The sequence below is a fragment of the Podarcis filfolensis genome (assembly GCF_964270895.1).
Source record: "Podarcis filfolensis genome assembly, chromosome: 3".
Taxonomy (NCBI): Eukaryota; Metazoa; Chordata; class Lepidosauria; order Squamata; family Lacertidae; genus Podarcis; species Podarcis filfolensis.
Genome location: NC_139606.1, coordinates 91,398,805 through 91,519,380, shown reverse-complemented (window position 1 = coordinate 91,519,380; position 120,576 = coordinate 91,398,805). Strand labels below are relative to the sequence as shown.

Here is a 120,576-nt window from a genome sequence, read left to right as displayed (position 1 = left end):
CAGCATTCTTTTAAAGATGATCATTATACTGAGAATTATGAAATGTTGGGTTGCAATTGCTGAGTTTCTTAGGCCTCCTCGTTTTTCTTTCAATTGTTGCAATCCTCTTAAAAAACAAATGTGAACAATGAGTTTCCGCCACCTCAACTGCCTGTAATATTTGGTTCATATTTTTGACACTTTGCAAAGCAAAAACTAAATTTAAAAGAAAAAAACACTTATGGACAACTGAAATATAAGCAGCTATATTAAAGAGAGGGTTTGAGACTGCTTCAAAGCCATCTCCTGCATAGGCAATGCTGCTTTATTGCCATGCACAACCAACCACTGTGATGTCCAAGCTAGTTGAGGCTAGCACTGCCAGAGACTTGATGCTTGTGACCCCAAGTAATACCGTATTTACTCAAATCTAATGCTCATCTCTTTTGGCCAAATTACGTTGTGAAAATTAAGGTACGCATTAGATTCAATGGCACACTTACATTTGCCAGCAAATGCTTTTTTTGGTTTCAACGTTCTGAAAATTGAGGTGTGCATTATATTCAAGGGTGCATTAGACTTGAGTAAATACGATATATAGAATTTAGTATCTCAGGTTCCGTACAAACAGCAAAGCACTGTATATTTGCATAACACCAAACCATGGTTTAGTGCTACATCGACAAATATGAATGGGGCCAGTCAAAGCATTAGTGTTGTGCATGCTCCTTTCTCCACGTGCAGAGCTAGAAGTCCAGTGCCTCCTAGTGGCTAAACTCTACAATAACACTATACACACAACAGACTTTATTTTTTCATAGACCTATAGGTGCTCCTGCCACTCTAACTGCGCTTGCACGCTCTCTTTTAACCAAAAACCTCAGGTGTACCATGCATACACAAACACATGGCTGATTTCTGGTAATGGGGAAGGAAGAGAGATCTGGTCTGGGGTGAAGCAGAGTCAGTGGTAGACCCTCCTGACCATATGTGCCAACCCTTAGAGGTCGAGATCCCTTCGCCCCCCTTAAAATATTTGAGGGTGCCACCCCCAAAGCTGGTGGACATTGCCATTCAAATGGGATGTGTGCACTGTGTTTTATGATTGATGATGTGGGGCGGAGCTTACCTGCCCCCCCCCCCCCAATATTTTATTCAAGTTGGCACATCCCTGCTCCTGATGGGCCAACAACTACCCAAATGTGACATTGGGCATGAAGGCAACTGTGATCTTTACTCTCTGAACAAACCTGGCCCCATTCATTCATACAATAGCAATCTCTCATGTAGATTCCTGTAACAAGCTCTACGTTGGGCTGTCCTTCAGTACAGTTTGGAAGTTTTGATTAATGCAGAATATAGTGGCTCTCAATTTAAACAGGAGAGAGCACAGCACTCCAATTTGCACAGGTTATTTATTAGTTTCTATCATCATGTTAAGGAGTCTTAGTTTAAAGTCATTGGCAGCTTTGATTCTGCATGCCAACAGGTGCACCTTCTGCCATGGGTGCCATGTGTTTCATGGTATTTGTTAATTATAAAACAAAAATTATTTTTAAAAACCTCAAGCTGAGAGTTGTTGGAGTTTTTTGCCACTGTTGCTGCTGTTCTACTGCAATTTTTGATTAGGCTATGTGTTTCTAATTTTAAAAGTGGATGTGGTTTTATTGTTCCATTTCAAACTGGCTCAGAAATTTTACAAATATATGGACCTTCAAAAGCCTTTGAAGGAGGTTGCGCAAAACTATTGAGTGTCGAGAGGTACTGGAAAATCCCAGTAACAAAACACCTGCAACACACAATGCAACGTATACAAGTTCTTGAGAACAATCTGCAACCCTTCTGACCTGATCACAAGGTAGAATTACCAAACCAGTTCTCAGCTATTTATTTGCAATGTACTGTAACCATCTTCATTAGGAAAATGTGCAGGGGCAGGGGATTAGAAGTTGTCCATGCCCAATCCTAAACATTTTCTTCAGTATAATTTTTAATTTTTTGCACTGGGACAAGCCTCAGGCTTTTGATGTGGTTTGTGTCATTCTAAGCGATTATTTATTAGCCTGTTGCATTAAAAAAAAAGAAGTGTTCTATACGTTTCACCGAAGGGTTTTGAAACGTACATTTAGATTGGTAGAGTGCATGCCTCTAAGGTATACAAGTACTGTAAAAAGCTATATGACTTACCACACCTCTCTTTCTTACACTGTCTTTCGTCATGACCTGAAAGGACTTGTGTAATGCTCATCTTCTAAGAGCTGGACTAAATCCATTTGTCGTTGTACACTGAAAGCAGCTATGTGCCATCCCGTGATCAGCTCCTCGCTCATCCTGTGTTCTCATTGTTAGCTGAGAAAGTGAAGACACTGTGCCCATCTTCTAATCCAATCTGCCATCTGGATATAATTAATATGCAAAACTATGTTTCTAACAGCTATATCAGGCAGTCATATCTAAGCAACAAACAAACAGGTATTTTAGAATGAACTGTAAAAATTGTTAGCAATTTAACAGGAATATAAATATACATCTCCTATTCAACATAACTACATGAATGAATCATTAACCCGAAGAGATTAACATCTCCCAGTATTTTTGCATAGCGCAGAAAAACAGTTGTTTAGATACTTTCATGATCATGAGGAACAATGGTGGGGAGGAAGACGGTGTGGACATAAAAAGTTTCTTTTAGCCATCACAAAATCAGGCTAGGCCAGACATTTGATAAGAAAATTTCATCTACATCTTAGGAAACATTCCTAATGGTAAGAGCTGTTTGACAGAGGAAGAGAAGGCTTAGTAGGTCGCGGGCTCTCATTCACTGGATCTATTTATGCAAAAGCTGGGCATCCATCTCTCGGGCATGCTGCTGTTGCATAATACAGATTTGGATTTTCCATAGTGTTATGTACTGAAGTTCTCACCCTGGGCCAGCAGGGGGATACTGTAGATAGTTATGCAAATAAGGGATCAAAAATGACGTTCAGTGATTGGACAGTTTTAGAAAATTGTTACAGTTACGTTGTACTGGAGCTCTATATAAGCAGGCTGACTGAACCCTTCAGTTCTGTTCTGGGCTGTGAATAAACAAGAACTGTTTGAAGAATCGCTGTGTCGTCTGATATGTTCACCCACAACTTAACACATAGGAAGGGGAAATCTGGATTAAATGTTAAAAAACCAGCAGGAGCTGGTATTTTGATCATACAGTAAGTGGGGTGTGGACTAGGTGACCTACATGATCCCTGCCAACATTTTAATTCCAATATCCTGTTTGCACATAATACCAAGCTAAACCATGGCTTCACACAAATGGGCAAACGTGGATTCATGGAGAGAAGACTACGGCTGCTTTGCTTCTTCTCTGCTCCTGATGCTGCCACCCTGGTGTGATCTAAGCCATGATTTGGCTTAGCGCTACTTCTGAACTCAGGATCATTGCTGATTTCACTCCAGACAAAACACAAACAGTGGCCAAAGTTTGTTCTATGATTTACCACTCGTGGTTTGTCCAGAGTGAGATAAACCACAAGCTCAACTTCAGATGGAATGCTAAGCCAAAACAAGGCTGAGATCAGAGCAGCCATGTGGTGACAGGACCAGGAGAGCAAAGCAGTCGCAAACTTCTCCCCAGGAAGCTAAACATTTTCTTGTTCGTGTTAAGCCCTCATTTGGCTTAGCATTATGTGTGAAATGGGCCCTATGATTCTGTAAGTCATGGCCAGCCCCATGGCTGATCATAATCATTATTAAAGGCGTGTTTAGTTTGACCCTTTCCCCCTTTTTATTAATTCAGACTTTTCATAATCCATGAAGGACTGGGTGCTAATTGAAGATGTATCATAATTGAATATTGTAGTCACAGAACATTTGTGGGACATGCGGTAATCATCTACTGAGCTCTGTGGAACAACATAGACCAACAGGTCTTTCCTTCACTCCTCCATTATTGTACACACAACAGTAATAATGCAATCCTGGCTGTGAGATTGAGGAGGTAATCTTTCCTTTAAAGAAGACAAGAGAGTTAACTTGAACTGACAGTGGCATCGCAGCTAAGCAGCCTTGCATGAAAACAAAGATGTTTCCTGCATATGGTTGAATAATTATGTCCCCCTGCTGATTAAAGAAAGTGTTGTCATTTTGAAGTACACCAGCAACATTACGCTTAAGGCAAAACACAGATGAAGGGACAATTTTCAAAAATGAAATCTGTATGCTTTTTGTATGACTAAAACTACCCCTTGCCGGAGATCCAGTTGGGTTCTATCCAACACTGGTCCTACTCAGAGTAGACCTGTTGAAATCCACGGGCATGACAAATTTAGGCCCCTTAATCTCAGCGGGTGCACTTGTGAGTAGAACTTAAATACAACTGTCAGACTATAGAGCAAAAGCTGGAGTTTTTTTGCCATTTCTTTTTCAAAAGATTTTATTGAAGCTTGCTATAATGCAATAAGATAAAGGAAATTTAAATAAAAACAGAAACACAGAAAGAGAAAAAAATGCAGAATCCTATCTCAAAGGTAGCTCTATAACCCTTGTCACCCACGGGTGGCAGGTTTTTTTTCCTGTTGGCAGCTATATTCCCCTTTGGGACCAGATGCTGCTGGTGGGTGGGGCCAGAAGCAAAAGGGGATGAGCCACCCCCTTTGCCTCATTCTTCTATCACTCTTCCTTCCTTCCTTCCTTCCTTCCTTCCTTCCTTCCTTCCTTCCTTCCTACCTACCTACCTACCTACCTAGCTGGCAGCTGAGAGAGAGGCAATTACTCTTATTATTTATTAAAGCACTTCTTTTCATCATATAAATTATCAGGGTGCTATACAACTATGAAACATGCCATTAAAAATAATACCACTGTAAACAATAGTTAATGTGACTGGCTAATTAAACAGAGGAGTACCCCCCAGTGAGGCTCGCCGCCGGCAGCACACCCACCTGAGAGGCTCCTGCTGCCGGAGCACCTCCACGGGCAGCTACCCCCGCCCCCTGCTCCACCACTGTTTATCCACACTTTGCACTACTGTATCTTGTAAAGTTCTGCTGGGAAGAGGACCGGAAGGGAAGATTTCTATAAGCACTCTTTGACTTCCATGAGCCTCTGCACCAGCTCCCAGATGTTTTTAATATAGATGCTGCAGTTCAGCTGCTCACTACATCAGCTTCAACTCTGCAATCACTTGGACTGAGTGCGGTGTTAATAAGACAGGTGAAAGCCAAAGCACTGGAATGCATTATTCATTTCTAAAATCATTCCCAAAGTTTATTCTATATTTGTGAAATCAGGGAGCATTTGAAATAAAATATATTTGAGCAGTTAGAAAATATGCATCAAATACAGGGGTGCTTTCCTGTGCTTTCATAAGAAGGATGGCTCAGCAGTAAACATTTGCTTTTTAAAGGCAATGTCACAAGATGTTTTCTCTTCTGCTGGGATACTGAAGTCGAGCAAACTACACTGCCTATAAGTGGTTAAACTTAAGGATTTGCTTTGAATATTTCAGAAAACCAGTCCATAAGTGGGGAAGCTGTGGGATTTTCATAATAAAAGACTTATTTTTCACTATGAAACACTACTAATGACTGAAAGTAACCCTGTATAAAAAACAAACACACCCACCCACACTCTCACACAACATCCCCGCCCCGCCCCCCAGCCTAACAGGGGCTCAGATTCAGCCAAGGAAGTTTCAAATATTATTTGAAAATGGGTGTTGCTTTGAAGTAGAACTTTCTTTGTTTGGCTTCCTGTTCACAGCTGCCAAGAAGCCTTTGAACATTCACAAGCTCCAAGGGCCTCCCTCTTTCAACATCTGCACACACACCCCCTTTAAAGGTGTGTTCCCTTATTGCCCCAATCATCAAGGGTGTTAATTTTTTTACCTATACTTTCCCATTTGTTCTTCAGTATCTCTTCTCAGCGTTGGAGAGATGTTTAACATACATAATTTCCCCTTACTTCAGAAACAGAACGCTGATCAGAAGGCCATTTCCTTTTACAATCTCTTTTGCAGCCGAGCAAGTTCTTCCATAGGATACTGAAGCTAGGGTTACAAGAAAGATCTCTTTCCTGTACTACGCAGAAGAGACCCTAAGTACTTTTCAGCACACGTTTTGTGCAGTATTTTGGATATCGGTATGTGAAATTCAGTTTTTCGAGTATTTCAGTCATTGCAAAATGAGCAGGCTAACTTTGAGTTTAAGCACTGAGTTGTGATGCAGTTGTACAAAGTCTTAACGTTTCAGATATGGGTTTTCTATGGCAGTAGGAAAGATCACTATAAGAACCTACAGCTTAGCAAAGTGAACATTTTAAATGAGTGAGGAACATTCTTTTTCTGGTATAAAGACTTGTTCTGGAACTCAAGCCAAAGAAAAAAATCACAGAGATGACATAAGCATTTAGAATACTAAATGTCCTTCTGAGACATTTGTGTTGTTTCTTCATCTAGCCTAGCCTACGAAAGCAGGGGAATTGCAAACTCCCTCCCTAAGGCAACTCAAACATTAAGCACTCTTTAACCACTTGCTGCAATGCCTTTTCTTTTATTAAGACTTTCAAACTTTAAAAAATTCAAGTGGTCTGCACCAAGTTTTAACTTCTGCTATGAACCCCTTGTTTTCAGACTTCCTCAGAATTAAAATATATATATTTAGTGTCAAGTGTTTTGAGAGAAAGAGGGGGAGGGGGGCAGCTCTTATGATGAACAATGCTTCTGCTGTTTCTGCCAAAATCCAAAGGGCCGCACCCTCAACCAACTAATGCTAATGACCTAAAAAAAAAAAATCAACTTGGCTCCAGGTCACTGCCTGGTGTGCAAATCAATTTTTGCATTGTGAATGCATTTGTATTATAGATGCGGTATTTTAAGATGAGAGTGAGCAAGGAGTATTAAGGTTTGGCCATGAAACATAATGCTTTTCTCATTAAAAAAAAGACTCCATTTTTTACTAAGTTTTTTAGAGACAGTTAACGCATAGTAAGTTCTATTTTGAATCCTAAGCCTGTTTTGCCTCATACAAAGTTATCAGGTGAGGAAAGGATTACTAGAAGTAATCAATGCAGTTTCCTTAAAAAAAAAAAAAGCAAGGAAATGTGCTGCACAGCAGGGTTCATGTAACTGATGTGAGAGCAAGAAAAAGCCAAGGTCACATCTAGCTCTTCCTCTGCCAATATCGGATTTCTTCTCTCTTCAGATATCCTTGCCTGCTTAGCTTCTCATCCCAGGGCCTATATCACATTCCTTCATTCTTAAAACACACAGGCAGAGTGAGCCAGATCATGAAGGAAGCAGTAAATTTTATTTAGGTAATACAGTAGGGCCAGCCAAAGTGAAAATAATGTCAGCCCTGAGTGCTCACTGGAAGGACAGATCCTGAAGCTGAGACTCCAATACTTTGGCCACCTCGTGAGAAGAGAAGACTCCCTGGAAAAGACTCTGATGTTGGGAAAGATGGAGGGCACAAGGAGAAGGGGTGACGACAGAGGACGAGATGGTTGGATAGTGTTCTTGAAGCTACCAGCATGAGTTTGACCAAACTGCGGGAGGCAGTGGAAGACAGGAGTGCCTAGCGTGCTCTGGTCCATGGGGTCACGAAGAGTCGAACATGACTAAACAACTAAACAACAGCAACATCAGGCTGTTCTTATGTAGACACAGATGATGTACACCATTTCCCTCTACAAAACTACCTTCTCCAAAATGATGACCCTTTGTCATATTTTATATAAGCATATCCTGTTATACCTCTGTTTAGCTATTAATTAATTCCAGGAATGAAGTAATTAGGTTCTCTCCACAAGGCACAAAGGACTTGTATTGTGCCACATGTGTTAATTAGCTATCAATGCTAGAATATCTGTGCTTACCATGACTGTTTCTTGTGAATGGTTCCCTGCCCCACCAACGTCATCTCAGCAGTTATTACCAATCTGCTTCTCAGAAAGGTTGGAGGCGTTCCTATTTTAACATCTGTTTAAGCTCTAATTATCACTGACTGCAGTTTTTTAAATCTCATTGCTGTTCAACTCCCACCTTATCACTTTCGCCTTCACATGCCAGCCCACAAAGAAGACTTCATGCATCTGTCAAAATGGTCTTGAGTACATGAAAGCTTCTGCCATAGTAAATTTGTTAATTTTTCAGGGCTGAAAGACTTTGATTGTTTCTAAGCCTGCAGTGTCACTGGCTGAGGAGCCAGATTGGGTTTTGGCACTGATACTGGAAATCAGACCTCTGAGGCTGGCTGGCTGGCTGGCTGGCTGGCTGGCTGGCTGGCAGGCAGGAGCTCACTGAATCAGATCACAGAGCACCAGGGCCCATGTACCCGGAGCTGGACACTCACACCACTGACCCCCCAGGCCCAAGAAACCAGGCGCCTCCCACACTACCTCCCCAGTCCAATGGCGGAGAGTGTGTACCACAAAATAGGATAAATGGACATCTTTAAGTGAGAGCATTTACCCTTTAGGAGTCTCCAGCTTTCCAAAAATAGATGGCGTATATGAAAGGCAGAGACTCAAAAGACCTCTGTTCGCTTTCATGCCTTGTTAGAGGACATTGCTCCTTGGTTCTGCAGCAACCGACTTTCTTCGCTCCATGAGACCAGAACAAGGTTAAGACAACAACAAATTCATTCCCAAGAAATAAGCAGATTGGACAGCCCTTTCTCTGTCTGCTACATTATTGGTTGATAGATTAGCAGCATGCCTTCCAAGTGCTTATGAGGTACAGTTAAGTCCCCTTAGATTATCACATAAGAGGAGGAACCACAAGCAGAGTCAGATAAGGTCAGCAAGCAAAAACCAAGGTTAAGGGAGTGGAATGGTGCAGGAAGCAGCCCAGCTCATTGAGTCTTTGCTCATTTTTCCTGGAGCACAAAAATATTTGGATATGTAATGTCACATGGGGTCTCATGACAGGAAGCTCAATGTGTCTCAGAGACTGGGTGTTCCTTTCACAAGGTAATCACTCAGCTTCCATTCAGACTGTTAAGTTGTGGGCAAACATATCAGACGACACAGCGATTCTTCAACAGCTCTTATTTATTCAGAGGCCAGAATAGAACTGAACTGAAGAGCTCAGTCAGCCTGCTTATATAGAGCTCCAGAACAACGTAACTGTTGAAACTTTCTAAAACTATCCAATCACTGAACGTCACTTTCGATCCTTCATTTGCATAACTATCTACAGTATCCCCCTGCTGGCCCAGGGTGAGAACTTCAGTACATAACACAGACACCCCATAACTTTTAAACCAGATCACAAAGGAAATTGGCTATCCGGTACTTCAGCTGATACTAGGCCCCTTAAGACTGAGTGTGTACCTAAATTATATCAGATAGGATTAATATGTTGGCTGGGTATTTTTTTTTTTAATTCTGGGGCCTTTCTTGACTCATTTTCCATGTGCCTTTAGACAAAAATCCCTATTCAGATCACCAGTGAATACGTGAAGGAAGTGGGTTGAGATCATGACTGAAGTCAGCATCCTCCAAAAATTCATCTGGTCTTCTTTACAGGGATGGGACACCTCAGGCTGAGGCGTCAAAAGCAGCCCTCCAGGCCTCTCTATCCAGGCCTCATAACTCTTCCCAGGTCACAGTCTCCCAAGCCACACTCTTCACCAGCCCTGACTTGCACCTTCTTTGAGTGTTTTTGCCTGACTGGCATAGGTCCTTGAATTCTGACAGTGCTTCTTGCTTGCCTGGATGGTGCATAGGACAAAACCATGAATGGCCTGAGAGAGCCCATTCCTAGGGCTGCTGAAAAAAGACCTGTGTGGCCTGAGGGAAAGCAAAAGTGAGGTAACTCAGGCTAGGGAGCACACATACCATCAACTCCTGGCAGAACCAACAACCAGCGGGAGCTATATGTACAAAGATTCACAAAATGTTTAGGGGTATGTGTACCCCTGTGTACCCCCAGAAAAAAGCACTGTATATGTGACCTGCATGAAGGGATAAGTGAGGGAGCCCAGGACAAGGAGCTTGTGCCATCAGCTCCCAGTTGGATTGAGGGGATTCTGTCACTGCTTTTTATATAATGTTTATTTTTAGTATTAAAAAATTGTAAACTGTCTTGGGTGCCTTGGCAGAAAGGTGGTATATAAATCCAATAAGTAAATAGAGAGGGAAGTGCAAGTATGAGGAAACTAGCCTATTGTACAAAGGTAAAATTAATATTTGTTGCTCTGCTGACAGGCTTTTGCCTCTGGCCTCACTCGGCACTGGCATGTGGCCCCTAGAATATTGTGCAGAAGGGATTGTGGCTCTTGGGCTAGGAAAGATTTCCCACCTAGACACAGAACAGCAGGTGAATCTGCAAGTTTAGGCGATGGGTTCTCAACCTCCTACACATTCATGTTGTCTAAATATGATTCACATGAATGCTCCAGTATTTAAATATGGCAGCAGTGGCAAGAGTGGAATACACCCTCTTCTAACCTAAGGGCATAAAGTCAGCTGGGTGCTGAGCAAAGCTTACTTCAGAAGAAATGCAGAGCAGGAACGCAGGTATCTTCAAGGAGTATAAGGATCCATCTTCTTGCCCATGTTAACTGATTTCCCACCACAAATGTCCAACACCTCAGCCACAACATTAGAAGTACATGTTTGTGTCACAGTGCACACAAGAAAAGTATGGGTTTACCTTCATTCTTCTCTCAGCCCCATTCATTCCACCCATATTTTAATGCTTTAATTTAAGTTTATTTGCCTCCCTGCCCACTCCCCCCACCCCACCAGTTGTCTCTTTGGCCTTTTTTTGAGGTATTTGCTCCCTTTCACAAAACAGCCATAAGTGCCTTAGGCAGTATTTGAATTTAATGATGGATGTTTTCTGCACAGACAGGTTAGCCTAATTACTACATAATCTCTGTCTCTATTTAATTAAAAGGCAGCCAAGGAAAGCAGTTTCTCCTTTAATTAAAATTTTGTTAGAAGTTGCAGATTTTACCACTTTCTCCATTGAAACCTGAGCTCATCTTGGCCACTGTGGCAATTATGCAGACATTTCAGATCAAACTATCAAGGATAAGAGATTCTATGGAACTGGAATCTTTGCTGAAAGTGAGGGGTTTCCCCCCCAAAAAAATAGAGATTAGATGTTTCTTCAGTCAGGAACAGGCTTCAAAACAAGGCAGAAGGGATAATCATTATAATGATGGCAGAGCAGAAATGAACTGATTTCTGATATAAAAAACACCAAAGCTGATAAGCAGAACAAAAATGTATATACAAAGCTTAACTGTCACCACAGAACTCCACAGTTCTGTTAATTCCACAGTTAACAAGTGAATTCTTTCTATTACAAATTGGTCCCTAAAACACCATTATCATCCCAAAATGTTCTCCCCTAGAACTGTTCTGTTGATATTCAAATCAGAACAATATCAGTCTCAGGATCTTTCCCCCTGTTCAACATACAGCTGATTCAAATACCTAGTCTGTCTGCTAAATAGTTTGATACTTGGTCAATTGAAAAATTGAAAAAAACATATAACCAATTGGGTTTTCTTTTTTTCTTTTTTTGTACCAATGCACTTTATCTCCCTCTTTTTATTTAGTGTCTCAGGAGAACAATAAAATGGTAACAGAACTTGAGACCTGTGTATCATTAATCAGATTTTCTCATAACATTTGTTGCATTCATTATTTTAAAAGGCTGCATGCAGCTTAATATGGTTCAGGTAAGTGGCACAGGCAATTATTTGAACCATAATGTTTTGTTTTCAAGCTGAAAGCCCCAGTTTTTAGGCAAAAGAAGAAGAAAGCAATAAAATAACAAACCTTATTTTGCCCTTTTAAAAAAAATAAAAAATCACATTAAGAAAACTGAATTCTTCATGGTTTTTTAAGTTAGGCAACTCCCCCATTTGCGTGCAATCAGCATGTGCCCTCCCACAGACATACGTGGCATTTTCAGCGCCAAAAGGGGACAGGGCAAGGGAACAAAACCCCCACGCAAGTGGGGACAGAGGTGGAGCTAGCGGCTCCGGCACCCGGAGTGGCACACATGTTGTGAACCCAGGGGCAGGGCTAGCTGCCCATGGGGGCGGGGCTAGCCACCCGCGGTGAGCAGTCCGGGGGGGAGTAGCATAGCGATGTCACCCCCCCCCCAGGGATGATGCCCGGGGCGAACCGCACCCACCGCACCCCCTTCCTCCGCCAGTGAGTGAGAAGATGAAACTAAACTACAGGTTGAATCAGCATATACCAGTTCAATTCAACAAACCTTCATATTTGACTTAGGCTGTAATCCTAGGCACACTTACCTGGGAATAAGTCCCATCAAACATAAATGAGATAATTGAATCGCTTTTTCTTTTCTTTCTTTCTTTTTTTTGCTACAACTGAGCATTACAATGTCTATGACTACAGTACTTGTTTTCCAGTATGATCGTATGGGTATTTACTCAGAAGTGTGAATAGGATTGCCGCCCTAGGATAATAAATGTTAAAAAAACAAAAGGAAATCTAGATATAAGCAAGGAAAACTAAACATTCTTTAAAACCTTTTTGCAGCTTTCTTCTGATCTTAAAATGCTGCCAAGCCAAATAGATCTCTTGTATAAATTAGAGGAACTGTGCTTAACAGAATTCAGGAAGCGGGCCTCAGATTTTTACATCAGTGCTGTATCCTGAGCCAGCATATGAGGAAATGCTCCCTTGACTAGAAATAATTCAGAAACAGCTAATCCCCAGAACATTTGGGGCGTAAGATGCAGGTTTGGGCTGTTTCAGACCATTTTTTTTTCATAATGTAGATGCGGAGTTGCTATGCACTTTACAAGGTAGTAGACAAACTAGCATACAATTTATTGTGCATTTTAAAATACGGTAAGCAACTGCCCACTGTGAAGGAGAACAGAAGCCACCCTATGAATACCATAGCTGTACAGGGTCAGTTGCTGGAAGCCCCTGAATCAGATCTAGCCCTCGGAGAAGTGCTGTCCTCTGGATATCCTGTAGCCAACTGAATCCACAAGCAAACGAAGAACTGAAGTTAGGTTTGGGGATAATGGAACTTGGCAGCAGTTGTTTTTTGTTTTGTTTTTTTGCAGGGTGTGTGTGTGTGAAGGTAGTCTCAAGGCCTTGGCCCAAGAACCCCTCCCTTCCTTCTCGAAGCACCATCTTTTTGCTGGCATTTAGACATTTTCTCTCAAAGCAACACCCACATTTTCAGACCACCCCGCTATTATACTTTGTCTTTGGGAGAATGCTGTTCTTCTCTTCTTCCAGATAGTAATATAACTCATTGCTATTATGAGTGCTGACAGCATCACTGACCTAAGTGGAGATTTATTGTGAACAGTGATGAGTCACAGCTGCCTATTTTGTAAACTCTTTTTAAAATTAAAATTGGAGGGCATTGCAGCATTTATTGTGCACTTTTTTGTTTTGTTTTTAAAGCAGCAATTAAAAAAACAACAACGGACTAGTGCTTTCCACCAAATTTATTTAGCCTTTTAAAAAGGGAGGTATCAAGCCAATGAGAACCCATGGCTTCACCTCAAAAAGGCAAGAGGTCTCTGAAAAATCAGACATGCTTTGTTGAAAACAGGAGCAGCATTCTAAAGGTCCAGCAGGGTCAGTTAGAGTTAAACTGATAGAGACAACCAACTTGATTAGGATTTCTAAGCACTGGCTAAGAGACATCCTTGACCTACTTTGCTCTTGCCATCCAGCCCCTCCCCAAGTATACCTTCTGCTAAATAGAAAACAGTTAAGGCCAACTCTCAGAGGGTGTTGCATTCTGAATGATGACTTCACCAGTGGGTTTCCATTAGCAATTAAAATAGCTTATGGAGAAATTATGCATTCTTAATAATGTGACCATTATTGCATTGGCTTTCAAGAGCCTGTGTTGTATTCACAAAAGCAAGCTAGTGTGTTGATTTACACTCCTTTTGTGATACATGTGTCTGTAAGTGATTCTGCAAATGTCTAAAATGGTGAACCTTGAACAATCGCAGATGAATTTCATTGGTTCCCAAAACCAGAGAAATATTCCCCATATGTTGAACATCCACTAGTCCATGCTGACAGCAATACCTAAGAGGCCCAACCTTCACTGATTTTATTTTTCAGATATTCACAGCATTTGTGTGGGATTGTCAGCTGACATTCACCAAAACATATCTGTAAACCATCAACATATATTGATCCTATAAGATAAACAGCACCATGAGATGGACTTAAGCTCTAGAGAATACTAGATAATTACACTAAATGCTTATCAGGATTTAGAAAAGCCTTTCCCCACATCTAGATTAGCTGAACCTGCGTGAAAGATCTGCAGCTGCACTTTCCACCCTATTATTTTCTTGTTGCCATTTTGCCCCGTGATGAATCTGAAAATCTTCATTCTTCTTTTTCTTTTCTTTTCTTTTAGCTGTGCTAAATGAGAGCTTTTCTTTTGCAGGCACACACACACATCTGTCTCAGAGATGCTGTGGTTTAGATCATTTCCTGTCAGTGAGTTCAGCCTGTTGATCTCTTGGCAGCATTGCTAAAAAATGCACCAGCAAGACTACGGAGGGCTTTTGTCAAGTGAAGCAAGCAAATTGGATCACAGTCTCTGCAAATTCTCGTTCTAGTCCAAAACAGCTGAAAAGGCTCTTAGAACCAGTTAAACCTAAAGGGCGGAAATAACTTTCTCCATATTATTGTTTCTCATCTGCCAAAATTTTATGGACTTGTATGGTACTGCACACCATTACAAACTGAACAGGAAATTTCAAATTCTGTTCAGAAAAACATCTTCTGTACCATAGAAAGGGAATTTGTAGTCTTCAAGATATTGTTGAACTTCAACTCCCATCATCCCCAACCATTGACCATGTTGGCAGAGGGCTGGTGTCAGACAGAGTTCAATAACATCTGGAGAGTCACATTTCCTTTTCCTTGGACCATGGCTCTTATTTGATATGGTTGGAAATCTAGGATGCAGCTGAGTTCCTTTTTCCCATGCTGCCTCTACCAAACACAACCCCTGCCCCACAAAAGCATCACTTAGAGACAACTGTCTCCTCTACATTATCTTCACAATTCTTTACAACAGCAATATCCATATTAATGCTTTCTGGAAGCCAGATGTGAGAGGCAAGGGTTGCTTCAAATTTCCAAAAAATTCCCTTTCCAGCTAGAGTCTTCTTGCATTTGTACTGATAAAAGAAACCTGGCTGTCAGGTGTTTGGGCAGCCCTGTGCGCAGCAGTTCCCAAGGGGATTGGCTGTGTGATCAAGTTCCCCCCAGGGAAACTGGTTGCATAAAGTGTGTAGGCTACACCAGTAAGATAAAACAATACAGTGGTACCTCCGGTTACAAACTTAATTCGTTCCAGAGGTCCGTTCTTAACCCGAAACCATTCTTAACCCGAGGCACTCTTTCGCTAATGGGGCTTCCCGCTGCCACAGCACCGCCGCCACTTGCCTTCCACTCACATCCCAGGGCAAAGTTCGCTACCAGGAGCATCTGCTTCCAGGTTAGCGGAGCTCATTACCCAAAGCGTTTGTAAGGAGGACGGTACATAACCCGAGGTTCCACTGTAATGCACTCAATTTGGTTCCCTATCCTAGTATGGTAACTTTGCCCCCCCAGTTTTGAAACCAGACCAGGGGATATCAATACAAAACGATGTTTCACTTTTTGAAATACTGAAGTCACAAAATGGGGGGGTGGGGAGTGGGAGATTCACCACAACGTAATGTTTCTGAACAAACTCTTAAGAGGCAGGCAAGTTCTGAGCAACTGCAAGGGTACGTTTGATTAGAGACTGGCATGTAACCGATACCATCTGCATGTTAGCAGAAGAAGCACAGTGCTAACCACACAGTTGAGAAATAGGAAATAACCTCAGAGCAATAAGCTCAAGGCCATCATATCCTAATTTAGGGTTCACAGTGGCTCAAGGGAGTGTGCTTTTTTAAGCTGCTATTCTTTCTGAGTTTCATTGTAGCTGTTACCTCAACAATGCTAAGGGAAAAGGTTACCATAAAATGCCCATGAGAACAATGAGCGGTAACAGTTGGCCTTTGTCATTGTAGATGCCAGTTCACCATACGAGAGTGTAGCAAAAGTGGGAATAGATTTCATGTCATTGGATTTGTGTGTGTTGATCTTGCTGCACTGATTATATTTTATTTTTATTGTATTTTATGCTTTAACGTAAGCTGCCCTGGGGGCCCTTTGAGAGTTGAAAGGCAGGGTGGTTGTGTTTTGCTTTTGTTTTTAAAGTCCTTGAGAGCACCTAGCCACCCAATTCCAACCTTTGAGAGTCAGAGTTTCCACCCTCAGCCTCTGCTTACAGCTCTAAAGCTCTGTGATGAAGGAGAGTCCATCATCTTCCAAGACAGTCTGCTTTACTGTTCAACAGCTCATACGGCCAGGAAGTTCTTCCCATCAGATATCAAGGAAATAAACAACTGTCTGACTTTTAGAAGACATCTGAAGGCTGCCCTGTTTAGGGAAGTTATTAATGTTTGATGTTTTATTGCATTTTTAATATTCTGTTGGGAGCCGTCCAGAGTGGCTGGGGAAGCCCAGCCAGATGGGTGGGGTATAAGTAAGTTAGTTAGTTAGTAAATTGTTGTTGTCGTCAAAATTCCCATTGGTTCAGGTCTTACCCTCTGAAGGAACTGAAAGCAAATTTGCTTCATCGTCTGTGTGGCAGGCTTTGAAGATGGCTATCTTATTGTCTCTTAGTTGTATCTTCACTAGGCTAAACATGTTCAACTCCCTTCAAGCTTTCCTTGCAGCAACTGCACACGTTTTTGTTGTCGTTTTGAAAGAAAAGAGAAAGCTAATCGGTAGGGTTTGAGAATGAAAGCCATACCAAGCCATCTATAGGGCAGGGCCCACATATTAGAATCCTGCCTGCCACTCAATTGTACAAAAATACTGGAGGGAACAATGAAAGACAAAGCACTGCCAAAGATGTGAGCAACACCAGCTTCAGTTCAGACACAGTCCAAGACTAAAAAGATCTCTGGAGGTTGTCCAAAAGTCAGCTTTCTAGAATGATGACCGAACTACAATATGGAAAGCAGCTGGTGTAGTTATGTGGATGTCTAGCCACCTGGAATGCATCAGACATATGTTGAAAGGGAATACTGTGTGAAATTAGGCAAGGGTTATGGCAGATTTTGCTTCAAGTAATAATGGCCTATCTCACTATAGCTCATTTAAAGGGTCCACGCTCTGGAAAGCAGGATTGTGCAAAAGGATTATTTTACGTCCACCACTGTACTCTGTCCCTGTTCTTGTTCAACTCCCCCGGTTAGCCTCTAACCTATTGCCATTCAGATAGTATTGTAATCTGTAAAACTATCAGTAAAAGTAACAATAAAGTGGTGTTGGAGCTTGGGGTGGGGATGGCAAGGGTTAAGTACCCTCTTCCCAGTTGACACTGTTGGAAGAGATCTCTCTCCTCCCACCCCCGGTGGCACCCTGTACTGTTCCAAGAAACAACATTATGTGAACATACTGTGTAATATACAGAGATAATAACTGGGCAATATTTACTTCGGAAAAAATTCTAGGCTATCTTTAAAGAAGTTCTTTCAAGGTTCACATCAGAACAAAACACAACTATATATTCAAAACAGTGCCTTTATGGGACATCTCACCAGTTCCCTTAAAGCTTTGTCTAATAATGGATTATCATCCTTGCAGAATCTCTGCATTGTAATAATGTCAGTGAAGTGGAAGAAACACCCTTATTATGTGTGTCACTTTAGTTCCCACAGGCTCTGCCTCCCCTCACATATTGCATACACATCATCACATAACAGCAACAAAATAATCAGGCATTGTTTTTACTAATTTGCACACAAATTCACACATTTTTGCTGGGCTGTCAGTATGTTTTCACTGAACCCCCCACAATTTAATGCACAGGGCACAATCATTCTATAAAACTTACTTTTTCGAACTTAACATTTTTTGAGGGCCTCCATTCAAAACGGTACGTTTTCCAAAGAAGCTGGAACAGATAATAACCACTTTGTCTTCTTCTGCCTGGGGGCCTGTTACACTGCTCTCCTTTGTTAAACCACTAAAATTATGTTTCTCAACCTAACCTTTGGAAATACTACAGTTTCTGAACAATTATAGAGAGCTTGCTTTTCTAAAATCACAGTTGCCCTACTGGTAGATGATCACAGTCAGCATAAAATATTTTCTTATTGGCTGAGATCCAAATAGCTACTTCAGGAGCATCCGAGGGCTTGGTCACGGGGCTAATGGGATTTTCATTTCCCCCTTTTTCTTTTAACATCAAACTTCCATGCCATGCCGCAAATTGCTTTCGAGCGCTCCCTCTGTTTTAAAGTAGTTTGCTATTTAGCTTGTCAGAGGGGCTGTTGTTCAGGAAACTCAAGACCAAATTCCCCCGTGGGCATGCAGAATTAACTGCAGAGTTCTTTGGACCCCATAATAAGCCACAATAATTTCAGAACCAAACAAGGCATAAAATGCATTACGAACTGCTAAACTTTATAGGGATAGATTGTCAATTGTATGAATATGAGAAACAAGCCGTCAAGGAACAAACATGTCAAGTGTGATTCAGGCACGAACTAACTCAGGGGTGACTAATCCTGATTCAGGGCCATGATCCACTCAACCCCCCCCCTGAAAATCTTTCTGACCCACCAAGACCCCCAAGCAATTTTGGTGATGATAGCGTTTTTGAAAAAAGTAGACACAGTGCTAGAGAGAGCTGAGATGCAAATTTCCTCCTCCGCTTTCCATGGATCAGCTGAGGGAGAGGGCTGTGTGTTTGCCTACCTTTGCCTCTGTGTATGTATGTGTGAGAAAGGACCCACCATCCACGACTGGCAACCCCAGAGGGTTGGCTAAGGGTGAATGTGGTCCTTGGGCCAGATCTCTGGACTGCAGGAGGTGGTTTGAAGATGCCATAAATTAGACTACACCTAGTGTAAAAAATAATAATCTCAGGTTGTAGCAAGGCATGCTAGGAGGGGCAGAAGAGACAAAACCAACATTTCGCAGCGCCTTGCAACTACTTTGAAGTCTCAATTCCTTCTCAAAGGGCAGGCAGGGAGAGGCATTGCTATTCTTTCTGCAGCTGCACCTACTGCTACCTGTTTAAGTTGCTTCAGCAAAGCATAGCCATGCTGGGGAGGAGGAGTGTCTCTAGGGTGGCTTTGCAAGACGCTTATCCATGCTGGTGTTGCTCACTAGGCCAGCAATAAAGCACCAGTGCCTGTGAAGTTGACTCTTTATTCAAACAAACCTGATCACGGTAACACTTCCCAATAGGTCTTGCCCCAGTGTGGCAAGGTCTCAGCCTTCCCACAGCTCGTCCTCCACAGGTTCCTTTCCCAGCAGCCTTAGGCTCTGTCGGCCTTGTATCTTGTTGTTTCACCCTCTTTATTCCTCTCTGTTTTCTGGGAGACCAGGGGGGAGGGCAGCTGGTCACAGCGGGGGGGGGGGAGACTCCCTGGCTTCTTCAGCAGCCTGCCTCCACTCTGCCTCTTGGGCCCCCACTGCTTCTGGACTGCTCTCTGCCACCGCCTCTTCCTGCTCACTAAACCCTGTTACCTCCTCAGCTTCCGACACCTCCTCCTCCCAGTCTGCTCCCTCTGATCATTGTCTTCCCACCCTGGCTCTGAGCCATCTTCCCCTGGGGGTTCCCTTGGGGGTTCCCAAGCTGGTCCCTTCCCCCACTCCTCTGCATCCAGCCAGTCCATGACAATTATATACAGTACCATGGTGGAGGGGACTTGTAGCTCAGTGGCAGAGCACAAGATTTCATGCAAGAGGTCCCAGTTTCAGCGTCTGGTAGCAGTTTCAGGGAGAGGCTGCGAAAGTTCTCTGTTGGAAACCTTGGCGGTCAGCAGACAATACTGAACTAGATACACCAAAGGTGTGACTTAGTTGAAGACATCTTCAGTTAAGGCAATCAGTCTATCAGACGATTTTAGATGAGGCCTTTCAAATAATTAAAATACAGTTGTTTTAAAGATGTTGAAGGGAGAACTTCCTAGTTCAAACAATGCAAAGCCATCCTTTTTGTAACATTGGTTGCTCTGCAGGCACCTTGAAAAATGAATCATGAGCCTGCCTAAAAGGGCCACAAGATGTCACTACTGTGCTACAGATAGAGCGCTAAGGCAAATCCAAAAAAATGTAGTATAAACATTGACAACTGGGAAACACTGGCCTGCGAGCGCTCCAACTGAAGAACAGCCTTTACCAAAAGTGTCATGGGCTTTGAAGACGCTCAAACTCAGGATGCAAGAGAGAAACGTGCCAAGTCAGGAAGGCATGCTTGGCAAATCCACACCGTGATCAACTCCCGCCCAGAAACCAATGTCCCCACTGTGGAAGGACGTGTGGATCCAGAATTGGCCTCCACAGTCACTTACGGGCATATTGTTAAAACCGTGTTTATGGAAGACAATCTTACTCAGCTACGAGTGAACGTCAAAGAAGAAGAAGTGCGCTCTTTAAGGCCTCTGTGAAAAAGAAATTGTATTTTCTTGTCCTCCTTTTTTTTTAAAGGCTCCCCAAGCAGAATAGACTGCAGCTATCAAAATGAGTTACGGATAGATGACCCAACTAAGGACACACATGATCCAAATATGAACACATAGTCTTTGGAAACAAAATAATTTCAAAACTAAAACATGCATCCATTTTTATCCTCCAAAGCAAAACTTTTCATGGCTGGACAGATATTTGCTAGCACTACTGTCCAGCAGAACAATTTATGCATGGCAAAGGATGGCAGCGTTTGTTTAGCACACTTTTCCCTTAGAGTTGCCTGTGTTCCTAAAACAATGTTTGCTTTTAATACTAATGCAAATCCTGTGCAAGCTTACAGGGAGCAACTGAACGTGGTGTGACTCATTTCTGATTAGGCATGCCTAGGGTGGCATAGACTGACAGCCTCTCCTGACTTCAGTGGTCATGCCTGAAAAGCGTTTATTCCGAAGAATAAACTCAGCAAACGTTTGGGTGCTGTGTGTGTATGGGGGAAGAAGCAATCCTCATCCATTTCAGATTAAGTCAGATACTAGAACATTTTGTAGGGATTATGTGGGAAACCTAAAAGAGTGAGGCTGGCTAGCTAAAATAGAGGGGGGTTCAACCTTCACACGTATGGGGTGCATTCCCGTGCCACTGGGAAACAGGCAACCAGATGGGTGAGTAGTGTGGTCTGGTTCTAACGTAGCAATGGATTCAGACCTTCCCCAGTGATATTCCATCTCCTCGCAGAGCATACAAACAGGCCTATTACTGGGGGGGACGGACCCCTCACTTAAAAAAGGTCCAAGTGGAAGAGGAATGGATCATTTCAGGTTTAAACCGTTAGGAAAGAAGTGGTCATTTGCTATCCCTGCATTAGCAATTACACTGCAGCGTTGAGGTTGTGGAATAGCTTCTCTAGAGAGCCATACACTTACATCACTCTTGGGGTAATGATACCTTTTCACGCAGCTTATGATGTAATTTTGTACAGTGTTTGGACTTGAGAAAGCCAGATCTCTGTGGCAATGGGGGTGGGAGGGAGACTACAGTTCCAATTGCCATATAAAGCTCTTTCAGTGTACAGTGCATAACACAGTAGTTTACTACCGTATTTTTCGCTCTATAAGACGCACCAGACCACAAGATGCACCTAGTTTTTGGAGGAGGAAAACAAGAAAAAAATATTCTGAATCTCAGAAGCCAGAACAGCAAGAGGGATCGCCGCGCAGCGAAAGCAGTGATCCCTCTTGCTGTTCTGGCTTCTGGGATAGCTGCGCAGCCTGCATTCGCTCCATAAGACGCACACACATTTCCCCTTACTTTTTAGGAGGGAAAAGTGAGTCTTATAGAGCAAAAAATACGGTAATTTAAGACACAACTTTGGCTTGGCGTGTTGCATTTTTACTCACCTGTTCAGAACGTTCAACAAAGGAACTCAAAAACAGTTTCAAGTGAATTCTAACTGATTCAAAGGGGAAATGTGTACAAGATCATTGTGCCATTTCCCCCTTTGGAAGGATTACATGTTTTGGGTGTGTACCTGAAGATATGTGTGATGTGATACAGGCACACACTGCAAGTAGGAAGAACAATGGTGAACAGCAGCATAACTGTTCTATTTGGAACTGTTTGTTTTATAATTGCAAAATATATTGTTGTAACCCACCTGGGACGTTATGCTGAGGAGCTGGAAACAAATTTTATGAATAAAATAGCTTTTTAGGAGGATTTTATCGTATATCTGATTATAGTTTATAGTAAACACATTATGGTACGTACTGTCATTTATTTTTATATTTCAAACTTGGCAGCCCAAGTCATTAGCCGACAAGCAGCAATGTGTCGTGACTTGTCAGCAGCAACTCCCTTGTTTTAGCAGAATCAAGCATACATCAGAAATTCTGGTTGACTACCATCCATCACAACTGGGCTGGCGCCCTTGGCAGGTCACGAGTTTCGCAGGCATTGTTTCAAAAGTGCTTTTCTACATTTGAATTGTGTATCGGCACTGGACTGAAGCCGATTTGTTAGCCAGCATCTGAACCATCAACGCCTATACTTGCCAGTTCGTTTCCAAGCATAACTCAACGTGTAACTACCTTTAAAATCTCTAAATGGGCTGAATAGGACTGCCTCTTTCTAGATCAGGGTGCTCCAACATGCAGCCTCAGGGCCTTCAATGCCTTCTTTGGCAGCCCTCAGCAACATTTGAGTCCTCCCCACCCCCCAGCCCTTGTGCTGCCTTCCAAAACCCAGGTAAGCAAGATGCTAGGCTTTGGGACAAAGGTGTGAGGGCTCTGGCAGGGCCCTAGAATCCACCAGCCCCATTCCCAAAGCCTAGTTAGCACTTCCCCAGTTTTGGGAAGCAGCCTGCAGATTCCATGTTGAAGGACTTTCGAGCCCCACTTGATATGAACAGTTGGGCCATCCTGTTCTAGATCATCCTGTCCACCTCCCAAAATCTGGTGACGACCTCAGAGGCCCTTTGTTGGGTCTGACTTTTAGGAGATGTGCAATTGGCTTGGAGGAGAGAAAGGGCTCTCACTGGACACCCTCATACTATAGAATACCTCTGCCCTCGCCACTTGCTGTCAGTTGGCAAAAACATTCCTGTTTCAGCGAGCTTTTGCTGTGCTGGGTTTGCAGAGCCCGTTTTTATATTGTTTTCACGGGCTGTGGCATTTTGATTGTTGTAAGCTGCTCTCGGTAACGTGAATGGATTTGGAGGACAGGATACAAAACTTCAAAAAGAGAAGTAAACAAGCAAACAGAAACTGGTTTTCATTGTGCTAAAGTTTACGCCCTCTTTACAGTCTGCCAAGGTATACGGTTCAGTAGAGCTTTGGGTGGGGTAAAATAATACAACGTTCACTTTTTTTTACATAAGATTAACTTTTATTTCATAAGGTAACTAGATACCAAGTGGCAGAGTAAGAAACCATCTAGAAAACCAGCAAAGCAAAAAGAATGGACATGATGGAAGAACTAGGACAGAAGAAAGCAACCTGATTCTAATGATGATTATTTATGCAGACTTACATATTAATGCCATGCACATTAGGTATAGAAGTGATTACAGAAAATTAGCATGCATTTCATACAGTTTTTAATGTGAGATTAAGGCACTTTTGTTCGCACTCTCCCCTCCCCCCTATTTTGTCACTTTGGCAGAAAACTCCTGTCCCAGTTAATGCTACGACTGGAACTGAATTTATATTAAAAGCAGAACTCAAATCAATTCATGGATATTTTACAGATTAGTGAAATATACACTTCACATATATGCACCACGTATATTATATATATATATGCACACACTAAAATTCAGCAATGTGAGCTGTAACTGGTTTTTACAAAATTAAGCTATGTATTTGTATGTACCACATTTTATCAAATCTAAGTCTTGAATTAGGTACTTATCAATATAAAAACTGAATTAATTTACTTAACACGCCCCCCTTACTAGGTTATGTTAGCATCCTATCTTAGTGGTTTGCAACTTTAAGACAAATTTATGTTAGACCACAGTAGCTGCCAAGGAAAAGACATGCAGGTCTGGAGTTCATTTTATTAAGCGACACAGAGACGTTAGGTGCCATTATAACTATAGCTTAGATCGGGTTTTATTACAAATGCAAGGGCCAACAGCAAGCCAAAGACCACCTTCCCAAAACTCGCAAGAAATTATTGCTGTTAAATGAATGTATATATAAAATTAAGCGGGGAATGAAAGGTTAATACAAGAATGTTAAGTACAAGCAATGAACTTGAATCTGATACTAGTAGAGAATTTAATAACACCAAGTTACTTTCATGTTTGTCTGACTTGCCTGCTCTGATTTACAAGGAAGCTATCAACTTAAGTTGCAAAGGTTCTCAGTAAGCAGTCCAATGTAGGCAGCACCGTCAGCAGCAATTATGGCTTCCAAATAGTGATAAATAGTTGCTAAATGAAAGGACTTACTACTTTTCAACTACTTACTACTGTTGTTTTGGTTTTGTAGGTATATGGTACATGAAGTCTTAAACATAATGTAGATAGCACAGTAGCTCTCAGACTGAGAGCCTACTGTCAAGCAAGTTCCATACAAGGTGCTTTCTGCATTGTGTCTGATTGTGAAAAACCAAAACATTACTTTTCTCCCCAGATTTTGCCTGTCAGGATGAAAACAGATACTTGGGATTCCTATTGTTGGAAAGTAACTGAAGACAGTCATCCATTTTTATGTCATTTAAGTATTTTAAAACACTGAACTTCTAAAATACCACTAGGCTAGCCTTCCCCAACTCGGTGCCTTCTAGGTGTTTTGGACTACATTGGCAAAGGCTGCAACAGCCCACGTGGCTGCTTATTTCTTAAACCATTGCTGTTTCAGTACGTTTGTGCAAGGAAAACACTCAACTTTGAAGGAAAATGAAGCAAAGACAGGTCTTGTGCTTGAAAAGAGGGGTTGCTTTTGTTTAAAGTTACATTCTAAATTAGAGAGTTTTATTAAGATCTTGAAAGTGGCAACTTCAGAGAGATCCATGTGGCATGTATGAAATTTCTGCCTCGTGAGGTTGAATTTCTCAGATAACTATTGCCTTCCTTGTGCCTGGGTACAATGCACTTGCTATAGCTTTTTCTTGATCTCATCTTGCTTCAGATATTGTTAATTTTCTATCAAGCCAGATCTGCTTTTTTAAATTTGCATGGAGAGCCTTGGAAATTAAGTGGCAGCACGAATCTCTCAAAGTGGAACATGTGCTGTTCTGTCAGCCTGGTTAAGCCAAGGTCAAGATCCAGTATTCAGTAAGGGGTCTATCAGCTCTATTTATATAATGTGCCTTGGAATGTTAGAGGCACCTCAAGTCTCTCCTGCTTCCTTCAGCCTCCCTGACTGCCCAGAACTGACAGATGTAATGCCCTTCTCATGGCTTTCTGCCTGCCCTATTAGGTTGGGTCACATGAACCATTCAACCCAATATAAAGGTAAAGGTAAAGGACCCCTGACAGTTAAGTCCAGTCACAGACGACTCTGGGGTTGCAGCGCTCATCTCGCTTTACAGGCTGAGGGAGCCGGCGTTTGTCCAGTTTTCCGGGTAGGGGAACAAAAAAGTGGGCGGTTATCCTCACAGGGTTCACAGTCCAATCACTTCCCTACCATCCAGCACCTGCTCTCAGCCCCAGTCCAAGTGATTCCCCCCCATTCTCAGCCCAATTCAGTATTTCCTGTCCCTCTCCAGGTGGTTTGTCCATCCCTTTTTCATAAACAAAGGGAGGGAAACCTGCAGTCCTCCAGATATTGCTGGACTCTCTCAACAAGCTAAGCCAGCACGTTCAAGGGTGATGGAAGCTGCAGACCAGCAAACACTTATCGGGGTCATAGGTGTTCCATCCCTGTTTTAAACTGATCATCCTGGAATCTTACAAAGTTCCTTCCAACATTTCATTATTTTTTAAAAAAGAAAAGTGTTAAAGGAATTTAATTCTGCCTAGGCTCAGTTCAATGCTGAGCTGGTTTAGGGAATGCTTTAAGAAGGCACCGCTATTGTGAAGAACGCATTAAAGGCCTTTACAAGAAGCAGGTGATTATGAAGCATTTGCTCCTGTCATGACCGAAATGGAAGGAAGAATCAAAGCAATGACGCTGGCTTTGTTCACCAGCTGCTAATGATTATAGCATCACCCTTGGAAATGCCTTAAAAGAGATGGCAAGAAAAAAAGAATGTTAAATGCCACTGGGCACAACAGCTACGGCACAAGCAAATCTGGTGATCTTGTGTTTTCCCATGGTGGCTGTGTGGATCAACACACAACTGCTAGCGACTGCCAACACCATCTGGCATAATCGGGCAAAGGTGGCAGCAGCAGCAAGAACAGGACAACCCACCTACCAAAGAAGAGCTGGATGAATGATAGAAGTGGGGAGAGACATATGCCATGAAAAACTTGAGAGCAATGACTGGATCCTGGGAAATGAACCAATTGTGGAGGCAATATGTGGGAGTGCTAATGGGGAAGCTGCAGGAACAAGGACTGTGCTTCTTGTGCTGCATACCAAAACCTTGCTGTATGTGGCTCTTAAGAACTTTGATCAGGCTGACATGGTATCCATCTGCTCCCAAAACTTACACACTCAATGAGTTGTAATTTACATGCAGTGCACTAAGCTTTAATATGATTGGTGTCTCCCCCCTCCCCTCTCTCATGGGAGATGTATGATAGCTTGGCAGGTTTTAATTACTAGGACGTAATTTTTGAAAATGAAATGTCCCAGTGTAGTTATTTGCATAAGGTGATATCCAGTGGTTACTCATACAGACTCTTCAAAGTAAGATAAGTCCATTTATTTCCAAGTATGATTTAGTTGGACAAATATTTCTTTTGAGTGTATAAAGTATTTAAAACCTATTTATGGAGCGTCACATTTTACTTGCTTTTAACAAACTAAGCTCATGCCTAAATAGTTGAAATTCCAGCAGTAGTCAGCAGAGGGAAACCTAGGCTTACACAATCCAATGCCCTCAAAATGCTGTTTCCTAAGTGAAAGGCATATGGTTACCTACTTAAGTGTTTTAACAGTTATCCATAGTACTCCCTTCCAGCCTCAAATCAGATGTTTATGCCTTTACTGTCCCTCCTCCTCTGCTTCTGTTTTCTACACATATCAGCAACTTATCCTCTTTCTAATGTCACTGTCAAGATACCCACATACTCTCTGCTTGATGGGAAAGTGCTCCCTGGTTCCATTTAATTAATGAAGCCCATAATTTCTCTTTGACCTCATTAATGTTTGATCCTGCCTTTCTAACTTAAATGGGGAGCTTTTTATGATCTAGTCCAGGCATGGCCAAACTTGGCCCTCCAGCTGTTTTGGGACTACAACTCCCATCACCCCTAGCTAACGGGACCAGTGGTCAGGGATGATGGGAACTGTAGTCCCAAAACAAATCACATAAATGACATTACCTAGAAAGTGAGAAGTGATTTGAGTGAAAGGGTGGAAGCTTGACAAAGAAAGCGTCACAAATCACTTTTGCGTTATATCCAACACAAGATGTCAGCAAAGAAAAAAAAGGGGTGGGGACTAATGGGTTAAAAGAAATGGAACAAAGGAACAAGCACAAACAACTGTTTGGACAAAATGTATGGTGTTGCTTTTGTGTAGCACAATGTAGTGTGGTGTTGTGTTTGTGTGTGTTCATTCATTCATTGGTATGGGGAGCCTGGATGGAGACAAAACAAAGCTCAAAAGCAACTTCAAGATGAAATAGCTCCGGTTTCTTGGATTCAGCATAAGTTTTGAATTATGAGCGTTATTTGTTACATTCTTTGTGGAGGTAGCATGTTTAGTATGCTATGAATTTAGGACAATAGGACTAGGTAACGCCAAGGAGGAGGAATCGGTTTCTCATTATGACATCAAGTCTCATAAACAATAGCAGCAGCATGTATATATTGCAATTTTATTTCATCTGCTCAAACAAAACAAAGTTAGCATTTTAAGAAATTTTAAAATGACACAATATGGTAAAAATAGCAGAGAATTAACTGAAAAACTCAAAAGGAGGTAAAACTAAATGCATGAAAATTCAACATTCATTAGTGTTTCATCTTCAGTTTTGATTGACACTTGATGCTTGCAAACTTTTTGAACAATGAACTTTGTTTCATGACAACTCTGAAGAGATTTCAGCACCAGCACTAAGATTTGTACATTCAGTTTGTTTGCAATTGACTTGTTAGCCACTTGTGTATGAATAGGACAGATTTATCACAGATCAGATCACAGTGTTGAGGAAAGCAATACCTTCCTGGAATTAAAAGTGATCCCCTAAACCATATTCAGCTTAAGGCATCCGCTGTACAAAAGCACAGGAACCATCATAACATTTTTTTAAAAGAACAGTAATTAAAATAACCTAAGCTTCCTCTGTAGCTCATTTTAATTACAGGACTATCTAGCAATGGCATAGCTGTCATTAAAACAGCCTTAATTTACAGTTTAACTAAAATTGGATTTCCTGGAACGGTCCAATTCAGGATCACATAACTATGCATGTAGAAAGAGTACAAAGACCTGTTTCTTTTTTCCTTTTGCACAGAAATCATGTTATTTTTAGACCAAGGCACAAAACGTTTAGTGCATTAACCAGTTTCGTTCACAATCTATTAACTCAGTTTTCTTACCTTTGGACCACTTACACCTCTAACATTCTGCTAGGCTATCTCTGAATTTTCTTTACAAACAAAATCAGACATGATTTCTGAAAAGAGTAAGCATTTAGGGTTATACTGTTTAATCAGAAATTACTTTTAAAAGATGAAAATGCCTCCTCTTAATTTGAGAGCAACATCTGTTTGCCTTGTTATTTTAAAAAATGCCTTCAACTAATGCATGCAGATAACACTTTAAAAAAATGTAACCACTGATTTTTGGATCATATTTTATATGCCATACTTCCATCTTACAGAAAGAGGGGAAACAGAGAATGTCCTCAATGAAAACTTTAAGTAGCAATAAGCAGCTGTTAATTTGCTTTGGTGCCCAACACTTGGGAGGATATGGTAAATAAAGCTTTCTTATGAACTAAACTGGATGAAAGTGGGTAATTCAAGAAAATGAATAATTCTGTCCATAGCCACAAGTTATTTTTTTTCAAATCAGCATAGCTCACAAGATAAATATGGCACTATTATATAGCATGGAGAATTTAAGAGGCAGTGGGAATTATAGATTGTTGAACATTATTTGCCGAATTACAACATTTAAAATTGCAGGATTCCCCACCCCATCCCTTTCTGGAAGTCTGTATGGGATATCTTAGTAAACGTTTGGACACTGGAACAGGAGATGGAACCAAGTGAATTTCATCTTTGAAGAATATGTTGTTGCCACCACTGTTCTTAAGACTTTCCATCGTGTGACTTTGTGCATCAATATTTGACCTTGACTACCTAGGTCAGGCATGGCCAAACTTGGCCCTCCAGCTGTTTTGCGACTACAGTTCCCATCATCCCTGACCACTGGTCCTGTTAGCTAGGGATGATGGGAGTTGTAGTCCCAATACAGCTGGAGGGCCAGGTTTGGCCATGCCTGACCTAGGTCCACTGCATGGTTAAAGGAACAGGAGCAAGCTGTAGGAAAATGTGCATCTTTCCTGGCATGACCCACTTACCCCCCCCCCCCGGGCTCCTTAACCCTGGTTACAGGCAGCACTGGCACCAAAAGCTTTTCCAGTCCTGGTTAAAATATGGTCTTGTCAAGTTTACGGCCAATGACGATGCAACTGTTAACCACGATTCAGAGATGGGGAGAAGGGCAGGAGGAATTTACGTTGGGGAGAGGTTGGGAAGAAGTACATGATCTCGTGACTTGCTCCTAGTCACTTAAACTGGGATTAAAGGATTGGCAGCATAAATAACCCTTGCACTATGCTCACTCCCAAATTAAGTAGAAACTGACCTCAATGCACAGGTTCAAGTAGCTGTTGTGGAAAGACTGCTCTGTATTACTTTTGTATGCCTCTTTTTAAAAAAATTACCTCTACGTTTAATCATGATGCTTAACTTTATACCAAGTTAAGAAAAAGAAGCAAAATCGCTTAGGGGTTTCCAAACCTCTTACTGAAGCATTACTAATTTTGAAATACAAACAAAATGATACAAAAAAATTATTAAGTATCTGCTTCTATTTAACATGGTTACTGATAAGTCACAACATTTTCCTTATTATTACACATGCATGCAATATAAGGAAAAATAGTGCAGTAATTAATACAAATTTTTTTAAATAAAAAAAGTCACCCTACCCCCAACCCTACACCTCCCAAGTTTTGCCTGGGCGTTAACTAGGCCTTACTGTAAAAAGGCTACTTAATATTTGTGGCATGCAAGGATGTTTTAAATTAAAAAGCCAACTCTGTGGTTGTGTTATATTACAAAAATGTCTACATGCATAAATCTTAAAAGCTCAAAAACCTACGGTAAGTCTCTAACAATCTAACAATTTACATTTGACCATTGATTTGTTTTCTGGAGAAGTCTTAGATTTGGTAAAGCATTACAATTTAGGAAGGCATCTACATCTTTATACTCAGGACAGCATTTGCATTTTCCCCTACAAAACTGTACGAAGGCTAACTAGAGAGGCTTCCTATCATAAGATTCCAAAACTCAATATATCATCACATCCTAGAAGATCCCTCATTCACCAATATTGTATTTTACAACATACTCTTATCTGCTCTTTATTTTGTGAACTGTGTTTGATCTTTAATTCATGGAAACACCCCATATGATAGGAAGACTAACCTGAGATACATTTGTACAACAGTATAACTTGCTAAATCCTTCACTAAGAAAACCTCTCTGAAAAGCCTTCCCAAGCTTTTCTCTCTCCTCTCTCTCTCTCTCTCTTTTAGTCTTAATGAATTGTGAATGTGCAGCTTCATCTCAATATGAAAACATTTCAATGCACTGTGATCTCGTCTGACAGGTATAGGATTTTCTGCATAAATCGTTACCGCAACTTAATAACATTTTCCACCAGGTTTAAAGTCAGAAAACAGCAGCAAAGGGAAATCGTATACCGAAGTGATGTCTGAAAGCTTTCAGAATCTTGCCCTTCTTCCAAGTGTATTTTTTTCCATTTTCTTCTAACAGCTCGCAAAATGTAGTCGATTTTGTGCCAAGACCAGTGGTCACAATGGCTAAGTCCTACTATGCTGTATTCGACTTGCTCAGTTCTTGCCGGATTGCTGATTTGGAAAGAGGAGGGAAACTGCTGTTAAACTCTGCAGTATCTCAACAGAGAAAGGATGTGGTCTGTTCATTTGAGAAAACCTGTATCAAGACAGTGTTTCCTCAAACGTAGTACAGACAATGTGGCTATAGGTAAAAGGTAAAGGTATAGGACCCCTGGATGGTTAAGTCCAGTCAAAGGCGACTACGGGGTTGTGGCACTCATCTGTCTTCAGGCCGAGGGAGCTACATTATAGTGTGGTAGTCCCAAAAAGACTAATAAACTGAAAGTGAATTCTGACAAGATGAAGGCTCTGTTGCTAGGTGTTTCTAGGGTCTGGGAATTAGATAAGACAGCACACTCTAAATGGGATTATATTTCCCATGAAAAACCAGGTACATAGCCTGGGTGTTTTCTTGGATCCAGCTTTGTCCAGGGAAGCCCAAGTGGTTCTGGTGGTTTTCCAGCTCTAGCTATTGTTATTCTTGGATGGATAGCTTTGTCACAGTAAACCATACTCTGGTAATCTAATGTTCTGGAAGTGCCACAGCCAGCCTAAGTACATAATAAAGTGGGGCAGGGTCTAAGGACATTTACTATTTATCCAGAGCTTTTAATCGGCAGTCTGCTTTAAATTCCAAGTTTATATTCAAACATCACCTTTTGAAGGCAGGCCAGTTTAACAGATATTTACACCACCATTTTATAGATAGGGAGGTTGAGGCAAAACAGTGACTTGCCCCAAAACTAGATATCAATTCAGGTAGGAGTGGATAGAGGCCTCATGGACCTGAAGCCAAACTCTTGATCAACTGAAACATACTCCTCCATTGTAATTGTGATAGTGGAACATTTGGGGGTCAGGATCATGTGCCAATGAAAGGTAAGCATGTGAGGTCTGAGAATTTCCCATTTCAAAACCCTAACCCATTCATACAATTCCATTCTTAAAATCCTGAAAACCAGTCATAGGTTGAAATACTCACCATCAATTAACTCTTCTTTTAGTTTCGTTAATTCCTTCCTCATTTCATCTAAAATATCCTATAGTATCAGAACAGAATTAAAAAGTCAAAAGTTTTGCCCATGGCAATTTAAAAGGCATCAAAATTGAAAAAGATTTAACAAGCCTACGTTTAAATTTCAAGTAGCAACACTCCAAATGAAGTGCTTCTATGACCTAGATCAAATTATAATTTCCCCCTACTTTTGTATAGGGCTTGAGCACAGAGAGAACCCAGTGAACACAAGCTCAAAATGTAGAGCCAATTCCCCTACACCACACAAATCTGGGAACTGATCATATACTGATTGTTGCATCTATTTGTGGAAACTCAGGGATCTCAGTGGCAAGATAGGCAAGGGTGATGGGATAAGGAAGAAGAGGGTGATTTTGCTGCCTCACTGTGTGCAGAAAACCCCCCTCCCAGAGGAAATGTTATGTAAAACAGGGGCAGTATTGATGCAATGCCTTAAAAAGAAGTGTTTATTTACAATGAAACTAGCGAAGTAGCAATTCTATGTCAGATTAGGAGGTATTCTTATCTACATCGTAACCACAATTTATGAAGCCAGAAACCAGTTTAAGGCTTCTTTGCCCATGTCCCCTCTGCCATTCATTCAGAGATCCTGCTCATTTAAAACTAGAGTTCCTTATTAAGGTCAAAACTGGGAATTCTGGTTTAATGTCTGTTAATTAACCAGGATATTAAGCCCAGAAGCCTAATAATGTCCGTGGGATGCATGTTTAACCACCTATGTTGGCAGTTTGACAACTGGTTAAAACCTTTTCACTAAAGTGTTTCATAGTGACTGAAGGCAGCTATATTTAGATGTTTTCTGTAGATGTTTTCAATAGACTGCTTTAAGACCTGCATACTAAGCATATTTGTGGTTTTTAAAAATGTTTTATTGTATTGTTGTACTCAAATGGCAGAGAAATTATAGAAATAAAGTTTGTTGTCAACCAGAAATAATTAAAGTCAATATCATAAACAACATTAGGACTAGAGTTATAGTATAAAATATTTACCTGTTTCAATCTGTCATAGTCTAGCCCTTCAGACTGTACTCCATTTGTACTGGGTTGCCCAGAGGATGCAGATTTTGGTCTGTGAAGAACAAACAAACATGGTTCAAGTTAACTATGGTACCTGCTACTTCCACTAGCAATTCAGTTTATAAGAACAGTGATCTACTGCCTACCATGCCTTTACAACCCGCCCCCACCCCCGCCAAGTAGTTAAGAAGTTTAATTATTCTGTTTTCTTGACTGATGAGCAAACTGCTTCTGCTGGACCTAGATGGTCTTTTGCTCAAATTGAAAAAATATCGGGAGAACGGCAGTCTGACCATTAAAAGTAGAATGCTGCGTTGTTGATTTTAAATGGAAGTTTCACTTCTGAGTGTATTCCTTTACATAAAAGGTTATATCCTGCCTTGATATAAAGTCTTCAAAGCAGCAACAATATTAAATTATTATAATAATAATGCTTCTCTGTCCTTCTAAAAACACACAGCTAATGGAAGGCCATGGGATGTTTGGTTACGTGGTAAATTTGTGTGTTCATTGCTGGTGAAGCTTGGACCCAAACTTCACCATCAGTGAACAATGGGCTCCTTCAGTCCACAGGCTTTTGATCTAGTGGAGGAATCCACTAAAGGTATTACTTTAGGCAGGCATTATCTCAGCCACCACACCAGATGGAGCTAGTAGACAGCTGCCCTGGACCTCCATGGACAGATGTGAGTCCAAAATGACCCCACAGCTGCACACCTGGCCTTTAGGGGCAGAGTTACCCCGTTCAGGACCAGGGAGTCCCCTCCACCTGCCCCCCCCCGAAACAGTACTTATGTCTTCTTGGGATTCAATGTCAGTCCATTAACTGCCATCCACCTTCCAACCGCATCCAGTCACTCACACAGGACCTTCACCACCATCACTAGTTCCAATTTGAGTGATTTTTATCTCCAATTTTTTTTTTTTTTGCGAAATCATTGCAAGAGATCTTGGGAGTCCTTATAGGTCCCCAATGGAGAAGGTGGTTCTGTTCAATTACGAACTACCTGAAGGAGTTTCATGGAACTGTTTTCAGCAGATGCGATAGAGGCAGCGAAGAAGGTGTTCTTCGCTGCTGCTATCGCCACTTGGTGGGCTCGACGTTCAGCTCTAACCGATGTTTGGTCCGATTCAGAACGAATTTTTCTCCACCAGCACTCTAGCCATCTCAGCAATTGTTTCACTGTCCTCAGCCTGGGGGAAACACTCTGTAGTGAAATCATTTTTCAACTCCTTATTAATGCTGAACTCATACACAATCTACTACTTAAGCTTAGTATAACTTTATTCTAAATATATTACTTGTCTAATTCCTGAGGAAAAATTGCTATGACAATGTAAAATTAATAATTCAATATCAGGCTTTCTTGAAAAAGGAAAGTAACCTCACCCTTTTTTATTACTAATCTTCATCTTTCACTGGATGCTTTGTTACAACAAACAAACAAAAATCTTTAAAGGACAAATAATTGAAAGGCTAAAAGGTATTTGATTCTTCCACTCCTTGGCACAAGATTCATTTGATACGGAACACTATCTATAGCCATAAAATACTTAGGTTTGCATTTTACTATTCAATTTTTAAAAATAAAATTCCTCTGTTCCAGTCACATTGGGGTTGGGGGGGTTGTACCCTGCAAACAAAAGACAACTACCTCGAGATAATGGGTGACTTGCTTCCATTCATTGCACTCGTTCTTTCCCAAGGCTTTCTTGTTAGTTCTGCAGGAGATAAAAATCACTGGATGTTACTTACATACATTTGTTTACTGCTGTATAAAAGTCCTTCTCTGAGCTGTTAACAATAGTACTTTAAAAAGAGTAATCTTTATGAGCTAAGATGACTTGTACGGCTCCAATCACTTTGCGCCTGGCTGTGTACCACAGATTTAAGCAGTGACATTGAAAAACTTGCTGTCTTATGTACTCCACCCATTTCCCAATAATCCATATTATATTTTACCCACAGCATGCCGAGCCAACGCTTTCAGTAAGTGATACACTATGACCTGAAAGTCTTCCCAGGCAGACAGAGACAATTTAGACCCCAGCCATTAGGGCATTTTGTTCCTATGTACAAATCATCCTGTGGGCCTCTCACTTCAGAGAGATTTTTTTTAAGCTCCTGCTAAGAATTTTGCAATGCTGAATCACTGGTTATCGTCTACCTCACTGCCTTTTACCTATTTCCTTTCAACCAGTCCTTTAAAAGGAAATATGTGCTATATTCCTTTTTAAAAAACTGGTTGAAAGGAAGAGTTTAAAAAAGGGAGCCCATATACAAGCCCCATTATGATAGGTTAAGATGGAAACGATGGCTTCAATCCCGCCTGATTTACACACAACACCTTGAACAGGCACCCCCAAACTCAGCCCTCCAGATCTTTTGTGACTGCAACTCCCATCATCCCTAGCTAACAGGACCAGTGGTCAGGGATGATGGGAACTGTAGTCCCAAAACATCTGGAGGGCCGAGTTTGGGGATGCCTGACCTTGAAGAACTCACAAGAGGTGGTGGGCTCTCCTTTTTTGGAGGTTTTTAAGCAGAGGTTGGATGGCCATCTGCCATGGATGCTTTAGCTGAGATTCCTGCATTGCAAGGGGTTAGACTGGATGAGGCTTGGGGTTCCTTCCAACACTACAATTCTATTATTCTAGGAATTCAAACATTTCTATCTTAAGAAATTCGTTGCAGCCATATTTACAGTAAGCAACAGCATCCAATTAAAAGCTGCAGAGATTGCTATTTTGCTTGTCAAACTAGAAATCCGTTCTAGATATAGAGCTTAAGTTGTTACTGACATACTTGATTTTGGAAAGTGAACCTTAAAAGCAAGGACAATGAATGCACAGAATTTGTGTCAGCTATGTGAATGTCACAGTTTTGTACAACTTACCAGGTGTGCTTGTTGAAGGAGGCTTTGAAGCTGAATGCTCTGGTTCTTCCTATTTAAATTAGATGAAAAATACAATCAACCTGCAAGTCTAGTCAAAATTTCCAGAAGTGAGGTGACATAATCAGATGGAACATTTAAAGTTATTGGGGTTTTTTAGCAGATATGAAGCACCGAAGCAGTTTTCCCCATTAAGGCAAGTTAATCTCAAAAATTAAAATACAGGTAATTTGCATCTTATGTGAGGGTTTGGTTCTGAGGGTCCATGTATAAACACAAAAACGTGTAAAATCAGGAACCCCCACTCTGCAAGGTGGAAGGCTGCTTACCCAGGTGTGGGAAGGTGGCCTAAGAGCTCTAGCAGGGTCTCGGAGCCCTTCTGCTGCCTTCTATGGAAGCCGCCCAGAGTGGCTGGGGAAACCCAGCCAGATGGGCGGGGTACAAATAATAAATTATTATTATTATTATTCTCAAAGCCCAGCAAGAAAGGCAGGAGGTGCAAGTGCTCTGAGATGCTGCCAGGTAAGCCCACAATTGCAGCTGTGTGGTGCGTGCAAAGCTGTGATCGCATAAATAAAATAAGCATAAGGTGTGAGTTACCTGTAATTTGGTTATATGGTATGTTGCATATTGTGCCAGATTAATTTGTCAACTTACATTTTTTTCTTCCTTTGTTTCTGCTTCTGATGACCCCTTCTCAGCAATTCGTCTCCTTCAAGCAGGGACAAAAAGTGAACTCAGTTACTCCTTACTCAACACTGCTTGCCAATGTATGGCTTTGCTATCACTCCTCGGCAGCTTGTGAAAATTGTCCTCATTGAAACAAATGACACTCAACATGCAAAAACGTAAGTGTGCACACTGAAAATGTGCTCACATCATAGGCGCATCATACAGTACGCATACCAAGAATCTGAGATGTATATAGCTCTTTGCCATTTGCTCCCATGATGGGAAAAACACACCTGCCAAACCTGTACAGTGAGAACTATATTAAAGATGTAAAAATTAAACTATCATCTTACCTTCTTGCCAGCAGGGCACTCATTTCTTCCATTAAGCCACTTCCTCCAAGTGGGAGCGGCCCATTCCCACGGCCAGTATCTGTTTTGGGCGAAGCAGAGCTCGCTCCTCCACTGGTATTAGGAGAATCTTCATTCTAAAATTGACAAGGCCCAAGATTAAAGACATGTAAATTATATTGTTAGAATGAGGAGTCAGATTTTCTAGATGGGAACAAAGATCTGAAATAGTCTGGGGAAAGTTCGAAGTATTTTAATAATTACCGGTAGGTCGCCTAATTTGACTAAGCGAAAGCCTAGCCATACCCCAGGGCTGAGGAGCCTCCAAGATGTGCTCCTTGTTTTGTTTATTTGCGGAAGCAGCAGAAGCACAGCAGCAGCCTGTCCACCTATCAAATTTGACCTGCAAGGCCAATACTGGGTTACATCTGAACAGTATCCCATTACAGTTGTACCTTGGATCCCGAACGTCTTGGTACTCGGACGTTTTGGCTCCCGAACGCTGCAAACCTAAAAGTGAGTGTTCCAGTTTGCGAACGTTCTTTGGAACCCGAACGTCCGATGGGGCTTCCACGGCTTCCAATTGGCTGCAGGAGCTTCCTGCAGCCAATCAAAAGCCGCGCTTTGGTTTCCGAACGTTTTGGAAGTTGAACGGATTCTGTTCAACTTCCGAGGTACCACTGTATAGTTAATTCTAATAAAGTTAGATATAGGCATTTTAGAGACATTATTGATTGCTGTTCTAGCCAGTCGTTATGAACAGTCTGAGCAGATGAAGACCTTAATTCGAAAATTAAAATTAAAACGTCTGGAACTGTGCTTACCCGCGATACTTTTCTGAGTTTGGCTCCAGCAAGAGCAGCTGCTAGTCCTGTTAAAGGACGGTGGTCTTCATACATCGATCCCATGGAAAAACCCGCAGGAGGCAGAGGAGGGGCTGGAGGTGGGGGAGGAACCTGGTTAGGAAGGGGGGGAGGTGGTGGGGGAGGCGGCCCCGATGGTGGAAGAGGGGGAGGGGGAGGGGGTCCAGGGGGAGGGGGGACTGCTGGTGGTGACTGGACAGGGCCAGGTGGGAGAGGCGGTGGGGGTGGGGGTGCAGGTGGTCCTTGGATAACACCTAATTAAAAACACACACACAAAAACCAAACAAAAATTGTGACAAAAAGGGAAGACTGTCAGGAAACCAATTCTATACTACATTAAGAAAAAAAACCCTGCATGGTCCCCATGCTGGTTTCAATATCAAAGAAAAATATTCCTTCACTCTAATAGGCACACATAAATAGTAATGAACAAACAATTCAGCTTGAAATAAAACTACCCTCAAAACTTCTTAAGAGGAAACAGAGATGCCACAAACAAAATTCATGTGAATGTTTTGAGGGACGTGATACTGAGCGGCCTTTGCACAACCTTATCAAAAAACAAAACAGACCCCTACCTTAAAGACAGAGGTAAAACATGATGTAGACAAGAAAAATCTATGCATAGAAGCCCAGTGACATAGGAAGAGCCTGCTGGATCAGATCAAGGACACATTTAGTCCAGCATTCTGTTCACATGGTGGCCAAATGCATATGGGAAGCCCATAAGCAGGACAGGAACACAACAGTACTCTCCTGCTCATGATTCCTAATAACGGGTATTGAGAGCATATAGCCCTTGATGCAAGTAGTCATTGATAGCTTTATCCTCCATGAATATATCAAACCCTACTTTAAAGCTGTGCAAGTTGGTGTCTATTACTACATCGTGTAGTACCAAATACCATAGTTTAACTACGCACTGCATCAGGAGTGAGGAATTGGATTCAGCTGGTGGGCCAAATGCTGGGTTCTCTTGCCCTCCAAGGGTGACTCTGACCTGTCAAGCATCAGACAGCACTATGATACCAGGTGACCCATTTACCTCTGTATTCAAGCCCAGACAAGTGCTGCTTGAAGCTACCAATCAGCTGATCAACTCTGGCTGGAATCTGCTGGCTATGGGGTTCCCAATAAGTAAATTCATAGGGCAGCCAACTCCAATTGGTTTGCTCTCACCAGCAATCTGCTGATCAGTTGTGACAGGGAGAGCCTCCCTTGGCAGTGCACTTTAAGATTCCCCAGGTGTGCACTGGCAGGCACATTTCTACCTGCCCCACACCTGACATCACAGATGATGTCAGATGTGAGAAAGATGGGTGTGGTTTGCTAGGGAGACAGCAACGAGGGGGAAACTGGGAGCTGTACTAGGAAGTTTCCCATGCCTAAACTAGGTGAATGAGTAATTCATTTTGTATGTCTTTAATCTCCCAGGGTTCACCTTCACTGGATGATCTCAGGTTCTAGAACTAAAAGAGCAAGAAAAACTTGTCTATTCCCTTTTGTACACCTCCATTATGCCTACCCCCTTTTCACCAACGAAAAAGCTCTGAGCTGCTCCATCACCTTCATAATTTTGCCCACATTCTGCACCTTTTCCAGTTCTACTACATTTCTTCTTTATTTGTATTTACTGAATTTATATACTGCCCTTCATCTGAAGACCACAGGGTGGTTTACAACATAAAAACACAAAATACATAATATAAGAAAAATAAAAAATACCCTCCATTCAAGGTGATGATCACAATATCAGTAATGTTTCTATCCCCACTATAAGTCTAAAGAACACAGGCCTAAATTCCACCAATTTAAGTAAACCTAAGACAAGATACCTTATACATTTGCACCTCATGCCCGTGCTTATTTCCAGAAATATTAATACAGCATACATTAGTGAGTTAGAAGACTTTTAAATGTTGATGGAATGAGTAGTTTTGCCCCACTGCCTGGATGAAAAATAAGATTAGATTTTTTAAAAGAAAAAATCCCTAACGAAGGGTGGTCCACAATTACAGAAGTAAATTTACTATGAAATGCAAGTTGATTTTCATCTGTCTTTGCAGTGGTGGAACACCTCAAATCAATAAAGGGTTGCCTGCTCCTGAGTTCTGAGTTATTTAGAGTAACAGACTCTTTAAAATGTTTAGCCCAGACTGAGGGAAACATTAAAAGGATCAATTCATCTTGTTATAAACCATATTTGTATCACATTAAGTAACTACCTTTGGGTTCCTCAGAAATTTCAGCTACATATTAAATCAATGCAACACCTGCAATTTAAAAACTATTTTGGATACACAAACAAACCAAATTAAAGTATGTGTAAATGGATGTATTAAATCTTACTAATTATGCTTTCCGTATACTTTTTGTGAATAATACTGAACTGAGAAAAACCCAATTCACAGCCAACATTCTTCATTTAATGTCCAATGATTAAAAAAGCAAGAAACCACCTAGCAAAACTCTTTCAAACAGACTTCCAGAAATGAAAAAACAAAAACAAAAACAGAATACACTATTTAAATTTGACTGAAAAAAAAACGTATCTCCGCTCCGCTCTTCAAAGTTTCACAATTCCTCACGACATTCTGCTGAACTTTTGCTGAGGGTATTAAGATCACTGCAGCTTTTCAACATGCTAATTCTTCAGGATAAATCAAGTTTCAGGTGCAAATTAGTTTTGAGTGCATTCCTGATTAGTTAATTAGTAGCAGTAACGGAAACCTTACCCTGCTGGGACGGAGGAGGTTCAATCGGCTGAGAGGCTGTCTGCAAGACTGGCTCAGAAGCAGAGGAGTCTCCCAGCACAGAGTTTAGAGAGTTCTCAACAGAGGCAGGGGGAGCTGCAGAGGGAGAAGGGAGAACACTAGGCTTGGATGAGGGAGTCGAGGCATATGGGGAACTTGGAGAGGAAGCTTGAGGTCCAGAGAGCGAGAGAGGCTGAAAGGAAGGTGGCGGCGTTGGACCAGAGGTAGGTGGCGAAGGTGCTGGATAATTTGCCAGTTCTGGAAGACCATTGGGTGCAGTAGGGGATGGGGACAACTGGGAGAGTTGAGCGGTTACTGGAATGGGGAGAACAGGCTTTGGGCCAGTGGCTTTGCCTGGGGGGCTGCTAATCATTACAGGAGGAGAAGGGGGAAGAGGTGCAAAACTAGAAGCAGACCAAGTAGTGGACTTGGTACTAGGGGGCAAAGGGGCTGGGGGGTTCACGGGTGAAGGTGGCCGAGAATTTTTGTTTACTTGACGAGGAACTGTGGCGTAATGCGGAAGGACGGGGTGAAAGGCAGAGCCCAAAGATGTAGCAAAACGTGAGGCAGAGTGCCTTAGTGGTGGTGTAGGGGGAGAGGAAACCGATTGTGCAGAAGTCACATTAGCATAATCCGGAGTAGAGTCTGACATTGCTTTAGCATATGAAGGAGGTGGTGCCGAAGGAGGCTGGCAACTGGAGTATTCAGGAAGTGAAGTACTATACGGGGAGTTGTCGTAAGATGGAGCTGGACAGAAGATGGAAAGCAGCAGCAAAGGCAGGATAAAAGAGGAGAGAGAGAAAAAGGGAGCTAATGAAGCAACAAAACCAGCATTCAAACAAAATGTATAAATGTAGACTATAGTTAGTACCAGAGGATTAGGCACAAGTAAATTACTGTTAGGAGAATTTATACACTGTCAACAGATGCTTCCAATTTTGCCATATATATTTGTGCCAACATTTGAATTTACAAGCACATTCTGGAAACGCAAAAACAACAACAACGCCCAAACCCCTCCACTACACAGTAAGTTCTCAAAGGTAATCAGCAAAATCAATTGGTTGGAATCAAGTGAAGTGATCTTAAGAATTTTTTTTTAACATACTACTGAATGACAATTTCAGCATATGAACCATGCAATCCAGTGCATTTTCTGCTCAGATGTAGGCCCCATTGGCATGGCATAGGTATCATTTTAAATCATAGTTAAAGTTAAACTATGGTTTAATGTGAACAAACAGTGTGCTGTTGCACAGTCCTTGAAAGTCCCTGCTGTACTCCTCCCCAACACCTTCAACAAACCCGAGGCTGGTTTCACATTACATGTGAATCGAGACTAGCAGCCTGAGCAAAAGACAAAATTTCTTCTTGGCTTACCACTCATGGTTTGTTGAGAGAGAATCAACTCACAGGCATGGGATAGCATGCAACATACAGCCAGCCACCCTGCTCGTTCACATTAAAGCATAGTTTAAGTTTAACAATGATTTAAAATGGTATCTGAACCAGGTCACAGAGTTCAGCAAGACTTGCTCCCTGGTAAGTGAGAACAGGATTGCAGTTGAAAGCTCACACTTCATCAACAGTAAGTAGAAACTATGCCCCAAAAGTAAGAATTGCATGTGAAACAAGAGAAATTAGAAAATTCTTCCTCAAAAGTGACCGGCTTATACAAATTTCCACTTTACAGATCATTCATTCTTCAAGCAAATATTTTATTAATTAGAAACAGGAAATACAGTAGACAAAAGTAGCTGAGAATTCAGGGTTGCAAATAGCCATTTGCCTGCTTGCCTTTGTCAAGCAAGAACTGCCTGCTGTTTACAAGGCAAGGCAGAATCTAGCTTCAGGACATTGGAAGAGAAATCAGTTCTTTCAGAGTGGGGATTTGCCACTTGTGGCTATCAAAAATATTTGCAGGCATACTAGTAAAAAATGTGGGCTAATAATTTTTGTGGACTTATGAGCAAATCTGCACAAACCAAGTCTATGTTTATTACACTGAGAAACAAAATATTTTACACAGCTACAGGCGTTGCCTGCATATGCTATTACACTAGCTTCATTCAGACGAGAACAAATGCAGGAGAGGAGATCAGAAGCTTCCGTTTTCATTTTTTATTAAGTGCATTTCAGTGTCTAATCTGAAGCCTAAACTGTAATTAAGATTAACTAAAGTTAGCCAAAACCAACCAGCTTCATGAACTATCGTTTATGAAGTTGGCTTGTTGCTACTAACCATAGTTCCTCCAGGTTCAGACAACATGACAAGCTGTGGTTAATCAAATGCAGAAGCAAAAGCTTCTGAATTCCTCTCACATTTACACCGTAGAAGAGAAGCGCTCATTCCCAGGGAAAGCTGGGCTACTGTTAATGTTAGGTCCAAACAAGAACATTGTGCTGTAATGAACTTGCATCCATTCCTGAAGTTCTAGGTTTTATACTCAAGAGTGATGCACATTTCCTGAGTCATTTGGCCTCAAGAAAACACACACACACACCGGCCTGCACTCCTGTTCAGCAATGAAGCAAATCCTATGCTGTAGATTTATACACAAGTCTCTGAGGCATGTAGCCTTGGAAGAATATAAAAAGAATAATGTCACATTCCCCAAAAAGAGATGACCCAACTTTCTGATCACGTAAAACAAAAAAATATTAACAGTCAGGCATCCTAAGCATTCTGTGCTACTCTATCATAGCAAGGACTATTGGCTGGGTCATATTTTATTGGATCTGTTGCACCAATGGTCAGTTTATATCTCCTATTTTATTGGTTGGTCTTTGGAAACAAACTAAGATTATGAAAGTTTTTCTCAAGTTAACCATTTATCAATGTAGTCAACTACAACTACAACTACAACTACAACAACAACAACAACGAAAACCATAGCTCTGCGTTCAAAGAAGAACTAACCGAAGAATACAGATCCATCTTTGATCCAAGTAATTTTGTACAGTGACGCATCTAAAATACTATCCATACAACTTGCTAAAAGACTCTTGCAAGACTCTTTGCACGAGGTCTGCCTACTGACATTAAACTCTCATGCCAAACATTCAATTACGCAGACAACTGACGGACGTCAATGTCAAAGTTTCCTCTCAATAACCAAGTTTGGCTGGTAAAACTGCCAGAGAACTTGGCCATCAAATCCCTAGTGTGCTTATGGTTGGAGCCACACTGAGAGAACGAACACTGCCCAATATAAGCAGCATTTCTCAAGCACAACACGCCTCTCACCCAAGTCCTGAAAGTAAGGGACATACAGGGCCCAAGCTGCAGGTGGAAGGCAACTGCCTAAGGTTACAGGACAGGATAGAGGAGGCTAAGGCGGAGAGGAAAGGGAGGACAACAAGAGGGCAAGAACAGAAACAGAGCCCAGGATAAGAGGAGGATTTAAAGTTCTGGCAATGGGATTAGCATTAAGGGACAGGGATACTGAGTTATGAGAATATGTAGTTCTCTTAGCACAGAACTCTAGGTTTCCTTCTTAAGTGATCAATGTAGGATTTCTTTCCTAACTGATGTTATATAAACTGCTTCTTAAGATTAACAGAAAAAAGAAAGAAGGCTCAAAAACACCATCCTACACATATACTATTTGAGAAATACAGAAAGTTTGGTTGCTGGCAATAAGGTTCCAATTTTTGGAAGTTAGTTTACAGGAAAACGGGAAATAAGCCATTTTAATACGTGATTACTTTGATCAATTTCATCACGTTAACAGTTCAGAACAACACACTGCGATTCTTACCAGCGCTTGACAGTTTTCTTTCTCTTTCCCATTCCAGCTGCTCTCTTTCCAGTTGGTCCTGGTGCTCCCTTTCTTGTCTTTCCCATTCTGCTCTCTCCTGCTCCTGCCTTTCCCGCTCTTGCCTCTCTCTCTCCAGGCGCTCCTGCCGGTCTCGCTCTTGCCGCTCCCTCTCCAGCCGCTCCCTCTCCAGGTGCTCCTGTTCTAGCCGCTCCCGTTCCAGCCTCTCCTTCTCCAGCCTCTCACGCTCCAGTCTCTCTCGTTCTAGTCTTTCCCTCTCCAGCCTCTCACGCTCCAGCCTGTCGCGTTCCAGCCGCTCCCTTTCCAACTCCTTTTGCCGTTGCTGCTCCTGCAGCTGCCTGCAACAGAGGAAAACAGGGAGTGTTAAAATGAAGAGCCAAAACCAGATTAAAGGCCACCTGGCTACGAACACATACACAGCGAGCCAGTGTGTGACATAATAATCAGTGTTGGAAACTCAAGATATATAAGCTAGACACCAAATGGCTCCTTAAACCAAGATTAAAGTAAAGGTAAAGAAGGACCCCTGAAAGTTAAGTCCAGTCGCGAACAACTCTGAGGTTGCAGTGCTCATCTTGCTTTACAGGTCAAGGGAGCTGGCGTTTGTCCGCAGACAGTTTTTCTAGGTCATGTGGCCAGCATGACTAAGCCGCTTCTGGCGCAACAGAACACCGAAACCAGAGCGGTGCACAGAAACGCCATTTACCTTCCCACAAGAGCAGTACCTACTTGCCATTTTGGGGCAAGACGGCTCTGAAGTCTTATTTTTTGATTATCAGCTAAACATCTGGCTAGTTCAGATGACAACCTTGAGCAAAGTTAATAAGTTTCAGAAGTTAAAAGTAGAAAAGTCACTTGATCCAGGGACAGCCATCTATATGTTGGCCGACTCCGACCTCTTTTTCTTAATGGTGACACAGAGCATTCATAACGTAAGAATATTCTTCACAACTGTGAGCAAGCTACAATAATTAACTATAATATTGTTCACTGCTCCTGCTTAGGGGGCACAGAAAAAATCATTTTGGTTCTTGAAATTCATTCTGATTGTGCAGATAAAATATGACTGATAGAATTCTCCAGGATGTGGTATTAAGTGTATGAAAACAGTCAAGAACCCCAGGCATGCACCTCAAGATGGTGGAGATGTCAAGTGCACCTGACACCTGGCTAATTTTGAACACAGCTAATAATTTATATCCCACTATTCAGACAATAGTCTCCATACCACTTCTTATTGAATTTGAATTTTTAGCTTGCCTGTTGATCCAGAAACATCCCCAAGGAAGTTTACGTAAATAATAATAAAAAGTTACTTCTACCCACATGGCACTGCTCTAGGATAGCTTTCAAATAATGAATCAAGAATTTTGGTAGGCTTTAAATGAGGTAATTACATGCCAGAGTGACGCAGGCCCTAGTCTACCTGGCAAAGGTGGAATTAGAAACTTCCCTATGCAAGGAGTAAGGGTGACAGACTGACAAGAAGCTTTAGTTGTGGCAATATAGGCTTTTAGGGGCCTCAAGAGAATGGCAGGTCTTCTTAGTTGGGAGAAAGACAGGAGAAAGAAGGTAACGGGTGGACAGTGGAAAGCAGACAAAACTTTGCGCTGGGGGTGGAAATGCTACTACAGCACTGAGGAAGAATTTTAGATGGTGTCCGTGAGGGGAGGAGAGCTCCAGAATGTCTTAGAACGGCAAACTCTGACTGCTACCACTAGGCGGAGCTCAAATCATAGAAATACAGTAATAGAATCATATAATTGTAGAGTTGGAAGGGACCCGGAGTCCCACATGACGTAGTCTTGCAAGCACAAGAGAAGCTATATGAAATATTGCACAGGTAACACCTTATTGCCACAAAGATGTAAATTATACAAAACCACTCAAGTTAGTTGTAGTGAGTATGGGGTAATGGGTGATAATTTCATGCATACATGTTGGGAGCATCCATTGTTGAGCCAATTTGGGGGTATGTGTGTCTTAAATAGATTATTTCCTGTTATTACAGACATGCTAAGATTCCGTTCCCCTGCAGCATATCTGAAGTGAATCTAGCACACCCTAAAGATAAGGTTCTTATTGATTTTTTTTAAAAAATGACTACAAAGTGTCACGACAGCATATCGGAATATCCTGGGACCACTGAAGAAAGCACTTTCTTTTTTGCCGGAAATTCACTGGCCTGATAATGACTTTGGAACAGGAAAGGGATTTTCAATGAACTACTGCAGAGATTTGTTCCCTTTTGTTGCTTACTGAAACAATGGCTAAAAATACTCAGAATAATGCATCTTTTTTGCCTGATGATGCACATACATTGTTAATACATTAATTAAAATCTCTCTCTTTTTGCTAAATACTATTTGCTATATAACATTTGAGGTCCGGATATCCATGCTTACAGAGATACGGATGCATGACCCTGTTTCTCAAAATATTCTACAGCAAATTGATGCAGCCATTCCCACATTACAAAACTGATTTTAGAAAAGAATAAAGTGATACATGTGAAGATAACACTAAGACATCCAAGCCAGTCTCTAAGGTTGACTGGTAACTACTACCCTTTATAAAACAACTCATGAGCGGCACCACAATTTTAAAGATTTTTAGGGGTGTTTGCATATAAAATGCTGGTTCAACATCCTTGCAATCGTAATTTAACGCTCTGTGCAGCAGTGGATTTGAACCACCATATACACCAATTTCCTGAAGAAGCAATTCTTAGCACCAAGCCACTGAAAATTGAACCTTTTACAGCAAACCTTGTGAATTGCTGGATACTTCACAGAAGTGATTCGAAAAGCAAGCTCTGTTTTCTTCGCATCAGAAGGATCACCCAACAGAGGGCAGTAGAGATTTACAGCTTCCACACATTTGTATCATTCTTCATTGTAGTTCGCCTCAATTCCCAAACCAATTTAGCTAGTTTTAACTTGTTCTCTTTTAATCTGTGCATTTTAAACTTTTTCAGTTTTAAATTTTGCTCCAGCTCACTTGGAATCACAATGACCCTTCTCATATATAGAATAACAGCACTTACAACTTTAATGTCCTTAGTAACTTTTCTTTTGGAATTTTTGCAGAAGAGAAAAGGGGAAAGTATCATATTCAACTATTATAGTCACAAGGTGACTGACTACATTCACACCTGCTTAGTTTCAACAACTCTGCAGCATCAGCACTCCCCAAGTCCATTCATTAAGACTCCTATCCTGTCATCTTGTTAATTCAGTGCTTAAATTTCCAATTAATGTTTAAGTTATTGCTGCCATATCCCCGAACATGCATTATAAAACCATAGATTTAGCTTCAGTTCATGTGGAAAACAACCTCCAAGCTAGCTAATTAGCAGGAAGAGATTATTCCAGCTGAGGTTCTATTAATTTACCCATCTCCTGTTTTCCCTTTGGGAAATGATTTACCTTTGTTTAAAAGATGCATCTCTCCATAAATACAAGCATTCGACTGACATAAGATTGGTGGGCTAGTTCTGCCTAAACTTACCTCAAATATTGTTTAAGTAAGAATGAATGACCCTCAGATACTTGGAGGAAGGTTAGGATACAAATGCAACAAAACCCTACGCATGGATCCAATGAAGAAACAGGATGAGTGGAAAAGCCTTCCCTTAATCTAGAAGGGAAGTTCCTGATTGATATAAGCCAGTTTCCCCCTCCTTCTACAGTCCCCTGTTGCATCTCATGCCATTTCAGAAGAAATTCCATTTCCCTGGCAGTGTAAGAGGCTGCAACACGACAGGGGAAAGCCCCACTCAGTTAAGTGCAACTCATCTTATTGTAAAAGTTGGATGCAACCAAGCCTGTCAGTTTTTCAGTTACTTCCTAAGATTTCAGACCCTAAAGTGTTGTAAGGAAAAAATGTAGGATAGTGAAATTCCCTTCACAATAATGCAGAATCAATTAAAAGTGACTAGGCTTGCCCCTGCAGTTAAGGAACAACACAGCTAATCTCATAAATCTACCTTTTTGTTTAGAGTGTTCTTTCCACTTAGGTTAAGAGGGTTAATATATTAACTGAATTTCATTTATCAAATTAATTTATTTACTAATTTATTAACTGCATCATGTCCTGGAACTGGTCTCTGGGTGTCTCCCAAAGCAAGGCAAAACACTTAAAACTGTAACCTAAAATCATAACACAATCTGCAATTTAAAACATGATTAAAAGTATACTTCAGGTTACCAGACCCTCCGGGTGTCCATATTTTCCAGGGACAGTCCCGGATTTACAAAAGCTGGTTTCTGATTTGATCCCAGAATGTCCTGCTTTTCCTTAGTGAAGACACTGGGAGGGGAGGAAGATCCAGAGAAAATACGGGCGGCGACAAAGCCGTAGGGACAAAGGCAGGAAGATATCCTACTTCTCTCCTCCCACTGACACACACACAGACAAAAATATGTGTAAACGAGGCTTCTAACGTAAATGTATAGTTCTCTCTGGCACATGCTGCAGACCACACCCAAGAGGAATACAGTCGTACCTTGGTTGACAAATGCCTTACCAGTCGAACGTTTTGGTTCCAGAACGCCCCAAACCCGGAAGTGAGTGTTCCGGTTTGCGAACTTTCTTTTGGAAGCCAAACATCTGATGGGGCTTCTGATTGGCTGCAGGAAGCTCCTACAACCAATCAGAAGCTGCACCTTGGAAGTCGAACGGACTTCTGGAACTGATTCTGTTCAGCTTCCAAGGTACAACTGTACAGGGTTCTGGTTGGCTTGTGGACACCCACAGAAGGAATACACAGTTCCCTGTCCCCCAGCCCAGCTATAAATCTTTGGGGTTTTTATTGTTTTCATGCGGAGAAAAAAATGGGAGAGGAATGAGCAAAATAATCCACCACCCTAACTAAGCCATTTCTGTGGAAGGGAGGTGCTAGAGACAGAGGTGGGACCTGCTGGTAGTGACTTTGTTGATTGGCTAAGCAGAAAAGATGGGCAGAAGCATCTTGGAAGCCTCCTGGTAGGTGGAAATGTATTAATAATGACTGTGGGTCAAAGACTGGACCATGGCTTTGGAGGGTCAACCGAGGAGCCTCCACTGTAAAAGCTTGACCCTTCTTTTGACCAATGCTGAAAGGGAGATAAAAATGTTCTATAAAAAAACCAGTTTCTTTCTGTTTCTTTTTTCTTTAAGTCACTAAAGCTATTTTTGGTGTCCTACTTTTCTCTTCTTTAAAAACGCAAAAATAAATTCCTGTCCCAGATTCCTAAGGAATGGAAGTAGAGTAACTTTTTAAAAATGGAAAACTTATTTAACATTTTACAATTACTTATTTTCTTGATTAAATAGCTAGTTCAGGTTAATTAAAATACCTATTCTCATGATTAAACTATCTTTTAGCTGCATTATACTCAAACTGTGCTAACATATCTCAAAAGCCAAGTAAGGAAATTCATACTTCAGAAGAAAAGCATTTACAACTTGAAAAGCTGGTCCTCATTTGCTTTTAATATCCCTTTAAAATATCAGCTTGGCAGATCTTTAATCTTTTCTTGCATGAAAAGAATACAAACTGTTTTTCCTGGTTTTATATTGTCAGTGTTGAAATATTCTAGACACAATGGCATAGGGGGAATCTTCCTTACCTATCAGTACTAAGAAGGATACCATGCTAACTCCTAAAATATACTAGAAGTTATTGTTATATTAGCAACAATATTTCCATGCTGCCCATAACCAAAAATTTTCTGGGTAACGTACATAAAAACTGTCATATTATTCTATGAACTGGGGAGGTGTGATGGGAATCATGGCAGGGATTGAGCGCTCCACAGCTGGAATGCTATCAGAGAGAAGGCCCTTCCTTTCATAGTCACCCATCAGGTATCACTTGGCATTGACACTGCAACTTCACTGTCGAGGTAGTATATGGGAGGAGCCAATGTTTCAGGTAAACTGGCTCCAAGCCATTTATGGGTTTGAAGGTTAAAAACAGCACTTTTAATTGGTTCCAGAAATGGACTAGAAGAGTGGAACTGATAAAATATTATAAAATATGTTCAAAATGTTGACTTCTAGTTAACAACCTTTCAACCCTATACTGGACCAACTGAAGTTCCAAAGGCATGCTCAAGTACAATGCATAATGGTAATTTAAACTATTGTTGACTCCACAACTGATTAATCTTTATTAGGATCAACAAAAAGTCACAAAAATGTGGCAAACTTTTGAGCTGGAAAACTCTTAATCAGACTGCAAGATGAGCATATCTCGCCTAGGGTGCTACAGTTATCAAGTTACAAGCCAGACTTTATTTTCTTAAACAATGTAGAAAACAGCCATGACGGCTTTATTCTAGTAGAAACAAAAAAATTTTTTTCCTGCCAGTAGCACCTTAAAGTCCAACTAAGTTAGTTCTTGGTATGAGCTTTCGTGTGCATGCACACTTCTTCAGATACACTTCTTCAGATACACTGTGTATCTGAAGAAGTGTGCATGCACACGAAAGCTCATACCAAGAACTAACTTAGTTGGTCTTTAAGGTGCTACTGGCAGGAAAAAAATTTTTTTGTTTTGACTATGGCAGACCAACACGGCTACCTATCTGTAACTTATTCTAGTAGTTAAGTGGAAGACACATACTTTATCTGTAGTACCTGGAAGGGACAAACTGAACCTCCAATCCCCATTCTGGAACTAAGTCTACAAGCTTGCCTAATAGCTACAACATACAGTGGTACCTCTGCTTAAGTGCTTAATTCGTTCCAGAGGTCCGTTCTTAACCTGAAATTGTTCTTAACCATTTTAGCTAATGGGGCCTCCTGCTGCCGCTGCGCCGCCGGAGCACAATTTCTGTTCTCATCCTGAAGCAAAGTTCTTAACCTGAAGCACTATTTCTGGGTTAGCGGAGTCTGTAACCTGAAGCGTATGTAACCTGAATCATATGTAACCTGAGGTACCACTGTATAGCCTTTAAAAAAAAAAAAAAAAAAACCTTTTCCACATCCCACCAGACCTGGATTTCTGCAACATCTTACAGTTACGGTATTCTGGAGAACTTGAAAGTTTGACACATTTATTTTTTTTTACTTTTTTGGTTGGTCCGAATGAAGGCATTGCCCATTTGGAGTTGTTGTATTTCCCCTTATGTGCCTTTAAGCAAACTGCTGTAGAAAATACTGGCATATTACTGAATTCAGGACCTTCAAAGAAGTTAACAAAGGGAACTTCAACCAAACTAGCAAGCAAGCTTACAGAAGTTCCTAACCTACTTTGTTACTGTACCTGTCTACACACACAAGTTTCAGTGATTTTGCCTCATCTACAGCCTGAGAGTACCAACACACACACACTCTCCACTAGTCAACAAATATTTCTTGCCTGATCACCTGAAAGCGCTTTTGACATGTCACACATGGAAAGCTTATTTAAGAGCTTGAAGACTACCTAAAAATAGAGTCTGCATTGATTTTTCTGGGCAAAAGTGTAATCAACCTCTTCAAAGATTAAAGTCACTCTGGTGTCTTAAAAGTCATTCAAAAGCTATTTTGCAATTTGCTAGTTTGGTTTACTAAAGTTGTTTTAAAAAAATAAATACTGCAGGATAGGTTAGGAATTTAAAATCACACAGTAACCAAAACATCTTTATTTACAGCCTCATCACAAACATTCAAAAGCATGGATTAGAATCATCAGCCAAATAGTACATTTTCTATATTATCCTATATTAAATGGATATCAGTCTAGTTCAACAGTTCCTAATGTTTTGGGGCCTGGGGGCACATTTGAAAATCTAAGAAACTGTCACAAGCACCACAAAATGCCCATTTCACAAAAGAAAGGCTAGCAATGCTCAGAAACCCTCCCCTTCCAACAAAACAAAAAAACAGGCAAAATACCCACTAAACACAGACAAGCTCCCGCCACCCAAAACAGAACAGGCAGACACTCCAATAAATTCAAAAAACCTCTCTAATTTTAAAATTAAAAAATAAAAATTAGAAGGGAAAGGGTACACAGTGGGCACCTGGAGCTGCCTGAGGGTGAGAAATGCTCATGAGGTCCCAGATCTAGTCTATTATTTTTAAAAGATGTAGAGCAGAATGCTGCTGTACGCACAGCTAAAAAACTTGTTTTGGTTACATACACCCATATTCAAATGCTCCTGTGGTACAAAAATGCCTATAAATTTATACAGAGACAAATCCCCCTCAAGTGATTTTCAAAAGTAATACCTCTAGGTATTTTCATTAACTTTCATTACATGAGGCCGGCTAGACTTTCACTAAGTGTGTGGAAATGGGTTAAGAGTAATTCAACTTCTTTGGAAAAATTAAAACTGATTACTTACAGCAGAAGCCGGTCAACCTTTGGTCCATCATACCTCTGAAGGATAAGTGGAGGCCTATACACTTTCATTGTTTCTGAAGTCTGTATACTAATTCTTACAGCTGCCCTCTTTATAAGCATAGGCATGTAGTAATTGCTTTATTTATAGATATTAACTCAATCAGCTACCAACTGATATAAGATACAGCAACGGATTTACATTCATGACATTCGCACCCCTTCTAGCTGCTATATTAACATCATGAATCGTTTAAAGATATATTATGAACTAATGCTCTATTTAAACACAACAGTTAGGATCTTTTATTCTGAGAATCTTAAAATGGGGTTCCGGATATTATATTCAACGGAGAATGCATTAGAACTGAACAAGCCCAGCAATTATTTTAGCTGTTTGTTGCTATCTGTGTTGGTGTCAACCATCCTGAAAGACTCTAGAACAGCAGAAATCAATGAGGTACCCTCCAGATGTTTTTGGATTACAACTCCCCGACCAGCACGAAGGGTTGCTGGGTGGGACTGGTAGTCCACAGCTCCTGGAGGGCACCATATTGGCATGGGCAGTAGCTGCAGGGATAGCCAAACAGGAGGCAATCCACATTTGACAAATATTTACTTCACATTAAGAGAAGTGCTGTATGTGTACAGCAACAAATGCACAATCTAAGAATATGATTCACTGGTCTGATCAATTCCTTACTTTCAAACACTACCCATACTTTTGTGCTTACAAAAGAAATAACAGCAATAAGTTATCATTTAATCCCAGCCTCCTGTCTCCCTAGAACATATTCTTATGCCTGAAGCACCCCTTACAGATCTATTAGCTACTATCAATGCTCAAGTGCTCTTATAAGAACTGCCCCCCTCCAAAATGTTTAATATCAGTACCCTATAATTGCTTGGTTCTTAGCCTATCCTTGATGGACATCTTATAAATAAATCCCATTAAGTTCGCTGGTGCTTATAAGCGTATAAAGGATGGCTGCCTTTAGCACTTTAAAGAAAGCTGAAAATAATACAATTAAACCAGCAGTTCCCTTTGGGAATCTCCTTTTAAATACCTTAATTCCCCCTTTCCTGCTCAGTCTTCTTCTTCCTTAGTATGCTGTACCCAATTCCTTCAGAACTGCTTCATAGGGTCTGCTTTCTAAACATGTTATCATCTGTGTACATTTCCGATGAACCTTTTCCAATTGTTGAAATTAAACTTAAGCTCAAGGAATCATTCCAAAACCCCCCCAAAAAAACAAACTAGCATGAACAACTTGGGAAAGCTGCCTATCCTATATATCTGACTGGATGACATCACTGTATTTCTTACAAAAATGGCTCCTGTAGGCCATTTTGCACTTCAAAGTTGGTATTGATTGTTTTATATATTTCCTCTAACACTAAATATAAGACTGCAAAATGCAGAAAGTTAAAGAAAGCAATATAATAACAAGTATAGTTCTATTAGGTCCATTAACATTAAGTAGTAAACCATAGCCTTGGTAAAATGTAGTTTTACAACAGAAATAAAACAAAAAAACCCTCTAGAAAGAAATACATCAACACAAAAATTACCCCCACATATTTCTGTTTATTAAACAATGGCTTTGTGTAATGTACACATCTTGCCCTGCAGCTTAAAAAAACACAGTGTGAAGCCATTTTGGGAGTGGGGGTTGGCTTATGAACCTTGGTTTGTTTTAACTAGGTCTTGGCAGTACATGTGAACCCAATAACCACCATTAACCAAACCACAAAACTATGATACAAGAGCAGCTGGAAAACAAACCAATGTTTGGTGAAATAAATCATGGTTTGTTTGATCACCTTGCTAAACCATGGCTTAAACAAGCAATGGCTAGGCATCACATGCAAAATGGACCAATCTGTATGGAAATATACATGTTTACTCAGAGAAGCCCATGCTGCACTTTCTGATGTACTATGAAAAGCCTCACATGAACAAATATTTATTTATTAAATATCTACATCGCACTTCATCCAAGGATCAAAGGGTGGTTTACAATATAAAAACACAAAAATACATACCATAGTACCAAACAAGAACTGCCCCCCCCAATAAATACTTGCCCAATCACCATCATAATAGTACTGTTTTATGCAAAACCACACTAACCTTCTCTGGATTTCTAAATCTTCTTGTGATGGGCCATTTTGCACCTGTGGGGGAAGTTGTGCATTTTGTCGAGGCAACGTTGGACCTAGTAAAGCAAGTTACACTTCAGCTGTTATGCAAAAGTCACATGTAAAGTCCAATAAGAAATCAACTTTCAAATTTTGACTACTTATTAAATTTCCAGCAAATAGCCTACAAAATACATAAAACAAACTGAGCATCGCCATCAATATTGCTCCACATCTTTTCAAAATGTAAACTGATATATTCAGCAAGAATATGATGAGTGTGGAGAAAACACATATTTATAAACCTTTAAAAGATTCCAAAATTTTAAAACAATTCTTTGGGAAGCAAGATTACTGTATATACTCGAGTATAAGCCAACTTTTTCAGCAGATTTTTTACACTGAAAAAGCCCCCCTTGGCTTATACTCGAATAAGCTGGCGGTCCTCTCTTGACAGTTTTACTACCCTCAAAAGTTTTCGGTGTGGCTGCCTGGAAAAGGACATTCTCTGCGGCATTCCCTAAGTGGTGGAATTCCCTCCCTACATAACACAGTTTTCCTGGGCCTCTAGCAGCTGAGCTGCATACTTTTAGGACCCACCCCATTCCCATGACTGTTAATTTGTTTTAAACTGTTCATAACATTGTATTTTAAATTGTTGTGAGCTGCAGGCCTTCTGGTGAAAGCAAGGTAACAAATTTATTAAATCTTCATCATCATCATCAGTAAAGGAGTTGCTAGAAATAATTGTTCTAGGATATGTGATCAACAGTTCAAAATGAAGCACCAGCTGCAGCGTGTTAAATAGCAGATCATGTGCTGTGTGGTGACTTACAGGTCAGTCTCATAAATGTCCTCAAAATAAAATGCAAACAAGTTCTATATGGTATTTACTCCAGGACAAGGGAGCCTTTTCTCCTGTGGTTTTTCTCCTAGTTTTAGTTCTGACAGTTATTTTGCATGCAACTTTAAAAAACAATTCTTTTTCAGGTACCTGACATATTTATTGAGATAATGTTTATTCTGCCTGTTTCTTTAAAAAATCTATCTTTTTTACTTGAAACACGATCCATGAAGTGTGGTGAGAGGGGCTTTGTGACTGTCACAAAGATGGCAACCTTATATAGCAGGACTGGTGAAACTTTGTCCCTCCAGATGTTGCTTGACTAAAACTCCCATCTGGAGTTCTGGCCACGCTGGCTGGGACTGATGGGCCAAAGGTTCACTAGTCCTGCTGTATGTTTGCACTCTCACAATAGCCATATAGGACTCTGTGCATCAGTATCCACCCTAGATTTTCAAACCAAACTCCTTTTTTTAAGCCACCATCTCAAAGCTAAACTAGATGTGACTGCTGTCACATATTTGATGTTATATTTTACAAAAATTAAATTAAAAAGCAATGTAGATGAGGACAGTGGATTGTTGGGCAAGATTTTTAATCATTCCACCCCACCTCATGGTACCAACTAAAAACATCCCCACCCCAAACCAGTGTTTTCTTTGTCTGAATAGCAGAGGAAATTGTTAAATAACCCCTGCCCACAGCCCTAATACTGATCAGAGCTATATGCTGCTGTTTAAATCTTTAACAACAGATAATTCACATATTTAATGTATCATCTAGTTTGTCCCTGAGGGGTTTGATGACTGTGAAGCACTGATGAATATATCAGTCACTTAATGCTATGTCTCTCCATTGTTGCAGAGAGCCCTGGGAAAAAGGGGGAGGGGTGGAATGGCTGGCTCTCTTTCAAGAAAAACCATTTTGCATACAGTATAGTTGAAAGGCAACAGGAATGCAACCAACTGCACTACAATGTATGATTAGAGTTCATTGTTATTCAAGCCTGAGAGGTCAGTTGAATTCAAAGTACTGCTGGATAAATCGGCTTGCTGGTCTTATTCACATTCATCAGATGGCACAGAGAACACCCATGTTCTAATTTTGCTGTTCATGCTCCATCAGAAGGCCAATATGAGACCACTTTAATGTTATGTTTTAAGCAATTGCTTCCATTAATTAAATCTGGGTCTTTCCTAAAAGCCATTTCAGGGAACGAATGATTTTTAGCAGGTCTTCTAATTAAGATGTCTTTGTTTTTGACTGACAGAGCTAAGTTTTAAAAATCTGAAGCCTTGGACTATTAATGCATTGACTTGCTGGATCTTCTGCCTAGCAGTTGTTCCTATAGTACCTGTGCAAAGCTCTCTTCGCAATAAAGAAAACACCAAAGCTATTTCATGCTCAAAAGTTTATGTGGACTTCAGTTGTCAAAATGAGTTCAATAAACAGTTCTTTTTTGCACAGCTGGGAGCCCATCCAAGGAGAAGGAAAGCTCTGACCCTAAACCTCTGCTGCCTTGGGGCCATAATCATTTTAAGCTTGGTTCAAACAGTAGAGAGCCATGGGCTTCAAGAGGCACCCTTAGTTGGATATCACCCATTGTGTTATATTGCACACAAATGCTAATAATACTTGCATTAAAGACAAATATATATATTTCCTAAGCAGGACCACAATATTTTAAATGCAATATTTTAAGGAATAAAGATAATGCTCTTCCTGAAGGTTTGTGGATCCAAACTGTAGTTTCATCTACGCATTCTTGAAGGTGATTCTTACCCTCTATTGAGGAAGTTCTTATTTCATTCCACCTGGTAGTTTACCTAACACAAATTCTGGAAATACTGCACAGGAACTTGCTGCAGTCTCTTCCCAAATATAAGTAATTACTCTACAATACCCATGAAGTGAACTGTGATGCACGTAAGACTGATTTGCTAATCCTTCACCATATAGGATAGCAGCATTCTGTTATGTACAGTCATAGGATTAAGGCATCTACTTCTAACTAACTCATGTCTATTGGAAAGATAACAGCTTAGGTTAAAATATGTATCTGGACCTTCTACTCCAACTCAAGAACGAAGTAAGATTGAACAATAAGCCACTATTTAAAAACCGTTGTGGAAATTTGTAGCAGCCTTACCAGAGTCTTGTGAATTTAACACTTCTAAGGCATGCATCATGGCACTTGCGAAGACATTGGCATCTTCTTTGCTGCCAAAGTTGAGCCCATACACTTGCCTAGCATCCCGCCACTGATGAAACGTCTGTGTTGCTTGATTGTACTTCAATCCTTTTGGAATGGCACAATTTATTACCACCTAAAAAAATAGTAAAGTATAGTTATGGCTTAAAGGTGCTTTGTAGCATTTTCACCTATGGATGTGTATTCCTTCCCCCTTCCCCTTGTTCCAAAAGAATGCGAGAGATTTGCTTATGGTCCTGCCTAAGGGGCCCAATGCCTTGGAATACACTTCCTGTTATCAGCAAATGTCCCCTTCCCTATTGATTTTCCTCAATTATATTGTTTTAATTATCATCCATAAAAAACCCTGCAGTGCCAGCTAGGTCACTCCAAATAATAATTAAAACCCCCCCACCAATATATTATAAAACAGCAATTTTCCAATGAAAATGTGTAAACGGTCGTTAAATAAATATATTTCACAGCGTTTGACTATACTGTTTAGCATTAATAGAAATGGGCTGAGAAGAAACTTAAGAGGCAGTTAATGAGCAACTATGTGCACAGATGGAAGAAAATGCTAAGTACAACTCCTCTTGCGACTCATTCATTCAGACACGTATTTCTCATAGTTCCAACTTCATTTAGGGATTTTTCCCTTATTTTTTTTTAAAAGGCAGAGGTACATATATGCCCCAGTACCAGGCATACCCTCTCTGACTAGAACAGAGGGCTAGGTGTAACACAGTATCACTTCTCTTCCATCCTCCTGCCCCAATGAGTGCAGCTCCAAGTGAGATCTTGCATTGGAAACAGGTGCTGGGCCAGTAGGGCAGTACAGAAGAGTTGCGCCAGAAGCGGTTTAGTCCTGCTGGCTACATGACCTGGAAAGCTGTCTGTGGACAAACGCCGGCTCCCTCGGCCTGAAAGCGAGATGAACGCCACAACCCCATAGTCGCCTTTGACTGGACTTAACCGTCCAGGGGTCCTTTACCTTTACCTTATAGAAGAGGGCTAGGGAAGAAAAGCAGCACCTGCAGATGAGACCTGCCTTTGTGTCACTTGATTTGTCTGTGGGGAAAGGCTTGGGGATAGATTACAGAGACTATTATTCCCATGTTCTTATGTCCTCTTTCTCCATTGATCTTTGATTTATGTTTGGAACCGTTGGCATATGCAATTAGACAGAACAGAAAGATTTATGGTTTGTGCATGAGCAAGTGGAATTTAGATTAGCTTTGTCTGAAGATGATTTGCTACTATTTGTTAGCAGGCCTGAAACAGTTATATCAGAATTTATCAGATCAATGGATAAGTTTAGTCAGATTCCAGGATGAACAATAAAGTGGTTAAAATAAGAATGCCAGAGGGCAAGTCTAAATTGCCTGCTGTGTATGTCTTTCACTAAGCATTTTCACTAGGGATTTTGGTTTCTACAGATATTTCTCAAATCATTAAATTAAGCTTAAATAGGTTCATAACTGAGATCAGGCACTACTTAAACTTAGCACTTAGGGGTAGAGTTAACACATTTAAGATGTACTGCCACGAACAATAATTTTTCTTAGCGGTATTTGTCAACAAATTTCCAAGCATATTTTCAGAAGTTTAATGTATTATTTCTGATGTTTATTTGGGGTAATTCACCACCTCGTATATCACTTAAAATAATAAAATGGAAAGATGATTTAATTTTCCATATTTTATTTTATACTACAAGGCATAAACAAGTAGCAAGTTTCTTTTTCTAGGAGTACCCCCAGCATGGGCAATTTGAGAGGTGGCTCATGTAATACCTCTTTTGGGATGGGTGGTGCTGCAGTCTATACATGTAAAAAAGGGTCTACATCACCAATTTCAGCAACTAGGGAGTCACTGTGTATGCTGGCTTGCCGGCTATAATTTGATCCATATGCTGATAGTTAAATTAACTTCATGGGGTAACCCTGATTTAAAGATAATTCTTTCTATGGAAGAAGTGACTAGATTCTGGGATTTATACATTAGATGAGCTGATAGGAACAGATGGAGAATTTTTGCAGTTTTCTTTATTGAGGGCCAGTTACTATTTACCAATGAGTGCTGAATGACAATATTTTCATTACAGCACCTGTTGATGTCTATTTATGGTCCATCTGCAGTGCTTGCTTATACCCCAGGTGAGAGATGGGGTGGGATTCCCGTACAAGATGGTTTTGTTCTGTTTCTCAGCTGTGGCTTGACATCTTTATGGTGGGCTGTACATGTGACCTATTGTGGATTGATGTCTGCATGGCCTGGTGGCATGATAAAATGTGTATTGTTACTTTTACTTTTGCAGAGTGTTCCACATACAGGATATGTCTTGAGGGAAGGATATCAGAGTAGAAGGTGATCGAAGGGAAGGGTAGGCATTACAGAATGAGATGTTGAAGGGATGATGACAGGTATTTGTGCCTGATATACCTCATTAAACTCCCCCTTATCGCAGCATCAATGGATAATCTAACACTGTCCCCTTCAGTCTGCTGGTTCTTCTGCTGGATACCAGGTCAGTTCGCAATGAATGCTAATCCATGATCTGAGTGTGGTTCAGCAGGCTGACCTGGTTGAGGCTGGGTCTCACTGAGACCTGGGTGGGGCAGCCGGGTAGGCCAATTTGACTCAGCTCTGCCCACCCAGGTACTTGGTGTGACATCAGCCCAGAATGGAGAGACTATTCACATACCACCATCATGTACCACCTTCCTTGGAGCAGCACTAGAGGGTCTGCATCTGACGCTGGGCCTAAGAGACCAGTTAAGCATGCTATTGGTGTACTGGCCACCCTGCTGCTCATCAGCCTCCCTGACTGAGCTTGTTTCAAGTGTGATGCTGGAGAACCACAGTTCCGTGGTTTTGGGTGACTTCAACATTCATGCTGAGCATGCCTCAGGTCCAGTCTGGGAGTTCATTGCCTCCATGGCAACCATGGACCTGTCTCAAGTGGTCATGGGTCCAATGCAGAGAGCAGGAAATAGCCTTGATTTAGTCTTTGCTCCATGTGGTGTGGGAGGTTGTCTGGAAATGGGGTGGTGGTGAATATCACTTCGTTGTCATGGTCAGTCCAGTCATGCCCTTTACTGAGCCCTTTCCAGCTCTACAATATTCTTTTTGAGGTGAAGCAACCAGAACTCTACACAATATTCCAGGTGCAGCTGCACTAAAGATTTGCACTATGATCTTCATTTTGTCTTCAAAACATTATCAATTACATACCTTTGACTCCTCGGTCATGAATCTGCTGCAACAAATGTTTCTGTTTTCTAAGTCCCTGATACCCTGATCCTTCAAGAGGTAAGCAATACACATACTAATATTGGTTTTTAAAAATCAGAATGTTGAAGTCACAAATGCAATCCTTTCCGCTTAAGCAGACTGGGACTTTAGTAAAGTTCACAAAGAAATCACACTGTGAGGGTGAGTACAATGAGGGACCCTTGCTATTTTCTAAGTGGCATGATGTAAAAATATAATAATCCTATTTTCTTCATCTGAAACTGTGAATAGGAACTAGCTGGCTTGTTAAATCAATAAATGAAACTTTGATCTCACCTACACCAACTCTTTGGATTCTACATTCCAAAACCCCCGGATACCGTATTTTTCGCACCATAGGACGCACTTTTTCCCTCCTAAAAAACAAGGGAAAATGTGTGTGCGTCCTATGGAGCGAATGCAGGGGGGAGGTAGGCGGGAAAAGCCCCCAAGAGCCGCACACAAGCTTTGTGCGCTCTTGCGGGCTTTTCCCCAGGAGGGAGAAGGGACTGACTGGCTGCATCAGTCCTTTCTCCCGCCTCCCAGAAAAGCCAGGAGAAGCCGCGCAGCCCCTTTAAAGAGCTGGCGGCTTCTGCCGGTTTTGCGGGAGGTGGGGGAATCCCCCCCACCTCCCAGAAAAGCCAGGAGAAGCCGTGCAACCCCTTTAAAGAGCTGGCGGCTTCTGCCGGTTTTGCGGGAGGTGGGGGAAGCTGCAGCGGATTCCCTCCTCCCGGGCTCCCTTTGAAGCAGCAAAGTGGGAGGGGAGCAGCTTACACTCGTGTAAGCAGCTCCTCTCCTACTTTCCTGCTTCAAAGCAACCACGGAAGAGGGAAGGAAGGGGACCATGGATCCTCTGCTTGCGGCTGCAGAGGATTCCCTCCTCCTGGGCTCCCTTTGAAGCAGCAAAGTGGGAGGGGAGCAGCTTACACTCGTGTAAGCCGCTCCTCTCCCACTTTCCTGCTTCAAAGTGGAGGGAATCCACTGCAGTTGCGAGTGGAGGATCCATGGCTCCGCTTCCTTCCCTCAAAGCAGGGTGCGGGGGTGCAGGGGGGAAAAGAGGGCAGGAAATAGATGCCGGGCAGGAAGATACAACCACACTTTGACCACTGGAAAGTCCACCTCAGCCTCCCCAGATTTCCACTGAAACAGCCAGGCTAATCTCGATGGCCATAAGTCAGGCTCAGCATTATTAACTGGACTTAGATAAGCCATGGTTCCCCTTCCTTCCCTCCTCTGAGGCTCGATTTAAAGCAGCAAAGCGGATAGGAGCCGCCCGCTTTGCTGCTTTAAATAGTTTAGTGCAACATTTGATTCAGAATATTTTTTTGTGTGTTTTCCTCCTCTAAAAACTAGGTGCGCCCTATGGTCAGGTGCGCCCTATGGTGCGAAAAATACGGTAATTCCACTCAGTTGGCCTAATTTATTTTTTGGTAAAAGAGACAAGAGATGATAAAAAATGTAGATTTGTGGTGAAAATCGTCTGAAAGCCTCTGACCTGTTTGACTGTCCTATTATTCTATTAAGTAAAAGGATCTGAGGTGGATCCAAAAGTTCATCTCCTTCCATCAATGTAAGAGAACATTTACATCTGACCAACTAAAATAAAAGGCCATTTTAATTACTTGAGCTTAATCACTTACCTGATGATCCTGAATCTTTCTGCCAACTACTCTAAATGTATTGTTGCCTGTATGATGATATATATGAACTCTGCTAAATCCAGTAGATCCACCAGCTGGTACCCACTTCTTATTAGCATCATCATAGACCATTACAGCAGCCCGTGCTTGGCAGATGCTCTGCTCACTGTTAAAACAAGGGAAAACAAATTATTAGAAGGAAAAAAACAAGTGATGTTAAATGTCCTATATGAAAGGAAACACCTTTTCAAAACGAAGGCAACATTCTACCACTCATTTCCCACTCTGAAACGTCCATACATAGTTTCATTAGCCCAATCAGACACTGTTCCCAAACAGTTCATCTAATTCTTCTGAATAGGGGAAGAGGAGGGATGATCACGGTGGACCAATTTATGTCATTAAAATAATAATAATAATCCAATCTTGCAATTCATACGTTTCTAACCCACTTTTCAAAGCACAAATCTTCACAAAATGGCTTATAATATTAAATTGGTATAAATACAGCTTTAAAATGACTGAAAATAAACATTGTAAATACAGCAACAACTTGGGCTCACAGTGCCTTAAGAACTGCCTAAGCCTTTATATCCCAGTTTGATGACAGAGGTCATCCAGAGTAGCACTGCTAGTTATCCCCCCCCCCAATGTTAGAGGCCTGACCGGACTCAACCAGAAGTTCAGTATTTAGTGACACTGGTCCCAGGTTATGGAACATTCTTCCAACAGAGATTCAGTAAGCATCCTTGCTTTTAACTATTAGGCTTCTCTTGATTTATTTATTTTTAAATACAGGTAGGCCTCCACAGTTGTTTAAAACAAACCATGGTTTAATCTGAACGTTTAATATGCTAGTGAATGCTACTCACAGAGCTCCCCCTCCCTCCTATTGCACCATGGATGAAACAAGCTAGAATCTGGCTTGTCGTGCCAACAGAACACAGGCTCCTGGTTTTGTTTCCTCAAGCAAACCACAAAACGCTAGCCAGTAAGAAACCTTGGCTACCACTTATGACTTGTTTGGAGGAAACAAACCAACAGCCCCAGATTTGGACAACATAACAAGACAGACTGTGACTTGTTTAATTTGTGGTGGAAAAGCAGAGATGGGATGCCACAGGAACCTTTGAACATTGTGTAGCAGTATACTGCTCATTCTCATTAAATCATGGTTTGTTTTAAACTAAGGTTTAATATGAGATGTGAACCAGACCTATTCAACATGCAACTTCAGAGCACAGATTCTTCTTCTATTTATAACTGCCCAAATATTCAATGACCCATATTAATCTGGGAATAACTGGCTTTTAGCCCAGATTCCAAGGGACATAAAGCAGAGTGTGGCTCAATAGGATTTACAAAAAGGAGCATAATGTTAAAAAGCCTGCTAACATAATCTACTGGTCTGAACAAATAGCTGCTAGGTTCATCCAAGGCATTATCCAACCAGCACAGAACACATACTTGAGTATTGGAGACTGGCTGGAAATTATTCAATATGGCAGGGTTCAAGTCAAACTGGGCAACTATAAAGTAACCTGAATGTTCTTAGTCAAACCTAAAATCAAAAGTTGCATTTTAATCTTTTCAGAAGACCATCTCTCACTACTACATATTTATTTATTAAATTTTATTATAGTTTCCAGTGCTACATAATAACATGAAGCAAACTGAAAGCAACAATGCATTCAGAAAAATATGGAAAAAATAACATTAAAAAACCCTGCTATCTTGTAGGACAGGGGTTAGCAACCTTTTTCAGCCATGGGCCGGTCCACCGTCCCTCAGACCATGTGGTGGGCCGGACTATATTTGGGGGGGGGGAATGAACGAATTCCTACGCCCCACAAATAACCCAGAGATACATTTTAAATAAAAGCACACATTCTACTCATGTAAAAACACCAGGCAGGCCCCACAAATAACCCAGAGTTGCATTTTAAAGAAAAGGACACATTCTACTCATGTAAAAACATGCTGATTCCTGGACCATCCGTGGGCTGGATTGAGAAGGCAACTGGGCCGCATCCAGCCTGCAGGCCTTAGGCTGCCTACCCCTGTTATAGGAGGATCAAATATTTTGTCAAATGAGCCATTAACCTGCAGATTTATGTTGACAACACCCCGGGCAGTTTTCAGCATTTTCATCCCCCCACCCCAAAAAATTAAATAGCAGTATAAACTTCCCATATATTTAGTTGTCATGTCTTAAAATATTTGTCTGAATTTGTTTCATTATAATAGTTAAACCACACTAAATACACGTTTGAAATATGTCAGTTCAACTATTTTTTTGCTTTTGCGATTATATAGCATATAAATTTAACATGAAATGCTAGTTTTGATTTGTTCTCTAAATTTAAATTAAATAAAAATGTTAACACAGGCTGTATCAATTAAGGGCAGCAATTTTTTAAAAAAAATTCTTTCTAGAAAACCACCACATTACTCTATAGAAAAGGGGGGTGGGGAGAGTATCACATTCAGCTATTTTTTAAGTATAAACCATTTATTCAGTATAATCTTGAAGTATAAACAACCCATTCAAGTTCTGCCCTTCCCCGCTAGAAAACATCCACCATGACACGGGAAAAACAGGACTAAAAATACAATAGAATCAGATATCAAAAATGAAACATAAAAACAATGACTACATAAGCTCATCCTCAAAGAAACTGCAAGGACATCTGCTTCATGAGTGAGACAAACTAGCTTGTGGTGTTTGACGCATACTTTCCCAGCTGTTATTTGGATAGCTCTTTTTTTAGATACAACAACCCTACTTCTAGATCCAACAGAAATGCCCAGAGTACAATGCCCTTTCCTCAAAGACTTGGGAAAAGTTAAAGTCAATGTACTTCAGTAAAGTACACTGAAACCAGACCATTTGCACAGTCCTAAAACATTCTCAGGTCATGGTTGTTGAATAAAAATGAGAAGATAGTCTGCTAGTTTAAGAGAACACAAGCACTAGAGTCAGTGCATAGATGAACATTATGAACATCAAGAGTGAAGTCCTTTCTCTATCACAAACTACATTAATCTATCTTTAAACATTTGTTAAAGCACAATCCTATACATGGTCTACTCACAAGTAACTCCCAGTGTGCTCAAAGGGGCTTATTCCCAGATAAGTGGGTACAGGATTTCAGCAAGTAAAAACTAAAGTGTTGGTGGAGGAAAAAGAGGTCACAAATTAACCTGGATTGGGGTTATTTATGAAGACTTAGGATATTCCCTAGAAAACTAGAACCTGTTTTATATAGCAGCCTTGCAGCAAGACAGTCATCTCTTCATATTTAACTGGCTTACTGAAATAAACCTGCACAGAATTAGTCCAGATCACCCACCAACACAAATGTAGCAGCTCTGTTGCACTAATAAGCGAGCAGCTAGAGCTTGTGGTTTGTTTTAGAAGCCTTTTAAGCAGCGGGTACCAGCATGCTACTAATCTGTGTTAAACCATAGTTATTTTCTAATGTTATGTGCAAACTGCATTCCAATGTTAAATGCTGGATCCTGACCAAAGAGCTCACCATGTTGACTAGGTTAGTTTCTCGGGCATTTAAGATCTTAAGCAGATACTCAGTGGTAAAGCATTTAGGGGCACGTTAGTGATATCTCCGTCACAATTCTGATGCAGATATTGGATGCAAAACACAGATTATGCCACTTGCCTTACTCAGACTTTATACCCCTGTCTATACTTGGTACAAAGTAGAAGTTATTTTAGTTAAGGCTGTTTCTAGAGTACACCAATGTATGTCAGCTGTGTTATTTATTGCAAAGGTATTTAGTCTCTTCATGCTATAAACGGAAAAACCAAATCAATAACCCTAGAGTATTTGCACCGTCACCAATAGACAACATGAAGCCTAGCTAGACAAGACAAGAATACTTAACTAGTTTTTCCAGAGGGAATTGCAGTTTGAGAACTAAATCAAAATGTGCAAGCACAATAACTGAGAGCTTTCAATGCACAGTGTATCAAAATGAGGTATTGGAGAAAATGCAGTATTTTACTTGGAAATTTTCCTTGGAAACCAGGTCTTGGGTTGATTAACATCCTTTTAAATGTCTTGTGGAACCATGAGCTAGTTTTCAATTAAGTTTTACTCAGAGTAGAACCACAGGAATTAATGAGCTGGGTTAGGCCCATTATCTTCTACAGGTCTGCTCTAAACTTTAGTAGAATGCCACCCATGATTTACAGTGAACAAACTTTATCTATTAAAGGGTAAATCAATTCAAAGTCGCTTTTTCTTTGCCTTTTCAGTTGCAGTTTTTCCTCTAGGGAAATGATGTTATAGATTACGCTACTGTTATATAAACTGAAGATTTGTGTTCCTAACAAAATAATTTACTATGCTAGTTAAATGTAAGATTTATTTGGATTTAGTTATAAATGGCATTACTGAGATAGTAACAGTTCAATCCTAAACACTAACTTTGTTTGGAAAACCAGTAATGACTCATTTTCCCCTTTTAAAATGTTTTTGGAAAACAGCATGCTTTAAGCAACTAAGATACAAAATTATATTGGTACAAAAACCTTTTCTTGGCACACAGCCCATTTTTGTTTTTTGTTTAAAAACATTTTATCTATGATGCAAGGAGAAACCAGATCAACCTTTCTGTTTATCCTAATAATACGAAAACGAGTAGTACCTGAGCAGTTCAAGTACTGTTCAGTAAAGAATGACTTTCACCATTAATCCTAAAAGGTTCAAAAGGATAAATATAACTATCTTACAAGTACTCGGAGAAAACGCTTCATGTGGGATATCAATCACTCCCTTATGTCTGTCAGAAAGTCACATATGCAGGAACATCTTCCAAATGTACCTTTAATTCTTATTTTGTTAATTGTTTTGTAGTGCTCAAGCTATTCGTGCTAAAAATAGTTTGCTACATATAAAAAACTACGTGCAACAATTAATTTCTTGTTATCAGAAAGAGATCAACCTCTTTTCAACAACAATTTAAATTAATTTAAAAGTTTGTATTATCTTTCAGAAGCAGAATTTCTGTACGTTTTATCACAAGCAAGAGCTATGGTGTGTACTTACATTGCTACAGGCAGCTGGAGCACAGCCAAGGGTATATCTGCCAGTTTCATGGTTTGCTGCTCTTTGTCAGACAATCTTAAAATTCTCATAGTAAAATGTATAACCCCCCGCAATGGGTATTTCTCAAGACTTTTTAGTGCTCAACTAGACTAGAAGCTTGAAAGTAATGTCCCAATTTCTAATTAAGTCAGAGAGTAGTCTTGCAAGAATGTAACTGGTCCCTAAAATAAACATGCCACTGAAATCTTAGCCATATGCTATAATTCTTTTCCTTCCTGAACTCATTCTCTAAATGTAGTAGGTAACAGTGAAGTGTATGCAGGACTCAACTGGAGAAACTTTTATCAAGCTACTACAAAGTAACTATCACAGGCATTCAGGCAAGGGCATTTTCTTCTGCATAAAGTGTTAAGAAGGAATACAAGCAGAAAATTGGCATGGAAGATTTCACAGGTTGCGCAGAAAAGATCAATGAGCACAATGCATCCATCCCAGCAATTCTGTTTAAGGGCAGGTTAAAAATACCTTAAAAAATAGAGCAGCACAGACAGGTCCTACTCCTGCAAAATCATTCCTCAACTGTTTAATCATGGTATTTCTCCAAAGGAATCATTCCACATCGCTCCTTCATATGGGAGATTACACCAAAACAGTCCTACTGAATGCAACTCAATCCGCAAGAAATTAAAATACACAATATATATCTGACTGCCTCTCCCAATACAAACCTATCCGGACCCTTCATCTGAGGGCATTCTCCATGTGAGGGAGGTTCACCAAGAGCAAAGCCTTTTGCGTCGGGACTCCCTAGCTGTGGAATTCTCCTCAGTGAGGTCTAAAAGGAGGGCATCATTAACCTCCTTTTAGCACCAGAATAAAACACATCTTTTGTCCCAGGCATTTGATGGGAATATGGATATTCTCTGCTGTTCTACTGGATTTTCTGGGGGGTTGGGGGGCAATTCTATTTCTTTTGTAGAGTCATGTTTTTCTGTATGTTGTATTTTATTGTTGTAAGCCACTTTTAGCAGGCCCCACCTAGAAATGCTTTAAAATAAACAAACTCCCATCAACCCCAGCCAGATACAGAGCACAAAGTTTTGGAAGACTGGCCTAGTCTGCCCTCTTTGATCACTAGATGTCCTTAGGCTGCAAGGAAGCAATGGGTCATCATAGCACATGACAGCTACTTGAGGCAAGTACTCATTTTTTGTGACATCAAAACTTGCATGGGTGTCTGAATATGAGCACAATATGCACAATATGCAATCCATCAAGTATGCTATTTTTAGTTTTACTTTTAGCATTTAAAAATGCTTATGAATTAAACTATTAATAGTGCAGGAAATTTTATTACTATATGTCAGGGACGTTCAACTCCCGAGAGACTGCGATCTACTCCCACAATAAAAAGCTGGCAGTGATCTACCCATTTTTGGGGGGACACACCAAAATTGTTAATTTTTTTTTTTAGGGGAGTGAGTGAGGGCCAGGGCCGGATGCTTCCCCCCATGGAGGAAATTAATTGAGCCGCTAGCTGCAGTCAACCTGTTGGACATCCCTGTATATGTTAAAAAGAAGCATCTAACAGATTCATTTTCAGCTGTAAAGGTTCTGGCACTCGCCTACTATCAAAGGACAGCTTCACAATACAATGAATGCTCACTACATATTCCAATGCTGAACACTAATGCTTGAAGGCAAGCTTATGGCAAACAAGTAAATATGTGCTTGCTAAGCATCTGCTTACTACATATGTGCTACTTCATGATGTTCATGATGGGAACATGCTGCAGAATAAGCAGGATACATATTAGACAACCAATCCTATTCTGGGAATACCAGCTGGTATTCTAAGGCAACCTGGAATTGTGATGCATTAAACCACATCTTGGTATACGCAGTCTTGCCTTTCACTTTCTTGTAACAAACTTTGAGCAAGCTGCACAGAAAAGCTTACAAGATACAGTTGTACCTTGGTTCTGGAACACCTTGATACTCGAACATTTAGCCTCCCGAACACCACAAGCCTGGAAGTGCGTGTTGCTGCTTTCGAACATTTTTTGGAAGCTGAACGTCCAATGCAGCTTCCGCAGCTTCTAATTGAGTGCAGGAAGCTCCTGGAGCCAATTGGAAGTGGCACCTTGGTTTTTGAACATTTTCGGAAGTCGAACAGACATCCGGAATGGATTCTGTTCAGTGGCGTAGCGTGAGGGGTGCAGGGGGGGCCGGCCGCACCGGGCGCAACATCTGGGGGTTAGGGTTAAGGAGTGCAAATCCACGGGTTAGGGGGCGCAAATCCACGAGTTAGGGGGCGCAAATTACTTGCCTTGCCCTGGGTGCTGACAACCCACGCTACGCCACTGATTCTGTTCAAGACCCAAGGTACGACTGTACCTACCATGTTAGAGCAGCATTACCGTTCCTGCATTAAGTCTATGCAGTCTCTGTCAGAACTCTGCCATAACTAATTTACATGGAGCAATTTTTGAGAAATGACTTAATTCCTCTCACAGTCACAACTGCTCAGTATACACACAGAATATATGGAGGGAAAATGTATTCTTGTCTCTGGTGCAGATTTTGAGGGTACACATAGAGGGTTGCAGAGAAGAGGAGAGGAATGAAAAGTCTATTGTGCAAGCTGGATACAACCCTTAGTTCTTGAACGTCTAAGATAGTAATCTAGATTCCCCCACCCCCAAACAAGGGGTTAGTTACACACTATAGACAGGCAAACTTTTAGAGATAGCATTGAAACAGTTTACCATTGTAGCAGATCACTTTACAAGAGGTGTATGTGTTGTTTTCAAGTACTTAAGCACAATTGTTACTCTTGTACAAGAACCGTAGAAGTAATTTAAGACTTACTGGTGGAATTTTTTTAAAAAGAAAAATTGTCTTTCTTCATATACAAATAGAATAATGTATGGAGTATGCATGCCACCTACCTAAGTGTTATAAATCACTTGTGTAGAACAGCCCTTGGGGAACAAGAATGCCGTATCAATCAGCAAGTGCTCTTAAGCTTTCTAAAAAGTTCTATTTGCTAAATAATAAATAATTGTAGACTAGGTGGCATTTCTTAACCTGTTTGCTAATCATCTGCAGGGTTTTTTGTTTGTTTGTTTGTTTGTTTTAGCATTCACCAGATATTTTAAAGGAAAACAGTTTCGTCTCTTGCACTGAAGAACCACCATTCTTATTGTTAATTAATGCTATGTTCTGAAAAGCTTTGCACAAAATGTGAAGTGAGAATCAGTACAAACAAGGAGGCAGGGGGGAATGCCTTAAAAACAGATGCAAAATATTCAGTGAAGACTGCAAAATATAGTAGATGGCAGGCGCTAGCCTTGAAACTCCTCCCAGTATCTTGACAGCTAAAAGGAAAAAAAGCTCACAATGGCTAGCACCACCTTTTAGCGAGTATTACTTGATTCAACTAAAACCCAGTCAAAAGTGCCTTTACTGTAGCTCTCTATCCTCTTGCTGGCTATAGGGGAAATAATTTTGCTTAAGTAGTGTCAAACCATTTGGGTATGTTTTTATTTTATTTCAAAAACTGAAAGACCACCCTTCAGCTAGGACTGGGCAGTATCTGGTTTTCAACATCATGATATACCACCAGTTAAACAATGTGATATGCCAATATATCACGATGTCTGAGATATAATGGAGCTATGTAGAGACACTGGCTGACTTCACTGTTCCCCTCCCCCCCGTTGTGATTTTTGCCAGCCCCTGCTCTTGTGATTCACTGCCACTTGCAGGAGGCAGAGGAGAGGTGAGCTGGCAGAGTTAATAGGGACTACAGGAATCAAGAGAAACATTGGCTGGCTTCATGGTTTTTCCTACTGTGATTTTTGCATAGCTCACACACACACACATCATGATTTGCGATATATTGCCAGGTCAAAAATTATGAAACTGATATCACAATATAGCCGTCCAACCACTTTGGATGATATACCGATATACTGCCCAGCCCTACTGTGGAGGAAGCTTCTGAGATCTTCAGAACTTGAAGAAGCTGCTCTCCCAGACCACATTAACTTACTGGGTATGTAAGGGATAAGGCAAGTCTCTCAATCTGCATTCCAGATCTTTAGTGTCATTATTATTAGCACAGCATCTGCTAATGAATATTTTGATGACGCTCCAGTATGAAACAGTAGTTCTGGTACACATGCCTAGTACACCCTTAATGAAGGTCAAACAGGTGCTGGGGAGCCTTATGTTCCATAATTTAAGAAAGGTGGGCTATAAATCACTACACATAAATAGTAAAAAATAATGGTGACTGGAAGTGTTCCACACAACATATCAACCGTTTTCATCTATTTAAAAAATGGTACAAATTGATGTTATTATCTACAAGGTGCCTGAATTCTGCATACAGATGACGACCATTTTGCACTGGGGTTCCACTCCTGGAGTCTGCACATGTCAGTGGAGAATGCATAAGCCTGTTCCGCCCTCTTCCGTGTCCCAAAAGACCCACACATTGGCTGTCTTGTGTCAACTGGACAAGCGCAAAATGGTTGCGGCTTGTACTTAAGTGAACACTTTTCCTCATAGGAACTCTCCCATTGGTTGAGATTGAGGGAGGAAGGTTCACTCCCTTCGTTCACATAATGAGACTGCAGGACATTGCCTCCCGTGTAGAAGTTAAATCCACAGCACACCCAAGACAAATTTTACTACAACCCAACCACGATTCAGGAGACAGGAAACATTCAGACATATGTCTGTACTGTACTTATTATACAGTAGTAATAGAGGCAGTGTAGTATAGCAGATAAGACTAGTACCTGAGAGACTATGTTTCAAATCCCAACTCAGCCATAAAGATCACTGGGTGACCTTGGGCCAGTCACTGCCTCTCAGCCTTACCTACCTCACAGGGTTGTTTGGGGGATTAAATGAAGAGGGGCAGAACCATGTACACCACTTTGTGCACTTTGGAGAAAAAGTTGGGATGCAATAAATAAAAATAAATAAATTAAGCAGTAAGGGTATTTTAAAATCTTAAAACGTTCACTGCTTCTTAAAGCTAATGCAATCAGGTCTTCTGCTCATACTGACTTTTCATAAATCGAGCTCTCATTTCTATCATTCCAGGGCTAGATAAAAAGCAGTAGTTATTCAATGTGTGCATACAGATGAACACATTTAAAATCAGCTCTTGAAATGTCAAATCTCATAATGGCACCGTCTGTGCCTTTTCTATTGTGCAGTTTCATTTAATTGCTATGGCACATATCTCTAAGTTCCAAACCAGCACAGTATCCCAATGCCCTTATGCCACAGAAAGTTGTTCAAAATGCATCTAAATTTTTAGACAACACCAAATATAGAATTATTGTTATGATAAGCAAGCCTCAACAGCTCAGTCAAGAAGTCAGTCAAACCATGCTTTGGCCATCAGAAATATGCTCCCACTAACCACAGTTAGTACACAGGGTACCACCCAAACCAGAACTAGAAATCCATTTTGAATCAACACTGGAGGAAATCTATAGTTAGCAGTAAACAGAATTTGTGGAGTTTAGACATCAGAGCTAAGTATTTTTATTTTTAATTATTTATAGAAAATATTTGTAGCAGTTTACAACAATATAAAATATAAATGCATAAAATACAACATATTTAAAACAACCAAATAAAAATTAAAAAGTAAAAAATTATCCAGTAGCACCTTATAGACAAACTAAGTTTGTTCTGGTATAAGCTTGGTTGGGCTATAAGGTGCTACTGGACAATTTTTTACTTTTTTATGTTTATTTCGATGGCGTCAGACCAACACAGCTAGCTACCTGAACTTAAAACAACCAAGATATCCAATTCACCTAAAGAACATACAACTAGCATACCGTCAAAAATATCCCAGCTAGATCTGACAAACAGCACTTAGAAGCCTAGATTAGCCCCCAAAGGCTATGATGCCAAAAACAAACAAACAAACAAACTGCAGGGCAGGAAGTACAGGAAAGAAACAGAGTGCAAAAGGGGAGAAGCAGCCAAACATGAGGCACATTCCTATAAATTGAGCCAATAGTTTCAAGGTACTGTACATGTTTTAGCAATCCATGTTACAGTCCAAGCATTCAATTGTATGCATCCTTTAGATGAGCAGCGTTATTTCAAAAATTCACACACTTTAATGACAAACTCTCTGCTTCATGACCACAGGAAATAACCTATATTACATCATCTACCACTGACCTATATATAATTGGTAATGCTAGTAAAGACCGTACTACTGACTCACTCCACTAGTGTGGCATACGGCCAATATTCTTTTAGAGGGATTATCATTCAATTATTTCCATGCAGACTTGAACAGGAAGTATTTTATCACTTCAGATGCTGTTAACGGCAGTAACCTTCTAAGACAAAAATGGACTCCCACAGAAGGTGGAGGAGGTTTTTAAGCAGAAGTTGGGTGGCCATCTGTCATAGGTGCTTTAGTTGAGATTCCTGCATTGCAGGGGGTTGGACTAGATGACTAGAAGGGGGATACCTTCCAAATCTACAATGCTATGTTTCTATGACCTTGCTCACATTTGTTTATGTAAGTAGTTTTCAAGTTGGAACTGGTGAATCCTGGAGTTCTTTGGAAGCTTATCAGGGAATCATCTATGACTCAATCAATACTGGCAGAAAGGCTTTTCTGAAGACAGGCTTGTCCACTGCTACTAAACATTCCCTACAATGTAGATAAAAATGGCTGAAAAGATACAACCAATTGTATAGTGTGCATGTCTGTTTGTTGAAACATTTCACTGAACGTACATGTACATCCAGCTATTCTGTCCAGCTCAAGAGATTCCTATCAGGCCCACTTAATTGTTAAAGCATAACTAATCTGTGTTAAGTGGCCCCGGGTATGCATTCTTATGGATCATGGAGATTTCCCTATTTCAGACTATGCAAGACTGACATCAGCATAGCCCGCCTCAAAGCATAAAACCCAAAACTGTTTGCAAAATGCTGGGGTTCTGTGACAAATGACAAGAGAAGGACAGGATTCCCTGGAAGTGGAAGACAGAGAATTTGAAAACCACTTTTAAAGTGACAATATCTATCCTATTCAAAGAGACATATTGGTTTCAAGAAAATGCATTAACCCTCGGGGCCCCTTCCAACTCTACAATAAACCAACAAAGGAAAGATATGACAAATGTGAACAGCACTAGTTTCAAAACATATTCTTGGGTGTTCCAAATGCACTTAAAAATCACATCCACACATACACTATGCCCTACTCAGTAGGGCCTACTCTCTGACAATTCTCCAGTTACACTAGCTCACACACTGGAAGACTTCACTCAATCTGGCCCATCATTTTTTATGGGAGTCAGTTCTATAGTTTAGCTATGAAGAAGCACTTTCTTTTATCCACCCTGAATCTTCTAACACTCTGCTTCATAGGGTGTTCAAAAGATCTAGTGCAGGGGTCTGCAACCTTTAAGACAAAAAGAGCCACTTGGACCCGTTTCTGAAGAAAAAAAACCTGGGAGCCGCAAAACTCGTCATTATAAAAATAACTTTTTTGTCACTTTTTTATTATTTCTTTGTTTGACCCCTCAGAATTACTCCTCCTCATAGAAATAAATGTTAAATTAACAAGTTACCTTTTTTTGTGTGTGTGTTCTTCACTCCCCTTCAAAACAGTGACCAGCGTACATGCCCCCTTTCAATGCAGTGACCAGCGTACATGCCCCTTACAATGTAGCGGGCGGGCGGGAAGGTGACATCAGGGCGGTGCGTGACTAACCCACGCACCGCCCCCATGCGACGTCACAGCCAGTACAGCGGCCGCCACAGTGGGGAGTGTCGGGGCGCACAATGCGCCTCCTCCCCTCGCTAGTATCCGCCCCGGAGCCGCGGCAAAGGTGTAAAGGAGCCACATGCGGCTACGGAGCCGCGGGTTGCCTACCCCTGATCTAGTGTTATGAGAGAGGGAGAAAAACCTTTTCTATCTACTTTCTCCAAGCTGCACATAATTCTCTATACTTCTATCATGCTGCCTCTTACTTGCCTTTTTCTAAATTGAAAACTCCCCAAAGTTACAACTTTTCTTCATAGGGGAGTTGCTTTATCCCCTTGATAATTTTGGTTGCTCTTTCTGAAACTTTTACAACTCTAGAATATCCTTTTTGAGGTGAGGCGAGCAGGACTGTACAAAGTATTCCACATGTGGCCACACCACAGATTTATATAATGGCATTATGTTCCTGGCAGTTTTATTTTCAATCCATTTCTTAATGATCCCTAGCATAGAATCTGCTATTTTCAGTCACCACGCACTGGGTTGACATCTTCATCGAACAATCTACTATGACCCCAAGGTTCCTGGAGGTTCACCTCCAGTTCAGACCCCATGAGTATTTATCTGGAATTAATGCTTTTTGTTCCAACATGCATTACTTTACACTCATTCAGAACGAACTGCATTCGCCATTTTACCAACAATTCACTCAGTTTGGAGAGGTCTTTTTGGAGCTCTTCATGATCTCTTTTTCCTTTTATTGACTCTGAACAATTTAGTATCTTTGTCACCAAACTTGACCACCTCACTGCATGCTCCTAATTCTAGATCATTTATGAACAAGTTAAAAAACACACACCTCAATACCAATCCTTGTGGGCCTCAACTTCCTACTTCTCTCCATATTTCCCCTTCATCAATTTTACTTCCTGCATGCATCCCATCTTCTTATACCTCTACATCTAAACCGTCATGACATTCCCAATATCCTATGCCGTCTCAGTGTTTAACAACTAATTACTGTAAACTCACACAGTTCAGGAACAGTCCACAAGACAAGCCCCCCCCCCCGCTGCCAATATTGGAAGGTCTGGGTTATTCCAGCAATCCTCATTGTAATCACAGGCCTAGCAGGCCTAACTATTACAACTGCCAGCTTAAAATGTTAAGCCTATTAGCCATGCAGTCTTGTGTACTCCAAAGTAAACCTCACTCAGTTTAGTGTGGCTTACTCAAAGGTAGTAGGTGAAGGGTATACAACTGCAGCCTAAGGCATCTTTAGAAATAACTGTTTAAAAGGCTATTTGCAGGGTACATGCTGAGAGCATGTGAGTTAGCAACAGCCAAGACTCCATCATAGCAGGTCTATCATAGCATGATGTAGAATTTGGTGTGCTTTTAAACCAAGTTTTTATTTTCTCATGGAGCACAAACAGCTTACAATAAACAATGCAGCATAATGCCAATTATACAAATAAGGCATTACTGGCGTAAATTGATACTCCGAAACACTCATTTTTTTTTCTGCCAATGCTCCATGTATCCGATTAAGCCCTTCTATGTTCCACAGAAATGATGCCAGCTGCATTTGCTGCTGAGTGCCTCTAGAAAGTCAGGCTCTAATCTTGCCAATTTCATCTGAATATCTCATGGTTTAAATCGCAAATTACAGATGCCATGAGAAACTCCATCACAATTACAGGTTAAGAACAAAGTACACATTACCCTAAACACACCTCAAATGGTCAATGCTGGAGGCAGAAAAACACAGAGCATTAATTTTAAGATGGAATTTTGCTGGGTAGAGGACAGTAATAGAAACTTCTGGTTGAGAGAAAGCCAGGATGCTCTCCTTTCCTCCAGTCAAGAGACTTTTGGCACTGCTCCTTAGGTTACTGAGACTGGGAGAGTGAGATTCGCCACTCCAAGTCTGACCCATTTTGTCAAGAATCCATTCACAAGCACAGTTCTGCCATGAACTTGCTAAAACAGAAAATGCTAAATGTGAAATTAATATTATATTATTTATTAGACTTGTGCATCACCTATGCCAAAGCTTCAAGGCAACTTTCAACAAACAAGTAAGAAGTAAAATTAATAATTACATAAATATAATTACATCTCATAAAATCAATCACCACATAACTACAACCACTACATAAAACTTTTGGTTAGAATATTCTACCTCATACAACTCCCCCCAAACCCAGCATCCCTGCTATAGACGCTGACAATGGAATATGTTGCCAAAAGTTTGGAAAAGTGAAGTATTAATCACAAAGAAAAAATTCCATATTGTCAGTGATACTGCAGATGGGTATTTTGAAATTTTAGGTCTCTGATCAATTGCTGAAGCACAGTGAAGCGTTTGGTTTTTTTTTAAAAAAATAATTTTTATTAACTGGCCAATCACATCAAATTAAATCACATCACATAATGCCAAATTACAAAGCCAAATTTTTAAATTTTGTTGGGGAACCCATACTTCAAGATCCAAAGGGGGATTCAAATCATCTTCTTATTACTGCGTTAATGTCCAAATCAGTCCCAATCAGTCCAGACAAAGTTCATAATTCTATCCAGTCTTATCTTGGTGTTTCCACATCATATCTTGTTCATATAATTTCTATTTTTCCTTTACGATCTCTTCTGTTAGTCTCCTTAAGCCGATAAGCAAAATAATAATCCTGTGTGGATTTCCCATTCCTCCACTAAGTCCAGATGGTTTCCATATATCTCCTTCGTAGATAGCATCGCTCTTTCCATCATGAATTTGGCATTTGTCGCTCTTAAGTCCCACCAAGGAGTTGATCCACGATATGTAAACAACTCTATTTCTCTCTTTCTCTTCCCAGACCCAAGAGCTCCAACAATGCCTCCCAAAATGGCGACGGCATTTTTAACTGCGTCATTCCAAAACTCTTAGCTTTCCAGCTTCATCTTGAAACATTGCTTTGGTTCGAAAGTTTATCTCCACACAGCCTTAAATCCACAGCTTAAGTCCTTAGTTTCTGACTCATTAGGGGAGGGGATTCTTGTTAAATCACATAAGAAAAAGGAAGGCAGGTTTTCCCCCCCTCCCCCCTCAGTCATTTGTCATACCGTATCTTGACATATCTTCTCATATTTTATTCTTGTCTTGTTATCAGAGATCTCTTCTGTCAGCAGTCTTTACTCCCCTTTTTCCTTGAAGCATGTGCAATTTATCTCGTCCAAATTGTTTCTTTTGAAGATGCTTGCAACTAGCGGCGCGAATCAGGGACGGCGTCCAGGAGTGCTGGAATCCCACAGGAGGGCTTTGTGCCTAGTGCCCCCACCCCCACAAATTCGGGGGTGGTATAGGGCACAGCAGGCAAGGGCCGTCCCCCCCACAATCCTGGGGGGGGTTAAGGAGGCTAATTACCCCCATCATAGCCTCCAAATTACCTCGTGTGGGTCGGAGAGATGTTATTGTCAGCCATCTTCCGATGCGCCACCTAGTGGCCCCCCTCGTTTCTTGTTACCAGCATTTGCACTACATCATATTTAACATATTGCAGTAACTCCAGAGTGAAGAATCGCCTTACAACTTTGAGAGGAGTATTCCTAGAAGGCAATATATGATTTAGCCCAAAGTAAGAAATAGTTTCATTTACCTATTGCACTTTCCAAATCTCTATTTTGATGATAAGTGACTATTCTTTCTAGGTTGCAGATCATATTCCCCAAGCCATGAGACTGAATAATTGCAGGTTTGGTTGCTGAGGCAGCAGTACTACAAGGACAAACAGTGGGAATCCCATAAAGGAATTAAGCTGTTCCAAACTGGCTCATCTGCTATCATGAGGCATTTCACAAACTGTACATATTCCTATTTCCATGTGACATATTGACCCAGTTCAGATCATCGCCATCCAAATGCAGTCACTTGCTATAAAGTGGCCCACAAAACTTTACTTAACTAATACAGCACAAAGAATAGAATTTAATTGGAGAGACACAACAAGTTGGGTTGGCAGTGCTTTGAAGGGAACCTAACTGCAAAAAGAAATAGCTTATTGTTCCTTAGTCACAAATGAGGGGGTTTTTTCGGGGCGGGGGCAGGGAGAACAGTGCCAGGCTTGCAAGCCCTAGAACAGTTATAGCAACAATTTTCTCTCCAAAACTGCATATCAGTTCTTGCACATCATGTCATCATAGATGAGAAGTTCCAACCATAAGTTTGATAAATGCACATCTCTGTATGAAATAATACATTTAAAAGAATGGCCAGCATTACTTGTTCAGTAGTTAGACTAGATACAAACTACTATGGACAATTTTTAGAATATTCAGGCTACAGGTTTACTGCCAAGAAAATCATCTGAAGTGAAGTTTATTTTTTTAAAAGCTAGGAAAAATAGTTCCATATATATTTTGGTGCTCTGTGAACAGGTGGAAAGATCAGATGCACCTGCCTTGTCAGCCATTTGGTACAGCTGCAAGATTAAAGACACAAGTACTGCTAATTACATCTCAGTGAAATTAGTTATAATGTATTCAGAGTTATTCTTCAAACAAAAGGCACTTTAATTTTAAGATTCTTCTCAACTGAGAGATTTTGCACTAAAACGAGCTTACTGATATATATTGCATTAGAAGAATATATAAACATCTACATGCAATTACAGACTATTGTCTATTTTGATACAAGCAAACTGTGAAATTGTAAATCAATGCTGTTTCTAAAGTAGCATATGTTATCAAATAAGAGCTCATAATACAAACTTCCAATAGCGCTGTGATGGTTTATGCCAGACACTTTATGAAAATCAAAGCAATTTTAGTACCACACGGATAAATAAAAATCACTGAACAGCACAACAATCATGTGACCACAGAATAGGCAAAATTTACCCATGAATGTTCATGTGACACAAAGCAGTCAAACTGATCTATTTTAAAAATTACGATTTGTACTCTTAGCCCACCCTTCACTCCATGGTCCAAGGGTGGGTTCCAAAAATATAACCATTAAAATAAACACCATTAAAATAAGAAAATAAGAGTGGTAAGCACCACCAGTATCAGCATAACACTTTAAACCATGTGTAGGCAAACTAAGTCCCGGGGGCTGGATCTGGCCCAATTGCCTTCTCAATCCGGCCGGCAGACAGTCTGGGAATCAGCGTGTTTTTACACGAGTAGAATGTGTGCTTTTATTTAGAATGAATCTTTGGTTTATTTGTGGCGCATAGGAATTCGTTCATCCTCCCCCCCCCCAAAAAAATATATAGTCTGGCCCCCCACAAGGTCTGAGGGACAGTGGACCGGCCCCCTACTAAAGAAGTTTGCTGGCCCCTGGTTTAAACTAAGGGGCACAGTTCCAGGTGAGCTGCAATTCCAAGACTGCATGCAAGCGTTTTCCCATGTCACAATGACTTCCATCATGTTGGGCATATACCATCACCAGTAAGTAATGTGGCAGGGCTCACGGGTTTTATGCCTTCTAGCATTTTAAAAAACGTTCAAGATGTGACTGAGTGAATGCAAGCAGCATGAAACTGTTCCTCCACTTTACAGGGGAAAGGCAATGATGCTTTATGACTGGCTAAGTACTGGAATTATGCAATACTACATTCCTACCTTTGAAAGAATACCAAAACCAATGGCAGATTTTCAGTCGTCTGATCGCTTATCATGGCACAAATAAATGTTATTTTATAGGTTATGCTGGGAGGGGGGGACAGGACCAGCAAAACACCTTAGCTATGCACAACAGTAGCATATATTTTATTTATTATATATACAGTCCAACTTTCCTCTAAGGAGCTCAGGGCAGCATACATGGTTCATCAGCACCAACACTTTATCCACAACAACCGGAGAACATGGTGAGAGTGCTACCGTGCTCATGGCCCTGCTTGTGTGCTGGTTTGCAACTGTGGGAACAGAAAGCTGGACTAGGTAGGTATTCAGTCTGATGTACTCATGTTCTTAAGTGGGTTAGACTTAGAGATATGTGGCCACCAACGGTTTGGCCTCATTTGGAATTTTGAGGGTACCATGGGCACCAACACGCCTGGGCTGTTTCCTACCCTGATTCCACACATACTAGGGGGGGAAACAGGCATGCACATGCACACATGTGGCATTCGGAAGGCAACAGAGTTAAAGCAGATTTCCTGAAGTGTACATGGTTTTGCATAAAGGTAAAAGGTAAAGGGACCCCTGACCATTAGGTCCAGTCATGACCGACTCTGGGGTTGCGGCGATCATCTCGCTTTATTGGCCAAGGCAGCCGGCGTACAGCTTCCAGGTCATGTGACCAGCATGACTAAGCTGCTTCTGGTGAACCAGAGCAGCACACGGAAACACCATTAACTTCCCGCCAGAGCAGTACCTATTTATCTACTTGCACTTTGACATGCTTTCGAACTGCTAGGTTGGCAGGAGCAGGGACCGAGCAACGGGAGCTCACCCCGTCACAGGGATTCAAACCGCTGACCTTCTGATCACCAAGCCCTAGGCTCTGTGGTTTAACCCACAGCGCCACCTGCGTCCCACATGGTTTTGCATAGGGTCACACAAAAAAACCACCATTAGATTAAAGCTTACATTGGTAAACTGCACAGTAAAAATCAAGAGTTCCCGTTCTTTTCAGCACCACAGAAACACTGATCCAAGACACAGGTGCTCATCAGATCTTCATGATTTTTTTCCCCACACAGTAAAACCCATTGCTAAATTAGAGAACACACTGTGGATACAGAGCAGGCCTATGATTTCATGGCAGGGTGTGTGTGTGGATTTTTTTTTTTGGGGGGGGTAAATTAGGAATAAACAGGCATGTGGAGGATAAATCAGGACTGAGATTATGATACGTAGGTATGGGGGAGGCAGCAATAGTAATCTCTTCCCCTGTGCCATGATCTTGCTATTGCGTCCTGGTGTCCCAAGAACAAAAAAAGCAAAACAAAACCCAGATCTGCAAAATGCAACCACACACCACAAATCTAGTTTGGCCCTACAGCAAATGAAAAAGCAAATAAAAACCACAGAATTGCAGGTGTAAGAGAGATACCTGACTGCCAAACCTACTTCGGTGAATATAGATCCCTCTTTGCAAGCATTTCTGTACAGATAGAAACTTGTGTTGGAAATGCACAGAGGCCAGTCCTAGGACATGTGGACAGCAAATTGTAAGAGAAGCATGTAATCCTAGAGTCAGCTGAAAGATTCTTTAACATGTCAACAAAGACTCAAAGGTACAACCTCCTATGTTGGGTAGTATTATGATTACAATGGTGCACCTCAGGTTAAGGACTATTCTTCTACTGCCTGGGAACTGAAACAAAACATCCCTTCTTGGATTACTACTGATAGACATGGTACGGCTCAACAGCGAATCTTCGTTCCAAGGTAAATGAATGTGCAGTTCTAGAACTGTAATACATGCTCCTTTCTCAAAGACACTGGCATGAATGATTCTTCAGCATTTATCTATAGCAGAGTGCTATAATGCATGCATCTTTAGACAGTGGCACAGCCCTCAACGTGTCTTCCAAAAATTGTGAGGAAACTCCTGAGAAACTGCTAGATCCTCATCTCAATACCATTATGAAGTTTCCACCCCAAAATGGGAAAGTACTACTGCCCAAAACAATAAGGCTGGCATTTAAGATCAAAGCACATTTATTACAGACAGACTGGTATTGCCCTATGATCTTCCAGACAAATGTAGAATTTAATTAAAAGGCAGCTAGCTGCTTTTTCCCTCACTCAAGTTTGTTTTATTACTTCTGTTGTATCATGTATCAACATGCATCTATTAAAAAACAAAGTCATAAAAATAATGAATGGAAAAATGAGCAAGCAAGATATAGCCTAGCTATATATCCTCTCCCTTCACCTTTCTCCAATCCACTGCCTTAAAACCATACCTTGTGCCAGAAAACTCGAAACAAAAATATCCAGAACTTCAAGATTTCATGCTCAATATGTTGTATATAAACCATCCAAGACAGATAAATATTCAGCCAACATCCTCTTACCTGTCAATGACAATCTCCAAGTTTTCCTCTGCAACTTGTTCCATCATCCAACTATAGTTATACATATTTTAAAAGCCCTTTGAATATTTAGATTAAAAATTGCCTTTAAAAAAACTTTACACGGGGGGAGTTGGCTTTTAAAGTTAAGCCTCAAAAAAGCAGTCGATCAGTCATGCATTGAGTCCCAAATGTCTGTTTCATCCAGTCGAGGAGAAACAGGTGCTGCAAACTCTCAAGGCAAAGAAATTTAAGAGTAGATTTAGCACGGCACAAAACAGAAGTTTAAAAAAAAGCAAATTACCAAAGTTAAAAGCTTTAGAAGTTTAGTAGCTCTGAAGCTGTGATCTACACAATATTGATCAAACGTTAAAAAGCAGCTTTGACTTTTAAAAGCTGTTTTAAGTTTGCATTCACTTTCTCAGACTGGCTGCTATTATAATCTTTCTCTGTGAGACTACCGACAGAGTATCCTTAATATTGTTACAGCCCATTAAAGAGCACTGGTGCAGCCCAATGTGAAGAGGAGAAAAAATATACTCAGGATAGCATCATCAGGTAAAGAGGCAATAAAAAATAATCTTTTCCTGCCGTCCAAGGAGTCCTTGTGAGCCACACTTTTTTCTCAGCTCTGAACCATCCCTCGACTGTCTGCTCTTACAGGCAAGCTTCTGTAAAAGGATGAGGAAGCTTTTTCAGCCTTTTCAGGACTGGATCGACAACTGGCCACCCACCTGTCAATCACATGACATCAGACAATTCAAATTTGAAACTGGGAGTAGGCACAACTTTGCTCTTTAAAAGCCAGCAGCAGAGCCATATCTCCTAACTTAGCACTGTGGGAAAACTTAGTGCTTACGTGAGGAACCCTCCAGATACTGCTGTAGTACCACTCCCATAATCCCTAGCTATTGACCAGTCTTGCTGGGGATTATGGGGATTATATTCAGCAACATCTGAAGGGTGAAGGCTTCATCACTCCTGACTTAATGCTTAGATCAAAGGTAACAACAGATCTCTGTGCCCGATATCATATGACATCATGATGTCAGGTAGCTGATACGTAGGCATAGCCTTGTAAGCCAAACTGAGAGGCCTGGGAAGCCTAAGTAGGTCCACAAGCTGGATGTTCCCCACCCCTACCCTATAAGGATCATTCTTGGGTGTTCAGGTTTCTCTATTCTCTGCCTTGTTTCAGATGTATATTCATTTCCTGAGATTATAATAGAACTCATCTGAGCACAAGCTGGGGTACAAGACATCAGATTTTAGATGAGGTACCATGAGGCACCTATCTACATGGAAGTGATGTGGTGACAGTGATAGGTGTCTGCTTCTTTCACAAAAATCATATTTTACTAGAAAACCAGTTTCTACCATGCAATCCATGGTTTCCAGCCAAGGCTGAATGAATGCCATGATTCTCTAGAAAAGAGCAGCAAATTGTGGTAAGTTTGTCTGATATGGGACTTAGGAGGAAAACCAGTTTCTGAACCTTAAGAGCATCCCCACACCATTTCTTGCAAGTTATTCCTGAAGTTCAGTAGACTTTCAGAGGGGCACAGTGAACTGCCAATAAGTGGGTGGGAAAGTCTATTCCAACCTATTCTATGTGTAAAACTCCACTTAATGATTGTTAGGATCATAGCTGTCAACTTTTCCCTTTTCTTGCGAGGAATCCTATTCGGAATAAGGGAATTTCCTGTAAAAAAGGGAAACGTTGACAGCTATGGTTAGGATTCAACCAATAGTCTAGAATGAATCAGCAATTTTTTTTCATATGGTTGGAAATACAGGTGTGTCAATCTTCGGAGAATAAAGACTATGTCACTTTTTATGTAACCAGGGTTATAACATACGTTAAATGATCTAAACTTGTATCCAATCTTTAACAAATTTAAGTGTTGTGTCCAATTCTTCCATTTGCAGAAGAACCTTGATCTCTCGGCTAATGGAAATGGAGGGGAGGTGGTTTTTGCAGATTCCCTGTTTCCCCTGTAGCTCCCTAAACCACCTTCCACGCTGTTCTCTTCCACAATGCCTCCAACCATCTGGAGCAACCCGGGGTGTGGGCAAAAGCTTTATCCCCTCCTGTTCCATTAGCAGAGGCTTCCACTGGATCAAAAGCTCTTCTACCACCGGAAGGCACAACAGGATTCAACCCTGATGTTACAACAGGTATATAGAGGAATAAAATGAATATGCAGAGCAAACAATTTAACATATTGTGCTCCAAGTAACACTGTTGCATGGCAACAAGAATCTACTGCAGGGAAGTAGAAAACCTTTTGATTTGCCAAATTACAGTTCTTTCTGGAAAAAAAGGGAAGTCAAGCAGTAGAGGAAACTACTAAACCTAGGTCTTGAGGAAAGCTGCAATTCATCTAATGAACTGATTGTCCACTGCCAGAACTCCCTACTCAGCCTGCTCTTTGACTCTCTCCCATACACCCACAAGACCACATTTTCAGTGCCTTCAGAAATTGTGTCCCAGCTTACTCCGATAACAAATAATTCTAAAGAATAAGTACATCCTCGCTAGAAATTTACCATTTCCAGAAATTATGAATCCATAGGAGGGGGGGGGAAGTGTGGTGGTTTTTTTTTTTAATGGACATTTTGGTAAATTCAGAAATATGCAATACTTATTTTTGTAAGTATTTGCAATACTTATTTTGGTATCAGAGCTAAGCTTCCTTCACTAATTTGAGAGCATAAAATTTCTTCAGTTAGCTCCAGAGAAAAACTAGTAAAGGAAGAACTTCTCCCAGAAGCACCCATACAAAAACCTTTTCCAATGCTCTAAATTAGTTTGTATTTGCTGATCTCAGCTAATGAAATGTTCTCATTAAGCATGCATACCAGTAGCTCCAGACATGTATATGTCTCCCTCATCTTAGTTTTGATTAACACATAGTTTAATCAAGCTATCCAAAAGCACACCTTTAATTCGATTCTCCAGAGAGCCTGGTTGAAGTTAACAGGTCACCTGTAAATCACTACCACCGTTTTTTGCATCCATTCTGCACCCATGGCAACTCCTTGTCACCTATCAAGACCCTTTCACTTCTGGATCTTGAGAGGAAATTCTCACCAGGTTGAGTCTGGCCTGTTTAAGCAATAGGTTTCCACCTAGGTTTCAGTGTTCAGTCTTGAAGTTCAACTGTTTGGTTCAGATCAGGCTGCTCTAGCCCCCATCATGGTGAGCTTTGGACACATTCTTGGATGGGCTGTTCTATGGGTCTAGGAAGAGGATTACTTCACCGGACAGGCTGCTCCAACCGTTTTCCTTTATTTAGCTAGCTTGGTCCCCTTTTCCTTCCCTGCTCCTTGATATTCCTTTCCATGTTCTGGTTTGTTGTTCTGAACTTGCTTCAGTTAGGAGATTTTATGGAACGCGCTTCCTCTCCCAGTGATACTCGAGCTTAAGTTTCACAAGGTCACAAGATTCAGGGACTTGCATAGCTTGGACATCCACAGCTCCAGTAAGTCCAGGGACATTAATCATTCTGGTGCTAATGATGAACTCCAGGCTCACTCCCACCGCCTTCTCCTCTCACATCTAGAAGGACCTTGTTGAAGCATCCCTTTCCTTTTGAACTCTGCTCTTTTCTTCCGCTTTAAGTTTATTCCCACTGGCACTAGCAATGTGTACTATTCCAAAAGATAATCTCATCCCCTACATACCTAACCAATCACTGTACTTTGCAGGAGAGTGCATCCTGCAGATATCATCCTATCAGGAAGTCTACTTCGCACAATATTGGAATCAGGCCTTTAGTCATGGTGACACCTGCCCTTTTCAACTCCCTCGTTGCATATCAGACAGGTTGCTGTAACGGCTAAAGACATTCCTATTTTAAGAAGTCTTCAAAAATCTTTATCACAGTTGGTATCTGTATTAAATTTGAATTGCTTTTATGTATGTGCTGTTATTGTTTTTGGATAGGCAACTGTTTTATATCTGTAAACTGCTTTGGCATGCCCCATGGGAAGTGATTTACAAATGAAATTGACAATGATAATGATGATATCTAATTCCTCCTCTTATACCAGTTGGGCTCTACTTATCTCTCTCTCTCTCTCTCTCTCTCTCTCTCTCTCGCTAAACTCTCCTTTTATTTGGTCAGGGGCTTTTCCCACCTCAAACTGCCCTAGCTGCAACTAAGCAGCCAATCTGACTTTAATGCTACTTGATTAATCAGTCCTTTTTCATTCTATAACAACTTTTATATTAATCAATGTCTTAACTTGTAATAAAATTCTACATTTTTAAAATTCTGAATTCTGGTTTGTTGTTGACTTCCTCTCTCTATATATATATTATGACTTGAAGGGTAATCTCCCTTTGGGGTACCATGTCTCTAAACTAAAGACATATTATTACATGTATCAGTCAAGTACAAGTGTACACAAGTGTGTTTGCATGAATGTATGATCTGGAACACACAAGTGACATCCACACAATATACTCAAAGCTGTCTTATATCACTTTAACCATCAACATCCCCCCCCCCCAAAAAAAATCCTTGGAACTGTAGCTTGTAAGGGTTCTCAAAATTGTAGCTGTAAGGAGCTTCTCAACCTTAATAAACTACCTCCACAGCCTCTCTCAACTCAAAGACCCACCCACACTGCAAGGCACACTCTTGGCCTGTCCCCCCCCCCCAATCTAAGATGATGGGGGATGGGGGCTTAATTTGAATCCTTTGTTATGATCCGTTCAGTGATGCAGTTTTTATCTTCAGGAACTCCAAACTCCCCTCTTTCTTTCACTGGATGGTAAAGGTCTTTTTATTCTAGCAGGCTTTTGCCTACTGCAGTCATTGTTAATTGTCATCTCCACTGTTGTTACATTTAAATAGATTTTAATGCTATATGTTTTATCTATTATTGTTGTTGCATTTAGTAATTTATATTTCTATTGTATTGTGATTTTTTTGAGTCTGAAAAACAACATATACCGTATTTTTCGCACCATAGGACGCACTTTTCCCCTCCTAAAAAGCAAGGGAAAATGTGTGTGCGTCCTATGGAGCGAATGCAGGGGGGAGGCAGGCGGGAAAAGCCCCCAAGAGCTTCACACAAGCTCCGTGCGCTCTTGCGGGCTTTTCCACAGGAGGGAGAAGGGACTGACTGGCCGCATCAGTCCCTTCTCCCACCTCCCAGAAAAGCCAGGAGAAGCCGCGATCTCTTTAAAGGAGTTGCGCGGCTTCTGCCGGTTTTGCGGGAGGTGGGTGAATCCCCCCACCTCCCAGTAAAGCCAGGAAAGCCCTGCACAGCGTCTCCGGCAAGGAGAGGCTGCACGGGGCTATGGAGTCTTTAGCCCCACGCAGCCTCTCCCGGGAGGGAGAGGCAGCATGGGGCTAAAGGGGAAGCCAAAACAGCGAGCGGGATCCATCCCGCTTGCTGCTTTGGCTTGCTCCATAGCTGCGCGCAACCCCTCCGGCAAGGAGAGGCTGCACGGGGCTATGGAATCTTTAGCCCCACGCAGCCTCTCCCGGGAGGGAGAGGCTGCACGGGGCTAAAGGGGAAGCTAAAACAGCGAGCGGGATCCATCCCGCTGGCTGCTTTGGCTTGCTCCATAGCTGCGCGCAACCCCTCCGGCAAGGAGAGGCTGCACGGGGCTATGGAGTCTTTAGCCCCACACAGCCTCTCCCGGGAGGGAGAGGCTGCACGGGGCTAAAGGGGAAGCCCAAACAGCGAGCGGGAACCATCCCGCTTGCTGCTTTGGCTTGCTCCATAGCTGCGCGCAACCCCTCCGGCAAGGAGAGGTTGTGCGCAGCCTGTACGCTGCTCTTTGGGGCTGGGGAAAAAATTTTTTTCCTTGATTTCCCCCCCTAAAAACTGGGTGCGCCCTATGGTCCGGTGCACCCTATGGTGCGAAAAATACGGTACTTTAAAAAAAAAAAACAGTGCAACTGAATTGCATCTGAAAACCTATTAATCAGTGGGACTCTTATTACATCAGTGTAGTTTGCTCTTTTTGGCCAGGACCAGTTAATAACTGGTGTTCCATATTCTGGATCAGCTGATATTTCTGCATGATCTTCAAATGTAACTCAGGTGCAGGGCATAATAGTAAATCTGCTCAGGTATTTTATCAGTGAATGTTTAACACTGACAGTCAGTTCAGTGAGCTGTTTACAGTACTGAGATTTTAAAATATCCGAATGAATTTGCTTTCGCAAATGGGAAAACTCCTTTGACAGAGAGTGATCGGATTGCTTAAGGAATGTGCCCAACACCCAACAAATTATGCAGTAAAAGGTGGGCTGGTATTAGTGAACACTGCATTCAATTTGCAAAGCTGCAATGACATTAGTGGGCTCAGTAATCAATATAAGTCATGCCAAACCCATTATAAATATGACCCCCAATTCCAACTTCTAAAAATGAATGGGCAAAAGACAAATCAGAATCTACTAGTCGGTCGGTAGATGACTTGAAAGACTTTCCAACTCATAACTGTTTAACAACAGCAACAACAAAAGTCCTCTTCTTTCTTCTTTCGTATTAGGCTGTTAGGATCCCTGCTGATCTGTAGTAAATTTGTACGTATTTTTGCATGTCAACTGATAATAGTGTACAGTAGTCACACTATATGTGAAGGTCCAGTTACAGACGCAGCATGAATACAGTGGTACCTCGGGTTACATACGCTTCAGGTTACAGACTCAACTAACTCAGAAATAGTGCTTCAGGTTAAGAACTTTGCTTCAGGATGAGAAGAGAAATTGTGCTCCGGCGGCGTGGCAGCAGCAGGAGGCCCCGTTAGCTCAAGTGGTCTTCAGGTCAAGAACAGTTTCAGGTTAAGTACGGACCTCCGGAACGAATTAAGTACTTACTCCGAGGTACCACTGTACACAAATTCACATACTGTATAGCCAAAATTTACCTGGTTGCTTTCTGGCGGGAAGGGTGGCAGGATGAAGTCCCACACAGAAGCCCTTTCAGTGTCTCCATTATCTCTCCTTCACTCCTCCACACATGGCAGTTGCATACTGCTTTCCCTCCTCTTTGGGGTATTGCAGTGAGAGTCAGGAGCAGCAACCCAGTTCCCTTACTGATGACCATGACAGTGGGGTGATCAGCTTTGGTGGCGGTGGCAGCCTTCTGGGCAATGGTTGCAGTGGAAGAGGAGGAGAGACAAAGGTGGAAGGGAGGAGACAGGGATGCAGACAGAAGTACCAGCTCCATCCATTCTAGCCTTTTACTTTAGCCTGCATCTCTCTCTGCCGCCGCCGCCGCCGCCCTCCTCCTCCTCCTCCCTTCCACCTTTGCCTCTCCCGCACCACAACTTCCCTGCTGGTTGCCGCAGCCAAGGGAGCTGGCACTGGGGCCCCCTGGAGAGAAACAAAATACTGAAAGCTACAAGCTGGAGTTGAGCACATGTAATTGATTCAGCGCAAGTTAAATGCGCATGTGATGCGACAACACTGTATATAGCTCATAGCATGGCATGGATAACGAACTCTGTCCCTTGGGTCACCATTTGGTATCTGACTCCAAACCCATCGTTTTGCACTCTGGATTGGTGAATCTTGAAAGAGTTCTAGTAAACAAAAACAAACAAACAAACAAAAACAAGTTGGATCCCTCAACCCCGACATCTGCACGCGCTTGCTCTGTAAGACAACGGAATTGCACAAGCAACTGATAAAACTACTTTTTATCAGGACAGAATATACAGTATATTGCCTGCAACATTGTTATCAAGCGTGCGAATGCAAATTCCCTCGGAATGGTTTAATAATTTGAAAGCAAAGGTCCTTTGGAGAACCTACTAGCCAAGGTTTTGTTTTTAAATGAAGAAGTTGGGGGTCAAACCTAGGCCTTCAGCATGCGACACATGTGCCCTACACCTATGCTTTCACATTTGCACTCATGACAATGAATGCTTCACTGCTCAATAGCAGATGTAGCAAACGACAGCCTCCCTCACAAATTTGGAGGTGAAGAACTGAGCAGCAGTAGGGTAGCAAACCCCAGTTCCACAACACTATTGCTTCATTTAAGACAAAAGTCACAATCCTGGACTTAGCTCAGCATGACAGCATGAAGACCAAGTGTCTAAGGCCTTCCAGAAGTAATTGCAGGGCAAAACATTTTATTATTCTTATTGTTAAATTTGTATACTGCCCTTCATCTGTAGATCTCAGGGAGGTTCACAAAATCAAAATACAATATGAAAACACAAAATACATAATAAAAACAAACAGAAAACACCCACAAACCAATAACCACCCACAAACAGATTTAAAAGTGTATATATAGGAAGTTAACCAGCCCAAAGCCTGCTTGAAAAGGAATGTTTATCCCTCATGTCAAAGGGAAACACTTTTGCACAAACCATGGTGTTGAGTATCCCCACTATATGTTTGTGTGTGCTCGAATGCATACACATGCATGCACACACACACATTTTATTTTTTAAAAAAACTTGTTTTGGTATAGCTCCAGACCAGCAAGACAGTCAGACAGACATTTATTTAATTTGTACATCACTCTTCATCCGAAGATCACAGGGTGGTTCACAACATAAAAATATGACATGAGAACACAGAATACACAAGACAAAAACAAACCAATACCCCCTCCCAAAAACACATTTAAAAGGCTATAGAATGTTTAATCAGCCAAAAGCCTGGTTATAGAAAACTGTTTTTGCCTGGTGCCTAAAGGTATGTAATGAAGGTGCCAGGCAAACATCCCTGGGGAGAGTGTTGCTTCATGCTAACCACAATTTAGAACAAACTATGGTATAAGTTGATAAACCATTGGTCTAATCATGTTTACAGTGCTTGTCTGCTTTTTCTGCCTTCCCATCTCCACAATGAAGCAGTTTTTCGAAGTAGAAAATTTGCCTCAACTGCAATTTGTCAATTCGACATTATGCCAAACCAACCATGTTTTTCAAACCCACTTCAACACATGGATTTCAATTCCAGTTTGCAACTATAGTTCTTCAATTCAGCTAAAATAAGGTAAGTCAGAGGTACCCATGTTTGACTTTATGTCTGAGCTTCTTCCAAAGTCCACAATTTTTTGACTGGAATTTGTAACCAAGCCAAAAACTGTTGCCAGATTGCTGGCCCTATACCAACAGCAGCTGCAAAGAAGACCTCTGCACCCCTCTTTCCTGCTTGAAAACATCGAGCCAAGCTTGACCTGGGCTACTGTTCTGCATGTGTCCTGTATCTCTGCACAGCAGCAAAAGCATCCCTCTTTCTTGCTCCAGAAAATGGAATCGGTGGGGCTCTGGACACTTTGCCATGCAGTTGCCAAACACCCAAACATGGACATAGGAAGGAAGCAGGATGACCAGAAACCTGCCAGACAATCCCCACCCACCTCTCTATCTGCAGCGCTTCAAGTGTGTGAAGAAGTCTTGCTCATCATGCTCACCCAACAGCAATTCACTATGGTGAATAAAACTGCCAGGGCCTGTTTCATTGGACGTTCATTACATCTGAATCAACGTTTGACTAGCACTGCAACCCAGATTTGATCCTGGGGTTCATTTATCAAGGTGTGGTTGGAATTTATGACTGAACACAGACAATGTCAAGGTGACACTGAAGTTTTACCAGTACAGCTGAATTTGAACTTTTAGGGCCATGCACTCCTGAAAAATCATAGATAATTCACCGATGAGAGCATATGCTTACATAGTCATACCTCGGGTTAAAGACGCTTCGGGTTAAATGTTTTCAGGTTGCATGCCGCGGTGATCTGGAAGTAACGGAACGGGTTACTTCCAGGTTTCGCCGCTCACGCAGACGCTCAAAATGACGCCATGCGCATGCGCAGAAGCGGTGAATCGTGACCCACGCACGTGTGCAGACATGGGTTGCGTTCCTCTCAGGTTGCAAACGGGGCTCTGGAATGGATCCCGTTCGCAACCAGAGGTACCACTGTATGTATGTATGTATGTATTTATTTATTTTACATATGGCGCATGTAAGACGCTAATTCAGTATGTCACATCGACTTAAAAGGGCATCAGACAGCTGAGCAGTAAAAAACATCTGCATCAAACATTGTGGATCCAACATCATCGTGGACTCAACAAATGGGGTAAAGCACTTCCTAGGAAGGTATCGTTAGTCTGTATCTCTGTCCCCTGCATGTCACATTTCTGAAAAAAAACAACGGGCACACTTCCCTCACAGGCTAACAGGGGGAAAGGGCCATAGTTCAGTGGTGGAGCAACTGCTTTGCATGTAGAATGTGTCACATTCAATTTCTAGCCTATCCAGGCAGGACTGAGTGAGAGCCCAGACGAAAAAACTCTAGAGAATCACTGCCAATCAGTATACACAATTCTGAACTAGATGGTCTGTTTCAGTATGAGGTAGCTTCCTAAATATCTATAATTGTATAAAAGAAAATCCTAAAGTGGGAAACGATGACTGAAAACAGCAGGGCCATTCAAGTCAAACATTTAACCCACAATTGAACCAAAAGGAAATGTGTCTAGGATCTGCACTGGATTCAAACATGTTCAACTATTCATCCTAATAATTAATATGGGGGGGAAACAAGACAACACCCTTGTACTCTCAACCACTGTGAGGTAAACCTATTTTCCCCAGGAACAAGCAACACTGACATTTCCCCAAGTTGAAATTTGATTTTTCAGTTTATGGTATGACTATAGTCATGCCAATAATATGTTCAACACACTTTGAGTTTATATTGTTTGTACTGTTGTCACCCTCTGGTAAGGTCTTCTCTCCTTTTATCAGACGTTGCATTAAAGCTTGGTAAAAATGTATAAACATAGACACAAGTTATAAATTACATTTCTAAAATAACATGAAGCATCTTGGTGTCTCAAACAGAGTATCAGATTGTTCTAAAGTAACTGAAAATACTTTCTTTGGAAAAAACACAGGAAGTTTGTTTTCTTGCTAATGTGCTGAATTTACTGCTTTTGATACTACCAATGATTTCATATTTACGTATTAGCAAAAACTTATTTTTACTTTCAGCTGAAATTTCACATTATGGATGTGCACATCTGCAAGGAAATGGATATCTAATAAATGATCTCAAAAATTCTGCATGACCTTTAGAAAATTCTCTCTCCCCATTACCCCTCCCCACAATGAAATGTAGGAAAACTTGAAGTTACCAATCTATAAAAACACCACAGTGAAACATTACACCAAAAACACCTTCCTTTGTTTTACAGAAGTGACCTGGTTCACACATTACACTAAATCATTGGTTCCCAAAGTGGATAGTACCATCCCTTGGGAAGCAGTGGGATTGCCTAGGACAGTGGTTTTCAACCAGTGTGTCGTGGCACCCTGGGGTGCCTTGAATGATGGTCAGGGGTGCCGTGGGCAACACTGGCCTCTGTCCCTCTTTCCTTCCCTCCCTCCTCTGATGCCCTCTTGTGTCTCTGCCTCCCAAAGGCTTGTGCGGCTGTTTCTTGCAGCAGCCCTGGCTGCAAGCTCCCCAGGCGAATGGTGCCTCTGGGGCTGGCCAGGGGGTGCTTTCCAGGCCCCTGTAGGGCAGTGTGAGGAGGCACCTCTCTTTGGGGCAGGGGGAGCAGCTCAGAGACCAGGGGGAGCAGCAGTGGCTGCCTGGAGGACTTCCAAGCAGAGAGAAGAAACTGAGGGAACACTCCACAAGGGAGGGTGTTTGAAAAGCGGTGAAGGGCTGCTGGCTCTGCAGGCAAAGGGTGACATAATCTGGCTCCTGAGCCCCACGGGGTGCAGCAGAAAGAATGTAGTTGGTCAAGGGAGCCGTGGACCCAAAAATGTGGACCCCCCCCCTCTGACCCTGGGGGTGCTAAGAGGCAAGGGGGCAGCAGGGAGGTGCTGGACACATAAATGACTTTAAGACTTTGAAAATCTGGCATCCCTGGATCAAGTTCACCAATTTTGATGAATTAAGCTAAATAGTTTTAATTGGATTTTTAATAAATGTGTGATTAATTGCTACTGTTTTGAATTCTTTTTGTGTCGTTCTCTTCCTTAGTGGGTAGTGCAAACCACTATTCTGTATAATGCTTTTTATAGGGTTGAGTAGAGGGTGCTGCCCTAGAATTTGCTCTTGGGGTTCCCCTAACCCTCTGAAATAGAATTGTGGGTGGTGTGAAAGGGGAGGGGAGGATACATTATCCTCAAAGTCATTCCACATGTGCAATGATTTAGCTGAATATAACGCAAAGGTTTAATATGAACAAGCAGTGCGCTGATTAAATTGTGTCATTCTTTCTCCCATTTCCTTTTATGCTGTTGGGAACAAACCATAGTCTGGTTTGTTGAGTTATCTGAACCCAAACTTGCAGTTTCTTGCCCCCAAACAAATCATAAGTGGCAAGTCAAGAACAAACCTTGGCTTCTGCCTTATGATTATTTGGAAATACACAAATCACAAGTCCAGGTCCAGATGACACAATAAGCCATACCAGGTACAAGAGTGGGGGAGGAGTGAAGCAGCAACTTTGACACTGCTTGTCCATGATCAGAAAACAAATAACAAACTGTGGTTCAGGCTTCAGACTGCGGTTTCTTTTGAGTGAAACCAGAATGTAGCTCATACACAGAATCATTTGCTTATCTGCAGATTGTGGCTAAGTGTGGCATCTGATTGAAACCACTAGTGAGGAAAGCAGAAGGAGGGGAAATGTTTCAGAAACCATACTCAAACTCAAGCTTTGGTTTTATCATATTTCAAATGACAAAGTAAGAAAAATCCCTGGACATTTTATATAGTATGATACATATATCTTCAAGATGGCCCATTACTGGTTCATTCAAGCGACACCACTTAATGAACCTGAGTCCAAAGGAAGCAATACATATGCTCTGTACCCATATATAATGAAAAATTCTACATTGCTTTTTTATTGCTGAAATGCTTCTCTTTTGTATAGCCTCTGTATTGCCTAGATTCATATTATAACCAAGTTTTCATACATGTTATTAGTTGCATAAATGCACTAAAACATCTAAATTACTTACTATTTCAACATGTGCAGAAGCTCACAATGGTCTACAGCACTTGATCGCTCAGATAACGAAAGCTAAAAAAACCAGCTATTCATATACAAATACTTTACAAATACTTCAGATTTGACATGTTTATCCCACCACTCTGCAGTACTTGTTCATACTCAGAGACCTTATTACTGAAAGTTATTGAGTATCACCAACATTAGACATAACCATTTTCAAAGGCACCAACAGTAATTGTTGCAAAGGAACTGAATTTAAAACACCAATGGCATAGCTAACCCCTCGACTGCGTACATTCATGCCTGTGGTCAAAACCACTAAAAATATTCAATGTTTCACCATACTGGAAGATGAATAATCTTTCCAACACTTCACACAATGCAACATTTACCAAGATGGCAAAGTGGAGGGAGGTCACCCACCTGACTGGCCTACTTGTCTAAGTGCCCACAGCAATGCATCTCCTTGACTTCATTTCATTTTTTCAGAATCCTAAGCAACCAAGAGGAGAGGAGAGAAAGACTATACACTGTTTTCTTGTACTTGTCTCCTGTCTTCACAATCCTTCCAGAGTAGACCAATGAGAGGAGACTGAAAATCAGGAGTCCTCCTGCCCCAATTCCCATGGTGACTTGCAGTTCTAAACCAGAGCAAAACCAAAGTTGCCACATTACATATCTGTACTGAATAGAAATAGTGATTTCACTGGGGAAACACTCAATCCATACTTCTGCAAATTCATGACACTGAAGCTTAATAGGACCATGCCACAGAAGATGTTCTTGTAAATGCTAACAGAATTAATGAGGTTTTAAAACAGCTGTTCTTGTTTTGTTTCATACATATGAACTTGCTATTATATAATTATATTAACTTACATTTATAATATTGCACTGCTATTATATTAAATTACATTTCAAAGCCATTATTTGTACCTCAATATAGTTATAGCAGCACCTATTGTTTCAAACTGGTATTATCAACCCATTACGAACAATAGGCCACAAAACTTGAATACCTCTTAAAGATACAGCAGGGACATAAAGTCACTACTAAACAGTTATGTTCGGGCTAGGATAAATTCTATGCTCATAATAATAAATTAGCCAATAGATCACGGAATACTTTTTTAAAGTATGTGTTTTAAATAGTAACAAACTTGTTTGCTCCCCCTTCATGTACTTGCTTAGTTATAACATTTCGTGTGCATTAAGGACCTTGATACTTGCAATAAAAATCCAAAGAACGTACGTTTTAGTCTTTAAAAAGTATTGAAAATATTAAAGTTTAAGAAAACTAATTGTGCAAGTTATGTTGTAAGAAGTTTGTACAGTAAAATGACTGACTGATAAATCAAGGGCAGCCAATTTAGCGTACTAATGCCCTCACTTCTGAAGAAATATTTGCCAGGAATACAGCTTACTTCAACTAGCTGACATATGTTTAAATACATAGTAGCCCATCAACACCAACACTAGAACACATGTCAATTCATCTTTTTGCCATGTGTTCAACACATTACAGACATACCCTACAATTAATGGGAGGCACTTTTAAAAGGGTTTCAGTGTGTCCACAAAAGAACTCACAACCATCCTTTAAAAAAAATATCTCTGTAGTATCTGGGCATTCTAAGACACAATCAAATGCAAACAAAAGTTGTAGAAATTCTGATATTATAATTTCTAATCTGTTTCTAATATACTAATACACACCACTGTAAAAGTAAATGGGAAGAGTTCAGAAACGCTACTATGTAATCCATACTAGACTGAACTAAAGGTAAACAAATGCATAGGGCACTCAGCTCTAATTCCGTTAGAACACACAATATATGGCATTTTCTGGTTGTGCATTGTATAAATATTGCTGGTTTCCTTAATATATTCGCAGAGGATTTGTAAAATACATTTATACCTCGCTCACACACTAGGAGGACACCCAACAATGAAATGAATGAACAAAACCACAGATTTATAAATGGACCAAGTGAGAGCCATGAGAAGTACTAAAAGTGGGTGCAGGCTGCCAAGACTGCACAGCTTATGTACGTTCTCTGTTAAACTTTTTTTCAGAAGTACTTAAAATTCCTGGTGAAGTCAAGTTACTTGACATTTTGTCTCACTAAAAGAAGTGGTGGGCCATATCATGTGAATCTTATTGTATTACATTCTAAAGGGCTTGGCAACTGTTGGTCATTAATCTTTAACACAAAGGAAATTCAAATACAGTGACAAGTATTTTTTTTGGGGGGGGGGAGTAATTTAGTCCCAATCCCAATAGTTTAACCTACAAGGATAGGGTCCCCCTGGAGCCTGGTGAACAGCCTAGCAAGTCCCCTGTCCAAAGTGTTGCGTCAAAGTGGTGAAAGAATATAAAATACAGAAATTAAAAACCGTTTAGCCATGGGAGTGGGGGAGGGGAGATACCCACTTCACTACTGACAATATGTGAAGAAACCCCTTTTAAAGCAAAAACAGAAAACCCACTCAAACACATATTCGTCATTGCTAGTGTTGTGTATGTGATTTTCTCCTATTTATCGATTACACAAAGAAAAACCCAGCAGGGGCTGCTGCAATGCAACATACGCCGATTTCAGATTGGAGCGGGGAGGGGGGGAGATTCTTTTTCACTTCTACGCCTTGAATTCTGTAGCTGGGGCGAACGGATAGGTGATTCTATGCCTTGCTTTTAACCGCGAATAAAGGGCACCGAAAATAGCCCGTCCTCTTCCCTCCAGCTCCAGTTGCCCCTCCCAAAGAAAATAAAGGTGGTTTTTCAACCCTCCAAACGAACCAGTGTCACCTTTCCCCCTTCCTTTCTGTGCAACCCCCCCACACACCCCAAAAGCTCTTCCACAACCCTTGCTTGCAACAAAAGCTCTGCACGCCAGATGAGCCATTATTATCCCTATGGTCACACCATCAGCACAATCCCTTTTCTTTTTCTCCTGCCGGCAAACATGCACACGCAAACTTCCCCCCATTCTAGAGAAAAGAACAATGCGGGGGGAGGAGAGAGATAGAGAGAAGGACATGCAACTACAACACCGCGGGAAACCAATGCAAAATTTGGAAGGGGGGGGGAAAGAGGAAAAACATGGGGGTGAGAGAAGAAACCTCCCCCCCCCCCACAACCCTGCTTTTTCGCCGCAGCTCCTTCCCTCCAAAACGGCCGACACTTCCCATATCCCGCCCGAGGCTTCCCTATTAAGACGACCCCCCCCCAGTCATGCCCACCCCGTCGGGGTTTCCCCCTCGAGCCCTCAGTCGCTCCACTCGGGAGGGGGCCCTTCCTCAACCCACCCGCGCAAGGCTTCCCCGTTCTCGGCTGCAACCTCTTCCCCCTCCTCCACCACCCCAAACCGTCGCAACAACAACAAAAAAAGCCCTCCATGGACACGGACCCACAAGGCCCCCCTCTCGGCATAATGGTTCCCCTCCTTGCAGAGGAGGAAAGAGTAAAAAGGCTCCCCCCAAACACACCAATGCATGCATGCATGCAGGCACACGCACACACTTCACCTCATGTTGCTGCCCAGGGGCCGGGGGGGCGTCTTCCCCCCCGCTCCTCGCTCTTCTCTCCTCAGGAGCCGGCTGGGTCGTTCTCAATAGGCGACGAGTGCGGAGGGAGGGAGGGAGGGGAGGAGGAAGAGGAGCAGCAGCAGCGGGGAGGGGGGGGTCCCCCCGCAGGCGCCAGCCAGTCCCTGCCTTGGCAACCCTGAGACTGGCTCGCCTTGCCTTGCCTGCGCCCTCCGGCTTGGCTGCTTTGGCCCAACCCGACCACAGCGGGGAGTCCAAGGAGGGAGGGAAGAAAGGGAGGGAGGAATGGCGCACGCGGGGAGGGGGAGGAGGAGCGGGAGGAGGGGAGAACAAGAGAAGGTGGGAGCGTCGGGAACGCGGGGGGCAGCGCGCGAGCGGCTCGCTCGAGACGCCGGCTTGCATGGGGGAAGGGGGGGCGGGCGCGCAGGGGGGACGCCAAGGGGGCGGGGCGGAGCAAGCCCCGCCTCCTTGGCTGCTCTGCATTCCCTGTGCATTCCATGCGGGTTCTGGCGCGGGGGGGGGGGGAGGTTGGTGGAAGCGCCGTAGAGAGATGTGGGAGCAACCAACTGCGGAGGAGGAGGAGGAAGCCACTGCGGTGAGCTCATACGCTTTGGCGACCCCTGCTGACCGCCCGGGTGGTTCCCTTGCGCACCTTGGGCGCGTGTGGCGCGCAGACGACGGTGGTGGTGGTGGTGCACTTCCCGAGCCCACGACCGAAAAGGCTGGAATCTGCAGTCTCCAGAAGACTGCCCTCCCTGGAACGAGCCGTTTGCAGATCGTCACAAGGGACTATGGGCACGGAATGGCTAATTTTCCTCTGCTGGTTTCTCCTCCAGGGTTCCCGTGCTTAAAGCATACGGTGTTTCGATGTTGCTCTGCACAGCATCCTGCATTTGTTAACGGCTGCGTGCCGTGTAGGTTACTAAGGACACGTGCGTTGCATATATTACTGTTCAAGCCGCTGGTTACTAGTTCAGTCCTTTCTACCGCGAGACCTGCCTTGAATTCTTTATTGCTCAAAAGCCCCGGTTGCTTCTCTGCTTTGCCTGGTTCTCATGCGCCTTGTTATTCAATCCACATTTACCTAAAGTTTCTGGACTTCAGTCTCGGCATGGTCCTCCTGTATTCAGCGTGCAGATTGCCACCAGTGCGCACCACTTTCCAGTTAACGCGTCCCAATTGTGAATATGACTCCTGTTTCAATTCCAATCTTGGTTTCTCTGCCATGGTTCACGATGAAGAGCATATGAAATCCGTGGAAGAAAGCCCACTGCTGTACCCAAGTTTGCTGCACCTATGCTATGCATAACACCAGTACTCAGCATATTTGCCTGGAAATGAATCTCATTTGTTTCCATTGTTCTATCCTGGAAGTGCAGTTAAGGTCACATTTTGCAATGCACACTTGAAAGTAGGTCCCATTGAACTCAGAAGGGCCTTATTTCCAAGTAAGTATAATTGGATTGGGCTGTATCCAAATATTCTGGCTTCCTGCTCAATCCCATGTGTGCCTCTTCAGAAATAACTCAAACGAAATTCAGTAGGACTTACAATCAAATATTTCCGGGGATGTAGCTGTGTCCATCTGTTGCAGCAAAAAGCAACAAATAGTCTCGTGGCGCCATAAAGACTAAGAGACTTTATCATGACATAAGCTTTCGTTGACTTGAGCTCACTTCATCAGACGCATAAATCATTAGTCATCAGATAAATATGCACACATATGGATTTGAAGGGGTGGGTGTAAGGTTGACCATGCAAAGGGTATACAGGCTGTGACAACCTGATGAAGTGGGATTCTAGTCCATTACGGCTTAAGGCATGATCAAAATACTTTGTTCATTTCCCCAAGTAAGTGTGTGTATAAGGTTAGGTATGAGGTTGTCTTGTTTGAGGATTGGCATAAGTTCTAAATGCAACAGACTATTGTGGTTAGGTCAAAGGCTTGACGCAAGTCTAATTTTAGGCCATGAATAAATGATATGTACTGCCTTTCTGTTCCTTCAGCTTCTCAAATTAATCATCGAAGCTGAACCCCATCACAATGACATTTGCCTTGTTTTCTGCATTGTTAGCTTATATTGCTGTTTGTTTGTGTGTTTTTTAAAAAATAATAATGACATGTTTATTCTCCATGGATAAGAATTTGCTGGCTACCTCCTTGTTATTTCTAGCTGAGTTATTTCTCCAATTTATATATGGATAGCCTTCTGTAGAAATGCTGAAATAAAAAGAAAATAATGCTTCATAAGAACAAGGTTGAAGAAGTGCTAATGTTGCATTCAAGAGTAAACGCTCCAAGGTTTATCCTGGAAAGGAAAAATACTCCCCCCATCTTTGGGCACTGTTTATTGATTATTCATCCTGACTTGTTTTGAGGGAGATTAGACAACATTGGCTCTTCAATTCGCATTCAGTCTTATTTGTTTGCAGGGAGATTAGACGATGTTGCATCAAAGCAAAGGTCATGCCACAACTTCCCAGTGCATTTTCCTGACTCTTTCCTTATCAAGAAGAATCCAGTCTTTTGGGGGAAGTGGGTTTGTTGCACAAAATATCCCAATCAACTATAATTGCACAACCAGAATTTGCCAGTGTGTGATTGAATTGATCTTGAAAATAGAGACAACCTGGAAGCACCCACTGTGTGTAAACATACCCGTGTGATGGGAGCGGGGAACCCTTTTCAGCCTGAGGGCCACATTGTCTTCTGAGCAATGTTCCAGGGGCCACATGTCGGTGATTGTGGGTGGCAAAGGCTAAAGTGGGCAGAGCAAAATACACACACTCACACATCCCTCTCTACCCCCCATCAAATAGATTGTTTCTGTGCATTTCTCACCTAGGTATCTGCAGTGATGCATTTATTTACTTATTCATTAACTTCCTTTGAGTGTATTTATGCCCAAGGCAGCTTATACTATAAAACAGAGCAAACAATGTCAGTGCTGGTTCCGTAACATTTCAGTTAAAACAATACAGTCAAACCTTGGTTGTTGAACGTAATCCATTCCAGAAGACCATTCGACTTCTGAAATGTTCGACAACTGGAGCAGTTACTTCCAGGTTTTCGCATTTGGGAACCGTAACGTTTGAAAACGGAGCTGTTTGACAACCGAGGTTTGACTTTAATATAAAACAACTAAGTTCAAACGTGTGGCAGATAAAATACCAATAATATGGGAGACAGATCCAGACTTGCTTCCTGAAATAGATGCATCTTTAAAAGGCAGTGAAAAACTTGGCAAAGGTGCCAAATTAATCTCCCAGGATGGAGAGTTCCACTGCACAGTCACAAAGGAGGGAGAGTGATATGGCACTAATGTCCTGCTTGTTTGGTCACTGCAACAACAGAATGCTGAACTATTTAAGCCTTCAATCTGATCCAGCAGGGCTCTTGTGTTGTCTCCCGTGTTTCCACCACCCAACATGCAGGAGAACCTCCTCAGACAATGTTTGGCTCATACAGGAAGAGAAAGCCCTTCAGATATCCTGTACCTGAGGCAGCAGCCTTATTCAGGGAATGGCCTTCTCACTGACACAGAGCACCTCTGGTTTGTCCAGATTGGTTACTGTCAGTTTATTGAACTGAATCCAGTCCTAGATGCTGCTCTAGGGTTTCCAGGTAAGAGTGTGAATAAATATTGTCTCTTGTTGCTAGATAATAAAGTCGTTACAGCAAGCAATTTCTCTCTTTCCTTTCTCTTCCACACAACAACTGATTGTATTATAGTTGATTCGTGTGACACTTGATGCATGACCAGATGTTGATGAAATCAATCCTTATCCAACTTCACGGCAAAGCAGTTGTTTGTATCATCAAGAATGCAGGCTGCTCCTCAGCATGCAATGAAAATTGTGCTTTATTATTATTATTGCTCGCTTTATCATACCACTGCTATCTAAGCTGCACAAATGAAAGTATTAAAGGATTCACTTCCCCATATCAGGAGCTTAAATAAGAATGAACTAAACAATTGAACAGTTATGAGCCAAAGGGAGACACCCTCCACAGGTGATGGAAATGCCCCAAAGTAAATAAATCCTCCTAAATTATCAAAAGCAGTACTATAAATAACACAGTTTGTTATGGTTACAGGTAGGTAGCTGTGTTGGTCTGCCATAGTCAAAAAAAAAATTAAAAAATCCTTCCAGTAGCACCTTAGAGACCAACTAAATTTGTTATTGGTATGAGCTTTCATGTGCATGCACACTTCTTCGAAAGCTCATACCAATAACAAACTTAGTTGGTCTCTAAGGTGCTACTGGAAGGAATTTTTAAATTTTGTTTCGACAGTTTGTTATAATTATCCTTTGGATCCCATACTTTTAAAATTAAAAAAGTAAAAAACAGTAAAAAAGAATGGTTAATGAACTTATAGGGCATTGCAATTACAGATAGCTAATAACACTTATATCAGGGCCCTTCCAGACCGATATTTTATTATGGATGTATTCTTCAGCATATTCTTCACACAATGATAGTGCACTAATGATGGGTTTATTCTGCTTTTGTTTGTTATGTGATGCTTCCCCAGTGCTACACATCATTGCTGTCTGGAATGGCTATAGCTCAGTAGTAGCAGAAACAACAAGAACAAGAACAGCTCCCAACAGAATACTAAAAACAGAATAAAACTTCAAACATTAAAAACTTCCCTAAACAGGGCTGCCTTCAGATGTCTTCTGAAAGTCAGATAGTTGTTTATTTCCTTGACATCTGATGGGAGGGAATTCAACAGGACGGGCGCCACTACCGAGAAGGCCCTCTGCCTGGTTCCCTGTAACCTCACTTCTCGCAGTGAGGGAACCGCCAGAAGGCCCTCAGCGCTAGACCTCAGTGTCCGGGCAGAACGATGCAAGTGGAGACGCTCCTTCAGGTATACGGACCGAGGCCGTTTAGGGCTTTAAAGGTCAGCACCAACACTTTGAATTGTGCTCGGAAACGTACTGGGAGCCAATGTAGGTCTTTCAGAACCACTCCCAGTCACCAGTCTAGTGACCACATTTTGAATTAGTTGTAATTTCCGGGTCACCTTCAAAGGTAGCCCCATGTAGAGTGCATTGCAGTAGTCCAAGTGGGTGATAACTAGAGCATGCACCACTCTGGTGAGACAGTTTGCGGGCAAGTAGGGTCTCAGCCTGCGTACCAGATGGAGCTGGTAGACAGCTGCCCTGGACACAGAATTGACCTGTGCCTCCATAGACAGCTGTGAATCCAAAATTTATCCCAGGCTGCACACCTGGTCCTTCAGGAGCACAGTTACCCCATTCAGGACCAGGGAGTCCCTTACACCTTCCCGCCTCCTGCCCCCCAAAAACAGTACTTCTGTCTGGTCAGGATTCAGCCTCAATCTGTTAGCCACCATCCATCCTCCAGCCGCCTCCAGACACTCACACAGGACCTACACCACCTTCACTGGTTCTGATTTAAAAGATAGGTAAAGCTGGGTATTATCCACATACTGATGAACACCCAGCCCAAACCCCCTGGTGATCTCTCCCAGCAGCTTCATATAGATGTTAAAAAGGATGGGGGAAAGGACGAAACCCTGAGGCACCCCACAAGTGAGAGCCCAGGGTCCAAACATTCATCCCCCCCCTCACTTTCTGAACACGGCCCAGGAGGAAGGAGCAGAACCACTGTATAACAGTGCCCCATCTCCCAGCCCCTCTCTAGACCAAGGGTAGGCAAACTAAGGCCTGAGGGCTGCATTCGGCCAAACTGCCTTCTAAATCCGGCCCGCAGACAGTCCAGGAATCAGTGTGTTTTTACATGAGTAGAATGTGCCCTTTTATTTAAAATGTATCTCTGGGTTATTTGTGGGGCCTTCCTGGTATTTTTACATGAGTAGAATGTGCACTTTTATTTAAAATGCATCTCTGGGTTATTTGTGGGGCATAGGAATTCGTTCATTTTCTTTTTCAAAATATAGTCCGGCCCCCCACAAGGTCTGAGGGACAGTGGACCGGCCCCCTGCTTAAAATGTTTGCTGACCCCTGCTCTAGACGGTCCAGAAGGATGTTGTGTTCGAAGGTATCAAAGGCCGCTGAGAGATCCAGCAAAAGCTGAACAAAAATAAACCAGAACCTTTATGGTATAAAAAGTTATGGGATTTCACCAGGAAGTTAAGGGATATGTACTGCTTGGAAGCAAAGCTGTTTGACCACCCCAAAACCTTTGTAGGGAATGTACAAACAGCACTGAAAAATGGGATAATGTGTGACTGCTCTTATACAGTGCTGTAGCTACAGAAGGGCTAGCCAGTTTTTTTGCTCTGGGTGAAGCCTCCAGAGGGGTGCCATTGAGGCTCCCAACGTGTGTGTGTGTGTGTGTGTGTGTGTGTGTGCAGGTGTGTGTGTGGGAGGGGGTGCCAAACTGGGTCTTTGACCCGGGTGAAATAAAGTCTAATTTTGCCACTGCCTTATAGCATCATAAGTACAAATCATCATCAGTGTGCAGCAACAAAGATATCTGGAGGACCCCTCAAAGAAAGGACTCCAGGCAACAGATATAGCCGGGACAAAATGTCTTCCCTTTGTAAATTCTGCAAATAAATTCTATTGAGAGGGTTTCTGTGTAGACAGGATGCGAACATTCTTGAACTACTCTAATATATGACTATTCCATATTATTACTGGGTTATTTATTTTCTTGTTGCAATTGGTAATGATAGCATAAATGATAGCATATAAAATAGCATAAACTTATTGGGCTGGATACAGACTGACAGTGCACTCCTATACATGTTGACTAAGTATTACTGAGCTAGGTGAGGGACACACCTCAGGGCAAGTGTTTCTTAGGCTGAAATCCTAAATTAGGCAGCAACCCTAATCCCACTTATCAGTGGGAATTAGCTTCTGAGTATACATGGTTAGGATTGCACAGTTGGTCATTTTCCCCCCTTCTTTTTTTTTGTCCCATTGAAATCACTGGGGCAATTCAGTCCTAAAGTTCAACTAAAATATAGCACAAACTTATGCGTGCTACTCAGAATTAAGTCCCAAAGAGTTCATTGCAGCCTGATTCTGGATCAAATGCTTTATCTTCTTAAAATATTTAGATCAATATCCATACTCTCTCACCCACAATATTATAAGCAAAGTTATACTAGAACCAGGAAGGAAGAATAAGGCTCAGTTCACAAGCAGAGGCAACACTTATATGGGACTTCTCTGGGGGCTCTTTGGTTCCTTTCCACCAACTTGAAGGATAGGGGGAGTCTCCACCCCCATCATTCACTGAGGTCCAGCGCTGAGGGCCTTCTGGAAGTTCCCTCACTGCAAGAAGTGAGGTTACAGGAAACCAAGCAGATGACCTTCTCGGTAGTGGTGCTCGCCCTGTGGAACGCCCTCCCATCAGATGTCAAGGAAATAAACAACTATCTGACTTTTAGAAGACATCTGAAAGCAACCCTGTTTGGAAAAAATTTAATGTCTAATGTTTTACAATTTTTTATGTGCTGTAAGCCGCCCAGAGTAGCTGGGGAAACCGAGCCAGATGGGCGGGGTATTATTATTATTATTATTATTATTATTATTATTATTATTATTAGTGGGGCAAGGTTAGACTGGTTTACTGTTATCGAGAGAGGGAAAAGGAGCAGGAGGCAAACCTTTTAAGGAGTTATTTGTGGAAGACAGCAAGCTACAGTAGTATCTGTACTGCATCTATGCCACGCCTTCCGAAAACCCCACTGTACTATTTGGGAACAGCGAAATCTACAGGTTTAGAGGAAATGCATAGTTTAGAACCTAGAAATATTGGAAGCTGCCTTATACTGATTCAGATCATTGGTCAATCCAGCTTGATATTGTCTACGCTGACTAGCAGTAACTCTCCAGAATTTCAGGGAAGGCTCACAGCCACCTCTAACTAGAGATACCAGAGATTGAATGTGGGACTTTCCACATACATGCAGAGCAGATACCACCACTGACCCATGGACCTTCCCCTACAAAATGAATAAGCCTTACTCATATGCAATGTTCTGTGTTTATTTCAGCCAGATTCATTTGTGCATACTCATTGTCCACCCCCAAAACAGCACTTTAATGGTGGAAGAAGAGTAATATGCCTGAAGGATAAAGGACCCGAGTGACTCAGAAGGATTTGGATCAAATCCCTTGGTTGCACTGAGGCATGAATCATATGCTCCCTCTGTGTCCATAAAGAGCTGATAGTATGTTCCAAACTCTATATGTGATTATCTTTATACTGATGATGCAAAACTGAGTCTCCAGCAGCTACTTTAAGATAAACAGAAATATATTATGTTCTATATTCTGATAAGCCTCCATTTGGTATGCTGGGGGTGGGGGCGGACATGGAAAAAAGTCAAAACATGAAACTAAAGACTTACACCTGTGACCATTTCCTACCTACCCCCAAGCCATAAATACCACTGTAGGGAGACCACTGTAAAAACATAAGCTGCCATCATTTTAAATATTTATTGATATGGCAAAGCCTTCCTGTTGGTGTGCAAGGAGGAAAGGTGTATAACATTTGCATAGATCATCAGGGGGTTTGGGCTGGCTGTTCATCAGTATGCAGATGACACCCAGCTCTACCTATCTTTTAAATCAGAACCAGTGAAGGCAGTGAATGTCCTGTGTGAGTGCCTGGAGGCGGTTGGAGGATGGATGGCAGCTAACAGATTAAGGTTGAATCCTGACAAGACAGAAGTACTGTTCTTGGGGGACAGGAGGCGGGCAGGTGTGGAGGACTCCCTGGTTCTTAATGGGGTAACTGTGCCCCTGAAGAACCAGGTGCACGGCCTGGGAGTCATTTTGGACTCACAGCTGTCCATGGAGATGAAGGTTAATTCTGTGTCCAGGGCAGCTGTCTACCAGCTCCATCTGGTACGCAGGCTGAGACCCTACCTGTCCGCAAATTGTCTCGCCAGTGTGGTGCATGCTCTAGTTATCTCCCGCTTGGACTACTGCAATGCGCTCTACATGGGGCTACCTTTGAAGGTCACCCAGAAACTGCAATTAATCTAGAATGTGGCAGCTAGACTGGTGACTGGGAGTGGCCGCCGGGACCATATAACACTGGTCCTCAGAGATCTGCATTGGCTCCTCCCAGTACGTTTCCGAGCACAATTCAAAGTGTTGGTGCTGACCTTTAAAGCCCTAAACAGCCTCGGTCCTATATACCTGAAGGAGCATTTCCACCCCCATCGTTCAGCCCAGACACTGAGGTCCAGCACAGAGGGCCTTCTGGCAGTTCCCTCATTGCGAGAAGTGAGGTTACAGGGAACCAAACAGAGGGCTTTCTCGCTAGTGGCGCCTGCCCTGTGGAATGCCCTACCATCAGATGTCAAGGAAAAAAGCAGCTATCCTATTTTTAAAAGACATCTGAAGGCAGTCCTGTTTAGTGAAGTTTTTAATATTTAATGCTGTATTGTTTTCAACATTCGATTGGGAGCCGCCTAGAGTGGCTGGGGAAACTCAGCCAGATGGGCAGGGTATAAATAATAAATTATTATTATTATGTTGTTGTTGTTGTTGTTGTTGTTGTTGTTGTTGTTGTTGTTGTTGTTGTTGTTGTTGTTGTAATTCTTTGGTTTGTAAGTTCCAGGGTCTTTACTTTCAGATGAGTGTGTATGTATCAGGGTTTAACAAATCGTATCACTTTTCAGGGCTCTGCTGCTTTTCAGCTGATTATTCTACCTTAATGGCTTTGTCAAATCTCCTCTACTTACCCTGACTTTGCTAAGGATTGCTATATTTCCCCATATAAATATAAAATGTGCCCCATGTATTCATAGCTCCAGAAGTTATTTTTATGTAGGAGGCAGGCTCACTCTGCACAATCTGCTATTTCTCTAATATTCCTTTGGAAGATCCAGCTTTTTATTGCTGGCTGCCAGATTGTCACTACTACAGGCACTGGTGAGTGCTTGGTTAAAATGCACCACTGTTGCATACCTGCCCTGCCAACATTTCTCCAATGAAAATAGGGGTGTCCATAAAATAATAAGAATAATGATAATAATGATAATAATTTTATTACTTATACCCCGCCTATCTGACTGGGTTGCCCCAGCCACTCTGAGCGGCTTCCAACATATATAAAAACATAATAAAACTTCCCTATACAGAGCTGCCTTCAAATATCTTCTGAAGGTTGTATAGTTACTTATCTCCTTGATTCCATACCCCCCAACATTTCTCCAATGAAAATAGGAACTAAGGAAAAGTGGGACATTCCAGGATCAAATCAGAAACCGGGATGGTTGCTCCTTGTGGCCTTGAAATTTTGACTTTCCAAAACAAGGACTTCTAAGGTTGGAGCTGATCTACTTGATGGAACATTGAATTGCCATTAGTTCCTTTTCAGGCCAACCAGAAGATTCACGAAACAGAGATTGAAATCCGGGTATCTTGATGTCAAAGTTCCATTGGGACCACACCAGCACAACTATACACATAGAGAGTTTCTCTCATGGACTTATTTCAGGAATATTTGGATTGCTTGGCTTTGAGATACTGAGTTGCGCATGCCATTATTACTTTGGCATGGTATATATTGTCTAAGACTACATGTAATAGAAGGTGTTGAAATGCTGTACATTATTGATAATGAGTTTTTGTAAACCACAGAGTTGTTTAGCTTGTGATTTATCTCTCTGTATTCCTTGAGAGTGATACTGGATTCCAAGTCTCATCAACCTCATCCACCATGGTCAATGGTCAGGGATGATGGGAGTTGCAGTCCCAAACTTCTGAAAGGCATCAAGCTAGAGAAGGCTGGTCTACATTGATTGCCAGAAAGTCTCCAGGGTTTCAGATGGTATATTTTGTAGACCTGGAGATACCAGGGTCTGAACATGAGACCATCTGCATGGAAAGCATGTGCTCTACCACTGAGCTATGCCCCCCTCCTGACTTGACTGAAACACCGAGCACATACAAAAAGAATTAAAGAAATGTTTTAAAGTAACTAATGCTTCAAAAATATATGTACAGGGTATGATTCACTTAAAGCGTTCCACCAGTTGGGAGCCCTGCTCACGGACGTTTGATTGTGCAGTAAGGTTCCTATCTCCCCACCTCACGGCCCCCAAAATAGGTTCGGGTGGGTCAGGAGAACCCCTAGAACTGGGGGGGGGGGAGAGAAATCTCTCTGTCTGACAAGCCAAAATGCTTGGTGTGGCAGAATGATCACCTTCATGCAACGTTGAATTCCTCCCCTGATGTTTTCAAGCAAACATCTATAAGGGAGAATCATTCATGCCCTCTGACATCCATGTTTCCCCTCCAAAACAAACACAGTTGAAAATGTTTATTGATAGAAAACATGGGTTCAACAGGGCCTTCTTGTTGTATCTCCTGGGTTGAGGATCTCCCTTCCAAGAGAGTTTAATTGCTCTCCTAAATGATTATATTTAGGTAGGCAAATTTTTCCTTCCACCAGGCTTTTGATTGAATTTCTACCTGCTTGTGGATTTGTTTTGGTTCTCTTCCTAATGCTTTCTGTTTTTATAACCGTTTAAAATGGAATTTGTAATGTTGTAAAGCACCTTGGGGTCCTTTTTGAGGGCTAAGGGGCATTCAATCAATCAATCAATCAATGATTATCATTGATATTGCAAACTCCCACAAACATGTCAAGGCATTCTGGGATTATTGCTCTCTGCTACTGATATCTGACTCAGCTGTCCTTCTCTGAACAAGGTCCTTAGTAACATGTCCTGAACTGCCTTGACCAAAGGTGACAATCCTAAAAATAACTCCTGTTGTGTCATTACATTGCAGTTCATGTGCAACACTGTCTGTACTTTGACAATGATGGTGTTCATTCTCTTAAAATATCTTCCAGGCATTCCATTCTTAAGGACATCTCGTTGACGTCAATGGATTCTTAAAGTATAAGACTAAAAACACAAACTCACATGAAAACTCCAAGGCCCATTGAGCTTTTTATACTTCTGAACAGAGTACTTTTACACTTTGTGCTGCACAGAATTTTGCCAGCATTTACAGCAAAAATTATGAGCAACAAATGACTTTTAACCCTCAGTTCTGCTCATTTACATTGCATAGATCTTATTTATAAAAATAGGATTGTGCTATAAGAATAAGGAATCTTACAGAGCAACTCTAGACTTGAGACCTGTTAGTTGAGGAGCTTCAGGATTTGGCAAAAGCCCCAAGACATCATGGAGTGTTAAGTCTCACCGTTGCTTTGAAAAATATGTTCCCTATCCTATGGTATGAACTACTGATCAATATGGGCCTACAGTTACCTTTGTTCCATGTCCTGCCCCATGCCCTTAGCTCCTTGGTAACTGAATCATTTCATACCATGGATGGGTCTGCTTGACCATTGGTCCCAGAAACTGAGCTATGTGAGCTCTCTGCAAGTGACCTGCCAAGGTAGCTATGGGTGTTGGATGGATTCTCCTTCCTCCTCTTTCTGTACTGTGCTCAAAAAAAAAACAATGGCGGGGGGTTGCATAAGGGGATTCAAATTCATGCCTATTGTTTCGCCTGGAGACTTCCAATAAGTGGCCTCACTGCTGGCTGTGCCACTGGGGCTGATGGACTGTGGGTGCTATGATTGTGGGGGTGGGGGTGCAGTGGGAGTGGCCCTGTCCATGTATGGGAAGCATGTGGGCACTGTCACCAGCACAGTCTCTGATTGGTTGCCAGATATGTAGGCATTCCTGTCATTTTTACTCTTTGTGTTTTGTTGTGCATTTCCTCCTTCCATTCTTGGGCCAATCACATATAGGATGCAGCAGCTACTCTAAAATAATCTCCCCTACCTCCACCCAGGTGTAATTAAGAGTACAGGATTGCTCTGAGCCATAGGACAGATTTGTGTATGCACTATCATGACACAAGCTTACTTGTTTTATATGTTAAAAAGTAAAAAGCACACGTGCAACGCACCTAATTCTAGGAACACATCACTAAAAGCAGCCTCATGCAAAGTTGCTCTTCCTCATTCAAATTCTTTAATTTTGTGCTTATCCAAAGGTTTGCAGCCACAGTTACCTTTCAGGAAAGGCATTCAGGCTATGCATCCACAAATCAGAGTATTTTCTTGACTTCAAAGACTTTGCTCCAGGAAAACTAGTTGTCAGCCTCGGAACTTACTTTGCATATGGTTATGTATAGGAGGCATATTGTATTTCAGTTCGACATATTATTTTCACTTACAGAATACATACATTCCTAATAAGGCATAGTCAAGTTAGGAATGTGATCGGCTACCGTTACAGAACCATGGTCCTGTTTCTCACTCAATATATTTCTTCAGTCTCTTGTCTTTTTCCTGGAGGGCCATGCCAGCTTTCTGACTGCAGATGAAACCTGTCTCAGACACTGGGCTTTTCTTTGAAGATGTGGCTTATGTAATGTGGAAAAAATGCAACCAAGATGTTTCAAACACAAATGGAACCGAAGCATTCCAATCGCAGAGGGAAATGTTGCAAAATGTTGCCTTACTGAGTTTTCTTTTAATATAAAAAAGATTGAACACAATTTAGACAAGCGTCTATCTTTTTTGTTTTTTGTTTTCAGGCAGCTACTGGAAACTTACTTTTAAAAAGGGGTTTACCTGACCATTTTATCTTGTTTACTATACATAACTTATGCAACTTTGTGTTTTTAGGATCTGTTGTTTAGATCTGGGTTGCTGTTTTTTTTACTTTCCTGTTATATACTGCTTTGGAAACAATGGTTTGAAGTGGCTTATAAATCCCCGTCGCCCATCCCAGCATGCTGGGGGTAGTCTAGGTGCAGCTCATTTGTGGTCTCAGTGGTGGTCTTGATTCTGGTTCAAGTTCCACTGCACCACACTGGTTTTCAGCTGAGCGATCCAGTTTCTAGCACACCCAAATAGTCCTGCTTTCCAGCCTTAATTCCCCTTTGAACTCACATCCAGCCGACTAGTGTCTCTGTCCCTGATCCCATGTTATTTTCTTTTAATATGCAGACCTGCTCCAAGCAACGGAACTTCAATTGGATATCACAGCTGCACCATTCCTGCTTCTAAAAGTTTGGGCTAGGCTCCAACAAAGACAGCCTGGCAGCAGACACTTGGAGCGACCTGCTGACTATACAGCAATAAGGAACACGGCCTACTCTATTATAATCGGGAGTTACTGCCAACGGCAGGTGTGGCAGCAGGACCCCTCTCCTGTGAAAAGTTGCCCATGAGCCTCTGGCACTGTCTACCAGATCCATGAGCAAGTTCCCCTGGTAACCTAGGTGTTGACTCCGGCTTTCTGTATTTTCTCTACTCTATAACACAGACAAATATAACATTTCCTGACAGCATGGCTGTAATAGAGGAAAGAAGAAAAAGTTAACTAGCTCTTTATGGGGCAGCAAGTGGGAGCCATGCATAGACGATGTTCTCCAGAAAGGAACCCTTGTTTCAGAACATCAGTAATGGAGGGTGGCCCTAAATTAAGGAGAATAAATCTGTTCGTGTGCATTTATGAACCTATTTATAGCAAAGGGTTTGTCTTTGCCCCTCCACCAATGAAGGAGTATATTCCATGCTACAAATTATCATTTGTAATCCAAGTCCTTTCTATAACTATCACATGCAGCATACATGGAAAACACTAGCTCATGTATTTGTTCACCCTCTTGTTTTTCATTAGCTTCATCTTGCCAGATATAACGCATTACAGACTTCTCACACAGTTGATTTGGTTTTTTAAAATTTGCTATGGTTTTCATCAGCATCTTAATTTAGGTCTATGATATCATTGACCTCATCCTTTCACTTTGCAGATCAGAGTCCTTGTTTCGCATCCTGCCTCTTAATGGGACTATTTACCACCAGTCTGTATATACGTGCATTAAGGGATGCAATTTCATCACTTATATCGCTGCTCAGTTGACTTCTCTCAACTTTGTTGGAAGTACTGTACCTCACTTCTCATTTATACCGGAGATGCGGCTTGGCATCCAAATGGACAAGGATTAGGAAAAAGCTATCTTTGCAATTCCGCGTATTTAATTACGTGGTCTGCTCAGAAGCCACAGTCATCGATGTAGATCTTTAGTTTGAGTGCCAACAGTAAACTTGAAGATATATATAGACAACCGTCCCCTCCCAATGTCTCCATTCTGATGACATCATCAGCTGGCCAACCGCTGCTCAAGTGGCAATCAAGAGCTTTTCTTTTTCATAAAAATTATACCCCTGGTCTTTGCTGATTTTGTGCCATCAAAATCATTTAGAAAATGATTGGATATATATAACCCCAATCTCAAGAGCCCTGCTGGATCAGGTCAAAGACCCATCTAGCTCAGCATCCTGTTCCCACAATGGCCAATAGATACCTATGGAAAGGCCACAAGCAGGACGTCAATGCAACAGCAGTCTCCCCACTCGCAGCTGGTTTTCCAAGGCACACAGACTTCAACAGCAAAGGTAGAAGAACATTGTCAGCTTGGTAGTAGCCATGTATAATCTTATCCTCCATGAATTTTTAAAGCCATCCATGTTGGTGGCCATCGTTACACCTCATGGCAGGGAATTCCATAGTTTAATCATACATTGTGTGAAGAAAGACACCACTTAGATGTTCACCAGTTCCCCAATCTTCCTTCATTCCCACCCCCCAATTTTTATTTTTATTTTGCTCCAGGGGTCTAGGGGAACCTTCATAACAGCATAGGGCATGGTGAAGGGTGCTGTGGATTATGGGTCTTTTTGGCAAAAATCACCCCTTCAAGAGCCTTCCATTAATAGAACCATATCATTGGGGGTTGGGAGAGAGACTGTCATGTGTGACAAGCTCTTTTTATTTCCCCAGTTTAACCCACAACAGAAGCTTGCTGCTAATCTGATGTGTACGCAAGATGACATAAGATATGGGTAGGCTTCTCGTGGTGTTTCCTACGCTGAAGTGGTAGCCCTCATGTAGGAATTCTGTCTTGTGTGAAACATCCCTCAAGTTGGAAAGTCAAAGGGATGATAATTGGTTCTTAAGTACTTGTCTCCTTGCAGCATTTGCTTCCTGGCAGCAGCCATAGCCAAAGTCACAATTTGGATTTCAAATTTAGCAAGTGATACATCATCCATGCAAAATACACAGAACCACAATTGCAAAAATACCCTTTAAATGTTTTAGAAGGAACATCACAAACATGTTGCCAGATGAATTAACGTTTCTATAAAAAGACAGAAAGGGTTCTATAATATTCTATATCACTAGCACATGCTGTTATAATTACTATATCTAGCAGTAAGCTCCAGGGAAAGGTAAAATCTATACAATAAATTATAGTGAAGTATTCACAATAGACCTCCCCTTTCATACTTTAAAGAATATGACATTATATTTTGACCATTTTAGAGATAATAAAGCATTAGTTCACAGCTCTGCTCAGTACTTATTCTGCAAAGTCTTCAACATCCCCATCCTATGGTTCATGGTAAGAGGGATGCCATGTCACCTTTGCTTACACCAACTAACCTAAGCAATATTCTAGACTGTGCAAGCAGCAATACAGTTATGAACTTAATTCTTTCCAGAGATCCGTTCTTAACCTGAAACTGTTCTTAACTAGAGGCGTGCTTTCACTAATGGGGCCTCTTGCTGCCGCTGTGCCGCCGGCACACGATTTCCATTCTCATCCTGGGGCAGAGTTCTCAACTTGAGGTAACTCTTCCAGGTTAGCGGAGTTTGTAACCTGAAGCGTTTGTAACCTGAGGCGTCTAACTCGAGGTACCACTGTAGTTCAAATGCAGCAACAGGCTATAACTAAACACTGTGATATATGAACTCAATCTGAATGCATTTTCACAATCCAGTTGTTCAGCAATTTATCAAAACTGAGTGAAAGAATTCAGGAAAAAACCCCGAGTATACCTTTTAGGAAATAGCCCCTGTACACAGGGGACTCTCTCACACCAAACTTCTGTTTCAACACCATATACATCCTGACCTACCTGACAAATGTCTTGTTTAGTAGCAAAGAAGCATCCTAGGTTCTCTCCTGCTCCATGTGCCTTTAATAATTAGCAATTAACAGACCACTTGGAGAAACCAACTCCAGAGGTAATTTTGCAAGTGAAAAAAAGTCAGACTGCAAGGCCAGTCTTACCATTAGGTTGAGTGATGGCATCCCATCACCTGTCTTAGAAGTAAGATTCAATTGCCCATCTGGTCAGCTTCAGCATATGGAAATGGAGATGAGGCGTCATTTCATCATTAGCTTCAGGCGGGCCAGCCTTGTTCCAAGTTGCCGATTGGCTCAGAGAACTAAGAACATAAGAAGAGCCTTCTGAATCAGGCCAGTGGGCCATCTAGTACAGCATCCTGTTCTCACAGCAGCCAACCAGACACCTGTGGGAAACCTGCAAGCAGGACCTGAGGGCAAGAGCATTCTCCTCTTCTGTGGTTCCAGCAACTGGTATTCAGAAGCATTCTTTCTCCACAGACTGAAGTAGGCATGTATCCTGTTTTACAGCAGACACTCTACTCTGAAGGACCTGTCTGTTTCAGGGATGGGGGACCTATGAGCTTCCAGATTAGCCATGCTAGCTGAGGCTGATGAGAGCTGGAGTCCAACAACATGAGGAGGACCACATCCCTACTCTACCTTAAGGACTGCCTGATGCAAGTCCTCTTTAAAAGAAAGAACCATGAGAAGAGAGAGCAGGGTCCTTGAAGATTTTCATCAGCAATTAAGATCTGGACAGCAAAAGGAGTAGATCAGGGGTCAGCAAACTACAGCCCGAGGCCTGGATGCGGCCCACAGGGCTTGTAAATCCGGCCTGCAGACCCTGTCGTCTGCTCAATCAGTCCCCGTGCTAAACTGGCATCACGCAGAGGCCTCACCACACAAGGATTGACTTCTGCGACGCTGGCATGGCTTCGGATTGGCTGCAGGAAGCCAATCTGAAGCCGTGGATGCCTCTGGGCGATGCCCCTTCCTTCCCGCTGAGGTGGGCACGTATGGCCAAGAGCCAAGTGGGAGGAAGAGATGGTGGTGGGGAGGCTGCCTCCGCCGCCCAGGCCAGTGGCCTGGGCTCTGCGCCCAGCGGACCCCTGGCTGAGGCAGAAGACAACGCTGCCGCTGCCGAAGATGAGGCAGCATTGGCAGCTGCGGTGTGAGTGGCAGCGGCGGGGGGGGGGTCCTTTCAGGAGAGGGTGGGTCTGGCCCCCCACAAGGTCTGAGGGACAGTGGACCGGCCACCCCCTGAAAACGTTTGCTGACCCCTGGAGTAGACACATACCACCTGGTCACACTTTTCTCCACTACTGTGAGTTATATTTCGATTTAAATTATTGTAATTCTTTCTAAATGTTCGTTTATACATATAAATCAGCATAAGCTAATGTTGTGCAAATCTGTGTGATATTTTGACCACTTTTTTGGTGATACATCTGTAACGACACTAACGTAGACCCAAAGTAGAAAAGTATTTCCTTCTTAAATTGTGTGTTTGCTGACATCTTTGTCTCTCTAGATTTCCCCCCAAAAAATACTCTTTTGGGTGAAATACTTCAAAGTAGAGTAATAATATTCAATAATATCCACATGCCTAGACTAGGGCTAGAGGAGAGCTTTGATGCACCACACATTTAAAGCCAAATCTATCAAATTCACACTTTCCAAAACTGTGTGCCAACCAGCACACAGCTATCCACTGAAATTCACACTTAGGTGAATTTTGTGATACAGTCCTCCAACCAAACAGTGTTTGCAAAAATGTACTTATTAGGTGAAACTGTGCATAAAATATTAGTGAAAATAATATACAAAAAGCATTATATTGAAGATAATTGCTTCCAAAAACGTGTGCATTAGTCAAAACTACATATTAAAAGAGTCTATTATGCTAATGAATTTTCATAGGCATTAAAAAGAAAACCACAAATTTCTGCAAAAAAAAAAAAAAAAAAAGAGAACCAAATTTGAGATTGGAAAAATGAGAAACCGAGAGAACCAAAACTGACAGATCCTTCCAACTCTAGTCTTTGAGGCCCTCACAAACTCATTTGCAGAAGACACTCCTTGCTTGGGGTGGTTGATCTAAAGCCAGCCTGGTCTACAACAGGCCTGCTCTAGGAACTTCTCTATCATCTTCAAGCCTGCCTAAATTGTGACCTGCCAAGCTGAAGTCATGTTTTGCCATATTTTGTGGCACACCAGCAGTTTACTATAGCGCTTGTTTTTTATGCTTGCCTTGTACTGCAAAATTGGCATATAGGGAGAATGAGTTGTCAGGAATCTGGAAGGGCACAATAGGTGCTTTCAGCTTGGTGAGTAACACAAGTTGTGCAGGCCTTATCCACTTATACTTAGTGCTGAGGCTTTATTTTAGTTATTTAGTGCCACCAGTGGGCTTGGCACTTTGCAGAGTTACTTAGCTAAAACAAAGAGCTTAAAACTAAAATTAGAACAGTGGCAGGGCAGAAGGAGGACACTTTGTAATGCTACCTTGCCAGAGTAGCACAGGTAAAGAAAATGTCCCCTTTGTTCACAGATGTGATCAAACCTTCGTTTGGGAGAAGAATGTGGGTCACATTTTATTTTCACTTTTAAAGGCTTTTCTGCCTTCCCTCAGTGACTTGAAAAAGTCACACCTGCTCAAACACTCCAGCTCTTGAAGCAAGAGGGACTCTGCCAAATTCGGAATGTGTCTCTACATGAAACGCATTTCACAGGTTTGCACAGATGCAGTGGCCGGGGTCCAAAGAGCTACTTTTGGGATACCTAAGGGAATGGGAAGATCTAGCAGGATTGTTGCCTTTCCCTCCCTGTTTAAACACTGCTTTTGAAATTACATCCCATTTCAAGAGAGGGTGGGTATGCTTTGTAACATGGAGAGTTGCTGCTGGAAACACCCAGTTTGTTACCTTTGAGGCATGCAGAACTTGTTGGGCACCCCCTTGGATCCCAGCCAGCAGCTCTCTGTGTGCACAGCCCAGCACTACTTTCCATCGCAATACTCAGAGAAAAGGTGTGGTCGCAATCGGAGGATACAGTCAGCATACATGAAAGGGAAGTAATGCTAGCAATGTCAGCTAGTTGATAATACCAGTGCCCTAAGGGATGCTCTTGGAATCAGTTTACTTAACTGTGGTGACTGGCTGAACACCCTTAACACTGTAATTGTTAAGGGAAGTTGCCTTGAGCAATAGAAAAGATGCTGTAAGAACTAACCAGTCATTCCCCACAGCAACTGTACCAACAAGTAGAAAGAGGAAAGAAACT

At 41.7% G+C, this 120,576-nt stretch overlaps 1 protein-coding gene and 1 long non-coding RNA gene across 17 annotated transcripts; one reads left to right on the top strand and one right to left on the bottom strand.

Moving 5' to 3' along the window:
* Positions 1 to 27,917: 27,917 nt before the first annotated feature.
* ENAH (ENAH actin regulator) lies at positions 27,918 to 100,767 on the bottom strand. Of its 16 annotated transcripts, none has more exons than XR_014545721.1 (15): positions 100,348 to 100,762; positions 62,989 to 63,154; positions 58,031 to 58,208; positions 55,030 to 55,114; positions 44,564 to 44,919; positions 40,785 to 40,898; positions 38,011 to 38,303; positions 37,190 to 37,323; positions 36,822 to 36,876; positions 36,168 to 36,216; positions 34,926 to 34,992; positions 33,244 to 33,322; positions 32,198 to 32,255; positions 29,570 to 31,227; positions 27,918 to 29,425 (listed from the first exon to the last, which is right to left on the bottom strand). XR_014545721.1 is itself a non-coding variant. In XM_083604498.1 (14 exons), exons 1-14 carry the CDS (start codon positions 100,350 to 100,352, stop codon positions 31,190 to 31,192), a joined length of 1,677 nt encoding a protein of 558 aa, XP_083460624.1. In that variant the 5' UTR covers positions 100,353 to 100,767; the 3' UTR covers positions 27,918 to 31,189. The 16 variants fall into 16 exon arrangements, 11 of the variants coding, with proteins under 11 accessions (XP_083460624.1, XP_083460629.1, XP_083460630.1 ...); XR_014545723.1 differs by having other exon boundaries at positions 40,785 to 41,549; positions 100,348 to 100,732; XR_014545724.1 differs by lacking the exon at positions 100,348 to 100,762 and adding an exon at positions 68,061 to 68,164 and having other exon boundaries at positions 27,918 to 29,416; positions 40,785 to 41,549.
* A 273-nt stretch (positions 100,768 to 101,040) lies between these two features.
* LOC310758426 lies at positions 101,041 to 115,971 on the top strand. Its single transcript, XR_014545771.1, has 3 exons — positions 101,041 to 101,813; positions 103,758 to 103,990; positions 114,323 to 115,971. It is a non-coding gene; the product is annotated as an uncharacterized lncRNA (long non-coding RNA).
* The last annotated feature ends 4,605 nt before the right edge of the window (positions 115,972 to 120,576 follow it).

What these genes read in the sequence shown, in the direction of transcription:
- ENAH (XM_083604502.1), bottom strand. Translation starts at nt 68,149, where the DNA reads ATGAGAATTTTAAGATTGTCTGACAAAGAGCAGCAAACCATGAAACTG. An exon ending in GTTAAATTCACAAGACTCTG is followed by an intron (nt 55,115 to 58,030) that starts GTAAGGCTGCTA and finishes TTGCTTTACTAG; the next exon opens with GTCCAACGTTGCCTCGACAA. An exon ending in AAACAAAGGAAGAAAAAAAT is followed by an intron (nt 36,217 to 36,821) that starts GTAAGTTGACAA and finishes TAATTTAAATAG; the next exon opens with GAAGAACCAGAGCATTCAGC.